Genomic DNA, 120,589 nt, shown 5'->3' on the forward strand with positions numbered 1-120,589 from the left:
GTAATAATTGTCAAATTTGAACGAGTCCACTTTGGTCCCTACTTACTCTTGCCCTCTCTGGCACAGCTTTTGCCCATCAGTGGTTCTGTGGGAAGTGCGCTTGCCAGACAGATAGAAAGAAGAGATAAATTTATTTACAAACCATCAAATAATACATTCGCAATCGAACATTATGATTATATAGCAGTCATTACTTTGCTAGTGAACATGTGTTCAATATCTCAGAAAAAAAACAAAACTCGATCTGATAACTGATGAGCTAGCTTTTTTTGTTGGGAGCTAGAAAGTCCAAGTTCCTTTAATAATTTGTAATTGCCTTGATGCCATTTTCCACATGCACCAAGCGGAAATCCCATTAATTTGATGATAATAGCATTAGTCAACTCGTGCACCTGGTGTTGTAGATGTTGATACTTCCTAACTTCTTCCATCGCTGCATCCACCAGAGACGTTGGTTTATCTTCATATCTTATGGTGATATCAACAACCAAGGCTTGGACATCTTTCACAAATATCAAGTCTGATTTATATAGCTCATTTTGTTCATCTTTCAGTAGTGGTTCTTGGAATACTACCCAGTCTTTCCTTTTTACCTCCACACTCAGCATCTCACATAATTGATTATGTCTTTTAACTCTGGCCTCTTGTACTGCTGGGCAGTATCCGATGATATGCATGCAGGACTTGATTTCCGCAGTGCTGACAAGATTTAACTTGACTGTCTTGTCTACCCCTTGCTACGAATTCCCTTGTGGGACAGATATTGGCTCTCAGTTATAATGCTGTGATGCGCTTTCTGTGGGGAATGCCTCTGCAAAATTCTATCCAGTTGTTGCTGGTCTTATCCCTCTCAAAGTTGGAAATACCATGGCCCTGGGCCAGTTTTCAAATTCCCATTTTCTTCAGTTACAGGGCCCAAGAAAGACAACCTTCAGAGCAGATACTTTCTGTTCCAAGACCACTTCCTCACCACCTGGCACATCACAAACCATCATGGCTGATCCGGGATCACAAATAGATGGAATTTTTCCTTTATCTCCTCCTGCTGCCATCCATAACTTCTCAAAGTCATTCTCAAGACCCTCCTCGTGAGCCACCTGTCATACTATCTCATCCAAAGTCTGTACAATTCTGTGCAGTCTTCAGACCTGCACACTGGAAATCAAATCTGACAGCCTGGTGATACTGAGGCCACCATCCCAGGTGCTGGAATAGAGAATGGCATCGCATGTACTGGCTGGAAGATGTAACCATTCCTTGATGGCCATTCGAATTGCCAGGTCAATGGTCTCTAGGTACATAGCTTTCACATCAGCCTGGTCTACTAAGTAAATTAATCTAGAGATAGCAAACCCCTTCAGGATGTTCACCTTCTGAAATTGTTTTAAAACAGTCTTACCAATCTGTTGTAACCAATTTTCCACTTTCTCTAGGAGTTCTGGTCATGGTATTCCTCTCCATGGGTCTACTCCCAGATCCAGGTATTTCTCAGAACTTCCTGGTTCAATCATATTGAGGGGAAGGCCATTAATCATCCAAGCTGGACAATCATTGATAGTATACTAGAGTCTTTCGTCAGCTAGATGTAAAAGCTCTGGCACTTTTCCCCCTGGGTTTTAAGACCAGTGAGGTCACAAAATATCTCTAATATTTCGATATTTTTCCACATGCCTTCCCACAAACCACTTAACAAGACCAGGTCATCTGCAAAAGCCGTAGCTGTTATACTCTTCAAGCATTGTTGCCACCCACTTCCTCCCTCCTCTAACTTACAACGGTAGAGGGTCCACAGATAACTTAAATAGTATCAGGGACATTGGATCACCTTGCTTTACACCAGTCTTTACCCAATGGGATCCAGCTGTTCATCCTTTGAGCCAAGAATTCTAAAGAGCACAGCTCCCCATCCACCTTCCCCAACCCCTCGCAGACCCACCACATGAGGAAAGGCTGACAGCCCCAAGCACCACATGAGGGAAGGGGCCACCTCATCTGCTCAGGACCTACTCCCTGCCCAGGGAGCTACACAACAGGCATATACATTGCCTACAGTTACCCATCGGGGCACTAGATATCAACACCGTCTGGCTTGACAACGCCAAAAATAACGCGCCCTCGCCTCCGGGCCCTTTTATAGCGTAAGAGCACGACAGGGCGGAATCTAGACTCCATCTCTGTGACTGTATTGGACAGGTGTATTGTCAATCAGAGGAAACGGGCGAGCCGCCAGCGTGCCTGGCGCCTTGCGCGGGTGAGGCGGGCGCCCCCTGGGGGCAGCGGGTCGGTGGCCGTGTCCCGGCGCGACGGGAGGGGCGGGAGGCAGCGGGAGGGGCGGCTGGCAGCGGCGGGTGACGCCGGCCGGAGGGGCGGCACCGCCATGCCCTACGAGCGCGGCGGGCAGCGGTGGCAGCGCCGCCCGGTCCCTGTCCCCGCGGGTTGCGGCGGCCGGCGGATGGGGTGAGGCGCGGCGGCCGCGCGGAGGGCAACGGATCGGCCATGGCCAGCGCCGGCCCGGAGGAGGGGGAGGCGGCGGTGCGGGAAGAACAAGCTCTGAGGAAGCTGGTCGTCCGGCTCCAGAACGTCCAGGAGAGGAAGCGCCTGGAGACGTTGGTGCAGACCCTGAGCGACCTGCTGGAGCTGGCGGCCCGGCAGAGCGGTAAGGCGCGGGCGGCCCCGGCCCTGCCCAGCCCTGCCCGGCCCGCCGCTAACGCGGCCTCTCTGTCCCCCGCAGCTCCCCGGCTCTTCAGCGGCAAGAACGTCCATGTGCCCCTGCTGCTGGTGGTGGACCTGTACCCGGGGGCGGCGGGCGTGCAGCAGGTAAGGGCGGCGCGGCCGAGCCGGGGGAGGGCGGGGGGCCGGGGCCGCCTTCCCGCCGCCCGCCTTCGCCCCGGGGCTGAGCCGAGCACCGCGGTCCTTCCCCGGAATAGAAGCTCGGCTGGCTCGTTGCTTCTTGACTTGGCTCCTCTGGGCCGCTCGGTGAAGTCCTGCTGGTCTGTGAAAGAGCGCTGTCTGCGCTGGCGCTTAAAGGGACAAGCGCTCCAGCCTTTGGCAGATGCCACTCGCTGCGTTTAGAGATGCAACGGCAGGAGGCGGCCCTGTAGAAAACACAAATTAAGCTACGTCAACACCGCATGGTATAGGCTTCTGAAGGGCAAATAATGTTATATAATATATTTGTGACGCATCGATATTAAATTTTGCCACGACAAACGACCTTTAGACAACTTTAGACAAACTTCTGAAAAGCAGAATTCTATAATAGGGCTACGTAAGTAGCACTATCCCAGAAGGAGAGTTGTACTAGCTCGTTTTTTTAAGTGGGGCAGGAAATCTTATATCTAAGAGGAGGTTCTGCAATTTAGGGTTCTGCTTGGCTACTCCTGTGACTAAGCAGTGGCCCATGTAGATCAGGTGTGGCACTTGCACAATTTGATGGTACAGCTGCTAGACTTGTCATATGAAACAGCTCCTTCCCGGCAGACATATAATAAATTTCTGACAATATTACGCTTACTTATAAACATCCTTTAAGCTCCAGATTTCTGTGCAACTCACTTGGTTTATTTTTTTTTAAAGCCCATTTTTATGGTTACAATATTTTTGGCACCTTTTACTTTTTCCAATTCAACTAGAAGGCAAAACGTACATTATATTGCAAATGCCTCTTAAATAACAGTATGCTTTAAGGAGGTTTTTTTTTTTTTGTTTAGTAGACCTTAGCTAGAGGCCAAAAGCATAAAATTTAGAATAAAATATGGAATGTACTTGTGCAGTGATTAATTTGGGGTGACAGTGATCTCGGGTTTCGTTTGAAGACTAAATACTTGTGCATAGTCTGAAGGTTTAACTTATTTTACTATTTGATTTTAAGGCCATTAAGAAATACAGCAGGATGAGTCAGCAGTTATTTTCAGGATAAAGCTCATTGTGTTTATAACAATTTACGAAACCACTGCCCAGAAATTTAGGCTGAGAAGTAAAAAATATGATATCCAACCACAACCAGAAATAGGTATGAAGTGACAGCACAAGACTCTCAGAAGTGCATAAGGAAGACAGTGATTGTTTAATTTTCATTTTAACTATGTTAAAACACCTCATTCTGATTAATACAGAATTCTAAAATTAGTTTTAATCTTCTCTCTGCCTACATTTGCAGTCATACAGTGTTTCAGTTTAGAAGTTTCGGAGCTCCTTTGCATTATACATTGCATTAAAGTGTGAAATTCATAGCCAGTGCAAAGCTCAAATCCGGTTCCTCATAAAATGTTATGGGCATCTCTTCCTTCCCATTCAGTTATGATATTTGCAAACATCCGTATGTATTAGCAGAGCTCTATCTTCTTGCTTCATTCACTGTGATTTGTTTGCAGCCTGAATACGTAATACTTTATGGCAGTGGTGAAGTAATGTAGTCTTGATTTCAGTGAAGTCTCTTTACACTACTAATGAATTTTCGTTGAATAAATGGATTAATCAACCTCTTTTGCTTTTGGCATTGTAATAAAATTCACTCACATAAGACAATGAACACAGTAAGAGACATATCTGAAGTGAGAATTTTCTTTCCCTCCCCTCCTTAACTGGCTACAAAGCACCACGTTGTACTGCTGGCTGGTAAATGTGTTTAACAGATCAATATTGCAAAAAGCAGTGCAAGTTGGACTACAGGCATAAACCTTGCAAGCTTCTTTAGAAGTAGGAAGGTACTGGGCTGGAAAGTCAATAGTGGCTTAAAGTAAATAGACATCTTTAAGTAAATGTCATAGTTTCTTTCTGCAGTTACTGGCTGGCAATGATTGGAGCAGCTTAGAAGCTCTAGAGCAAAGTATGTTACACTTGACTAAAGAGCAGTCAGCAGAGCTTTACTGTCTCATGTAGAAGGTGTGACCTAATGTAATATAAATTCATTGCATGCTAGAAATGAGAAGGGCCTGATTTAAAAATAACAGTTTCGGTGCTGCCACCAACTTTTTCTATGTACAGGGACCAGTTTAAGTGTTTGTAAGAACGTCTTTATTTACTGGGGTTGGTTTTCCTTCCCTGTAACCTTTAGGATTTCTGTTGTTTAAAAGATCCTTACTTCCTTGTGTAATTATTAAGCAGATAATAAGCTCTCTGTTATCTCAGGTTATGATTTTAATATTGTAAAGTAGACCACAGGTCAGATGTTTCCTTTGATCTTCTCTGGATGTACTGTTCTTGTAAAAGGTTGTCAATACTTGGTCACAGCAATCCAAATAAAAATGTTTATTGGAACTATAAATTTCATCAGAAACAGTTTTAATACAAAAAGGAATTTTTGAAAATCATTAAGCTAATTTTCACCAGGTTCTAAATTTTACAAGTTAGGTTGTCATGAAGTGGGAATTTTAAAATGAAATCTTTTCTAAGCAATACACAGTATATGAATTAATGTTCACCCGTAGAATGTCTGCCATGCAGGTTTGAAATTTGTACCTGATTGACTGTCACTGATAGCCTGTTTTGCTTGGAATATGGAAAATTAGGTAACTACATGTGCTCATCTTGGGGAGAACTGATGATTGCTGAGACTATTCTGTGCACTTATGTTAGTGAGGACCCAGTTACAGAGACCAGCCTAATCTTCCTGAATGTCCATAGTAATTGGTTTGCAGTCTCATGTAGAGCAAGCCAGCTTGCTATCCAAGCAAGAAAAGAGCATGGAAATTGGCTCGTGGTCAAGCTTGATGTTCAGACTCTAAGGATGTAATTGGCTTAGAACATTTAGGTCTGCAAATCTAAACTAAAACAGAAACAAACTACTGCAGATAGTGTGAACATAGCCCATGTAACCAAGTATGTGAAAGGTAAAAGCAGAATTGCAGTTTCCAGAGAGCTACATCACCTTTTTCACGCTCACCAAAGCTGTCATGAAAGCTGTCTAGATTCAAGCCCGTGCTGTTCCTATGGGTGTCTCTACACTACCAGGCTTGCAATTTCATGTCTCTAGTCTTGCAGACTGCAGGGTTAGAGATCGTGCACTTCCCATGAACTTTGCAGTTAAACTCTTTGAAGGTAGCCATTTATATTCCTATTGCTGGCTGTCCTGTCTTGACCTCTTTGCTTTACATACTCTTCTGCCAAAACCTGATCCAGTTATGCACGTAGTTGTTGAGCCATATTTAGATTATCTTCTGTCTTGACTGTTCTTAAAGCATACAGGCCTACTTCCACATTTTTTTTCATTTTATTTATATGGCCAAGGAAACTTTTAGGCCTTGTTTTAATTCCTTTATGTAAAATCTGCTTCATCTTGACGTTTCTTAGTTCACTTCCTCTCTTTCAACACAGCAGGGTTTTCTTGCTCATCAGTTAATTTTTTTTACAGATTTTGCTTACTGCATCCCCACTAAAGCCCATTTATCATATCAGCCTGCAGGCATTCGTAAGAGAGAGGATTTCTCCAGTAATGAAGATCAGAGGAACATTTTTCAGTTTTGCATAGGATAGAGCAAGTAGTTATTAATAACAAATATATTGGGTTTAGTTAATCTTTCATTCCTTATGATTTCAAAACTTTCACTGCCTTGAGTTTTGAAAGCACACAGTACTGAGGATTGATGGTGAGAATATGAAATATATAGTATTGTTTAGGTACCTCATCCCCATTTAAAACATTGGACACCCTTAAAAACCTGTCCTTTCTCCTTATAATTTGCAAATTATAAATGGCAAAATCTTACAGAAACAGCTGTTCTTCAGTAAAGCTGGAATCCATGTAATAGTGCAGTGGTCTTCCCTGGCTCATGATGACATACTATAGATCACATCATATTTTTCTGTCTGTCAGCATCTCTTAACTGTGTGTCCTTTATCCTCAAGCAGTGCTGAAGCATGTTGTGAGGGGTGTGTTCCTACAAGCAATGCATTCAGAATCATTAGCATAGCTGCTTTACCTCCATCTTTTAACTTTTTCTGTTGTTTAGCTTGTGTTAGTTAATTTTCCCTTATTGATTTAGCTAGCTAACTTTTCAGAACATCCATTTTCCAAAAGCCAAGAATATTAGCAGACAACATTGAAGTTCCAAACACAATATGTGTTCTAAAATAGCTGCGTTTTTGTTTTACAGATGGGTTGGTCACTTCTTTGTAAGTTAATAGAAATTTGTCCAAGTACTCTACAGAACATAGCTCCTAAGGATGTTGGGAAGGACTGGGAAGTACTGGGTGTTCATCAGTAAGTATTTTGTATGCAAAGAGTCTTCCAGAATGCTTGGTTATCATGGCAGCATATATATGCAATAAAATATATTTATATAAAGTTATTACATCAGCTTCTAAATAATTGAATATTTTTGCGGGTTTCATCAGCCTTTTAGAATGGGGGACTCACACAAACAGGGGTCTTATCTGTGTGTATAAATACCTGTTGGAGAAAGTAAAGGAGGCTGAGCAAGGCTCTTATCAGTCGCACCCAGTGACAGGATGAGGAGCAATGGGCACAAATTAAAATGTAGGAAATTCCACTTAAACATTTTAAAAAAAACAAGCAAACTTTTTTTTTTAATTTTTGTTGTGAGGTTGATCAAACACTGGCACAAGTTGTCCAGAGAAGTTGTGAAGTCTCAAGCCTTAGAGGTATTCAGAACCTGACTGGACATGGCCCTGAGCAATCAGCTGTAGCTGACCCTGCTTTGAGCTGGGAAGTTGAAATAGGAGATGTCTAGAGGTCCCTGCCAGTCTCAGCGATGCTGGGATTCTGTGGTTATCAAGGTCTTCCATTTTAATAGGCAGATGTAGTATTACCTGGGGGGTAGGTGTGTGTTCTTGCCAAATGTGAGGAATTATATCCACAGGCCTAAAGCAGTGTAAATGGAGAAGAGGGTTTTTTTCCCACCTAATCTTGTTGTCTAAAAATTAAGTATTTAAACTGGTCATCTACCTTAACTACCAGTGAAGACAGTGGACACAATTACTTTCAGAGAGGATGGTCCATTCCATCTTTTTAGAAAGTTATCTTGGAGCAAATTGTGGTTTGCATTTGCTCATCTCTGTCCATTAACCGTCAAGGGAGCCTAAGCAACTGGTTTCTGGATGGCTATGCTTAGATGGGATGAAAACCCACATAGGTTAGCTCCATAGTTGTTCCATAGCACAAATGCGAGTTGTAGGTATAATACAGATAGGGTAGGAGGGCTTGGTTTGGTATTCTTTCACTTGGACAGATTGCCTCATTCAGGGCTGATAATGACAGCAAGAAGCTACAGCCTTGAAACTCCCCTAGTGAATCTGCTCTGCCTTTATGGTCTTCACCATACCCTTCCTTAGAAAAGCTGCTATACTAAGATTGTTTGCATGAAGATGCAGTTTGGTTTGGGGGCTAGGGATTGCTTGTTTTACAGTGGCTAGAGTACATGGTCAGTAGGGGAATAAACTCCCTTGAAAGAAGCGTTAGCAATTTTTGTTAGAATGCAAAAGTGATTTTAGTTGCTTTTCATGAGCAACGAATAACTGAGCTGAAGCTGTACAAGCTAGTTATGATTTCTTCAGCGGTTTAAAGGCTTGTTAACTGACGAGAGCTGGAGATACTGCTCTTCATTCTTGGGTCCCAGAAAAATTACTCTTTTGGGTCTGATCTCTCCCATAGCCGCCTCAGAGCTCACACAGTGTGTGCAGTTGAACAAAGCATCCTTTTCAAACTCAAACTTCACTAAAGATCTGATAATAACATTACCATACATGATTCCTTCCCACTACTACTATTTTAGCCAACTGTGTACCCCTGTCTGACACGTTGACGGTTTTCCTTGCTGTGGAGAAATTTATTCTTAGTGGGGAGTGGGCCCAGACATTTCTGTCAGTGCCAAAGGCGGAGCAAGGCAGCTAAATTATATCTCAGGTTCCTTGTAGGTGGATTGGACTAGTACTGCAGTGCATCAGCACCATAATGAATACATGCTGTTTGCAGCAAGGCATGAAACAATTATGGTAGAGAAGAAAAAGGGTCATTCTTTCTGCAAGAGATTTTCACTTTTGTGTGTGTAACTGTTTTAGGAGAACAGAAATCTTAAGCTAGGAAAAGCGTTTGTCTCTTGTCTCTCCACCATAAGCCAACCTGACCACATTACAATTGTGTTTACAGACGGTAGTTTGGTATTGATTTAGGTGTTCTTGACAGACAGAGTGATAAATAGTTGCTGTCACTGTGAAAAAGGAAAGAAATTCCTTCAATGTATTTGCATCCTTTCTACACAACTAAAGAGACCATGAGATGTTTTGTAATCTCTTACGTTAAACTCACATACGGTAGACAAGGCTTTCAAAATTTACATCCTCACTTTTGATTATACTTGAAATGGAGGGTATACGGAGGGAATTATCTCCTCATCTTAGACATGCTTTAGTGTGTGATTATTTTACCCTGCAGTATGCTGAGACAGCTCATGTCTTTGTATATCAGCACTTGCCTGAAACAGATCACCCTCTATAAAATGCACTCTTCCCAAAGCAGAGTTCCTTCCCCACAGCAGAAATCATGAGTCATTGGTAGACAGGAAGAGATGTTTAATGGCTTCAGAGCATTCGATAACTCTGAGGTTTTCCATTCATGCAGGGTATAAGGAATACAGATGTCTAAGCCACAGCTACCTATGGAGTAAAGAGGTGAAGGAATCTTCACCCCATTTACAGTTTCTACACATGTCTACATGCTCACACACAGCTGTAACCACATAATAAAATCCTTTAGGAATGCTTAAGAGTAGAACACTTCAGTCAGGAGGTTAAAGCAGATTTAAGGGTGGCTGTTTAGCTACTCTGCCAGCTTGGTTAGGGTGGCTCTTTGTTTTCCTTGATTCATCACCCTACTACGTAGTCCATGCATGTGGGCTGTATGCTGGGACAAGAATTTGCCTCAGGACTGAAAACCCAAATGCCACCATCTAGCCTTGTCTGTAGACTTAGAAGTCCAAAATGTGCATACAGAAGTTTCAGTGAGGTATCTATTCTCAGTTTAAGAAAAAAAACCCCCTTCATTTAATTGGATTTTATTTCCCATTATTAAGATAATTCCACACAGTATTCTGACTAACCTTAGATTTCAGTAATGGTTTTGTGTTCATGAGAGTGTAAGTATGTAAGCAAGGCATGGCTTATTATGAACAGACAATGTATTTTTTATTGGTCTGACACTGTTATGATTTTCTATCTTGCAAAAGATAAAGGATATTATATCTCCCATCAGAATTTGTCTCTTATATGTGTTTTGATCATCATAGCTACGGCGTTAGTGCTACAACAGAGGAGAGAGAAACTAGCAACATCATAGTATGAAGGGAAAAGAAATAAAACAATGATACATTCATTCTAGCTTATAAAGTTAGACTTTAGCAAGGCAAAACATCATTGCTAGAGCTGGGGAATGAAATTTGGATGAAACTTAAAGTGCTTCTTTTTGTTTCTCAAGACAGGTCAAGAGTATATAGTAAAGTATTGCAAACTACTGCACAATCCATCTTCATTAGATATTACATATACAAAGACTCATATTTGAAGATTATTAAGATTGCAGAGTAAAACTCTCCAAAATCATGGAAATAAAAAATGAAGGTTTCCTTAGGGTTTGTTGTGTGAGCCTATCCATTTTTATTTAGTTTTTAATTACACAGTTGGGGTTTTCCCCCTTTTGAGATATGCTTCATTGAGTGCAAAATCAACGCTTATTTATTTCTGTCATCAGGATCATTCAGTGTTCAGCCCACTGCCTTATTTGCTGTACGTTTAGTGATAACTTCATGTGAAAACTGGCCTATTATTTTTCTTCTCAGCTTTTTTAGTGTTCATCAGTGTTGTCTAGAGCTTTACAAATTTTTTTTATTGAGAAGGTGTTACGGATTTGTGGTCACTGATTTACAGGTGGTAGTTTGAGAAAAATATGTTAAAAGAATCAACTGATTTTTGGGTGCCCAGTTAGATACATGCACTGGATTTTCCAGAGTACTTAGTGTTGTTTGGTACTCTCTGTTTAAAAAGACAACTTTGGTTGACTCTGATGCAGCATTTCAGAGGTTAATATCCATGGGTCTCAAGTTGAGTCATCCAGAAAGTAAGGAGGATATAATTGGCAGTCTATGAAATGCTTCTTTTTAGTGGTTTGTCCAGCATCACATAAGTGCTGAATGGTGGAGACTTAGATAGGGGAGAGTTCTTCAAGATGTTGTTCAAGTTCTTTAGCTGGGAAACTGTTGCCTCTCTTCCAGGAAACCCTTGATCGTGCGCTGTAACTTAACTATTGCAACAAACAGAACAGTGCCGTACTGTCAACAGTCTGCTGCGCTCCGCAACCCTGCTTTCTGTAGAGTAACCCCATCCTGAATGAGACTTATCCTCTGTAGAATTAATAAATATATAAATAATTAAAAATTAAAGTAAAATTGGTAAATTATACATCATTATTGTAATGAAGTATGATAGTAGTTAAAATACCAACATTATTTCATTGCTAACTTGGAAAAAAACAAACTGAAATAAAAGGTTTTTAAAAAAATTCGTCAGGAGGTTTTTAAGCTCTTGCTAATTTCTGTAACTATTTTTGTTTTTAAAGGAAACTTTTGATAAAATTTTGTGTAATATTTCTTTAATATTCTTTAATATTTATTTAGGCGTAACTTTTTTTTTTTAATTTTTAGGCAGATTCTTAAAATGCTTACAGTCCACAAAGGAAATATAAACCTCTCAGTAATAGGACTGAAAGCATTAAATCTACTCCTCATGTCAGGTATTGTGTGTTTTACTTTCCTACTTTGTCTAAGCCTTTAAAACACAGAACTGTGGTATAAAGTGTGTGAATGTACATGCCAGATCTGATTTTTCCTCTGTTTTACTCTGTAAAGTCACTTGTCATTTGTACTTGTATACAAAATAATAAGAGTACTGTTTCGCACCTTTTTGCCCAGGTAGAAATGATTCTCCAAATCACAAGGCTATGAAGAACATGACTGATCAGTTTTGCCAAGTTATTATTAACATAGACACAAATATTGCTGTTAAGTAAAATAAGTAAAAGTTTCTTACCAAAGTATAAAATTGCTGACATTCTGACTTGCTTCCTTTAGTACTGGTTAGTACTTTTTAAAACAGTAAATCATCTCTGGCGCTTCTGTTATTCTGTGCTGCAGGCTGCTAATCTTACCAGGTACTGAACTTTTCTCATAGTGCTGAGATTCTTGATCTTCTGTTGAAATTAAAGAGAGACCCTAAGGGAGAGGTTCTGCTAGGTTTATTCAAGCTAGCATATAGTATTAGCACAAATTGTTAGAACAGGAATGCTTCCATTGACTTTAACAGGCTTTGCAATTAGCCTTATTTACAAAGATTAGACTTGACTTTTGTTAGTTAAAGCTAATCCAGCTGTCCAGGCTTCTGCTGTAGGCAGTGGAGTGAGACAGGCACTTTCAGAGGATGGTTCATGCTATTCATTTGTTTTATAAGATCAGTTACCTCTTGAAGCTGTTTTCCCCTCCCTTTTGATAACAGAGAGAGGTCTGGAGGGCTAGTTTAGACCGGATATCTAACTTCTTATCTGCTGAAGTTGGGTAATACAGGTCTTGTTATAAGGCATTACACTGTGTGATTAATAATAATAATAATAGAAAAATCTGGCTGTTGGTAACTGTAACCAGCAGCTTCTTTTAATGATAAGGTGTCATAAAGGATCTCAAACTGTTGACTGCATATTCCTTAACAGTTTATTCCTGACTGCTACTCTTCTTCTCAGCAGTTGATTAACCAAACTTAAACTCTCATTTCAACTACCTTACTTCAGAAAAATATTTCAAATTGTACCTTGTCAGAAAAATCTCTTAGTATTCATTATTTCTATAAGTATGTAAACTTGAATTGCATTATAACTGGAGCTGTTAGGCCAGTGTGAATGCCATATAAAAAGATCTTAAAACCCACAACAAAACACAAAAACAGGCATTATGAATTCTATTGTTATTGCTGTAAGCTTGAAAAATTGCCATGAATCTTTTTGCCTGCACATTCTATAGAGAGAGTAGGGTTTATTTCAGGTTTTTTTTAATGTTGAAAGAGCAACAGAGAGGTTGGCTTTTCAGTTCAGTTTCAGGCTGATCAGATGGCTGAGAGAGTGAGAATAGGGTTTCATGACAGAGATGAACTGATTTCATGGATCACTGTAGCTGACGGGTACATTTCAAATCCTTTCTTGCTTTCATCAGGCAATGTAGTCCTGCCCTCTGTTTTCTACCAACCTTACTTCTTAGTGAAACTTTTCAGCTTGCTATGACTGCAAAAAGGGTTTTTTTTGATGGGTTAATTTTCTACCAGTTTAGTGAGGTGAACTGGCTCATTGAAGGATCAGACAAGTACCAAAGCAGTGCAAGGTGGGAGCAAGAGTGGAGAAGGGAAACTGTCTTTTTGGCAGTAATGTTTCAGAAGATCTCAGCTGTATTGTAAAACGTAGTGTAAAATACGGGTGAACTTTAAGGACAGTGTTAAAGAATTTTGGCTTTTAACGCTTAAGTACAGTGCTTCAATAAAAACACTGAGAACTAATCAGTGCAACATGCAATCTGTTCTGCCGTTCAGATGTAATTGCTTTCCTGCTCTTGGAGGAAGAGGTGGATGTATTTTCATTGGTATTTAATGCCATGCACACCTTCCCTAAAAATGAAGAGATTCAGCAACATGGATGTAAAGCATTACACAAACTTTTTGAGAAAGGTATTTATATCTTGTAGTTTATTAAGTTAGAAAAACATAGGTTGGGAGGGGACTGCAGATGTTTATTTAATTGCAATAAATGAATTCTTGCATTCCAAATTCTGTTTTGTGTATTATATCTGTCCTTCGAATGAGTTAGCACGTAACAGGTTTTCCAAGCAATATCACAAATTTGCTAAATCAGTGCAATGAATATGAAATTTTAAAAAAATAAAAATGTCCTTGATTTCTGACTCTAGAGTTAACTGAAAAGATGGAATTCGACATTAGTCAGTAACACTGGAACGAGTAGTGACGTTTGATTTTAATTTTCAAAAAACAGGATTGTTTATTTAAAGACTGGCAAATTTTAATAATGTATATATAATTCTAAAATCAAGGAAAATGTTTGCACTTCAGAAAAGTATGTGATTCTGCTTTTGATCCTGACAATGCTAAAAGATAAGTATATATCTGTACGACATTCCTGTGTTTCTTCTGCGAAAAGAAGTTACCATGTATTGAATTTCTGCAAAATTTTCAGGAACTGTGTGTGTAATAACCAAAAGTCCCATTGTTGTAGCAGCCTGGCTTTGCATGGAGTTTCTTGCCTCAAAATAAATATTGTGAAATACTAGCACTCCTACCAAGTCTGCTATACTCCTTTGCTTCAAAGATAGTCTCTAATTCTTCAGATTTATTCTTACTGGCACCATTTTATATTGCCTTTTCTAAGTCTTCCTCCCATACATGTGTGCTGGAAATTATCTTCTGTGTTCCTTCCCCTCTTTCACTCTCCCTAAATACTTCTGTCCTGCTGTATTTTCGCTTCAGTTTTTACAAAGGTCTGAGCAGATGCTCATGCTCTGTGCATGTCTTTTGTAAGGGCCTGATTTTTACAGATCTACAGACTGCTGTAAGTACAGACGTGCATACCACCTTCTTCATGGTAGTGCTAATGTAACAAGTTCTTAGGCTGCCCCTGTCTATTTTTTCCTGTCTCTGAGCCACGTTGTCAGTTACTATAATGTGAGTGTTTGCCTAGCTTTAGCTTGAACCAGATTCAGAAAATTATTCTGCTTACGAAATTTAAAATGTGTCATTCTTTCTCAACCTGGATCAGTTCCCTTATCTGGTTCATTGCATGGCCACGCAGCTCTGTCAGTACAAATGACAGGGGGCAGGGATGGAAAAACCTTAAGCCATTATTACAATGAAGGTGAGATACTATTAAAGCATGGCTGTCATCTTTATGGAAAGAACTCCATTATCAAAAGAAGTTGAGAAGTGAAATAAAGTAATGGATTATGCAAAATGGCATTCCATCAAACTGTTTTCACTGTATTCCCTAGCCTTTTGCACAGACGATCTTCAGATATTCCCCAGCAAGACAGTACATAACTGAAGGAAAGGCTCAGTTTTCAGTAAAAGGAGTCATAACTGTAGAAGATGCTGTGTATGGAGAGTATGTTTCACCTTCTGTGAAACACAGAAAGTAAATATAAGGAAACTTGATAACATGAGAACAGACAAATGTTTTTGTGCCAGGATATGAATTATTTCCTCAAAACATACTGTATCTCTCTTCCTTTTCGATTTAGTCCCAGAAGAGCAGCTGACTGAATTTGTTGAAAGCAAAGATCATATGATCATACTGAAAGTATTTAAAGAGTTTCCAGAGAAAGAAGATGTGATTCTTCCTGCACTTTATTCATTACATTCCTTAGCTGGTCCATGTAAGTGCATTACTGGAAGTTATTTTCAATTCCTTACATCCCATAGCATGTGTCAGCTCACCTCAGTTTGCAGTAATCTTTCAGTGATTGTAAAAAATCAGTGAGAACTGGTTGGGAGTTGCCAGACAAATCACTTTTCTGTTTTCTTCAGGAAATATTGATTTGTAATTTTTTATGGGAAGTTTTCATATTCAGCCATTCTGATAAAGCTGAAATCTTTCGTAAAGAACAGAAAAACACTTCCTTCTGCTTGGAGTAAGTGATAATGAAGATGCTCATCATGGCTGTAGAGGTCAAAGCTCAAGACACTGCCCTGTATTTTTTTAATGCTTGAAAAATAAGATATATTTATTGGCTAGATAAATCTTCAGTGAGTTTGGGTAGCAGCTAAAGAACACTGTTGGCAGAGGCTGTTCCACAAGGGGAAAATCGCCCACACAAATCCAGTGGCCAGGGCTGAGAAGAGGTATCTGGGCTCAGATACCCTGCTCTGATCATTCAGTGGTGGCTGCAATCAGGAGCACTGGTAGCACTGCACATATTATAGAGTCTTATTTTGTCCTCAGGTGTTGTGCAATAAGACCAGAAGAAAATGTCTTCATTATGTCTTGTCACATGATAACAGCAGTCCCTGTTGTGGGCAAAATTAGATCCTGAGAAATATGCTTCATGATTTGTGTCAGTTTGTTGACAGCAACTTGATCTGTTGACACAGAGGCAGCTCTTGTCAACTTCCTGCTGGTAGTCACAATTTTGGCAAGCATGGAGCAGGGTCCTGCTCTCCATGTTTTCCATGAAGTACGTAATGTTGTACTCTTGCAGATATGAATCCTTATAAAGCCTTGCTCATACATCCTGTCTGGCTTTATACCAACCATGCTGGCCACATGTATGCCACAGAACAAGAACTAGACTGGAGTGTTCCACATTTCATCAGACTCCAAGCTATACAGTTTCTGTTTATCAAAATTCTTGCTGTTCCAGTTTGTGTTTAAACAATTAAGTAGTCCTTGAGGCAGAAAGAGTTTTACCCTAGCCCAGAAGTTATTGCCATTTTCTAAGGAAGAGGATGCCAGATTTTAAGTGCTTTTAAAGATAGTAAATACTTCCACAAATTATAACAAGAGAAGGGCATGACAAAGACCTGCTTTAAAGTAGGTATTTATTTTGGGGTTAGCACTCTCATTTCTGATAACAAAGATTGAAAATAGTCAAAGATAGTTTGTACATGAATGTGCAAAGCTAGGCTACTTTTGCCAGCATTAATACTCTTGGTCTGTGACAACCCACAATACCTGCAAGAAAATGTTTTCCTTTAAGGGTACCATGGACAAAATCATTCACTGTAAGTACACGCTCTGTCTTTTCCAGTAGTAAAATGTTTGTCTTCCCATACCCTGAAGTTCAAGTCTCTATTCCAAATGAGTTATGTCAAGAATTGTACCTCACTATGCCTTCTTTCACTAATACATATGTAGACTTTGTTCCAGCTCATATGTCATGAGAAATTGAAGGGTAAGAGTTTATTCCAGGTGGTACAAGAACTCTTTTAAATCTCGGTAGTTTCGATGGAATGAGAAGATGGTTTGCTGCCCACAGGATCACAGAATGGTAGGGGTTGGAAGGGACCTCTGGAGATCATCTTGTCCAACCCCCTTGCATGGGCAGGCACACCCAGAGCAGGGGGCACAGGAACGCATCCAGGCGGGGTTTGAATGTCTCCGGGAAGGGACTCCACAGCCTCCCTGGGCAGCCTGTGCCACTGCTCTGCCACCCTCACAGGAAAGAAGTTTTTTCTCATGTTGAGCTGGAACTTCCTGTGTTCCAACTTGTGCCCATTGCCCCTTGTCCTGTCATTGGGCACTATTGAAAAGAGCCTAGTCCCATTGTCCTGACACCCACCTTTTAGATATTTGTAAGCATTGATGAAATCCCCCCTCAGTCTTCTCCAGGCTGAACAAACCCAGGTCTCTCAGCCTTTCCTCATAAGGGAGATGCTCCAGTCCCCTGATCATCTTGGTAGCTCTCCACTGGACTTGCTCAAGCAGTTCCCTGTCCTTCTTGAACTGGGGGCCCCAAAACCAGACACAGTATTCCAAATGTGGTCTCACTAGGGCAGAGTAGAGGGGGAGGATAACCTCCCTCGACCTGCTGGCCACACTAATGCATCCCAGGATACCATTGGCCTTCTTGGTTCATGGTCAGCTTGTTGTCCACCAGCACTCCCAGGTCCTTCTCAACAGAGAAAGTCCTCCAAAGTCCATGGAGGTGGATGGGTCACAGAATGTTAGCCATCTAAATGGTAATCATAGGCAGCCATCCAGGCTTCTCCTCTGGTTTATGGGGAGGAACAGACACTTCAAGAGGAAATTTACCTAACCCTAAGAGAGGTATCTGTTACAGGTGGGATGAATCACCATATAGAGTGCTCAGATCTCTTCGTGAATTCTTGTGAGAAGTTTTGGTGGTTAAGATGAAATTAGATCCATTCTACCTCCTTTTCTCCTGCTTGTTCTGGGAAATGGAGGCTCCCTGCAAATGTATCATTGCTTCGTCCTTGCAGGACTTAAACGTGGTTTCTCTGTAGTAAAATATTTTAGATTCTTTTGAATATTTTAATATGTTTATAATTGTCACCTGTGAAATGATAACTTACTGTGAAGTGATGCAATACTATTTTGTGGAACATACCTTTAAAAAGGTGTTTTTAGTTGAGAATGACCTGAATAAATAGCTGTCATCTTAAAGCATTGTGCAAGGTACCTTCCTTCACTATCAAACAGAATGCTTCAGAAATGCTTCCCACTCAGAGCTTGCTTTTCCAACTTACAGAGTATCGTTATTTAGTATTCAGAGAGGTATTATTTTGAAGATCTCCTGATGCTTTAAAAAGACTAATTATCTTTAATAATACAGTTGTGCATATTCCTCTTACATTGTATACAGGAAAGCCAAGCTGTTGAAAGAACAATTAAGGAAGTTTATAGACCTCAGCAGAGTAAAGCTACCTCCCTTGGAGTCAGTGACAGGACTCCCTTTCTTTCATTGGGGCCAGGATTTTGTCCAAGACTTTTTGCATTCATATTCTGTCTCATACCCTGGATAGACATATTGAAAGGATCCCTTCATACATTGTGTTTTAACTACGATGATGCTGTTTTGCCTTAAATTATTTTATGTGGGACAGCTCTGCCCTCAGTAGGAAAGGATGCATTGTGTCTTTTTACTGGCTCATGTGAATATCCTGTTGGTTTCTGTGTCTGGCTTGCGTAATAAGCAGTAATTAGAATCATTAGAATGCCCTGAGTTGAAAGAGACCTACAAGGATCATCGAGTCCAGCTCCTGGTGCTGCATAGGGTGAGGGTGACCAAGCACTGGCACAGAGTGCCCAGAGGGGCTGTGGAATCTCTGTCCTTGGAGATACTCAGAAGCCATCTTGCCGTGGTCCTGGGCAACCTGCTCTAGATGGCCCTACTTGAGCAGAGGGGTTGGAGAAGATGGCCTCCAGAGGTCCCTTCCAACCTCAGCCCTTCTGTGATTCTGTGAAGTACAGAATTTGCAATTAATTTCAAAATATTGCAGGAGCATTAGATGAATATTTCTGTACCCTCAGTACACAATAGGCCTGTGGTAGAACCAATTTAAATGGGAAGAATGACCTGCTAACTTGCCCCCCAAAAAAGAAGTAAAACTTAGAAAAATGTTATTAAATCAAGTAAATGACATTTATTAGGAAAAAAACATTTCTGAATTGCTTCTTAATTGTATATCCCTGAGAATATTACTGAAGTACTGTAAAATGTTTACCTGATCGCAATCATGTTATAAACACCATCTGTAAGATTGAATTAATATTTATAAAACAACTTGTTCAGCTTTAATAAAAATGTTACATAATAATAGTTTGTGAGGAGGTTTCTGTAACAAAGCCTGATACAGAATGGAATAAATCCATAAATATTAATATGGACTCCAAACTTAATGATTTATTTCCAAGTGCTGGTAGTCATTAATGTCATTAATGTTTCTATACCAAGGAGGAAAATTACAACTTTCTCTCAAGTCGCAAGGGAAAAACTGAAATACAGGCCCAGTTTTCTAAATAAATCTATGTAAATAAAGTCTGAATTAGAATCTAATGAGGAAAAGGCCTCAGGTTGCACCAGGGGAGGTTTAGATTGGATATTAGGAAAAATTTCTTCACTGCAAAGATTGTCAAGCATTGGAACAGGCTGCCCAGGGAAGTGGTTGTGTCACCATCCCTGGGGGTATTTAAAAGACATGTAGACATGGTGCCTAGGGACGTGGTTAGTGGTGGACTTGGCAGTGTTGGGCTGACAATTGGACTTAAAGGCCTTTTCCAACCTAAACAATTCTATGATTCTATTCTGTAATATGGGGTTTGGTTTTGGTTTTTTCTTCAGAAGCAATTTTTGTTTCTGTTTCTTTTTTAGCCAGCAATGTTGAAGTGCTCATGTCTGGAAATGTTCGCTGCTACAATGTTATAGTGGAAATGATGAAAAGTTTCCCCAACAGTGAAACAGTTCAGGAAGTGAGTTGCTGTTTGTTGCATAAGCTTACATTGGGTAAGTTCACTAAGTTGTTTACAGTCATCTTACTCTGGCTGTGTAAGAGTTGGTGTTAACTGACAGCAAGTGTTACAGGCAACAAGAGAACTACTCTTCCAGTTAATTGTCAGAGTGGTGTATAGCTCCATGTCTCTAATGATGTAAACATACTGAGGTAACACTGGCCACGGTCAATATGGTATCCTTTTATGTTAAACATTAGAAACAATGACAGAAGCTGCCATTGAACACTAGAGTGAGGAAAAAAATGAGACAATAGAGCAGGAGAAGCACAAGATGAGAATGGGAGATCAATAGATCCCATTCTGTATAAAGTTACTATAGAAAGGAATAAAATTCCTTCTAGTTTTCAGTTTTGAAGTGGCAATGCTGAATGTGTGAGAAAAACTGGTGCCACTGAATTACCTGGGAGGTGTTCTCCAAGACTATGTTTTTCCTTTTTGCAGTGCATTTATCTTCAGAGACCTATGCTTCATTCCTGCCCAGCTGTGGTGCCTGTCTTGGGGCCCCCTATGCTGCAGCAGTGAAAAAACACTGGTTCCTGGAATTCCCTTGACTTGGGCAAAAGTACTTTGTTGTCTGGGCTTACACAGGCTAGTGTCACATAAAGAAATGATGGCAAAGTCAAAAAGAGATTTGTTGCACCTCTTAGCAGCTCTGTACTCTCTCTTGCCGCTATAATAAGCTGATCTGAGCAGTTGCCAAGGACCACATAATAGGAAGTTCAAATGAAAATTAGTATGTTTTCCCCTGCTGCATACAGAAACACTGTGAATAGCTGCCTGAGCAGCCCCCACTCCATGGCAGGTTCTTCTTCATCAAGGACTCAACCAAGGTCTTTTTCATGAGTTAGACTTCCTGATTCTTGCAGGTGGTGGCCTGAAGCTACTGCAGACGCTGGTACCAGTGCACAACTCCCCTTAATAAAGTCAGTCCCATCCTTTCACCATCTGTTTCTGCTTTTCATGCAGATATTGTAGAAAATACAGATCAAACTTGAGTGCAACCCAGAGAAACTTCCAGTTCCTCTTCGAAAAGGCGAATAAAGATTTCAGGAAAATGTGGTGGCCGCTGAGGTGGTATTTGCAGGTTTTGGCAAGAGGTGGTGTTACCCTTGAATGGTTTTCTCTGCAAGGCTAACTGAAGATGGGCACACAGCAACAGGTTGTGGGGACACAGCAGCTCTGTTGACGTGCCTTGATCTTACCCTAAGCGCAACCGGCGTGGTTTCAGTCACACATTTGTCGTGTGTATGCTGACCAACAAGGAATGGTGGCAGTAAAGCAGCCACAAGATCACTCAGCATAATAGATGTCCTTCATCTTAATAAGGAGCCACTTCAGGAGAGTTATGGGAAGAGGCATTCACAGCACCACACAGTTGGGGAAACAGATGTGAAACTGATAGGTGCTCCTGGAAACAGTCTGGAAGATTTCCATATAGCCAGTGTGGCTTCCCAAATTATTCTGATGGACTCTGTCTTCCTAAACACATGTTAGCTGGCAGTGAAACGGTAAAGTCAGCATCAACTAGCTTCCAAAACCGCAGTCATGTATTCTTGCTCACCTGGTAATGACTGTCCTAGATTTGACTGTCATCAGAATTTTAGCTGACTGATACCTGTTTGGCCAGCCACAAGTCACACATTCATCACATAGCCTAAGATTATTACTTTCATGAGGTAAGGAATGTATTTACATAAACATACCATTTCCATCAAAATACAGCAAGAACCACTAATGCTGATATAACATGACCGTGCTACTACAGGATGAGAAGAAAAATACTGTTTCCAGTTGCACTTGTAATAGGTGTTAAGTTCAAGGTTTTAGAATGATGTATGTGGAAAGGACTTGCCTTAAAGTCTGTTCTTAAGCATTCTGTTAACTTGGTCTAACTGAACTGAATCATAAAACATTGGGAGAGGTATTTGCCTTCTGGTGAGAAATCTGGACGTTGAAGGTAGTCAGCACCTATAGGACTCAGGACCAGAACTGAGGGAAAGAAATTAGGTTAGCTTTGCTTCTGTATGCAATTATATTTTTGATGCTCAAACATGGAGACTTCTTAATTTCGTACCTCATCTGAAGGGTTTGCGAAACATTGATACAGATTTTAATCTGACCTTTCACATTGATAGTGTGATTCTCACTTTTACTAATCAAGTTAAAGTCGAATATCAAAACAGAAGCCATAGCTATCAAACTGCGTTTTACAAAGTGAGTATTGCTGTATTATTTTATGCACGATACTTGTTTTTACAACAAACGGGGAAGTTATTTTCATGTGCTTTTTGCAGAATTCCTTATATTCAACCTATAATATGAAAGACTTTACAGCCTACAATAAAAATTACACTTTAAATATATTTGTCATCAAAAGGTAGTTCTTTCTGCTACTCCAGAATGTACATATTCCATATTTATAATGCTGATCTTGATATTTAATGAGGAGGGCAAAAACAAAGGGCAAAACAGGGTTAAGCCACTTGCTTCATAAGATAAATCAAATCATTGCGGGAATTCAAACTAGGACTGGATTTGCTTCCTGGCAGGAAGTCTGCAAGTGATACACTCACTGTATTTTTATTATTTTGGTGACAGCGTGCACTTCATTTTGCATTAAACGTCAGTCTTTTGTAAAAAAAACACAAAGAATCTATATCACAATTTTTTTTTATCCTTGACCTCTTCTTTCCACAAATAGAACATTGTTGTGACAAGCTCTGTACTCAGAAATCCAGTGTTTGCTACAGACGGAGTTTGTGCATTGTGTGCTGAGAAATTTATGTTAAATGCATGTAAAGTTCCAGGTATGTGTTTATATTCATTTAATATCTTGTGTATTTTCAGGAAATTTTTTCAATATCCTTGTATTACATAAGGTTCCAGAAGTCATTGTGAAGGCTGTTAAAACGTACCCTGAAAATGCAAAGTTACAAGCAGCAGCTCTCAGTTGTTTAGCTCTTCTAAGTGAGTAAATCTCTTCCTAAATACATAAATAAATTACTTTATTTATCTGCCCACTTGTTAACTTTTTTATACTGGTAATTTCCTGTAATCATTTCAAACTCCATTTTTTAGCATGAAAGCCTCAGGCAGGATAGCTTTGACAGAGCTAGATTTCCTATGTGCTTACAGTTTGTTGTATTACTGTGACATGGCTGTGTTCAGAGACGGTAAGTTATGTTGACAGATCTTCACAAAGCAACCTCTTTGTTAATAGGCAAATATTGGATAATCCCTACTTAACATAAAATCTCTAGCGATAACACCACTAATTTGATGCTGTGTTTGCCCTTTATGATAGTACTCATGTTCTGGTAGTTGATAGCAACACCAAGTCAGTCCTTGTGCTTGAGTTCTGAAATCAATTAAAAGATTTAAACTTTTCCTTGAGTACACTCCAGGTATTTTTTTGAAACAAAGTTATTTAGCTAGAGGCAAAAAGCTATGGATCATTTCTTAGTCTTTGAGTAATCGTTCCATACAAAAGTCAGTAGAAATGCTGTTTAAGAGTCCACAAAACAGCAAAGAATAGAAATCAGTATACACTCCAGTAAGACTCAGATATTATGGTCAGTGTTGATACTTCTTTTTTTTTCCTTAAATGCTGAAAAATCACAGGTATAAATTTATTTCTTTTATATTCTGTTGCACTTTCTGGGACCAGATATTTCTCTTTTAGTAACTGAAATTTGCATTTCATTTTTAATGACACTGCTTCAGAGCGTAGATGGCTCTGTGGTAAGTGGTTACATGCAAATAAATCACAGTTATATTTTATGTCTGTGGTATTCTGTATGTAAATATACAACAAAAAACTATGTGCAGGTCTTTTCAGAACCTGAGCATTGACTGATCTGTAACTACGTACTTTTTAAGTACTAAGTTAATAAGTTTAAATCATTTACTACACTGTAATGAAGGTTTTTAATCCCTTTATAACCTTAAAGACATTTTCCAAATCTGACATAGAGTTTATGTCAAAAGACTTCTCCCTTCCAAGAACAGGCTAATCCTTCCACTGGTTTTCACACACAAGCAATGTGAGCACCTCCATGAGTACAGGAAGGTTAAGACTTAAGTGTTATGTTTTCACGATAAGAATTTAATGTAAATATTTTATATTTCAAGCTGAAACAATATTCTTAAACCGAGACTTAGAGGAAAGAAAAGAAGAGGAAGAGGAAGAGAAATTATGCTGGTTGGAAGCATGTTACAGAGCATTAGAACGTCACCGGAAAAACACAGATGTACTGGTGAGAATTTCTGGATGATGGGTGTATGGAAAGGCTGCATTATGTATTAAAACGTTTAGCAGCATCATTTTCTCCAGCATATCTTTTGGCAAACAAGGCCTTAAGCACTGGATTAGATGTAGAATCAATCTTACCTTTCTTGCCTTTCTTATCTTTGTTCACCTCAGCTGGTTTCAGTTGTACCTTTGGATCAAATATAGGTAGTTGAGACTTGTTACCTGAAACTTTGGCCATCCAAAGATTGTTGTTTATGTAGCTCTTCTGTCTACAGCAGCAAGACACAGGCCCATCAACAGAAAAATTTATCTTGACCTAACATAGGTATCAAAATGCAAAACCAATAATGAGAATGGTTGTAACTCAGGCCTATCCCAACTATAAAGAATGTGACAGTCCACACCTTGTATTTCTACGTAAAGCACCATGTACCTTTGTCAAGGGGTTAAAAACAGTCAAACTATTGAATTTTTTTCTTATATTTTTGATATCCTAAAGGCACATTTTCTTTATATTTTTGTCTCCTCTTGGTTTATAGGAGGCTGCATGTTGGGCTCTGAAAAATCTGTTTATGTATCAACGCAACCTGCATGAGAAGATTGGAGATGGAGATAATCAGTCAGTGTTAATATCTTGAACTGGAACTGTTGTTTTTGGAAATGAAAAAAAATGAAAGCCTATTACTAGGCCACCTGGGGTCTCATGTTTCAATTATTTTTATTTTTAGTTCTTGATTTCTAATATATGATGAAATGCATGGTGATCAACAACACTTGGGAAGGTTTCTTTCTTGAAAAGTGTGCTAACCTTGACTCAGGCAAAATTGCTAGTGTTTTATTAAAGGGTTGGAACACAGTCTAATAGAGCTAATTTTTACAGTTCACAAGGAATTTCTTCTTCAGTTGCAACAAGGATAGGGAGGATTAAAGAATGTAAGAGTAGGGAAAATAGAGAAGATTAAGATATCTGGTACATGAGGAATATGGAAAAGCAGTGCTCATTTTCCCACAAATCAAATTAAAGGGCGTACGTAGTAGAGCAGGTGCTGCCTCATCAAGGAGAATCGAGGCATGGATAAGACACAGACTTACATTTACTTAAACTGTTTCTCAGAGTTGCATAAAATTTTAATTGTTCAAATTCTAGCAAACCTGCTTTGCACCCCTTTTCTGGACCCCTTTCTGGACCTCAGGTTACATGAAAATCATGGTTCCAAGTGAATTCAGTGAGATTCAGAGTAGGCTAATATGCATAGTTTGCAAAGGACTTTCTGTCAGCCGTTGCTCTGGAAAAATATTAGAAGCCAAGTACAATCATCTGAAAATTTAATTATGTCGCTTAATACCTTTTTAGGAAACTGAACTACAGTTATGAAGTAACTGCTTATTATGGTCAATGTGCAGTGATTTGTTTCTCTCTGTGAAAGGTTCCCAATAGACAGAGCAGTGATGCTCTCCATGCTGATGCACTCCTCATCAAAAGAAGTGTTTGAGGCAGCTGCTAGTACCTTGGCAATATTGTCACAACAAAACAGTAAGAGAACTTAATTGTCTTTAATTTCTAATTCAGCAGAAAGTGATTGCTGTAATATCACAGAATATTTAGTGTCCTGTCTTATGAATACAATATTCCCTCTGATTAGAATATTATGCTGTTGTGTTTAGTAAGTTTATTCCTTTCTTTGAAAAAGCTGTTGTTGGCTAGTATCAAAGAGAGTATGTGGAAGTAAAGAGCTCTTTGCCAGTTTATGTGTTGCAATTGCTATTTTTTGGAGCAGGAGACATGGAAAGAATGTGTTCTCTTTGTACACTTGTTTAAATATTTATCACATGTTTGAATTTTGTCAAGAACAGCATTTGTTGAAACTCACGTGAATAAGGATTACAGCCTGACAAATACCATTTTCTTGCGTAACACAGGGGACTTGAGCGGTCCTGTTGACTTCAGTAAATCAAATCATGTGCAAAAAGTTAGGCATGTGCATTACAGTTTTCAAGATTGCTTTAGTCCTGATTGTGTCCCTAACATGGTTTCCTAATTTTTTTCAATTTGCACACCCCCTCAAAATTTTTCAGTGGAGATGTGGACCCCTGGGTGGAGTATTTCAGCCTACTGATGGTTGGCCTGCTTTTATTAGATACGTTTCCCAGAACCCTTTGAAATGGTTATGGACCTCAATTGGTTTGTCGACTGCACATTGAAAACCACTGGCTAGATGGAAAGATAAAGACTAGCAGTTAATTACCTTTCTCTAGGTGAGAAAGCATTTTCACTAGATTATGAGCATATCACTAGGTGACTGAGCCGTCCACGTACATAAAACTTAACAACGAAAAGGTTTTATAGTTATTTTTGAGATAGATATGTATCTATATCAATAAATAGATCTCATAAATGTATGCATACTGTTATCATATATTATACCAGGTACTTTCATAACATGTTACTGACAAGTGGTCCTCTGATTCCCATTGGAAATCTAAAGCAAAATTTTTTTTTCTTTTTTCCCCCTAAACAAATGTGCCTACACCAGAAATGATAGACATAAGGAACCTTGTAAAACCCTCTGGCACAATGCAATATTGCTTGAATTAGCCATTTGAAATAGATGTACTGACATGGGAATGACAAGAATTGGTGGTAGTCACCATGATAATGTAGAATTTTTATTTTTAGATTTTTAAATATTTAAAATAAATAATAAAATATTTTAAATATTTAAATATTTTTTAATATTTGAAAGTGTTCAGAGCTGTATTGGTTAAAGTTATAGCTACAACATGTGCTTGGCTATTTGAATTTTTTAAAAAATGAATTAACAAAGTGAATAGAGTGAAGAAATAGAATTTCATTTTTGAAGCCTCATTTTGGAAGTTAGAAGGTTATTTGAAAGTTTTAAATTCTGGCTTTCCTACATGATCACAGAGTGAAATTAGGAGGCAAAATTGTTTAAGAATAAACATTTTTGAAAATAAAAGTACAGCTGTACAATATCCTTCCTTTAAGTTAACTTTCTGTAAGTAAAAATAGTAGATGTATTTAAATGTATTAGGCATTCAGGAATTATAATGCATCTGATTCAGCTATGCAAACAGAAGTCAGCTTCAGCTCAAATTGTATCCTATTCTACTTTATACTTATATAACGTGTATTTGGTGAGGGAAAAAATCAAAAGAAGGGGGAAAAAGTTAGCAGTTCTGTTGTTTTTGAGAACTATACATAAAGAGAAAGATTTACTTACAGGATGCTTGCTATTTTGTGTTGTAGTAGGTATTAGGAAGACACTTTTGGCTAAAGGAATACACATGAATGTTTTGGATATAATGAGGAAACATCCACATTCTCCTGAAGTGGCTGAAAGTGCCTGCAGAATTCTGAATCATGTTTTCGAAGGAAGGTAATATACTTAGAAATACGTGGCAACTTCCAAAGTGAAGGTTTGTGAGATTCAGTGCTGTAATTGATTACATTTAAGTTATTGACTCTTTGACTGATATTAAAATTGACCACAGGCTAATAGTCTTGTTCAAGGCATTGGACTTTGTAAGCCAAATGCCCAGGTAGGCAGGTGCATGTTCTTCCCTTCGTGGTTCTTGACCAGTGAGGTTTGAATTGACTGTCCATAGGTGGTCTCCCCTCCTGTTAGCCACACTGAATTTCATTGAGAGCTAAGAAATTGCCCACAGTATTAACTCTGATTATTAAAATAACATTGTGTTGATATTACCTTTGTGTTGGCTTTTGCAAATGCTCTAGAACATGACTGGAAAACAAACTTGTGACTCATAAATACTGATACACAGGGTGGGAACATGATTCCAAGTGTCTTGCCAAGTTTTTCCAGCGTTCCCTGAAACCTTTATATATGCAAAGCTGTCTGTGAAAAAATGACAGACTCAAGATATAGTCACAGAATTTCTGATGTATAATTTCATTTTATAAAGAAAAACTCAAAACTTCCGTAAATATGTTCACAGGAATAAAAAGTATTAGAAAACGAAAGAAGAAAATAACCTTAAAACTGAATTAGTGGCCTTTGACTACTACCATTTCTAGGAATGCTAATGACATGGAGATTATTCTTTCTTCAAGTTTAAAACCTAACGTGATAGATATTTTTCTGTTTATTCTACAAGTGTCTGACAATTCATCAGTACTTTATGACAGGTGCAGAGCACTGGATTAAGGAAGATGTATCTTTTCACACATCTGGACTGGAATCAAAGTGAAATATATGAATCCACCATTCACTCTGAATTAAACACTATAATTTCTGTGTATCACTGTTACAAACTGGATTGAAAATTACCTCTCAGTAGTCTGGAGTGGCATTAATTACACCTACTGAATTCATGGAATGGCATGAAAATAAAATATTAGCTATGATGAAGAAAAGCACCATAGTTTAATTTATATTTTGTAGCTCAAACCAGATTTACAGTGTTCTAAAGGGATATCACACAGTGTTAATTAAGGAAGCAAATACATGTAAAATTTAGAAATACATCCTTTTTATTTATTTTATAAACAATATTTTCAGTTTCCTTCATCTGGATGTAATGACAGTAGCTGCATCAGAAGTTGTAAAAGCCATGAGGAAACATGAAAAATCACTCACTCTACAACTGGAAGCACTTCGAGTCTTTTTACACTTTATGATGCCTGGTAAGTCATCCAAAAATATAATCGATGTGGCATCATACACCACATCAGAGAATAGAATTAGATAGCTGGGTTTTAGTCTGTCTTATCTAATGAGGCAGCCTTTAATGGGACTTCAAAAAATTTACTGGAGTTCTATACATAGCTGAGAGTAGCTCTAACTCTTTAAGAACATACAAGGTGGAGGAAAACTTTTGAGGTATCAAAGGTAACAGAACAAAATAATCTCTGCTGATTTCCCCTTGATTTCATCAGTGAAATGTTAGCTCCATTAATTCAGGAATGAGTGTGGAGCTATCGCTGTGATTGTGTATTTTCATTATGGATACCCTTTAAGTGAGAGCAAACAGATCAACATCAACATTGTTGTACCACAAAAATTGTTTTAATAGTATCTCTTGGAAGTAACATAAAAATTGGACCTCTGACACCAAAAAATAAAGACAATGATTTAAAGATATGAAATATACTATTGTATACTGTAGGGGAATAGACAGGGATTGGTGACCGGAAGATCACGGCTGTGACAGAAAGATAGACTCCTCCCCATAGGAGTGGCAGGAACAGGAAGCGCAAGAGCTATATAAGCGTGTGACGCAGCTAAATAAACGGACATTTTGTATCCATCATATTGATGTCTGTGCATCACTGTCCCCAGGGTGGGTAGAGCCCTGTGTCCCGGAGATATGCGGCCCAAGATAAGTTCTCCCATAGAAGCGTACAGCAACAGTATACTATTTTCTACAGAAAAGGAGAAGCTAAACTGACTAGCTTGGAAATTCCTTTCTAAAAAGAAACCTCTTTAAAGGCAATCTGCAGTGGGAGAAATATGGTTTTTTAGTTCTATACCTTTAATAGAATTTTGGGAAAGTTTTAACTCTTCTTATCAGTTTACTGTTGTATATCCTGTTTTTTCCTCTGATATTAAGCGTGAGAGTACAGATATGTGGTACTGATTCTTTTTCAGAACAACTTTTTGCAAGTATTCCTCAACAATTTAATTGAACATTTACAAAGCCAATAACTCTGAAACTAGTAACTTGGCTAATATGCAGACTGATTTCAGGTTTTCAGGTTTTTTGGTGAAATTGTCATTTCAAACACAGTGTACTCACATGACAGTGTAAATCTGGAGGGACCCCAGTCTCTGTAACTACAGCTTTCTGAAAATGTCATAAGATCTGAAATGTGCCCTCTGAGTCAGTTGTTAAAGCCTGCGTGTTCAATTGGTTTTGTAGTATTGGGTTAATAATATTGGGTTGATACTGGGGAGAATATTAAATCTGTTCTTCTGAGGAAGGCTGTTTCCATTGTTGCAGATACAAAGAATGAACACCAGAATGGTTCTTCCAGAGATGTGGGAGATGCTGCTTTTGCACTTACAGTAAAAGTCATTAAAAGCCAGTGTCTGTTGGAGGGAACTCATTCGTTGGTGCTTAATGCTTTGAACAGGGTAAAGTTAAAGATTTATTTGAATGAATTTTGTCACTATTTTACACTTGCAGTGGTGAGTCATTTGTAAATTTTAGTTCCACGTTGATGTTTGTATTGATTTGATAGAATTAATCTTAACTCCTGAGTTTCATTTATCATTTGGGGTTTCTTCTTACTTTCTGTTCTGGAGTGTATCAGATGATCCTTTATACAGTAACTCTAAAGGATATTTATAAAAACAAGGCTAATTTTTTTTCAAGCATACAGTTTATTTGTGAGTTTTTAATGGGCTAGTTTATACATTTAAGATGTCCTCATACCTACACCTCAATTACACATAGAACCGTGTGGTTCTTTAATATGGCTTTCACGGATACATACTCCTTTGCTTTCGGCAGAACAGTGTTTCTCAGTTGTCTCCATTCTTTTCCTGTTCAATCATATAACTTTTTCCAGCCACTGGAAAACAAAATGATCACAGTGCCTTGAAGGGGAAGCTGAAAAGTGAAAGGCTGAAGCAGGCCAAACTGGGCACTTTGCACAGCAAAATAACCTTAAATCCTAGTGATAAGAAAGGTTTAACTCCATGGCCTTCAGAAGAATCCCACCTCCACAAGGTTTACAAGGTTCACATGACCACAATCAAAATGGATGTAGCAATTAGGCTTGCCAAGCACCTTCAGTCAAGGAAATTTGCGTCTCTCACATTTATTGTAAAAGTCAGAGGAAATAATGTGTCAGCAAAAGAGTGCTAGAGTGTCTAAAGGATGTTTATTGGCCTGAAGATATAGCATATAGGAGTTAACAAGGGAGGCAAAATAATTTTTGCTTCAGTATGTATTACAGTCTCCAGTGCTTTGTGACCATCCTGACTGCTTTTTCTGACCCAGCTGGTTTGTGTTTTAAGGTGCTACAATATCAGCCAGAAGGGCTAGAAATTAACATACTTTAACGAAAAACTAGAGAAGGAATAAGGAGGAAGATGGGCATGGCCCCACAGAAATTTGACAGCACTTGCAGATTTGCAAGTCACTGTAACAGCCATGCACGTTTTCAGATCTAGGCCTCATCTAGGTTTCCTCCATCTAGAAATGGAGGGGAACTGGGAAAAATAATCACAAATAACCTATTGAATTGCTATATAACTAAACCCAAAGCTTTTAAAACCTTGATGGGGTGTAGTAATAGGTATGTTGCTTCATATCTTTTTCTTTTCATATTTTTTTCAGTTGCCACCATGTCTATCACTTGTGCTGGTTCTCAAAGAAACCCCATTTTTGTTCCTTTTTAACCACAAAGGAAATATATTTTCTCACTGTCCTTGTCCAAAAGTGGTGTGAACTTGTGAATGGTTGTACTGAAACTTTGAAGAAAAAGAATCCCACTCTCCATTAGAAAACTAGCTAGGGAATATTTTCAGAATCAAAGGTGAAAATCTGGAGAGGTTATGAGCGGTTGAAACTGATGTTTGAAAAGGAAACCTTTTTGAAATTGTGATTGTAGTTATTTATTGTCACATCAGCTGTAATTTCACATACTTTAAGAACAACAATCACTGTTCTTAAAGAACGACTTCAAGAACAAGCAACTCTTCTGTTGCCATTTTAAGCAGAACAATCTTGATCTGATTTTATATTCATTTCTCCATTAGTTTATTGGAAATCCTAACATTCAGAAGTGTGGATTAAAACTACTTGCTTCTGTAGCTGAGTGCACTGGTGCACTAGAAATTTTAACCCAGCAAGGAGCTACTGACACTGTGCTTCACACCCTACAGATGTATCCAGATGAACAAGGTAGGGAAGGTATTTTGTTAGTTGAATGTTAATGATGTAGTAGGAGGGGCTGATAACCATAGAAGCTATGTTATCTACTACACTTTTTAGTACTGGATGTGCTGTAAGTTACATGGCAAGAAAAGTCTGCAGTACTGCATAGTCTTCATGTCTATCCACTTTGTAGTTATGCCTGGCCCTGAAACAGCTTATGCAAATAACTTTCGGGAATATTAGTAATATAACACTACTTAGGTCATGGGTTTATTCCACTCGGAATGTCTGAATAATCAGCATTATTAATCTTTCTTTTTTTCTTCTAGACATACAGTGTTTGGGTTTGAGCCTTCTACGTTCTTTGATTACAAGAAAGAGTTTGTGTATTGCAACTATGCATGTCCTGTCAACAGTTTTGGTTTCCACCCTGCGGCGATTTAAAGAGGTCGCTGAAATCCAGATACACGTATGTGTTATTTCTACATGGAAAGATGAAAGTGAAAGGCAAAACCTTAGAAAATTATTTTAATGTAGTTATATTTTAAGTATAATTCCTTATTTTAATTACTTCATTTTGATTTTATTACAATTACTAGATTAGTATAAGCCTTTATAATTAAACCCATATGTTTGCCATAGGGATGGTTTTATTGGGGGCATACATTCAACCCAGAATGTGTAAGCATAGGTTTAGGTGTTTATCTAAGACTTCTGATATCTGCAGACTAGAACAAATTTCTCAGTTATGGTCCATCATTCAGGCAACCATTTAATAATATTACCATTTAATCAACTAACCATTGTTATAGTATTGATTGCCCTTCTTTGAAAATTAATAGAAAGTAACTTAGCTCCCAGCCCTGCCACCAGCAATAAGCTCAGTGTAGGAATGCTGCATTTAAGGAAGGTATTACTGGAATACTGTGTCGGACTTTGGATCTACTTCTCAGTATGGACAGAGAGTTCTTATTCTGTCTGCAAACACATGTTCAGTCCTCCCTGTGTGAAAGTTCTGTTTCCTCTGCTTCAGAAGCTTTCCCTGTTTTTTGCCAGTTTCATTTTTGCAGTGGAATGGAGCTTCCCTGTGAGATCAGCTTCCTCAGAGTTTCTGTAGTTCTGTTTCAGATCAGTTTCAGTATGAAAATATCACAAGTACAGCCTCCCTTCTTTACTGCTTTTTTTTCCCCGAACCCTTCCAAGTTTAGCTGAGCAACCAGTGTGGAGAGAAATCAAAATAATGTGGTGGAATAAGGAAGTTACTTAAGTGATTTAGTCTCAATTAGGTTTGGACAAAGAGTCTGTAATTTACCCAGTTCACCCTTCTAGGTGAACTTACTTGTAGAATCGTGAGATAATTTTGTACTTCTTTTTAGTTTTTAGAAATACCTGTTAAGTTTTTCATTTAGCCTATGTATTTTTTTCAAATCCAAAGATTACAGAGCTTCTTCATCCCATATCCTTAGAAGGAGATTGTTTCCTCTGTTCATTTTCAGGAAATCACAAGTACATTTTTCACTGGCAGGCAGGATGTTGTCAGATATTATGGTGCATAATTTGGCTTTTCAAAGTGTCAGCTTATATCTGTTTAAGTGGGTGTCATGGTTTAGCCCCAGTCAGCAACTAAACACCACGCAGCCGGTCGCTCACTCCCCCTGTGGGATGGGGAAGAGAATCAGAAGGGCCAAAGTAAGAAAACTCGTGAGTTGAGATAAGAAAAGTTTAATAATTAAATTAAAATAAAATACTATAATAATAATGATATAATGAAAAGGAAAATAACGAGAGAGAGAGAGAGAGGTTAAACCTCGGGAGGAGGGAAAAAAAAACAAACAAGTGATGCAACTGCTCACCACCGACAACTGACGCTGCCACCCCTGAGCCGCGATTGCTGCTTCCCCCAGCCAACCGCCCCCAGTTAATATACTGGGCATGATGTCTTATGATATGGAATATCCCTTTGGCCAGTTTGGATCAGCTGTCTTGACTGTGCCCCCTCCCCTCCCGGCTTCTTGTGGACCTGGCAGAGCATGAAAGGCTGGAAAAGTCCTTGACTAGTACAAGTATTACCTAGCAACAACTAAAACATCAGTGTGTTATCAATATTATTCTTATACTAAGTCCAAAGCACAGCACTATGCCAGCTGCAGTGAAGAAAATTAACTCTATCCCAGCTAAAACCATGACAGTGGGTCAGCTAAATAAGCGTGAAACTACAGCTATATAAACACAGAGACACCAGGTATTCTGCCTACTCCCCTGATCTTCTCCAATTTGTGAATTATTGCATGTTTAAAAGCAAGACAAAAAAAAATTAAAGTACATATCTTTTGGTTGAAATTTTATTTTGTTGCACGACCTGTTTTAAAATGATACTTTTTAACACCGCACTTATTTCAATCTTCTCATTGTGTTCATAGGGATTTCATGCAATCTTGTCAATTCTTGGTTTGTCACCTTGTTTTGCAAAGTTGCTGGTACATGAATCATTTGACACAGTCATTTTCTACCAGATGTCTATGTGTTTCACTGACCAGCGAGATCGACAGGTATCTTCTCTGTTTTGACAGCTCCACAGCTGAAAAATTTCCATGCTTTTCTTGTCCTAACTTTGACTGTTTGTCTTCCCATTCAGTTTCAAAGCCTGTGTTGTAAATGTTTTGCTAAAATAGCTGAAAATGATGATTTAAAAAATACAATGCTGGAAAAAGCATGTATTGAGTGCAATAGTATAATGGCTGAATGTTTACTTCTATTGGGAGCTGATATTAATAAGAAGACAAAGACAAACTCTTTGATCTATCAGGTAATATATGGAATTATATATAGTTTTATTGCTTTAAAATTTGTGCTTTTGGGTTCCTCTCTCTTTTCATGTAAATATATATTTGACAGAACACAGCAGCAATACCCAGTGCAATCTAACTGTGACCTGAGCGGTGTTAATCATTGCTACTTACGGTGACTTCAGGTTCAGTCTGACGTTCATTGAAACACCCTTCACTTTACTGAAGCTCAAAGGGTCACTGTCATCTAGAATGTTCCCACACAAGTTCACTTTAAAGTCCATGCTTTCTGATTGTTTACCCTGTTCACATGCAGACCTGGGTTCAGTCAAGTACTGACTTAGCCTTAGTTGGAGTATTGGAGTATTTTTGAGGGGAGGACTTAAGCTCAAGATTTGCAGACTCCCAGTCTTTTTTTCTGAACTAATCAGGCACAGATGGCATCAAGCCCATTACAGCCCAGTCCATGAGCTGATATTCCATATTCAGCTCTTTCCAAGCTCTGTGAGGCCAAAGTACAGATGGACCAGAAAGCATGACTGTGCATAGATAGGTTTCAGTGTGCTTAGTCCCTCTCTGTTCTACACCTGCAAAGAAGACTTTGCCCAAAATGTCTGCCCTGGCATGGTGGACTTTTTTTACTTTGTGTTGTACTTAAAGATTAGTATAGTCATCAGGTTTTGTGATGATTTATCTGTTCTGGTTAGAGTTCTGACTTTTTATCAACACAGCTAAAGTAATGTAACATCTTGGAATGCCTGCAGTCACACTAGCTGCAAAGAGCTTTATCCAGGCAGTGGTCACATCCAAAGCATCAACTATTTGAAATATGTTGGTGTCTTAAATAAGGCTATAGGCAAACATCTCATCTGGATTCAGCCTTTCCAACACAGAGGCCATTCCTACCTGCTTATAAGCGCTCCTTGCTAAATGTGACTGCCTTTAAAAACTTTTTTGAGAAATTATGTGTATGAGAACTTCTTAATTTTGATTCAGTGTCAAAGTTTTAAATGGTCTGAGATAAGCCCATCAGTACTGCCTGAAATGAATTTCCTAGTGTTCACTTCTGCTGGCAGAGCTGGCTGGGCGATAAAGCACAGCTGAGTTGGAGCAGACCATCCATCCATGGAGTCTGAGGTAGGCAAATCTGTGTTAGTGAACCACAGTGGAAATATTTAAGTAACTGGAAATATTTCTAAATTTGTAGTAATTTGTAATATTCACAGCCAACACTGCTCTGTGTAGCGATGCAAGCTGAGAGATTGGAAAGAGTAAAGCTGACTGAAGCCAGTGGACTTGAGCTCCCTAGCACTAGGCAAGACTTGATGAGTCTCACTATTGTTGCCTGTTCATCTGATATCCAGATGACATGGCAAAATAACCCCTAAGTGTCTTTTTCCACTGAACAGATAAAGAAATGGGGTTGCCATAGACCACATAACGAAGCTCCATAAATTACCATTCATTCTCGCCTGGAGATTATGTGCACTCATGGCAGAAATTACAGTTACAGAACTCAGGCATTTGTTACATTTTGGGCAAAGACTTCAGGAAAATGGGAGTTAGTGCTTAGATGCCTTAGGCAGGCATATGCTTTGAGGGGTAGGGAATTGTGTAATTGAAAAAGATACATGATCCTAAAAATACATTTAAACTGAATTTGAGACAAGTCTCTTAATGCAGTCTGTGCTCTTGTTTGAGTGCCTTCCGTAAATTTTTTTAATTGCTTTTCCCCGTTAGGTTTGTGAGAAAGGAAATAATCCTAAATTGGTGGAATTGCTATTAGCCAATGGTGCTCGAGAGCAGGATGTTCGGAGTGCTTTAACCATCAGCATAAAGAGAGGAGATAGCCAAATCATCAGCTTGCTCTTAAAGAAGCTTAGCCTTGATGTTGCCAACAGCAGTATATGTCTTGGAGGTTTTGGTATTGGGAGACTGGAGCCTTCCTGGCTTATTCCTTTGTTCCCAGATAAACTTACTCCAATACGAAAACAAAGTGAGTATGTATACAATTTGCTATATGAAATGTGTTAATATCTCTTGATGGTACTATATAAGTGTTTTAAATCAAGACCTTCGGTTGAGGATCTTTTCATAGCATTCAGCTGGTTATAGAAAGACCACCAAACCTTGAAAATAAATCAAGTTATTTCCGTTATTTCTTTGAAGCTATTTGGATATTTTGGAGAATATGCTATCTTTTCGGTTTCTCATACATACAGATGCAGGTTCTGCACTGGCAAGAATGGTGCTTAAATTCCAGATGAAGAATATTTCAGAAAATAGGTCAAGAGCCACCTCTGATCTAAACTTATCTGAAGATGGAGTGGATAAAAACTATGATTGGAATTTCATTTCTGACCCATTAGTGGACAGTGTTTTTCCTTTGAGTGATGATATTGATAGTGAAGGTAATTGTTTTCTTTTTTTTTTTTTTAATCCCAACCTAGTTTACCAGGGCTACACCATAGCTGTAAATCAGTAGTATATTTGTATTTGAGATAAAACACTTGCCATGAAAAAAATACTTCTATGTAAAACTTTGTTTGTGGTAACGTTGGAAAATAGTTTATGATGAGTAAGTATGTGATTTATCTACAAAATTAGGACCTTGAAGCATTTTATTCAGTTATCCATTTAAAATTCGTTCTTCATGCATTCAGTTTCTTGTAGAGAGAGGCTAAGATTCATCCAGCCAAATTTAGATATTGACTATTTTGATGTCTGTTTCTGAGCTATTCTTGTATGCTGCCTTTATAGTCAATAGCAAAAATCAAGTGCTTCAGGAGTATAATTTGTCTCATCATGAAGTCAGGTATATTGTGATCTAGAGATCCCTGTTCCCTGGGTTGTCTGTAAATGAAGTGTGCACAACTAAGTCTGGTATGGAGGACTATGTTGTTAACAAGTCTATGTTCAGCCCAACGTCATTCTTGGTAATGGTGTCAGGAAATCTGAATGCCTTTAATTTATAAAAGGCATTTATAAAAAATGGCATTTCTGTCTATAATATTGGTAACTTAATAATAAGTGGCCTTAATTTACAACATGCCTTTTGTTTGGTCAGATGTTAATGTTGTTTTAGAACCGTTGGATACTTAAAATCATCACAGATGAATAATTTGAATTTTGGAATCAGAGAATCCTAAGGCATTTTGGGGTTGTTTTGTTCTTTTCCTTTACATCATTCACCACCATTTTTCATTTCTGTAGGACTGAAGCAGAGATATATAATACCAATAGGTACTATTTGTTGTCCCACATGGAAAAGTTGTTAAGTCATATGTAAATTATTGTAAAAAAATACAGGCTTTGCTAACAGGAGTGATATTAGGAGTTTTAAAAGCAGCTTTGAGAAGAGAACCACTAAATGAGTCCAGATAATGATAAATCACCAAAGCCAGAGTGTCATTTGGTATCCTCAATAAATGTGGGAGTGCAAATTTATCTACTAAAATACAAACTTTTTCTATTTTGAAGTTATTTACACTGCAGTAGCACAAAAATGTGTTACGAAACATGTATAATAATCCCAACCTGCTGGAAATTTTAAATGATGAAGCATCAATGTAACAAGCTGCAGGTCATATTTGGAGCATGTCAGGTTAGTATTGCCCATGTACTCTAAAACATGTTGACAACATTCTTGGCCTGTTGCACACAAAATTAACCAGTGAGAACCTGCCAATATTGATGCTTTTGAAAAGCATCTCTCTGTTGTATGTCAGAGTCTCTATTACAGTTGAATTCTGAGCCTCATCTTTAAATACATTTTCTTACTTCTTTGTCCTCCTGTGTTATCGTATTGTACTAGGAAGTGAAGGTTCACTTTATACAAAAAAGAAGTCCAATTCCATTGCAGCTGCTGACTTATATTGTAGGGAAATGGCATTTCAGAGAGGTTCTCCTACTTTGCCACGACATTCATACTCTGTGGTAAGTCAGATCCTTATCCATTCCAGGCTTTTTATAAGTCCATCTGTGTTGCCCCTGCAAAATTGTTAATAATCAAGTGTTAGGAAGGGTCATGTAACCGTATGGGCTCTTGTCTCACTGTTGCCATTTAATATTTCCTTCTATTTCTGTGAAATTACTGTGCTCCAGATCACTGTAAACTGCAAAAGTTTATCATCAATAAAAAGTACACATTCTTGTGAATTGCTTGGATTTCCGGTCTGATGTTCTTTGTGAATAGGTCCACAGTTTCTGTGGAAATGGACCAGTAAGCTTTATAAAGATGTAACCCATTGTTATTTTTAGTTGAAATGTAGAGTTTCTTTGTGTTCCCCCTGGAAGTTCTGATAAAAAAGAAACCACAATAAAAAGAAATCTGCTGAATTCAGATCACTTCAGATATCTGCCTATGTCCATAACTGGTTTTTGCTCTCTTCTGGGATTTTCCAGGGACCTGGCTCAGATTATGAGCCATTAGTGAAACAAAGAAGAACATTCTTGCCTTCAGATGAGTCCCTCAGTAAGTAAATTATACAGTTTAACATATATAACAGATTTTTCATCCTTAATGCTTTCACAAGCATAGCATGCAAGGATTTCAGTCAGATTATCTATTTGCTTACAAAGTGGAGGATACATTTTGGAAATACTACATTAGAGTACAAATAATGCATATCTAGGGAATTTTTTTCTGGGCTTCACAAATAATTTTTGTCAAATTAAACAGGCAATGAAATTTCATGAGTGCCCTTATTAGCTTTCAAAAGATAATTCTGTTGTACAGTGCATAAACATCCATCTTTTCCCTACTGTCTTCTAGATTTCTGTCCCTTAATAGAATTCTTCCTGGATTTGGATCTTAATCAATATCCAAACATTCACTGTCTTCTGCATCTCTAGATCCCAAGTTCATTGATCTTAATTTTAATGACATGGTAAATGAAATCATGCTATTTTTCCCATGTTTTTGTTTTAATAGAAAGCATCTCAAAATTTTCACCACATATAAGACCATCAGACAGTCTTTCTTCATTGATCTCAGAGAAAGAATATATTAAATCACTAGATCTTTCATCAAATGAGCTGGAGAACATTGATGCCATCAGCCAGAATAGCTGCTTAACTAGTCATCTGGAACATCTTGAGAAACTGGAGCTGCACCAAAATGCTCTTACCAACATTCCAGAACAACTGTGTGAAGTAATTCTGCATAATTCTATGTGATAAAAGTTGAGATTAGTTACAATAAATTGTTTGTCCTAATAATGTACCCATAACAATACTGCTCATGAATGTGGGTGTTCACTCAATTTTGATTCAATGGATTTATGTTCAGCTAGAAATAAAAGTATTTTTGTGGAACTGTGTTAAGTCACTTACTGCAGAGAACTGCTTTAGGATGTGTTATATTGAGTAACATAATAACAGAAATGGAACTGAGAACTGCAGGTAATTCGTATCTGTTAAATTCTATGAAACTGAGATAATTAATTTTGAACAATGCTTTATATGTTATTCTGTAGTAGAAATATTATGAGTTATATTGCTATGATGCCTATTTTCTACTGTTCTTGCTTGTGAGAGAAATAGAAGTAAATAAATTGTATAAAATGTAGCTCAATTTAAAACCTATAAATCCATATTTTCATTTAACTTTTTAAAAACAAATTGTCTGTTTCTTTCAGAACTTGAAATGCTTGACTTTCTTGGATTTGCACAGTAACCGATTTACTTCGTTTCCAACGTATTTACTGAAAATGAATTGTATTGCAAATCTTGATATCTCTCGAAATGACATCGGACCTTCCTTTGCTCTGGATCCACACCTCAGATGTCCAACTCTAAAGCAACTTAATCTTTCATACAATCAGCTGGTGTGCACTCCTGAATTTCTTACAAGTGTTGCTGAAAATCTGGAACAGCTATTGCTGGAAGGGTGAGTAGCATTGGTAAATGGGCTGTAGCATAAGAAACACACATAACAGAAAGTAATATATTTGTCACCCAGAATGATGACTGTTATAGCATGGAAGGGATTGTTTATTCAGCAGTGAAACACTGACATTATCTTCCAGATGTGTAAATTGCTGCAGTTTTCAGTGTTGTGTTACTAAGTACACAAGAATATCTGTGGGCCTTGATAGAATCTAATAGTATTGCAGTTTTAGTAACATACTAAAAATGTTGTAGTTCAGCGTTTTTCTACTGCCATACTATTCATCCATAGGGCTGTCTGTGTTGACTAACATGTTCAACAGGTTTTATGTATACAAAGTACAGTTTCCACTGTACTTCATATTCACCAAAGGTTTTTTTGGAAGTATGATTTGTGGAATTGCATTTATTGGTATTGATATGTTTTAAATGACAGATGCAGAGAATATATTTAATTTTTTGTTTACCAGCGCTTTTGATCATCTTTCTTAGTGAGTGAGATAATTAATTCCTGTATGGAATTCTTAAGAATGTTATTATTGATAGCTCTGTAAACTGCAGATAATGTCTCATTCATATCCCATAACTAATTTTAAATAAGGTGGTGATATTTTTATACTGAAATTCACACAGAATAAAGATAGCAACATGTGTAACTAAAGCAAGCAGTAGTAAATATGTGAATCAAATTTACAAAAGCAATATTTTAAAACCAAAATCCTGTTGCATATCTTAATTAGCTTTATTTTGAACTTTATTAGCAATGTTACCCTTGCAAAATAGTGCTGCATGGTTCTTTTCTCTCTGTCTTCAGGATCTTTGTCTCTTTCTGGTGTTGTTCTTCCCAGAATGCATTGTTTGTAAGATTATATACTCATCCTGAACTGTATCCCCTATATGGAATCCCATTTATTTTTTTTCTTTTTGATAGTCATTCTGTGATTATAATCCTGCAAACACATATCTTTAGTAAACAGAACTACTCACAAATGCGACAGTCCTCTCTGTGTGGAATTGAGCTGCAGTATGTAATCAGGAAATGGCACCTTGTAATACATTCTGACATTTGCTCTCCAAATTAATTAGAACAATCTTAATACCAGTCATGTTATTCCATGTTGCCACATCTACCAGTATTTTTGCTGACTGGTCAGTCTTTATACAGATACAAGTCTTTTTTTTCTTTTTCACCAGCGTAAGGATAGCATTTTCAGGTCAATAGTCTTTACTTTCACTTTTTAGCTAATAGTTTCTGAATTAAACATGGATTTTTTTTTCTTATTGTTAATGTAGAAACAAAATTTTATCCTTATGTTCACCCATATGCTTGAAAGAACTGAAAATTTTAAACATTAGTAAGAACAATATTTCATCCCTTGCTGAGAATGTCTTCATGGGCTGTACAAAACTGGAGCAGTTCAACGCCAGGATGAATGCTCTTGGTAAGTATCTGTGAAAATAGGATCCACCTTCTAGAAACCATTGCAAGTCACAAAATTCCTTAGCCACCAGCATTTGGAGTCTTGGGAGAACAGAAAAGGAGAATACCACATAGGCTTGTCTTTGTTTATACAGTTCCCTAAGCATCAGCTTTTGATTGCTGTTGGAAGCAGTGTACTTCTAGTGGGACTTGATGGCATTTGATCTGACTCAGTGTATCTCATCTTGTTTTTATATTTGTAGTGGATTGTAGATACTGTTGGGGAAGGTTCAAGGCAGAGGACATCGTTCAAAGTTAGCTTGCAAGTCTAGTACTAATACAGGTTTAATAGTGTGCTGAAATACATATCATACATGCATCCTAGCTTGTATCAGAGATAATGTGGCCAGCAGGACTAGGGACATGATGGTCCCCCTGTACTCAGCACCAGTGAGGCCGCACCTCAAATACTGTGTTTAGTTTTGGGCCCCTCCTGACAAGAAAGACATTTTGGTGCTGGAGCGTGTCCAGAGAAGGGTAATGAAGCTGGTGAAGGGCCTGGAGAACAAGTCTTATGAGGAGCTGCTGAGGGAAGTGGGTTTGTTTAGCCTGGAGAAGAGGAGGCTGAGGGGAGACCTTATCGCTCTCTACAGCTACCTGAAAGGACGTTGTAGCGAGGTGGCGGTCAGTCTCTTTTCCCAAGAAACGAGTGAGAGGATGAGAGGAAATGGCCTCAGATAGCGCCAGGGGGTGTTTATATTGGATATTATGAAAAACTTCTTCACCAAAAGCATTGTCAAGCATTGGAACAGGCTGCCCAGGGAATTGGTTGTGTCCCTATTTCTGGAGGTATTTAGAAGACCTGTAGGTGGGCATTTAGCGACATGGTCTAGTGGTGGACTTGGTAGTGTTAGTTTTATGGTATGGTTGGACTCAATGATCCTAAAGGTCTTTTCCAACCTAAACAGTTCTATAATTCTGTAATTCTAAGTATTACCACACTATATCGAGCATTATCTTCTGAATAAGATAGAATGTTTGATTCACTTGCCTGAATGCAAGTGTCATCTGAGATGCCCTGAAGTATCCCACTTGGCTTACAGCTTCTGGTCCAGAAAAAGCAGGTCTTCCATAGCTCCTATGTTGTATCTCCAAGTCATGTGCAGATAGCTCAGGTACTGCGGGGTGGCCTGCACGAGAACCTGCACCTGCGCTAGAACCCAGTGTTTAAGCAATTGAATTGAGTCCAGAGTGTGTTTCAGTAGCTTAGCATATTTTATGCAAAGGTGTTAAAATTAAGTTACGTGTGAAGAATACAAATTTCATAAATGAGATTTTAATGATACCACAGGAGTTCATAAGTTACTGTCAGAATTTATTTCTGTCTTCAAGACATAAAATCTTCCATTTTGAAATTGTCACAGTATTTCAGAAGGTAGCTCTTATACCTGCATTAAACACAGCTGAACCATTAGAGTCATTTTTGTATGCATAAGGCCCACCACTCACTGGGTGAATTACGTGAATGTCGTGTATACTGGCAATACAGTGAAGTGTAAGTAAGATTATGTCAGTGTTTAATGACAGTATGTGATGAAGTATAATACTATGTAATGTGATAAAAGCCAATACATTAACTCTGTTCTAAACTTCTTTCATTTTGGGAATTTAGTTTTAAATAAGCTTTAGAAAAAAGTTTCAGATTCTGCCTTTGGTAACTTGTACAAAGACCTGCATATAGAAGATGATAGACTGACTTTTTCGTTTGTCTTTGATTTCAGAAAATTCCAGTTAAACAGTTCTGAAAAGTAATAGGATTAATTTCTTTTTCTGCTTTAGAAATAATACCTGACTTGTCATCCAGCATAACAAGCTTAAAATTATCCCAAAATTGTTTTATTAATGTTCCAGAAGCGATTCTTCTTCTACCACAGTAAGTTATTATTTTATTTACTGAAGTTACTGTCATGTTCTTGGTGAAGAAAATCTGATGGCAAAGACCTTTGTTAAGCAGAAAATTCTGCGTGTTTTACTGATTTTCAGGAAGTCCCTTCTAACAGGTTAAATCCAAGACTTAGTAGCTTTGAACTGAAGACAAATCAGTCATGTTTTTTCATTATTTTGAGAAATTCTGCTCCTCAGATTCAGATCATTGTTATTGAAAATATATTGCTTGACTGCTGAAGCTGACAATTCTTGCTGAGAAGACCTGGATGAATTTATTGTTTTCCTGAAACCAGCAGTAAAAAGATACTGGCAATTTTTACTTCTCAAGAAGTTCTGCAGTCTTTTGCAGAAGGCTACTGAAATAAGTTTTTCACTTCCCAAATATCAAAAGATATTTATTCTCAAAGAATGATGCTTCCTGTAGATGTAATTGTGATAAAGATGCATGTGACATTTATTTTGGTATACCTTCGAAGCATTACTCATGTGAAAATCAGACTTCTGCTGTTTTTTTTATAGAAGTTACCGACCTTAACACGTCACTAGAATCAGATTCTGGAAGGAGTGCCTGGAAGGGAAGATCAGATCAGTTGTCTGATAGATGTGGTTAGCTGTGAGTGCTGATGGCACCATGGGGAAGGCAGATCCACACAGATTTGTGAACTTATGTTAATGAAATTTGCATAGATCATGTCATTATTAACATGATATTACACTGTTTCAGCATGCTAACGTTTTTATCCGCAGCAGGAAATAATGGATGTGTTGAAAAAGGTGCAGCTTTCAGGTTATACATCTCCCAGCCCAGACAAATCAATAAGGAGTTGCATGGATTTTTTGCATGCTTAATTTTCCACTGTAACATAAACAGCGTATTTGTCCAACAGATGACTTAGAGAAATAAAATGTTCTTTTTTTTATATGGTTCTTAAATACATGTGCAGTTGAACTATATAATTTATGCATATACATGTATCTACAAACATATATTCATAGAAACATTCTGAAAAAAGCATGAGGTATCCATACCATCTGATGTTAGTCTCCTTAGTTAGAAGCAAGAAAGAGAGCAGTTCATATCACCTCATGAGGTTCCATAGTTTATGAGTGGAATCGTGAGTTCTAGAAAGTTGCTAATTCCAGGAAGTTCCCCATTGCTTTTTTTTTTTAAATTTGAAGTTTATAAAAAAAGGACACGAAAATACATATTATGTTAGATTGCGATTAACTTTTTAAATACATTTATTCTAGTATGTTAGGCATTGCACGTAACAATGAACTCCATGGTCCTGGAATCCTGAGCTAAACTCTGTTACCTGGCTATAAATATATATTTACTATACTGTTTACAATTGAATTACTGAATATTTGCACTACAGAAGCGTGAACCATATTTATCTGTGTCTTCTGCTGATCTGAACAGAGCCATGCATGTCTGCAAATTGTAGAAAAGTGGACAGAGAATTATCAAATACGTACACTTATTTAAAGTGACTCTTCAATTTACTCTCTGAAACATATACACACAGTACAGTGTGGATGTTCATTTTCATGACCAGGCAATTTCATTCACAGACAAATACATCAAAAGAACATTATACTGAATCAATCGTATGTATTCATAATTTTTTCCAAGGTAATAAACACCTACTTATAATATCATCTTAATTACTTTTGCTCGTAGTAGTAATTCTCTGTCTTCTACTGTCTACATTCCTGTTAGAAAACTCTTCTGATATCTAATCCATTTATTTATTTATTAAAAATTAATACAGTTCCAGTTAATTTCAGTTTTATTTTTTCTCATTTCCTAGCTTTTCTTTTTTTTATTTTCATGTTTTTAGTTTGCGATCAGTAGATTTAAGCCAAAACAAGATCATAAGCCTGCCTGGACCAATGCACTGGAAATCATTAAACTTAAGGGAGCTGTTATTTAATCATAATCAAATAGACATCTTGGACTTGAGTGAAAAGGCATGTTCGTGGTCTAGGCTAGAAAAGCTACACCTGTCCCACAACAAGCTAAAGAAGGTAAAGTGTGAGATTCTACCTAAAGAAAATGAGATCACTTTTCAATTGAATGCAGTTTTTCAATGTTCATTTGATTTTCATGTCACCTCTCTTATCATTGTAAATTCCCTTGGTAAAATAGTATGTAAGTGCAAATAGTACTTCCTGTGAATGAAAATCACCACATTCTAAGAAGCTTTTCTGTCTGGAATGTGTCATATAATCAGTTTGTATAATGAATTGATTATGAGGTCATTTGTCTATTAGTGTGGTATATTAGGCCTGTTTATTAAAAAAATCTTAAACTACAGTGGTAAAAATAATACCTAGTTTTGTTAAATATGTAATGTATTCATGCTCATACATCTTTTTAAAATGTTTAATTGTCCTTTACGTGTCTTTTTTATTTAGATTCCTCCTCAGATTGGCTTCCTAGAGAACTTGACTTCTCTGGATGTAAGTCATAATCCTGATTTGAGATTCTTTCCAGATGAAATGGGAAGACTGTCCAAAATCTGGGATCTTCCTTTGGAAGGACTCCATCTTAATTTAGACTTCAAACATGTGGGATGCAAAGCCAGAGACATTATCAGGTTTGTTGCCTTAGTGTTCTTTAATATTCTAGTATTGCTTTCGTGGGATATGCAGTAAGCATTAAGAAAATAACATACCCTTTTGAAGAGACGTGCTCGTTTGTCATGAAATCCAGAATGCTTCTCTATGGAAGGTATCATATCATATCATAACAACACACACACATAAAATAGATTATAGTAATTTGGAATATTATAGTATTACTTCTTCAGTTTGGTGCTTTTATAAACCATGCAGTAAATGGTGCTTACCAATTATTTCTAATATGTTTCCTGCATTCCCAAGTGCATTGCACAGAGCACATCTTTGGGTGATTACAAAACAAAAAAAGACACATTCTGAATTAAACTTTAACTTTCAAATCAGAAATCAGAATAGACTGTTAAAATCCCAGTAATATCAAACAGATATTGCAAATTTGAAGAAAATTATATGGTTTTAGATTTTTCCTTGGTCTTGAGTTCTGTTGGGATTTTTCTGTATTACACACTTCTGTGAGTCTGCAAACTTTCTTACGCTAGATTTCTTCAACAACGACTGAAGAAGGCTGTACCTTATAACAGAATGAAGCTCATGATTGTTGGGAACACTGGCAGCGGGAAAACTACTCTGTTGCAACAACTAATGAAATACAGACGAACAGATTTGGGCTTTCCAAAAGCTACAGTAGGCATTGATGTAAAAGACTGGATCATTCAAGGGAAAGGCAAAATGAAGAAAGAGCTTATATTAAATGTGTGGGATTTTGGAGGTATTTCAAGAGCTTATTGTCCTTTACTGTTGTCTTTTCTAACACATTATTGCATTACTTATTCTTAGAGTCAACCTGTGGAATTTCAAGTTGTGGACCGTAGAATGATGCAAACTTAAACCAGAAGTCAAGTGACCACTTATAAATTAGTGAATTCTGTAAATTGGCAGCTAATCCCTCAAATTTAACATAAAGCCTCAGGAATGCGTCAGATGTGGTCTGATGACTCGTTTCAACTATAGCATTGTAGAACTGTCATTTCAGAATAGTAAGAAACTGCTTGTAGTCACCAGAATAATCATCTTCCACTCAACTCTGTTTCTCCCTTTTATAGTCTGAGTCTCTCTAGGCTCTACAGTATCACTGTTCCATAAGGTCATAGAAAACAAAGTCCTTGGGGAGAGTCTGAGCTTCGCGCTTTTGGAAAACTTCCTAAGTTTTCGGGACTCCAGAAGCATTTCTAAAATTCGGGGGTGTTTTATGCTATAGAAAATTTATTTTTAAACATTGGTCCATGATAATTTAAATCAGTCTATATCACAATGGATAAGCACAGAGAGCAACATTCAAGCTGAATGTCCAGCTTCAGTTGTGATTTTAAGTGCTTAATCATGTGAACTTAGGAGTCTTGTTTTGAGGTTGCTGAAAGCATAGGAGAAAGGGAGGGAAGAAGGAAGGAAGGGAAGGAAGCAGTGAGGGAAAAATTCAATATTGGAGTTTTAAAAAAATCATGACCTTCCAAGTTGTCTTTGCAGTAACCATGTTTATCCAATTGTTAAATCTTGTACTTCTTCATTTAAAACTAGCTTACGTATTTTAACTCTACACTTCAGTAAATGAGCTACCACAGAGCACCTATCTAAAATTCATACTTATTACAGGTTTCTTGTCAATTTAGATTCTTTTCTGTAAGCATTAATTTCATTTGTGGATTAGTGATCTGAGAATAAGTGTTGTGCTGCCTTTTTGTGATCTGAAGATGTTCATTGAAGGAAGTACTAAACAGGGGAAATTTTTTATCATTAGGACAAGAAGAGTTCTACAGTACCCATCCTCATTTTATGACCCAAAGAGCTTTATATCTTGCTGTTTATGATCTCAGCAAAGGACAGGCGGAGGTGGATGCTATGAAGCCATGGCTTTTTAACATCAAGGTAAGCTATAGATATGCACAGAATTGAGTTCCACTTTCCAGGGAGCTGTTGGTAAACAGCAAATTAACCACAAATATTTTTAGAGAAGGAAAGAGGAAAGAAGCTCTTCAGCAAATAAACCTAGTAAGATGAAACAAGAGCTGAAATACATCATATATTGGATATGAAAATATTTGTAGACATACAAAGACATGATCAGCAGCATTTTGTGCTTAAAATGGTACAGAGCAATGTGCAGAAGAATAGTTTGTGTGTTCTGGCAATTTTTTTAATTGACTGATAAAAACAGGAAAGGGGTAGTATTAAAGGGATGAAGGGTTAAACCTGCTTTTTCTTTTACGCCATTGTAGTTCTGGGGAAATCAGAATTTGACTAATTTAAAACTGACTAGATGCAGGTTTGAAATTATGCTCTTAAGTGTATGCCTAGCATCCTGTTGTTAATAGGAATGATTCCAGGACTATGGTAGGGAACTTGGTCTGAGAATCTGCCTATGTATTTTTCTTTTGCTCTTAAGTGTTTTATTTTCATCTGACGGAATCACCCCATGGTGAGTATTACTTGTCTTTTCCTTTTGTATGATGGTTAGCCGTGGCTGGGCAATGCAATTACAAAAAGATGTTGTATACTGATCCTGGTTGCTAAACTTGTCTTTTTCACTCTTTCACCTTAAGCAAGTGATACAGGACAGAGGGTTACAGTCAGTTAAGTGTTGACGAAGACCATTTCTGATGTGTTCTCCTTTGCTATGCAGTACTTACTGGTGTTTCATTGCTTCACTGTTCCAATGATGACTAGCAGAGAACCCTTTGCTTTTCCATTTTGTTGGGCACTTTAAATGAAAAATACAGTTGTCCCTCTTTTACTGGCAATGTTACTAATCTGCAAAGTATGAAATCCAGATCTACGCTGCTTCCTTTGAGAAAAAGCTCATTTTTTTAGTATTTCTATTTTGAAATAGACTGCTCTCTGTATGTTCAAATTATGTTTCATATTTATAGGCTGATGCATTTTTACTGCTTTATCCAGTCAAGGCTATTATATGGGATTGCAGTTTAAACTTACTCTGAATAAAGACATGAAGTAGTATTTCAGATTTCAAACGTATTTAAAAGAGGTATATTTAAAGAGGGAGAAACAGTTCCTTTTTATTGTATTGCTTGTTTTGACTAAATTGCTCACATTTTATGTGGCTATAAAACCATAACATCAACGTTCACTATAGAGTTAATCGACTTTATGGATCTTACTAACAGGCTCGAGCTTCAACATCCCCCGTCATTCTTGTTGGCACTCATTTGGACATTTCTGATGAAATGCAACGTAAGGCCTGCATGAGTAAAATTACTAGAGAGCTGTTGAATAAGCGAGGCTTCCCAGCAATCCAAGATTATCACTTTGTGAATGCCACAGAAGAATCCGATTCCATTATCAGGCTTCGGAAAATCATAATAAAGGAGAGTCTTAATTTCAAGGTAAACTACATACTGTTCGTAATGTTGAAAACATCCTAGTTTTAGTTAAGTAAATACATTTTTAAACATTAATTAAACACATAATTAAAGACATTTTTAGTGTAATAGCAAAGTCATCTTGCCTTCTATAAGATGTTACACACAGCAAAATAACGAAGGAAAATCACCAGTTTTGTTTTCATTTTCTACCAAAAAATCACCGTGGTAAAAATCTCAGCTAAGTTTTGTTTTCAAACGCTAGGACCATAAATAGAATATTTAATTAAAAATAGGCCATCTTCTTCTTACAAAGAAATATGATCAAAAACTCTTTTTTGTTGGATGTAATTGCAATAGTAAGTATTGCAAGATTTCAGGGGACCAGGAAATAAGATTTTGTGATTTCTGAAAGCCAACTAATTCTCCATTTAATGATTTCATTTTATGTAGTGTGAAACTGTTCCTAGAATGAGGAAGGTGAATTAAAGCAGGGAAAGACGACCCCTTGGACTGAATGATCCTCCTAAATTGGAGAATCTGCACTCGTTCTGTTGTCTCCAAAGTCACCCCTACCACTCATTCCCTGCTGTTTCCTTACCCACAGTACGAAGCTCTAAGTGAGAATGACAAGTATGAAGAATGTAGCCCAAGCATGGAGCTTATGGAAAGACAGGATCCAATCTGTAGCAAAAATAAGATACACATTTTTATTTTCCTATTTGTACGATATCAATCACATATAGTGTCATTGCATGTTAAAGAGAATAGGTGATGTCCTGTGCTGCTGAAGTCAGTGGCAGAACTTCATAAATCACAGCAGAGCCCAAATTTCTTCTGAATTACTGCTTGAAATATTTTATAGAGCAAATGCTGTATTTATGACCAGCCTCACACTGATGTTGTTACAAGGGGGAGGAGGAGTGCTCACACCTCTTGTTTCTCTCTCAGAAACTACCAGCTTAGCCAGGTCTTTAATCTGCCCTAACTACATTCCACAGTTCAAGGAATAGCTAACGCATGCTAAGTGGCAATGAGGTGGCCTATTCAGGTAAAATGGATTAATTCCACTTCTCCTACATCCAGTAGCTATGAATAGAGCTGGTGTTTGTAAAGGTGTATGTAGCCCTATATCTCACCATATTTCTTCAACACTCTGGAGAAGTTCTGCTTTTTGACATTTCATTCTTGTGTACCTAAAAATTGTTCCTGTAACATCCATGTCTCTTGCAACTATGACTTAAACTCATGTTTAAACTTCTACACAAATGTAAGATAGCCTGAAGGGAAGGAGATAGTTTCCATAAATGATGTGAGACACTCTGTGAAAGGAGTGTTACAAGGTACCTGCTCAGAACTTAGACAAAGTGAGTTAAGTATTCAACATTGGTATCAAGTGCTCTGAGTCTTTGAAATTACACGAGGTACTATTTACATTTTCACAAGGTACTAATTACATTTTTGACACATAAAAATGCTATGGTGTGTTGGTGTCAAACTTCTTTGAGAGGAAGATTACAAACTAAGAAGCCAACTTGGAAATGTTGGGAAAATTGTTTCCCATTTCCTCAAAAAAACCCATACATTGCTACCAAAGTCCAAAGGATGCCTCCAGGAAGGAACTCAGGCTCAGGAAACAGCGGCAAAGCACACAATTGTTTCCCTTATGTGTCACTAACCTGGGCAAATTTATTTCTTCCTCTCCTCTTGTTCACTGACTATCAGCAGTGGAGACTTTTAGTTGAGCTACTGCCCTTTTACCCCCAGTTTATCTAAAGACATATCTAGAGATATTACAGATTACAAGAGGTATCTTTTTGTATTCACTTGCCTATTCTCTTGTGTTAACCTGAGATGTATGACGTCATCTGTTCATACAGTGAATATTTTGCTTTTACTTCAAATCAAAACTGCTCTTTGAACTTCTCAGAAAACATAAATTTTTTATTTTTTATGTGCATGTAATATAGAAATATTTTCTTCTTTGAGTATTCATTTCTAGAAAGACATTCATAATTCTGAAAGAAGAATTAGTTACATCTACCTTTCAGAAGCCATGTTAGTCAATAACTGAGTGCACATGTTCCTTCCTGCTGCATCTGTTGAGTGGACATATCCACCTTACATCTTAGTTTTATTGTCTGCATTTCACATGAATAAATTAATACATTTAAGATTATTATTCCTAATTATACAGATCAGAGATCAACCAGTCGTTGGTCAGCTAATTCCTGACAGCTACCTGGAGCTGGAGAAGAGAATTTTGCTGGAACGTAAAAATGTCCCAATTGAATTTCCTGTGATTGATCAGAAACGCTTACTGGAACTGGTACAAGAAAGCCAGTTACAATTGGATGAAAATGAACTCCCTCACGCAATTCACTTTCTGAATGAATCAGGTGAAATGCTATCTTCAATGTATGTTTGTAAGCACTTTGTTGCAAATCTGCAGCCAGCAGACCTGTACGCATTTTTAAATCTCGCACAAGGTTGCCACAAAGTGTTACCCAAAGCTTGGGTAACATTAGTTTGATAACCCAGATTGTTATGTCATAAAAGAATTCCATGACTTAAAGGATCACTACTGTAACAATTTATATACTTTACACCTCCTTGAAAACATCATACATGCTGGTTAGACAGCACAGTTTCTGAAGAAAGATGCAATTGCAATAATAGCTTGAATAGAAGAGTAGTTAGGTGAATATATGTAACAGCTTATCTCAGTGCCATACAGACTTTGTAAGATTAAATAATAAGCCACCCAGAGCATAGCTGCTTGGCAAAAAAACCCCAGATGGATTACATATCTAACAAAACATCTGCAAATAGAAGTAAAGCTGAACAAACTATGATTGCATTCTACTCTCCTGAGCTGTTGACATAAATTCAGTAGCTGTATTTATAATTCAGATTTTTTATATCAAGTCACATACGAAAAACAGCCCAGAGTGGGATGTTTATTTTGCTTAATATGGAGCTTGAGAAATGCATTGCTAATTACAACATTCTTTGTGCAGGTGTACTCCTTCACTTTCAAGACCCAGCCCTACAGCTAAGAGATTTGTACTTTGTAGATCCTAAGTGGCTATGTAAAATCATGGCACAGGTTAGACTCTGATTACTTTTTGTATCGCCATTCATGGAAATTTTTCCCCTGTCTCAAACCACTGTAACTTATCAGGGATTCTTCTTCAACGTTCCTTTACTGTTTCATGGTCTAGAGTTTCCTCAGGGCCCAGATTGGTTTACCTGGCTCTTTCTGTTTCCTTTGCTTTCTAGACAACTGTCTGTCTCAGTGGTTCTATGTTCTTACACTATAATGTCCAATATCATTTAAACTACACTGGACACCAAAATACATGTAGAACAGAAAAACCCCAGAGGTGCAAAGTAATACTGCAATGTGTTGTAATAGGTTGAGGTGAAAGCTGGAACTTTGAATAAAAGTAGTAAGAATGGGGGAAGAAGGGTCATTGTATGCTTGGTACTGATGGCAGAGGAAAGTGAGTGATGTGGATTCACATGTTGGCATGGGAGATTAGCAGACTGACTGCTTTAGTGAAACCATCATTGATATGTTGATCTAGAAACACTCTCAAATGTTTTTGTATATATTCAGATTTCCTAACCTCTGAAACTTTACCTTTCATTCAGTGCAGGAAATAGAATGGCAAAAATATAAGTTTGAGCCTTTAAAGCTGGTGGGGTTAGAAGTGAGAAAAGACCTAGATAATGTTGTCAGTACCAGTATGCTTGTGTGAAGTACTGATATGAAAAATCACTGTACATAGGCTCCTTTCAGAGAATACTTTCACAAATTAACTTGTAGACTAAATTTCCATATAATATGGAACAGTGAAAGCTACTGAAGAAAGGTAGCACGCTAATGGCTTGGACAGGTTAAATTTTTTCACTGCTGTCTTCTTCCTGGCTAGCATTATGGAAATGTTTGGTTTCACTGTGAAATGGAGTCTGTTTTTTCCCCCTAAATAATAGGCTACCAAATATTTTAGGGAACAAAGTCAGAAAAATGCAGTCTAATGATGACTGGACACCTGAAATTGTTTTACTTTTTTTTAAAGATTCTGACAGTGAAAGTGGAAGGCTTTTGTAAATATCCTAAGGGAATTGTAAAGCGTTCAGATGTGGAAAAATTCCTTTTAAAGAAGAGCAAGTTTCCTAAGATCTACATGTCACAATACTTTAAGCTTCTAGAAAAATTTCAGATTGCTTTGCCATTAGGAGAGGACCAACTACTAATCCCAAGCAGGTAAGCAAAGTGCTAAACCCACAAATGAGAGCCACAGACATCAATCAAAACAAAAACCTCCCATCAGGCTAACTAGTGTAACTGATCATCAAAGCAATTTGGTACATGAAAGCATGATATATCCTTAGTATACTACATTTTAGTAAAAGCTCTCACAGATATGTTAAGCTGATCTTTTAGCAGATGAAGCTTACATCATATTAATGTGGCAGTGAAGTGAAATCTATAAATGATAAAATGCTTTATGAAGATATTTCTTTTACAGTTACCATGCTTTGAGACTACAGCAGGAAGATTATAGTTTAGCCTTACGTTACAGTGTGCCACCATTACAGATATTTATTGCAATATAGAAGAACCATGAATTTCTATAGCCTATTTGCTTGGAGTGAAAACCACAGTCAAGATACTCAAAGGCAGTATCTCTTCCAAACAGTCTAGTTCTTACATGTGGTGACAAAAAGTGTGAAGAATTTGAATGCAGTCTTTTTGCTTTATCTGAATCAAGTAACACAGTTTCTCTGCTTCAGTTACAGATTTCCCTAATGTGTTTAATAATGCTTATTTTGCTTAATGGAGAGAGTGTTGTGTGGATGCATTGATTAGAGTTTCTACATTCTTCAAAGTCCTGGGATAGGAAGATTTTATCTGCATGTCTTACCTGCCTTATATGTGTCTCAGGTTTTTTTCACATTTACATTTAATAACTAGTGATTGTTAGTGGGGTTCTGTTGGGTTTAAATTACAGCAGAACTTCACTTTAGCATAAGCAAACAGAATAAGCAAATACACTATCTGTCTGCTCCCTGATCAATTGAATCATTCATTCATTAATTAATAATACATTTTACATAATAAATAATGTATGTCATCAGTCGGTTTGGCTGAAGTGCATTATTAAATACTAATATTTTTGTTCTTTCAGTTTGTGTGATCACAGACCTGTTATAGAGCTTCCCCACTGTGAAAATTCAGAAATTATTGTCAGGCTTTATGAGATGCCATACTTTCCTATGGGATTTTGGTCCAGGCTGATCAACAGGTTGCTTGAAGTATCACCTTACATGCTGTCAGGAAGAGGTACAGATCTTTATCTTCAAAAGCAATAGTGAACATGTTTGCCAACACTTGCATGTTAAAGCTCTGATCCCCAAAATTGTTTTGCTTTAGCTAATTTCTGGCCACTTCACAGATGTAAGAAAAAGAACAGTGGTCATTTTTGTAACTTAGAAGTATCAAAATAAAGATAATGCCTGGTCTTTACAGTGGCGTGCAAAAGAAAGTGAAGGTTGTAAGCAGCCTATTTTTCTCCTTCACATGCTAGAGATGGAGGAAATCCTTAAGTTTATGCAATATTGCCATTTGCTTCTACGAAGAATACAGGAAAGTATGTGTCTTCCACACAGAAAAGCAAACTGATTCCTCTCAGGTTCATTGATTCTCCATGTATGAAAGTCTGAGAACTTTGCTTATATCAGAAGGGCAGGGAGGTCTTCAATTTTTTTTCCAATAACTCCATGCTTTGACATGAGATCTATGTGCTGAACTTTGCAATTTCATTCATCTTTGGTTTTTTAGTATGTGATTTATGAATACCAGTGACAAGTAAAGTATGAAATATATGCGTGGCTAATGCTTTACAAATATGATTTATAAATGCCTACTGTCCTGGCATTCGATTTCCTCCTTAGCATAGAACACCAGTCACATCCAGCTATTTCATGTGTGTGACAGAGGGAAAATGCAGATCACTGACTTTTTTTCATATGTTGCCTAAGATATTCCCTGTTTGAACCTGAATATACCTAAGCATTTCTGTAATCCCTATATGCATCACCTGCTACATGACTTACCATCTGATTAAATTGTTTGTGGATATACCTTGCAGAACCGAACAAGAGTTGACATATATTCAGCTTTTGTGGGTCTTATTCTGTCTGCAAAGTTGAAGCCTTTTTTTTTTTTTGTTATTTAGGTAGGCATAAACCTACAATCATAATTAAATATTTAAAGTACCATGAATTATTATGAGTATTTAAAAATACTTCATTGATATTGGAGATCATATTTTTAATCTAATTTTGTATTTTCTAGAGCGAGCTCTTCGTCCTAATAGAATGTATTGGAGACAAGGCATCTACTTGAACTGGTCTCCTGAAGCTTATTGTCTAGTGGAATCAGCACTATTTGACAACAACCCAGACAGTTTTTTGAAAATTACGGCACCTTCTTGCAGAAAAGGTTAATTATTCCTGAGCCTGATATTTGCTCCAGTTTGATGGGAGCTTGGTATTTTGGTTTGTTGTGCTTTTGCCTTTGGAATGTAGAGTTTAGCTTTGTAATTACAAGTATGGCAGAATGAGGCTGTAATTTCCCTCTTTTGGTTTCTTAAAGGGTGCATCCTTTTGGGGCAAGTTGTGGATCACATAGATTCTCTTATGGAAGAATGGTTTCCAGGTTTGCTGGATATAGATGTATGTGGTGAAGGGGAAACACTGTTGAAAAAATGGGCTCTGTACAGCTTTCAGGATGGTGAAGAACACCAAAAAATACTGCTTGATGACTTACTTAAAAAGGCTGAAGAAGGTATATATTTATGCCATTTGAGGTATATAGAGTTATACCTGTATGTAGATAAATATTATACATCACCTCCTTTATAACATTTCGGTACTTCATGTTATTTAAAAACCTTTCATTTCTGTAAGAAATAGTTACGGTGTAAGTCAAAAGCAGCTTGTTCTTTTTTTTATGTAAATGCTGTCTGTGTAAGCATAGAATATGTGACAGATTGCAGCTACTCTGTATATTCATGTATAAATGGCAATAATGAAGAGAATAATTTTGTCATGATACCAAAAATGCAACTTCATTCATGGAATTAGTTTTCTCTTCCATCTCATCCATCTCTATATGTATGTTTATGCATGTGTGTGCATATATATACACGCACACATATTAATTTTAACTTAGGCACGTTGAACATATGCCCTCACAGAGATCCACGTACCTTTCAGTGCCTTTTGAATGATGACTACCTTTTTTTTTTTTTTTTTTTTTAATTGCCTCATTTATTTTTCTTAGGTGACCTTTTGGTAAATCCAGATCAACCAAGACATACCATTCCAATAGCTCAGATTGCTCCCGACCTGATATTGGCTGATTTGCCTAGAAATATTATGTTGAACAACGATGACCTGGAATTTGATGAAGCTCCTGAATTTCTCTTGGGTAAGCATTATTTTGTAGGGTTTTTTTACAGAGTTTATGTAAACTAATCTACTAATCTGAAATCAATTCTGCAACATACGGAAAACATTTTAGAGATTCTTTTCTGTGGAAAGGTATTTTTTAAGGTATTCTGAATTTCAGGTTATTGAGTTTTCAATTTTCCATTAACTTGTATGCTAGGACACTGGTTTTTATGTGTTTATACTACTGATCATTAAGCTTAACACAGTAGATGATCCACATGTTTTAAAATTCATCCCTTTCAGGTTTCTTTTTTTTGAGAAATTGTTGATATTCCTTTGTTTTTAAGATTCTTCTCTATTTTGTCTTTAAAAAGGTGATGGTGGGTTTGGATCTGTGTACCGTGCATCCTATGGTGGAGAAGAAGTTGCTGTAAAGATTTTCAATAAACATACTTCCCTCAGGCTCCTAAGACAAGTAAGAAATATTGCCTTTTTTTCTGTAGTGCTGCTCTTGGAATACCAACCCAAGTGAAGAGCGGAAAAAGCTTAAGCAAAGTGCAGACTTCACTCCCAAACTTTTCTGAGTTTACTTCAGAGCTACAGAGGTTATGCTGTTTGCAGTATTTCAGCTGATTTTACAATTTACAGGAGCTTGCAGTGCTTTGTCACCTCCACCATCCCAGTTTAGTGTCTCTGCTGGCTGCTGCAATCCGTCCCCGGATGCTGGTGATGGAATTAGCCCTTAAAGGATCTCTCGATCGTTTGCTTCAACAAGACAATGCAAGTTTAACTAGAACACTTCAGCACAGGATAGCTCTACATGTAGCTGATGGCTTAAGGTAAATGTGACTTCTACATTGCTGTAAAAACAGGATACAGCTGCAAGTAGGATATACTGAAAACGAAAAGCTTATATTTTCTTATATCTCAGGCAGAATATTCCCTGGGTCAGACAGACGCTTGTATTTTTATAATTGATTAGCTGATGTATAACACAAACTTTCATTAGCTGTTTTTTTCTGCTAACAAGTGGCGCTCATTATAAGTAGAGAAATAGCAAGAGCTCTGGGTGGAATTTCCATATGGCTGTTGGTTTCTTAATAAAATTTTGAAGAAATTAATTCAGTGCATTTTTTAAGTTCTGAAAGTCCATTAATGTCCTCAGGAGCTATTGAAGAGTGACTGTAAAATGACAAAACCTGCAAAGGAGCTCAGGGACCAATGGAGCTTAAACTTCTAAGATTCAGTTTTCAAACTGCCAGTAAAGCTTCAGATCAGACTTGGTACTAAAATACTGCAAAATTTATGTGCCAGTAAGTCGTATTTCAGGACAATTCTAAAGTCAATATCCAGTAAAGTGGTGTCATGTTGGAGACGTTTTACATTCTTTAACACAATATTTAACATTTGAAAGCATGATATACTGTTGTGGGAATAATGCATTCAGTGTGTGTGTGTAGATGCATCCCTGAATTGGGAGTGTTTTCAATAAATACTTTTTTAATTAACAGGTACCTGCATTCAGCAATGATTATCTACCGTGATTTGAAGCCTCACAATGTGTTGCTTTTTACCCTATATCCCAATTCAGCTGTTATTGCAAAAATAGCTGACTATGGCATTGCCCAGTATTGTTGCCGAATGGGAATAAAAACCTCTGAAGGCACACCAGGTAAGGAAAAATGCACTGTAAAACAGAGCATTATGTTAAAAAAAAAGCTAATAAGTTTTTTATTTAGTCTGTAAGAAGAAACTCAAACCTATACTCTAGTCAAAATCACAAAACGTAGTCCTAATCATATTGCAAATTGTGATGCCAGATTTATAGCTCTTGGCCTTTCTTCCTATACATGTTTTAACTCCTTTTAGAAGAATCAAGGAGTATACTAAAGCTTTAAAAAGAGAAGAATTCAATTACATGCATTCGTTATGACTTTTTTTCTAACCTGTTTTAGTATGATTATAGGGATATTGAAGTTATACTGCTAAAATTATTTGTTGTTTTAATTTTCAGTAATGCATAGGCAGATCTTAATTTTTTTTAAAGGCAATAAATACCTGTCCTGTCCCCTGACTTTAGAGAGAACATATTAGCATCCATTTTAAAGCACTGAACAATTTGACAACTTTGAAAAGTGCCTTTAGGTCTTGGAAATTGTACTTGAAGGTGTGGCTTCAAGTGTTAAATGTCGGGCCTTCAGTAAAGACTGCAGACTTGCCCTTCATTTTCAGTAGTCATTGATAAATGAATTATTTTATGTGTAATGGTGCAGGAGCTCGGTAACTGATGTACTGTGCCCTTCCTTTATACTGATTGCTGATATTTTTGGAGGTCTGCCACTTGCAGACTATTGCCAGCCCAGAAATAGTGTGCCATTTTTGGTTTACTTCCTGTGACATTTTCATGAGTAAGTGTTTGCTCTTTAAAGGATAAAGATGGCTTCAGCTTGCTTTGAATCATAACTATTAATGAATGATTTATTTGCAGGATTTCGAGCACCGGAGGTTGCCAGAGGAAATGTTATTTACAATCAGCAAGCTGATGTTTATTCATTTGGCTTGCTGCTTTATGACATTTTAACAGGAGGAGGTAGAATAATGGAAGGCTTGAAGTTTCCCAATGAATTTGATGAATTAGCAATACAAGGAAAGTTACCAGGTATGCCTTGTTAAAGTTTTAAAATGAAAGCAGACCATTTGTCCTGCCTTCTCCAAAAATAACACCTCTCATATTTGATGTTGTATCTGACAGTGATCAGAGGAAGAGACTAAATAACAGCAATTTTTAGAAGCTTCTCCTAATTTCACATGGTCTTGAAATAGTGAGAAGTAGGCGTCTATTCAAGATCACGTTGGTTATAATTTCATTGCAATTTCAAGGGATCTAGCTGGTTCACTTTTTAAAGAAATAGATGTTTTGTATACTTGGGACTTGATCCAGACCTAGCTAAAATGGATGTTGCTGAAGGTACCTTCTAGTAGCATGTCTGAACTTGACCCTTACATATTACTGTGATAACACATATCATGCACTATGATAAACACAATTCTACTTACACATAATGTTTAAAAAAAACCCATTGAGAACCTGCCTATCTTAAAAGCTTTAAAAAAATCCCTTGAAATCTTATTTTTAAAGAAGTGCCACTATCTTATAAAAGCAGTCACCTCTAATGGTTTTTAAATAGGAATTCCCTTGTAACTTGTCAAGAGTGTGAAGTCCCTGCCCAGCTATGTAACAGTCTTCATATTCCATCTGTGTTCTAATATGTAGTTGTTGGCTCCTGGAAGGGAGGTTAATCAGGCTATCAGGCTGAACGTGATGTACTCAGCTGGACAGTGAAACTCAGTATTTGGCAACTTCAGCGTAAGGAGTTGTTGAAGTTCACAGTGCTACAAGCTTAATGCAGGGCATTCTTGGTTTTTGCCCTGCAATAGCGGATATACTCATGAAACGTTCTTTAAGACTTAAAAGTCTCTCCATCTAGGAATGGGCAGCAGCTGTACCAGTTAATCTGGCATGGCTTCTCCATTAGGAGAGACAGAGAGGTCATACATTTTCCACTCCTTAAGGAGAATAGTCCAATTCATAGCTCAGGCAGTTTAAACCCCCTCCCTAAAGAGGCCATCCCAAGAACTGATGACTAAGTATCTCTTGAGTGCAGCTGTCCATTTGGCCATTTTCTGTATTATGAGCCCGATGAAATAATCAGAAGTATTTAGTTTCTGGAGATAGCACAGTTCCATCTGTGCACATGCTCATCATTTATATGTTTCCACCAAAAAAGGGGGCTGGCTGAGCTCTCAAGTAAACAATGCCTATCATTTGCTGAACAGAATATGTTAATTTGCAGGTATTTATAATTAATATTACCTCTGTCTAATGCAGGACTGGAATATCTGCGGTGGATTATGATGAACTAAAAGGAAAAGCAATACAGGCACCATTATTCACGAGTGATTTGTTCTTAGAGCTAATAGGTCAGCACCTATAGTCATAAGATACATATTCAAAGCACTGAGTGGGAATTTAAACTTCCATGTCTCATAAATACTATATGGAGTTGTTTATTTAAATTGCTATATTTATTGGAAGTTCATCTGTATTCCATATACTCTGCCCAAACACAGAAGAGTAAATGTGGAGGAAAATGTTCACAGGAATTGAAAAGATTACAGACTGAAATGACATTCCCTTGGACGGCCAGCATTCATCAGAACACAGCTCACACACATCTGTGATTCAGTCCCAGGTATAGGGACATTAAGAAAAGGTTAAAGCAAACCCCATTTGCTTTAACTGCTTTTAATGAAAAGGACTCTTTCTCTAGCATTTCATGCTCTGGCATTTAATGGCAGATGAGCAATTCCAAGCTGTTCACGCTGACATTTTACCGAAAAGTATGATATTTCTTAGAGCAGCTCTGTAAGAAGTTAGATGAATTCTTAAAATAAGAAAGTTATTCAGAACTCTCATTTCTGGACGATGATAAAGGCTTGTTAAGAAGTTATCTAATTTTACATTTTAGATCCTGTTAAAGAATATGGATGTGCCCCCTGGCCTAAAGTTGAAAATTTAATTAAAAAGTGTTTGAAGGAAAACCCTCAGGAACGACCAACATCTTCCCAGGTATTACTTAGTGTATTTATTTGTATTTTTGTGATAGATGATATGGTGAAGTTGTTGTGCTTTCTAAAATGGAATGGGACATTTAAGTTAGTAAAAGGCACGGGGGTTTTTTTCCATTCTTCTTTTCTGGAACTGAAACCGCCATGGACTATTGCCTGCTCTTGCCATCCAGGATAAACTGTTCCATTGAAATCTACTAACCATTTATTGTAGCCTGCTGTTTCTCCCTGTGTTGCGGTATAGTGATTGTAGCAAAACAGGATTCCGGGACTAGAGCTATGCAAAAAGGGCTTTGTTATACAGTATCAGTGCAGTTAGCCTACACTGCTCCATGCATGGGAGAGGAGGAACAGCAGCGTGGTTCTGAAACCTACTGTCTGTTATCACACAGTGCATTGCTCTTTGAAATGGGTGAAATTTTCAAAGATGCCTTAACCCCATTGACTTCTGAAATTTTAAGAGAAAAATAAGAGTCGACGTGAGGGTGTTCAGTGTACAAAGACTGCTCATTAATAGTGGTAGTACAAATGAGCAAACCTGCTGAGATACTATGTCCATATTCCATAAAACATTGTTATCCATTGCTTGTTATTTATTTATCACTGTACCAGCCATTGTTATTACCATGTGCATGCTGTGGCTTTCTTTGTAGGTTTATGAGATCCTGAATTCTGCAGAGCTTATCTGTTTGATGAGGTATGTTTCAATACCCAGCACGTCCACAGCAGAGTGCATGGTAGCTGCCAATCAAAGCTGCAAGAAGGCAGGAGTCTGGATAGGCAATGGGAACACAGAAAAAGCACAACTTTCCTTTGTTAACCTAAATACAGATGGACATACTTGTGAGGTATGTGGGAAGTTGCCATTTATTCTAATTTTTGGCACACAGATGTATTTCAGAAGAATTAATTGCATTTTAGCAGTAGAATATTACTTCTGGAAAGCTAAACTTTGAGAGAACAAAGATTGCTCATAAGTGAGTCATCACTCTATCCATGAAATGAAGCAGATATGCAGTCAAGGTTTTTCCTCTCTTCCTGCCATCCAGCCTGAACTTTCTCATAATAATGTCTTTCCACTGCTGGATTCCTTTCTTCCCTTCATATGGAAGCTATTTTTAGCATGGAGGCTAGAACAAGGAGAACTAGTTATACAACCCTTTGTATCTCTACCTTCCTTAACAATCCAGCTAGTCTCTTAACAGTTCCTCTCTTCCCATGGATGCCACCTCCTTGTGCCACTTTGGGTGATACCCTCCAGCTCTTTTAATTTGCTTCTTGTACATCTCAGTCCTGCGCTATCAGAAAAGGGAAAAGGTTTTACCCAGGCTTGATGCTCTGTGATGAGCATGTGTGCCAGAACTAAATGTGACTCATCATCGAAGTTGTTTAAGTTATATTTCCATCTGCTATCTGTTGACCATGATACATTTAAATTGGTAGCTTTGGTATAAATTATATGGCTTATTTTTCTAAAACTGAAATGAGAAAAGGAAGTATTAGACCAGTACTTTTATTGTTAGCAATTAAACTGAACATACATTGCAGTGTAGTTCCATTTGCTTAATTCTCTGATGGCTTTCATTAGAACAGAGAGGGAATATTTTTTTCAGCATTCAGCTTAGAGATTTTCCTGTGTACTGTTTGAGGGGCCCTTCCCAGCACTTTGAAGATAGATGGTACAGTTGAAGATGTATTCTGCTAATAGAGAAATAGATTTCTTAATGGGGAGATTAGGCCTTGGGTCTGTCCAGGGTCTGACAGGATTGTACTTTATTTTTATTACCAGCAATTTACTAGCATTTACTGTTACTGAAATCGTAACCAGGTTGTTTTTCTTTTTTTTTTTTTTCCTGACTCAGGATATCACAGATAGTAAAATCTTAAGTTTGGCCTTAGTGACCCTTCCTACTGAGAAAGAAAACTGGATTGTAGCAGGAACCCAGTCTGGTTCTCTGTGGGCACTTAACACAGAAGATGAAACAAGAAGGCATCGTCTGCAGAAAATGTCAGATTCCATCACTTGTTTGTACTGTAATTCTCTTTCAAAGCAAAGGTATAAATGAATTTTCAATATTTTGGGTTACATTTTGAAAATATGACTAAACAGAAAATGACATCTGTACACTCATGCAGTTTTGTTCAGGTAACTGCTTATTTCACCTGTACTTTCACTTAATTTTGCACCCAGTGAAGCTGGAGACTACATTCCTGAGCACAGGTGGTTGTATTTGCTTTTAGTGTTCAAGGAAAGTCTTGAAATAGCAGAGCTACTCATTTAGATTTTTCATACCTGATGAAGGCGTTTCTAGAATTCATTATTTTATTTTATTTCAGCAAACAGAAGAATTTCTTCTTGGTAGGCACAGCTGATGGCAAACTGGCAGTTTTTGAAGACAGAGCAGTAAAGGTAGACTTGTTCTTTGCTGTCTGTTCTGCAAAATACTATCAGTACTACATAAAGCAACTACCAATAGTAGCTTTATTTCATGCAGCTTATTTTTTAATTGCTTCTCTAAAACTAAAAGTAGTTTTCTAGTGCAGTCTTAGAGGAACTGCACCTGTTTTGCCAGATCTGTTTTAACCAACAGAGTTAAGAGGGGGAAATTATTTCTCATTACAGGACTTTGAAAGGCCTGGCAAACTGGCTAAAGAGTGACATTAATGGTTGTTATTAAGAATATTCTAACAGTTTTAATCTCCTTTATTTCTGTTATAGGCCCTTTTTCTTTTCATTCACACTAACTTACACAATATACAATTTAAACAATATTGTTTAAATTTTCTGTAGGTTAGAGTTCTGCTCACAGAACAGATAAACGCTGGGAGCTGTTTATATCAGCTTGTTTCTGAGGGTTAGCTCCTACCTTATGCAATTTAGAGCAGTTATGGAATTGCAGTGCATTGCAGAACTAGCATATGGTCCAGTGTGGGATGTCTCCAAGACACGGATGTGACTTTCCATCCAGTTCTTGAACTGTGCCAGGGGTTGCAGAATGTGTCAGTCTGAGCTCTGTCCCATTTCCGCTCACACAGGCTGTTTTCTCATGAGACCAAAGCGCTTTTCAGTCTCTAGCATTCTGCTAAGGTACCATAATGGTTCAGAAAATCTGACTGTGTAAATTTAATTCAGCAGGCTATATGGCTTTGTTTTAACAGTTTCTGAGCGTCTGTATGCTCTTTTCTAACGGAGAGTATCTTTTTTCTTGCAGTGTAAGGGTGCTACACCTTTGAAGATACTAACTATCGGAAATGTTAGCACACCACTGATGTGCTTAAATGAATCCTCATACTTCTCTGAAAAAAATATAGTCTGGGGAGGCTGTGGAACAAAGATCATTGCCCTAACTAGTGATTTCTCTGTTCAAAAGCTCATTGAAACAAAGACAAGTCAACTGTAAGGTTTTTTTATTAATTATGTTACTTGGCACTTTTATTGTTTCATTGAAGATTTCTGGCAGTACTTTGATGTAATGTCTTGTTCTAGAGCTCATTCTTTGAGTTCTCTTGTTTCCGTTCTTTTCCTTCCATAACATAGATGGAATACAATGTGCATTGTATTAGTAAGTACTATGTAAGCGAACAATAAGATCAGTGAGTAGTGTTTGAGGTATTCATTGCTGCTTTTAAACAAGGGACATGCATTTTTACTATATAAAGGGTTTATGAAGTCAGTATCTATTCAGAAAATGTATAAATGCAACTGGTCAGTTTTTCTCCCCCAGTTGCATTTGTCCAGGCTCTGTTTGTTTAGCATCATACACATACTTAGTATAGTATTTGTCCTTACATGTTTGTCAGTATGATATGTGTGCATATCTTTGCCCTATATAGTTAAATCATGTACGATTGCTGACTTCTCATTATTTAGAAATCAGAAACTGAAATTTTTGGAGCATCTGATAGAATTCTTACATGGGAAAATCCTGCTCTGAAGTTAAGGGGAATTTTTCCTGAGCAGGAAAAACAGTGTTCGATTTTATGCTAGTAGAGATCTTTATTCTGGGAAATTAATTTGCTTTGGAAAATAATGTGTTAATATAAAGCAAGAAACTAAAACTTCAGTAAAATGCATTTCAGTGGCAAGATGCAAAATATGTCACAGGAATAATTTGAGTTTCGTGGAGCCAAAACTGTATATGGTTTTGAAAATAAAGTTGTCAAAAACAAAACATTAGGGAAAGTAGCAGTGTTACTTAGCGTCTGCTGTCAGGGACCTGTGATTTTGAGCTGTTCTTCAAGATGAATTGAACGGTCAGTGAAATAAGCTAATGCTGTTAAATTGCAGGGCCAGTACTATTTTGATACATGCAAGCATGATAGATGTGGCATGAGAGACAAATTCATATGTGGAGGAAAATAGTGAAAAAAGGCTGTCAGTTGAAGTGAAACGAGCAGAGCAAGGGTGAGCTAAATCTCACTGATGCATTTTAGGCTCAGTCATCTTTGTGTTGAGTGACCCTTTATGGTCTTGTGGGCCCTGTGAGAACTATCGAGTGTCTCCAAACTTTGAAAGACTGGCAGGAGAAAGGTGGAGTTTGCCCTGCCATGATGTGAGCATATGTGATTTGAGCAGATAGATGGGAAAAGTTTATTCATACATTTTGGGCATTAATGTGCCTCCAGGGATATCATCAGCATAGCTCTATTACTGTGAGAATTTATGTCGAACTGTAGGAAGACTATAGCAAACCCTTCCAGCTGTAGCCTGGCTCGGTTTGGTTTCAAGGCTGAATGATTCTGTAAGAGTTAGAGGGAAGTTAACCCCAGTCATAATAGTCAAGTTTTCCTACTAGGTATTTTCTGTGTATCTAACTGGAGTTCTCTCTTCTAGGTTCTGTCATAATGCTTACAGTGATGCAAACATTATTTCAATAGCAATAGACAAATCCATCTATTTGGCAAAGAAAAACAGTCATTTTGTGGAAATCTGGGACAAGAAGACAGAAAAACTTTCTGAACTAATTGACTGTGCACATTTTCTTAAGTAAGTGTTTTATTTCAGATTGATGGCCCGATGCATAGAAAGCTGAGTATCAGATTGCCTTCTCTAGCATAGTACCTTAACCTGCTGGAGGTAAGGGATTTGCCCAGTTCTTTGGGCAAACGTGGAATTCCTTTCCACTCTTTTGACCTGGAACTTCCCATACAGAATCTCAATTTTTAAGACCCTTATTATATTTCATGATTTGTCTATGATTTCACAAAAATTCCATTAACTCTGCTCAGGAAAGAAGAAAGTCTTTTGCTGTCCTTCAGGAACTAATGCTTTTACATCCAGTTACTTCCTGCATTCCTTGAATAAGAATGTCTTCTTTCTCCATTGCACAGATTCAGTAGGAGATCAGAGTTTTATTAACAATGACAGTGATTTTCAGTTGCATTTAAGTTGTTCCTCTTCCCTAATGTGCCACATCCATTTCATTTTCATGGTGAGGTTAGGAGCAGCTCTAGGTTTGCTCCTCCCACTTGACAGTGACATTATTCTCCTGCATTGGGAAGGAACAGAGAAGTATACCTGCCTCCTTTTTAAGGGTCTTTTGAAGCAGACCAGCTGGGTCTCAAAAGTCCAGTAGTTTTCATCCCAGTTTGTTTCAAGGCAATCGGCTGATCAGCATAAGATTTTTGCAGCTTGTCTTGATGAATGGTTCTTTAAAAGGCTGGTATTGAGAGAGTTGGTTTGGCAGTTGTGGAATAGTGTGCCACAAGATTTTAATACAGATTCTCTCCATACTCATAGGGACAAAGTGGAAAAACTAAATAAGGAATCAAAACATAAACTGGCTTATTCTGGAAGAGTGAAGACAATTTGCCTGCAGAAAAACACTGCACTATGGATAGGGACAGGAGGAGGACATATCTTCCTGCTTGATTTATCGACACGTCGTCCTGTACGAGTTATAGACAACTTTTGTGATTCTGTTAGAGTCATGATAACAGCTCAGCTAGGTAAGTAAAACCATCAGGTGAGGAGTACTTTGAAATTAGTGCCAAGTTTAGGATTGCTGTCTCCTGTTTGGCATGGTGTTCCAGAAACAGATTAGCATTTTCCGTGTTTTGTTCATTCATTCTATTCCACTGCTGTCATCTTCAGTCAATGTCAGACACTCTGGTGTCATAGTTGTGCCCACATAAAACAACACCTCTTCCCTGGCTTGTCACTGATCTGCACATGGAGACACCCCACCTTCACTGTGTCCTTGTGCCGTGCTTTAGCACAGCTCTCACTTGTCTTCTCTCCCTAGTCTTCATCTTGATCTGTGTCTGCTTGTGTTCTTTCTCCATCTTAAGTTTTATGCTTCTGACTTCTCTCTCGATGGAGCTTGTTAGGTTTTAATAATTTTTCTTTAGTTGCTTGTTGCCTGGTTTTGTTCTCCCATCCTTATTCAGGAATGGTTCTTTTGGGTTTGGGTCACAGGCAGATCACAGCAAAGCTGGGAAAGCGCTACACACTTGGACTCAGGGTGCAGACTTGTACCTATGTGCTGTTCCTGTCACCAGGGCTGTAGGCAGACACTAGTTGTGGGTTTTCAGTCATAATTACAAACAGCCAGAGGAGAGTAGTTGAATATATGGGCCACTTCTTGGCTGTTGTAATTTCCTTCACGTGTATACTTTCCTGTATCTATCCCAAAAGTAATAAAGGCCATACAAACTCAAGAATTCATTGTACTGCAGTGATGGGAATGCTTAAAATACACATTACTTCAAAAAGTACTCCGTGGCATAACGTGTGGATTCCCATCGCCTTCCACTGTGTTTTGAAAAAAACTCTGGAGTTGCCTTGTCAGTGTGATTTAAAGTGTGTTTGCTGTCAAAAAAGGACTCTGAAGCTGTTGTTGTGGACCGAGAAACCCACTGTACTCCTGCTGGCAAAATTAATAGTTGCAGGCTGTGGATATTTTCTCATTACTGTCACAAACTTAATTTGGGGGCTCTTTTTTCCTTTCTGGCACCAGAAGTATCCACAGACTACAGTTAGCTCAGAGTGCTGACAGTGTTGTATGAGTCAAAAAAACTCCATCTTCCTCTGACTTGCCTTTGCCTGAAACAGCAAGTTTGTAGAGTCTGTTCAGTCTCAGCTAAGAGTGCCGGCTATAGAGTCCAGTTTCACTAGCACAGCATTTTCAGTCCTAGTCCTGATAGCTACAATATGAGTACTATAAAGGCATGTTTTATTTTTAGCATTTTGTAAAGAATACTTACTATGAAAACAAAATTTTTGCCTCACTTATTACTGTCATTGATAGGGAAAGTATATTATATAGAATAACACAGTGTGACTTAAAAAGGCTTGGGCCTCATCTTTTTTTGTTTCTGGTCACCTCAACATTTTTAATCAAAATTTTCTGTATAGAAAAACTAATACCTCAAGTGAAAGAGTTGAGCTGCATTTGCACAAATCTCAAGAATGGCAGGTAGGATTGATACATGCAGTTTGATGTGTACTTTTTTCTTTTGATCATTTTTCCCAGCAATTATTTATAAGGGTTGGGTTTTTCCTAAATTCAAAGACTTTGTTTTCACTGGGATTTTCACAGAATCAGTGAAAATGGTACTGAGGCTGCTGAGCAATTCTTCAGTAGTAACGCATTGCTTGTGTGAAATGAGAGAAGATAAAGGGAAATATTTTTGTATTAAATAGTTTCATTTAAGATAGAAATATATATTATCAATCAGATGCCAATATTTCAGGAAAAAGAGATTGCCAGACTTTGAGACATCCATTTTCATCTGTAGTTCATCTATGCATATGGAAATAATGTCTTTTTCTAATTCTCTAACCTAACACATTGACATATAGTAGACGTGAAACTTACCAAAGAGAATGATTTAGATGTAAATCTGTAGTTTATTTTGCAAGTGAAAATTTAGACTTCTGTATAGTAAGGAAGGACCCTAGTCTGAATAAGAAACATTACACTTAAGTCCCAGTCACTTATTTTATGGAGAATGGATAGGACTGGTTGCAGAAAAAATGGAAGTGATGAAAAATCTGAGCACGGAAGATGGGTATGACCAATTAGAAAGGTTTGATGATTCAGAAGGAACATATCATGGGAGGACACCGCAGCGTGGTCACACAAAACTTTCAGGACTGTAGCTTTCACAGTAAGCCATATTCCAGTCTATTTATACCCAGAAACTGACCCCTTCCTCACCTTTACTCTGGGGGAGTGTGTAAGACTTTGTGTACAAAGAGGTGTGGGGAGGTGTGGGGTGCAGTGCTGCAGATGGGGTGACTGCGCATGGAGGTCAGTTCCTTCCCTGGCCTGATCCGTGACCCAGGTACGTAGGCTGGGTCCTGTGTTCCTCCACTAGCGTACAGCCAAGGGCTCACTGCCCTTGTTGTGCTGCCAATGGGACAGGGAGCTGCTGTGGCAGAACACCTAGCAGCATCCGTCTTGCAAGACATTTATAAACATGTCTTGTTGGGAATAAGTGGGAAGCTGGTACTGAAACACTGGCACATTCAACTTACCCCTCTGTGATCCAACCACTCCTGTCTTCCTAGTCTTTTTTTGCATTATTCAGTAGGCACCTTCCTATGACCCAATCCCTAGTTCTACTTCCCTGCCAACTCTCCTTTCCTACCTACGTGCCATCATTAGTTCAGAACACTTTCAATTGTTTGTATCATATTTGGTTGTTTCATTTCTTTCACAAGCAAACTGATTACTGGCACTTTCTGTTCCTGCTGTGCACTGGGACTTCATTTGCAGCCTATCCCTTCGCTGTGACATCTGTTTCCTGTGACTCTACTACCTCTGCTTGTGGCATATAATATAATAGGGTGCTTTGTTCCTGGGCTTGTTCAACAGGCTGGCCAGCTGATCCAGTGCTTACGCCTGTGAACCCTCTTAAACCCCTACATTAAAGGGAGACATGAACCATATTGTTTTCATGTCTGGATTTTTCATGGTTAATGATTTTGAATAAAGGGTCCAGTTGGCTGAACCCTGCTTTCTGTCCTCTTAGTGGCATGATGTCATCTACTCTTTCTGTCTTTAAATTATAAAGAACCCATTAAAACTAACATTTGACAATGTATTTCTTTGGAAAAGGGAGTCTCAAGAATGCGGTCCTGGTTTTGGGATATTCCTACAAAAGTGACACCGAAGACAACAAATACCACAAAGGTACCTGAACTGTGTTATATTAATTTGTATTATTAGTGGAGCAGACACTATTACACTTGCCTACCCACTGAGAGTGGAGAGTCGATGATTATCATCTGATATAATTTTGTTGAAACATCATTACTAGTTTTTGTTATCTTTTGCATTTCTGGGCTCCATACAAACCAACAGTAACTTCCAAGAACAGATCAGAGGAGGCCACTATTTGAAGTATATAATATAATTTGCTCAAAAACTGTATTTGGAGAGTAAATGTCATTGTCTAATTGGAGAATGTATCAAATGGATTTCCAGAGGGGTCTATGCTAAGCCAGGAATCCTCGGTGTTTTCATGAATGATGTGGATGAAGGAGTAGTGAGTGTGCTTTTCAGATTTGCAGACAATTTTCAGCTAAGACAAAGCCATAAGCACAGTGGAGGGCAGGATTAGAATTCAAAGTGACCTTGACAAATAGAACAAATGGCCTGAAAGGAAATAGGATGCAATTCAGCAAGGGCAAATGGAAGACCTTTTACTTAATTAGGAATGATCTGTTGTACCAACACAAGGAAATGATCAGCTGAAGCAGCAGTGCGCACAAATAGGGTTATAATTGATCGCAGGCTGAACACGAGTCAACTGTGTCACGTTGCTGCAGAAGAGGCAAACGCCATTCTCACACCAACTGAAAAGTGGTGTCTGTAAGACATGAGCTAATTCTTGCACTCTGCTGAGTGCTGATACGGCCTCTGCTGGAGGAGCATATCCAGTTGGGACATTCTGAATTATTTGCGCTATTAGGAATAGTCCAGAGGAGAGAAATGCAACCTGTGAGGAAATATTGCAGGAAGTTAAGCTGGTTAATATAAACAAAGCTGAGAGAGGACATGCTAATAGGCTTCAAATATGTAAATAAAGAGGAAGGGAATAAAGACTACTACGTACTCCCTGTGGGTAGGATAAGGACTAACCAGTTTCTGTTACAGCAAGGGAGATTTAGGTCAGACATGAGGAAAAGCTTCCTGACAATTAGGATAGCGAAGTGCTGGAATGCAAAGATGGAAAATCTCCATTTTGGGGGTTTTCTAAGAACAGTTACAGTTGATGCTCTGATCGATGCCCCCTTTACCTTAATCTCATCCCAGTTTCAGTGACTCCTAAAAATGCGGCAGTGACAGTATAAAGTTAAGGGTGGCAAGTGTAGATGAGCTGACTGCTTGGAGTAAAACAAGAATCAAATTTACAGCAGTAGTTTTTATATTCTGATATTCCCTGATTATTACCATAAGAACACCTACTGCCTTTTTAGCCTTTTTATTTTATTTAAGAGTGCCCTTAATTATACAGAGAGGAATCAGAGACTCCCAGAAACCTTGGGGCCTTAGTTCATGAGCCCCTACTCATGCAAGTGTTCTGAATTATTGCTTATTCCACTAAAAGCAATGTGAAATTTTTCATTAATAAAGAGTTGTTTGCATGAAGGGTGATTGAAGAGGTAACCTTTTCCAGTATGCTCACTACCTTACGAAATCAGTTTTCATGTTTAGTTTACAGTGAATGGGTTTTGAGTCCTGTGAGCATTTAGGGTGTATCTGCTCCAGAAAAGAGAGATGAAATTCTGTGCAGGCGCCTCAGTACTAGTGTTAGCTGTAGCTTATGGCCCACAGGCACCAGAAATAATGGTTTTTCAAGTGCTTTTAAATGGTACACTCTATAAGTTTAGGAACTGGAATCCAAATCATTGTGCAAGTACAAACAGCTTGAAACCCATAACTGCATTACCTCACACATAAAGTGTCATATAACTTGTTTTCTAGGTCCTAAGCGTTATGCTTCATTCAGGTAATTTACGAGTAATTAAAAAATAAGCAGATGAGCAAAACTGCTTCTAATTATGCAATAATTCTTCGCTGATGCAGTTGTGAGGGGTTTTTTTAATTTTTTTTTTTTCCAGAATTACAATCCTGTGTGTCAGTGTGGGACATTAACCTGCCCCATGAAGTGCAAAACCTGAAGAAACATATAGAAATGAGACAGGAATTAGCAGAAAAAATGAAGAGCTTTTCTCTGGACTGAGAAGTCACCCTGCAAGTGCCATTCTCTCTTCTAGTCTTCCATCCTAACTTACTGTACAGTATTTACAACTTCTTGTTGCTGGGGTTTTTAACTGAAAACCAGGAAGAAAACTGCCATGAGAGAGGCAGTGGGTATTCATAGGATACCAAGAAAAAAGGAGAAGTAATTTGTAATATTTGAAAGGACAGAAAACTACTGAGAATTTTTGATTCTGTTATCATGCTTCTGCTGTTTTCTTGTGAAGTTCTGCTCTCAGCAGCTATGGCTCAACTTCAGTCTAACATTGGTCATCTGGTGTTTGACCCCAGTTAAACTGGGAATAAGGCAGGAGACTGTAAATGGGTCTTATTTACTTCATCATCTCTACAGAGTTGACGCTGTAATAAGAAGCAAAATTTAAGCCTCTGTGTGTTTATTGCAGTTTGCATGTATGAGTTTGCTCTGATGATTCATGTGTTAGTAATAAGTCAGAGCTCATGACCCTGAGTATATGAAAGGAAACATTATATTTTATATAATAGCAGTGTTTAAAGGAATGTATAGTGACTGCATTACTCCTTGAAAACAACAGGCAGAATAGCCTTTATTTCTTCCATGAATAATTTACATTTTTTCATTAGATCAGAAAAAAACCCAAGTTGTACTGCAATCATAAAACAGCTCAGAATTCAGAATTTAAATACACCAACAGGCTTCTGCAAGTTAGTGTCTTCTTGCAGTGCTGCAGGCTGCCTTGTTCCAGGAGGTGTAGGCACCTCGTTATGAACATCATTACCATTCATGTACGGCTGTTGTACAGCTCACTCAAAAGCCAAGACAAAACACAGGGTGACAGCTCTGATCTAAATGCTGCTACAACTTACACCACCAAGAAAGCAGCATGCTGCTGTAGCCAGACTGGTAGTTCTTAGTCCAACTTGCTGTTGGCTTATCTGACTATAAAAAAAAAAAAAAAAAAAGGAACTTCCACTTTGATATTTCTAACATGCGAAGTTTCCCCTTATTCTTGTTTTAGTTTATATTTTTATTTTGGGGGGAATCAGGGGAACCTTGAGGAGTGTAAGAACTGGCTACCTCTTGCATGTACCTACCAGCATTTGTTGTCACACTTCAGTCAAGAGATGCCTTTTGCTGCTCTCTGGCTGTAAGTCCAAGCTGCTTCTTACAGCCTGCACTGACCTGCTCTAAGTGCGTGCCTTATTTCTGGCCATCAGAAGACAGATGCCTTTTTCTTTTTTTGATACCAAAAGAATCTATAGGGCGCTCCTGAAGTCTCAAGCAGTGGCGTATCCAGAGCCATTCCTGAGTCTATGGAGCTGAACAAGGTTGAGCAACCAAAAAAGTCCTCATTTCCATTTTTATAGTTTTGGAGACATTACATACTAGGACAACAGCATTTATTGTGTCCAGCTGTTCTATTTTCTGCCATTTGTTGAGTGCACACTCAGGATTTCTTTCAGATATGCACCCCAGTTTTTATGTATTCATGTAATCTGCATACTGAGAATAATTTGCTATTTATATGGGATTTTATAACTCAGAAAATATATATTATCTTATAACAAATAGTTTTTAAAAAAATAGAATATATGTATTGTGATTATTTATAAGTCATTTTGAGATGTAAGCCTTAAATCTTTTTATTAAAACTGTGCTTTGTTACTAACGTAGTCTACTTTCTGATCACTGAATTTCCAAGGATGAGCTTCTGTGTGCAGTTTCTGTGGAGCTTAATCCCTTACATCAGGACGTTGCAAGATCCCGGTTCTGCGGGTTGTGTTGCCACAGCTGCAGTCCCAAGTGCTCTCTGTCTCACAGTGCATGTCCTCAGCCCTTTTCCATTCCCCAGGTTGCTATCTACTTACTGTTCCTTGCAGCCTCTCCCAGAGAGGGGAGGTGACCTGTAAGCAGCACTGTCCCTGCAGTCGTCAGTCACCTCTTCCGAGATTCTCTGGGAAAGAATGATCTGTAGAATGAATCGAGCCTACAGGGATAGCAAAGAACAAAAGAGGCAACAGCAACCAAGCAAAAGCCAGGAGGTCCGTACAAACATGATGAATTTGGCCACTCTTGAATTATCAGTGGTGAGAGTGTAAAATAGCATAACAGTGGTAACCCCCTGTGAGCATTTAGCAATCAAGCACTCACACGGAGCACAGCAATCCAGCTGCAGCCTCCCCAAACACTTTTTAGTACTATAAGAAATGATTTGGAGAAGATCCTGCGTTGGTGCTGCTTGTGATTCTTTGCCGTTTGGTACAGTCTAGCAGTGCATCTCTGGCCACCCTGAGCCCTGTTCGGCTCATGCCGCGCAGCTGCCCGGCTGCCGAGCGTGGCATTTCTTGGACAGGATAGTAACAGGGCGCTGCCTGTCAAATAAAGCGGACAGCCCTCAGCAGCCATCTCTTTCCTGAGCGTGGGAAAGCAGGGCAAGGCGGTGGCTGCAGACATGTTTGGCCAGAGGCTGGAAGGCAGCAAGTGTGCAGGTCCAGTTCAGAAGCGCTCAGGGCCTAGCCTCCCCTTCCCAGCTGGGACGTGCCACCCCAGGGAAGAACAGCACTTCTGTGCAACAGCCATTTAAACCGGCGCTGTAAGGAAGCCTTTTCCCAGAAATGGCTCTAGTGACAAACTGTAATGGGGGGGGTGGGGGGTAATGTGTGACTTTGTGTTCCCTCTGGTTTTAGTGGAGCTGTTTGGAAACTGGTGGGATGTGATGACTTAGAACTATAAGCTCTACCTGATGTAATGGTTCCTGTATACTTAGGATAACATCCAACACCTGAAAACAGAAAGCTAACCCTTACCTCACAAAAGAGCCTGTTTGCTCATGGGAACCAAGCACTCTGGTTTGGCTGTGATTTAACACCTGAGCTGGAACTGGTAATTAACCCCATGTTCCCCAGAACTGTGCAGCTATAGTATACTGGGGTTTAGACCTAAAGACAAAGAGACAAACTGTACAGAGTGAGCTGAATGCTTGACTAGATATTGAGTTTATTTTTTTTTCATCTTTCCCCTCCTGTGCGATTGACTTTAATTAGGGTCATTCTTTTCATTGGTTGCTTGCTCTGATGTAGAGCTGGTTCAGCTGTACATTGATCTTAACCTTATTTCTTTTACAAGCAGCTCCTGATTAATCCCACTGTAAAGCCTGATTTCATGTGCTTTCTGGCATTCCTCTCACGCTGAAATCTCATGCTTCCTCTTGTGTCCCTTATTATTATCCTATTACTTCTTTATGTACGACTTTGAGGCACAACTGAGACGTGTAATGGAGGAGAGAGAAGGAGGCCTCCTGGCCGTGAGTGGGTCCCCAGACACAGACGCTTGTCATTACTGCCACCCATCCCCCGGCGGCTATATCCATTTTACAATGAACTCTTCAGATACCAGGGAGATGAAAAAGTAGTAAGGGAAAAGAATGAGGCTCAGTGAATGAGGAAGAGACAATGACATTAATGACATTAATATTCTTCTATCAGTCTTTCAAGTAGAAAAGCATAAAAACAATTCTTCTCACTTATTTTCTGGCCTTTAAGTCCTTCATTAAGAAATCGGAAAAGAGCTCCCATTATCTGTCTTAAGAGAACCAAATTTTATGATCAGCACTAGCAGTTGTTCTGGTTTTTCTGTCTAAATTAGTTCTTCACCCATATTATGAACTCATCCCAGGACTGCACTGACCTGCACTCTCTGATACAAAACCTTCTTCAAGGCCTTTGAACAAGTGTAAAACAAAAAAAAGTGACATTTATTGGCTGGCCAGTGCACTGTTTTGTTAACTTTTTCCAAATTTTTTTTTCATTTTTGGTTAGGTAGGCATGTGTCCTTATAACAATTTTATCAGTTTATAAATACAGAGTGGCATAATCACATGAGAGCAGAGAATCATACTTATTGCATATCTGTATTTTAAAATTCATGATTTTAAGAGGGGAAAAAATAACTCGCCAGATGTATTACTGTTTTATTAGCAAAGGGAAACCTAAAAAGAAAACTAGTTTAGCAAACATTTAGAAGTAACGGAAGTGAAATTTCCAGCATTCACCTTCAAGAACGTTCTTTGCTGTATTTGTGAGCTGTGCAGGAACTGCACGAAGACTGCAGTGCCTGTGGCTGTGGGCGCCTCAGTAAGACTCCGCACCACTTACACTAGGTCCTGTTCAATCAAGTAACAAAATTGCAGGGATGATCAAATTGTGAAACAACTCCCCCACCCCACCGCCCCGCAGTGATCTTATGCTGGCTGGTACCTACCATTTACATGGTTTGTTTAGACTGAGCAGTAAACTGGAATTATTTTTTAAAAGTTATTTAAAATTATGATACACCCATAGGCTGATGGGGAAAAAAAAAGAAACCACAGTGCTTTTTTTTTTAAAAACTAGCTTAGTATGATTCTGCTAAAGCCAAAATGAAAGTAGATATAAGGCTTCTTTTTCCCTTTTCTTCTGTGCTGCTTTCATTTACTTGCAGCCTGAGAAGGCGGCAGGTGAATACTGTGAGGTTTGTTAAGCCCTGCCGTCAGGCCCTACAAAGTGACTACGTAGCCAGAAGACAGTTTAACAAAAAAAAAAAATAAAAATCCATGCTACGTCTCGGGTGTATGTAATCATTTACTTCACTTCCACCACAGCCCAATGACCTGAAAATTTAAAGTGGAGAGAAAAGGGGAAAGAAATTAAACTCTTTTTCTGTGGCAATTCCAGTGTTTTTCCTTTACTGCACCATTTCCCCCGCCTTTTGCTGCGCTTCTCCCCGTGCACCTCTTGGCGCTGCCTCCCACTGCCTGGCTGTGCCTGGGCGAGGGGCAAGCCTGGTCGCTGTGGTGGGCTTTCACCCCACTCCCATCCAGCCCAGAAACCCAGAAACCATTTGGGGGCGGGGGGGGGGGGGAGAAAAGCTGATGGTATGATAGTGCTCAACAGCAGAGCCCGCTGCCAGCCCAGCCCAGCCCAGCCCCCTCAGCTGGGCCAGGTACCCCGCTTTGGCGCTGCCATTGAGCCCCCCAAGTCCGACCCCTGCAGGGCCGGCCCCAGCAGGGAAGGCAGGGCAGAAAACAGAACCGTGCAGTGCCCAGGCAAACCCACGGCTCTTCCTTCCTTCCAGAAGACACCAAGGAGGGGAGGCGAGGAGGCTGGTGGCAGCACAGGGCTGCCCAGCAAACATCCTTTCGCGGGCTCTGCCCTGCCCTCATGGCACCACCACGGCCACGGTGTGCTTCAGGGCTGCACCCGCTGAGGCGGCTCTCGTATTTCCAGCGTCATTGGCACCCGTCCCATGGGCACCCCAGCCGAGAGCCCCTGCCTGAGGGCTGGGGTGTGGGCTGGCTCCTGCCCAGCCTTCCTCAGCAGGGAAGAAATGGGAAAAGCAAACCTCACGCCCCTCCCGCTCAGCACACTGCTGCAAGGCAGCCACGGCCCTTCCCCACCAGAGCCCTAGTCGCCCCTCCCAGAACTCAACAACTGGGGCTCCCCTGCAGACCCTGGGTCAGCCTGACACTGACAGGAGCACAGTGACTCAGCTCACAGTCAGATCGCTCCAGCATCGCCGCCTCTTCCCCTGCTCCAAGTTTCACCAGTTCCCGCTGAGCACAGCCCACGCACGACCATCGGCCAAGAGGGCACAGCGCGGCAGGACAAGCCTTTATGTTGTCGAGAAATAATCACACAGCAGCAATGGAAGCACCCAGTTCTTTGTGCTGCAAATACATTAACTTTAGTTCATTGATGCTCAGTTCTGCTTTTTCTTGCCTTGATGTCTCAGTGGTTACCTTGAAAACACCCATGCCCTGCGAAGCAGCAAGAACCACCCACCCCCGCCAGCACTCACCGGGCTCCTGGGCTCTGCAATCTGGAATTTAAGCCAACCAAGTTTAGGCTTACAAACATCACCTCTAAACCATTACAGAGGTCACAATAATTAAATTTAAGGAAAAAAAAAGCTGCAGAACCGCTTGCCCTTGGAAGAGCAGCAGCAGCATTTGCAGCTTGCAAAGCAGAGGCTGGGTTGGTCTGCGGTGACAAAGCTGCCAGCAGACACGATGGCAGCTCCCCCCGTGCAGCTCCCCTCCCTCGCTGCTGCTCGCTGACCAAGCGTGGCAGCCTGAAGAGGGGAAAAACCTGTTCAGTTTTCCTCAATAAAGGCCTTGCAGGGCTGAGGGACACCAAGCCCAGCCACCCACCCTGGTGCAGTAGTGTTTCTGGGGGCTGGCATGACACAGGGCAACCCAAACCAGCTGCTTCTGGCAGCATCCACACCCCTCCCCCAGCACCTTCCTCCCAAGGAGGTGCATCATGCTCTGAAACAAGCCCATCCTGCCGATGGCTGCCGGGTCCTGCCCCTGCGCCTCTCGTAGAGGCCGGGAAGCAACAGATCTGCACACAGTGGCCAGGAAGATGCCACTGAACCCTACTGGGTTTGGGTGAGACCTTACACAAATGTTTGTGAAAGCCAGTTTTATGCACTGGGGATTTTCTTAAGTTATCAAAAGCATTTCCTGATGAACACCCACATAAAATTCACATGAGTTTTGCCATTTTGAGGCCCACTGCTCTGGAACTTCACAGTCTGCTGAGCTACATCTGCAGGTGGGCAAAGCAAGAATCATAGAATCATTTAGGTTGGAAAAGACCTCTAGGATCATCAAGACCAACTGTCAACCCAACACTACCATGCTTCTTAAACCATGCCCTGAAGTGCCACATCTAAACATCTTTCAAATACCTCCAGGGATGGCAACTCTACCACCTCTCTGGGCAGCCTGTTCCAACGCCTGACCACTCTGTCAGTAAAGAAATTTTCCTAATACCCAATCTAAACCTCCCCCGATGCAGCTTGAGCCAGAGGAGTTGGGCTGATGCCCTGGGGCTCAACAAAGTGGGTGCTGACCCCAAGGTGCTCCATTTGCACCTGTGGTTCATTTTCCAGAACTAAGGGAGGCCGCCTCGGCTCTTGGGACATGCCCCCCAGTCCTCCCCTCTGTGGGGAACCATCCACGCAATGGGGCTGGCACTTCTCTGCCCCAGCCAGGCCTCTCCAAGTGTTGCTGGGAGAAGACCAAAAGCCCCTCTGCCGCCCCTGCAGCAATACTGGCCAGTTAAAGGAAGGTATCTCCCCTCTCCGCATGCCTCCACAGACTGCTACGGTGATAGCTCTTCTGCATTAGTCTAACACTGTCAGGTTTAGGCAAAACTCAAAGAACACTGTTAAATCACATGTGCACAAATAAAGGTTTAATGAGTTCCCTATTACTGCAAAAAAGTTCAAGATTTGCAGACTGAATTTCTAAACTTTTCTTTAAAGCCCCCCGCTAGAGCCCACGGCCCCAGCTGAAGCGGAGCAAGAGCAGCCCCTAATGGGCGGGCAGCAGCAGGCCAGGGCCGCCCAGCAGCCACGCTCAGTTTAAATGCCACAGCTGTTCATACTCAATTTTAATAACTACCTACCAACCAGGTAATTAAGCTTCAGTAAACAGTAGTTTTCAAATATCCATGTGTCAAAACTCAACCCCTCCCCGCCTTTTTTTTTTTAACTCCTCCAAAGTGTGTACTGAGCACTCTGCAACTGGAAAAATCTCATGGCAAAATGTGCTCCCACCTTGTAATTAAGGGAAGGTTTGCAAGGAAAACAAAACCCCAAAACATTCAATTCACTGTTTTTACAGCTATTACAGCTAAATCCAGGAAGGGACACAAACACCTGGGCTCTGCAGGGGCTCAGAGTAGCTGGCGCACAGCAATCAGTCCTGCTGGAAGAGTCTGCCATCCCCAATGCTGGAGCTGGGGGAGAGGAGGCATCAAATCAATATTCAGCGCCTGCAGTTCCAATAAAACCAGCGCCAGACACACAAGGGACCACGCGGCCCTGCTCCCGCAAGCTCCCGCGCACGGATGCAACTCACACCGCGAGGAGCACGTGGCAGAGGCATGCGCAGACGGGTACAGGGGCTGCTGCCGGGACAATGCCGGTGGCCTTGGCCCCGGGGAGGAGCAGGGACGGCCCTTCCTGGGGGAGGTCAGAAAGTCACCATCTTGCCTAAATCCAGGCCTGGAGATGAGGGCCCACAGATAGGGAACTATTTTTAGTTCCCTCACCTAGTTTAGTTTGGTTTGCTGCACCTCACCTAGCCATTTTTCTTGAAAGGCTTTATCCTGGACAAACTTTGCTTTTTAGTTTACAAAAGCCCTTTGGGCTTTGACCAGCACCGCTCTCCTTCCACGCAGGCACCTCCAAGACATCAGGAGAGCAAAGCGCAAAATTGCTGTTCCTACTCAATTGCCCCATTGCCACTGAAAGATGGCAATACCAGCGTCCTGCTTTCACCCAAGGACCTGTGATTCTCCACCCTGGAGAGTCCACAGGGCAAAGGCTGGGAGCTGCACAGCTCCAGCAGACCCACGTGCCGTGGGACAGCATGTTCCCACAGCCCCGCAACACACAGCCACCCCCCAGCTGGCTTTGCCCACCCACGGGACTCCCTGGTGAACAGCTTTTGGGCTTGGTAGAGCAGGGGAGCACAGGGCCCTCGCTCAGAGGAGCCCTCCGTGACACCCCCAGTCTGTGATGGCACAGGCAGAGGCGCTGGCACGGCAGCCTGAGGAGCTCTGCTCCCCATGAGCCTGCGCAGCATCTGTTTCCAATCACCACAGCAGAGTCCTCCTGAACTCAACCCAGCCGGGCTTTCTGTTTATCACACCTCAAGCTACTGGTCCTGGGACTCTGAACATTTCTGTTTAGATACACAAAACAAAAAAAAGAACACAAACAAGCCACAATGAGATTTTGCTTGAATTCTGGTAGGTCAAAGCCAGGGAGAGGTTCCTGTTGCAGAGCATGCCTTCAGCTCTCTCCCACAGAAAGCACGCTGCACCACCCAGATTTAAAGGGTTCTGCTTTAGTGAATTTATGGACCAGCTCTCAGAAAACTCTTCTGGAAGACAGGAAAAGGTGACACCGCCTTGCTCCTGGGCCAGCAGCAACCAGAAGTGCTTTGGAACGGACACTAAGCCATGGCAGAAGGAAAAGATGAAGCATTTCATATAATTTTAACTAAGCCAGCTGAAATGTATGTCAGTGCTCTAGCGAGGCATGCCAGGGGAGAAGGTGGACAGACCTACAACGCCAAACCTTCGCCAGGGCACTGAAGGCAGCAGGCAGAGCCCTTAAGGCTTCTTAAAATTTTAAGTACTATATGTTAACTATATAATATACATGGGCAAGGGTATTTTCTCTGAACAACGGACCACCACCAACGCCAAACACTAGACACAATTTGCATTAACTGAGTGCTGGTAGGAAAATAAGTGTTTTTACGAGAAGTAACTTCACAACTAAGCACCAATCTGAGTAAGTGATGTGTGTGGTAGATGTATCCTCCCACACCCCTGCCTTCTGGGGTGCCTTTTAAAAACAGATGGAGATCTTTGCAAGTATCCCCTAACAAGCTGTTCTCATTTCCCATCTTTCCAGAAAAACGCTGCGGTGCTTGGTTACCTCTGAAGAGAGCACGAGCAGGGAGTTTTATCAATGCCACCAGAGGCGCGACCGAGGTGATCTCATCCCTCCCGCTTCAATGTTACTGCATCACTAACAAGTTACACAAGACATCCTTAGTACTGGATCTTCTCGTGGAGATCCAGACATCAAAATGAGGGAACAGCTGCCCCCCTGACCTTGGTTTTGTCTGTACAGTTAATCACAGCTGCATTTATACCAAATAGGTATCTGCCTCTGACTGTTCCTAAGCAACGGCGCCAACTGCTTCAGGCTCAGTTTGTCAGACTGGTCCCTGAAAAGCTTAAGAGGATCTCGGGCAAGGCAAGGCAGAGGAGGGAGAGCCCTTGCCCCGCTCTGTGCAGGACCCACCCCACTGACACGAACAGCCACACAGGGCAGACCTGGCAGCTGCAAAGGGAGGCCACAGTGCACCCACAGTGCAGGTCCCCACCAGGGTGCTTTTGAGATGGAAAGAGCTGAATTTTCTTTCAAATTACTCACCTATTTCTCAGATAAGAATTTCAGGGGGTTGAAGAGCAGCTTGTGTTTGCTTTTTTAAAGAAAGTGTGCTACGTTGGTTAACCCAACCCCTCTCCTGCTACAGACACACAGGCATTTTCCTCTTCACCTCCCTGCCAGTGACAGCCCCAAAACATCTGCTAGGAAAGTCAGAAGGGAGAATTAGAAGAGCCTGAAGTAGGGAAACTTCCATTCATACACCCACTTCATTCTCTTCTCGTAGTCTGTCGTGCAATACACACACCAGAGAAGGCGGTAAGAAAGACAGAGCAACAGGCGGCATCAAGACAGTAGCCACAACATCCAGTAGGATCCATCACAGCCTGACTTCCAGAGTCTCCCCCGTCACGCTGTTCACCTACACCCACCACAGCACATCTCACATGACTCAAGAGCACAGCACATCAGCTGCCTAGAAGACAGCAGTATTATAAATTACTTAAATTGACTCCTTAGCTCATGATCAATTTCTACCCCTCCAAGAATTCTGTCTCTCTCACAACTCTGGGTTTTGATCACCTCTTCAGTTTTCACCCTGCTAGCTTGCTTTTGCTGCCTCCTCCCCAGAACAGGTACCTGCCCTGCATGCCCCCACCGCCCACTGAAGTATCTCATCCCGTCTTCTGCTATACCGTAAAACAAGAAAGCACCCGTACTGAACTCCTGCAGGTCCCAGGGCTGGCTACGTCCTTGCCTTTTCCCTTTTTCTAATTAGAAGTCTTTTGCAAAATACATCCAGAAACACAGTAGTGAAGTGTGTTGTCTTAACTCGGACATTTTGCAGCGACTTCTTGTCAACGCTGTGTGATTCTGGCTCGCAGGTGACAGGGCTGAAGGTGGTCTGTCCTGTTAAAAACCCAGCTCGGTATTTCCTCTTGAGCCCTAAAAACAAGTTACCTGAGAAATAACTGCTCCCATCCCCTCCCCACCTCCTGGGGCAGGCACCAGCCTCCCGCGGGGTGCAGCTCAAGGGACCTGAGGGACCCCCGCATCCAGGCATAGCACTCCAGACCTCGGAGGCAGTCCTGCTAAACACAACCTACAGCCCATGACAGCAAAGCCCAAACCAAGACAGCTGGAAACGGGGGAGACCTTTTGTGTGGAAAGACAGCAGAGGGGGACAGGGGAGCCAGAGCAGTCTGCAAATGGCATGCTATGAAGGCATCTTATGAAGGTTAACAATTTCTTCCCGTGTTCCTTCTTCAACACTGTGTAGGAGCCAAAGATAATAATAGATACTTTTGTCCATCTTTCCTGACCCAGAAAATGGTATTTCTCATCTACTATCGCCCTTTCAGAAAATAAACATCACATGAACATCAGGGTTTCCGTTCCCCTTGGGACACCCATTCCTTTCTCTTTCATACTACACTCGCTTTTACACAAACGTAACCCAAAAAAGCCACTGCAATAAACCACTGCTTTCTCTGGAACACCCTTGCATACGCTGGTTAAGCTAATGACAATGTGTGGTACAAGATGAGTGGTACTAGCTGTAACAACCAAAGCTGCTGTGGGGAGAAAGCAAACAGCACAGCAACACAGGTTCAGCTGATCCTGTATTCAATCTGTGACGCAGCATCTCACATTGGGAAGTCGGTGCCCAATTTTCTTCCATTAGCAACCAGCCGTCACACAAGCTTTGTTAGCTTTGTTCTCGATAAAACACCACAAATACACCACATGAGGACTTAAGACACACCAAGCTGCTTGGCTCTTTTATGTGAGAATAGAAAATAACATTTAAGTTCTGGTACAGAAAGTCAACTGAGATCAGTATCTCCCACCAGTCTGTTCCAGGCAGGTAAGAAACAAGTGTTAGGACAAAGGCCAAAGCAGAACCAGTCTGAGCAGAAGTAAGGAAGAAACCTCAGATGGAAATGCCAAAGAGAAATGGGAACCAACACTTTACAGCTCTTGATTTTCTTGCTCACCGAGGACAAGTTTCTCAAGTTGCTGGAGTTTTAATCAGTGTTAAAAAACCCACGAAAGAGAAAACCCCAAACATGGCTGTCGACCCAAGGACCTGGCTTCCTTCAACTTCTGTCTTTCTCAACCATTGAACTGAACAAAGGTCTTTCCTCATTTCCCACATTTTATTTACTATTTCATATAAATTCTCAGCTTGGGAAACCCTTTGCTTTGCATAGCAAATCAGCTACATTATTTACACTGTGCTCATCACCAAGATTCGAGTGTCCTGTAAAGTACATTAACAGAAGTCAGCAAAATCTGACAACACCACTGATCTTTTTATTTTTCCATAATTAGTCTTCTCAATTATAATATTCATTCCATGGTGACTACAGCCAGGGACAGCATCATCTCCTAATATATTATTAAACAAGTTTTGCTGAGAAGGAATCATTAATTTTTCACCCTGGTGAAGTAACTGTTTAACCACAGGTATATGCCAGTAGTTCAGCAGTAAGAGAATGTTTAGTTTCTCGAAGCACCATCTGCATTAATAACATTCATTCTCAATAGCATATTTATAATATAAAACTGATATTGCTCTCACTTTATTTTACAAAAACCTTCATGAATAATAAGGGTCGATTCTGTAGATCCCTCCTCATCATCTGTCTGCAGCAAAATTATTCATATTCCCTGAAGTCACCTACTACCTACCTACTACCACTCCCTGCCTGGGCTGGCAGCCCTCCCGGCTGCCCTGAACTCCGCATTTCTGCAGTATTCAGCTGAACCAAAGCAAGGCAGCTTCTTGCTTTTTCCTCCCCATCTCCAGGATTTACATACCATGCTCGTATACTAGCAGCAGGGGTACAACAAAGGTTCCATCAAAGCCATTTCTTTACCAAGAAAGAGGCCTCCAAAGATTTCCTCATCTTTTGCTAGGGAGTCTTGCCTTTTATCAAAACTACAGTCAAATGCCTTATTTAAAAGGCTTCTTATTCCAAGTCAAAAAACTGTGTACGCTGAAGCCCACTCTCAAGAGTCCTTGGGCACTTCCACATGAACACCAGAAGCAACATTGTCACTGTTGGCGAAGCAGCAGTGTGAAAACAGAGAGGAACTCCTCTGCTCCACATTACATTTCTTCCACTACGGAATGGTGGGACTACAGAAAGGCAGCAGCTATGACCAACATTATGGCTTGGGATCCACCTCACTCCCTGAGTTCTCTCTTGCCTCCCTTCTTCTTCAGCATTTTCTAGGATTGCTCCCCACCTCTAAGAATAACATCTTAGCCCCACCATTACAAAAGAACAAGAAAACCCAAACCCCAGTTCATACACCTAAGAGAGACCCCAGCTCTGTTACTGTCCCCCTTTGCCTGCTGCCCGGCCCCTCCACACACCCCCCTTGTACTCTTTTCCCCTCGCAGTCTGCTAGCCTTCCCAGGCACAGAACCAAGATTGCCAAGGTGCTTCAGTGGTCAATGGCAGTCATCTCAAAGACGTTCAGCTCGACCATGTATACTGTATTGGCAGCAACGCTCTTTTAATCTCCAGAAGATGGTCCACCTCACTGGTGTCACAACCTCCTATGACTCCATGTGCACTCAGAAAGACAAAAATTACACAAATTGGGGGTTTTTTTGTTCAGGTTGTTTTTTTTTTTTTCCTGTAAAGGCTTCATTTTTTGCTGCCCATCAGCACTGTCTCAGCATATTGCACAATGTTTTCTTTATTATAAAAAAGTGTCTTCTGTATCAGGCAGGAAGAAAGAAAGTTTTCTCAGGAGGCTAATGCGTACTATTGTCTGTAATTAGAGGTAAGTGGTTGCTTGTGTGGCCATCAGGAAGTGGGACCTAGTCAAACAAAACCAAAGGGTTATTAATGGCTTGTCCAGAAACAGAATCTTCCCTCCCTCTCCCAAAACACACACTTCTTTATTCTTGGGCATTACTTGCATGCCGTTTGCCTGGTCTCCCAAACAAAAATTAGACGAATCTGTTTGCCTTCCCTCCTCTCCCCCCACTCACATTACCTTGCCAGCTAGCAAATTTCAACAAAATTTAAGAGAAAGGTAGAAGTCTTAAAAGCTACCTACAGGCTTAAATGGGAAAAATGAAAGTAAAAGAAAACCAAGTAGTTGCTAGAGGAGCAACCCTACTAATGCCCAATGAGGGGAAAGGTAAAGACTGCTCAGTTCTTTCACACTGCTTGGCAGTAGCCTGCAGGCTAACCAGCAGCAACACTGAACCCCTGCAGCACACGGTGCCTCTTCTTTGGTCAGGAGGCCAAGCAGAAGAAGAATATGCAGTGGAGACTGACGAGGCCTGGGAAAACATGTAATTTTTGTAGCAATTTGAAAATAAAAAGAATATAGTAAGGACAATGGAGGGAATGTAGCAGAGAAATCTCCAAGAGACTCAGTTTCATTAATGCAGCTTCTTAGAAAACACCTGCTTTCCTTACATGTTTGGTTTTCCAACTATTTTTAAAAGCTGTTGAATCTCTGCTCATATGTACGTCAAGGGGAGGGTTTATTGCAAGCATCTTAAATTCTGCTGGGACTGAGTCCCAATGTTGTCCTTAGCCTCAGGTAGCTGTACCACTTAGAGAAAGTTTTTTCTTACCGATGCAGTTCTGTAAGAGCCCAGTCTGAAACGGCAGAAAATAATTTCTGCTACAAATCTTCCAAAGCCATGTAAAATTCCTGTGATGTCAAACAAGATTTAAGTTGTCACAAGTAGTAAAACCGTAGTATTTATAGAAGTATTACAACAGGATACAGTGCAGTAAACCAGCACGTAAAACATTAAGAAAGGAAACATCAAGAGTGGGAGGAATTCTAACATTCTGAAATGCATCAATAAAAGCAAAGCCAAAGCTATCCAAGCAAGAAAGTTATCAAGCCCTGGATCAGGCTGCCCAGGGAAGCTGTTAAGTCACCATCCCTGGAGGTATTTAGAAGATGAGTAGACGTGGCTCTTAGGGACATAGTTTAGCAGTGGACTTGGCAGTGTTAGGTTTACAGTTGGACTTGATGATCTTAAAGGTCTTTTTCAACCTAAATGATCCTGAGAAATGTAATACCCTCCACCCAGCTTTCACAGGTGAAAATATATTCTGTGGGACAGAAGTATCTACTTTGAAAGAGAGCTCTTAGTTCAAGGTCTCTTTATAATGCTCTCTTCAAGTGAAAGCCAAGAGAAGAAATAACTTGTAATCAAGATACCCTATTATGTCTTGACTAGTAAGTGTATTGTGTCTTTTCATCTTCATTTATTTTCTTTGAAAGAGCAAATCTTGAAGTACATTGACAAGTTACACAAGGAAAATCCTCCCCGTTACTTCCGATGGAAATTTTATCCTAACTTTGGCACTCATTTAGCACTGGATCCCAACTATAGGAAATACACAGAACATCAGTAGCCTGTGTGTATGTGTGTGCATGTGTATACATCTTTATCTATATATATACATCTCCTTGCTCTTCAAGAAGTAAATAAATTACGTTATAGTTACCCAAAAGGAAACACCAACCCCTCAGAACAGCAGAAACAGCATACTGGGACACCAAAAACGAGCCGCTTTCATTGCATGTTTCAGTGCACACAAACAGGCACTCCGTGTTAAACCTGCTTGAGGTTCAGGACTCCGCTGTAATTTACCCATAGCATAATCACCATGACCAAAAAATAAATTCTGGTAGAACTTACGCAGGAAAGCACTGATAGTTACCTGTAGTTGAAAAAATTCCACCAATAATGCCACAGAGCCTCACTAAGAACTGCCAGAAAGGCATGTGTTCTTCTGTCACTGTCACCATAAGTGAACTGATATCATATTTCATGAATATTCCTGACACCCCATGGCTGCCAGCTGCATGGTTAATTACTCTTTCCTGAAAGAAGAGAGAAACACAAGTTAGTCACTTCTTATTAGTCACAAGGAAAACAATCTTAGTCAATGTGATGACAAAGAGCTATATAATCAGAGTTAGCAGTCGACAGAAGACCAGGGAACACAAAAATAACTTTGGCCACTACCTTCTAAAAGTGAAACATCATTAAGTAACAATTCACTTTCCTGGTCACTGGTCTTCTGTGCTGTGTATCAATGTTCACTATCAGGCCCTGGTACTATCCTCACAAGATTTGCTCGCACGGTGTTTTAAACACGGAAGTTTATAACTAGGTTGCTTTTGGTACCTATGAGGAAAAGTGCCACAGTCTTGGTCTAGCCTGTGAATTCAAGTGAGTGGTATATACTGGTATAACACAGTGCCCCAACTCTTCCTACTTTATGCGCTAATATTAATCAGTTAAATCAGGATGAGACCTGCAGAACAGCCCTAGCTATGGCAGTTTTCCCAGACAGTGTACATAAACCTCCACACTGCATATCAGACTCGTTAGGCTTCATCCTCCTTCTTCCTTGGAGCATATCTCTAGATTCACATGCCACAGAGGATTTATTTGCTGGCTTTTAAAAAGTATCAGGGAAGACCTTAGAGTATACCATAATGGAAATTAAGAAGCTTAAGTTAAATTAGACTAACGCCACTTTTCTTTCTCAGTGCACATTTACACATATGCCATAAACCATTGCTTTGATTAAAAAAAAAAAGAAAAAAAAATTAAAATTTCAAAATTCCTGGGGTCTGAAAACTGAATATCAGTATCAAGCCTCTTTTCAAAATATTTATGTCAGTCAGGTAATTTCAGGCAACAGTCACACAGCAAGAAATACACCTCAATAAAAATAATAAACTCACCAGGACTACTCTAAACAGAGCAGATGCCTCAAGTCCTTATTCAAGAACTTGTACAGTTTCTTCTCGTCTGCCCAAATTCTTAAACTAAAAGACCCCAAAGAGGAGAGTTGGCTGCTGGAAATCTCTGTTTTTTAAAAAAAAGATTTCAGAAGAAAGAAAAACTCCTCAATCTTAAGTTCCTTTCAAAAGTTCACTATTATTTTGTTGTTAGTAAAAAGGGTTGATAAATGCACTGCCAGGTAGGTCTGGCTGAAAATATACAAGGGCAGCAGAAAAGAACGTAACTGAGCGAAGGCAAACTCAGCCATGTCTAGGCTAATAAGAGCAGAGAGGACAGACAAGCAAGACTGAACTGAAGAGAAAAGCAATATATCACAGCTCCATTTCACCTGTAGATTTAAGTCTGTGCTCAAAAAAACATGCAGAATACAGTACAAAATAAAAAGCAGAATACCACTTTGGAAAATACAGACTGGGCAACTTCTCCAGTCACCTAGCATAAACCATATTGCTGCTTTTGCTACCAAACCAAAGTAAAAAGGACGCCAAAATAATGTATCAGTGACAACAGGTCACAGAAACTTCGCAATGGTTTAAAAAAAACAAACAAATCCCTAACCAGTACAGAATACTTTCTATATTTCAAGAGCATAACATTCAGCATAACATTCAGGCATACATAGAAGGAAGAGAAGACTAAAGGTAGGTAAGCAGAATCTTGCCATTGGCAAGGGACAAAAAACCACATTTTTTTCTTTGTTTTTCCTCTATTATTTCCCTCAGCCTTATTGGTCTTTTGAGGTCAAATGGTGAAAAAGAATACGAAGTTAAACAGAACACCCAAAACTCCACCCTCGAAATATACATAATTCTTTCTCCGCAAACCGTTTTGGTCTGCTTCTAGCTTCTACTGCTGCAGAAAATTTAACTGTCAGTTGCTAAAACCTAGTGCAAATAACTAGACCTGCATGAGATATCTCAGATAGCAGTGAAGCCTTCCTAGAACAAAATGTTTTTAACACAGATAACACTGTATCTCAAACAACAACAGTGGAGATGATTCTGCCCACACCTTCCAAACACTGCTTCCCAGTCTGCTCACCACTGGCAATTAAACCTCACTGTATTCAAGTTTTGGCCACAGCTAGCTGACCACCTTCTTCCAGGTCTGCATATATGCCTTCTCTTATAAAATAAATGCACTAAGTTGTTCAGTGTTAACTGTTCTTGATAGCCTTTCCCAGCTCATCTGCTAGGGGTATATGGTTTCCAAAGATAAACTTTACAAGCAACGGGGCTACCTATTAAGACAGCAAGAGCAAGCAAGTATGTAATGCCACTTCACCTCCACTATTCACAAGCTTTTGTCCTACGCAAACTGAGACTGCATTGCAACTTTCATAAAAAAATACATCCCCACAAAAAAATTAAAGAGCTAACTAAGGCTGCAGAGTTAATTGAAAGAAACCATCTTTACAGCAGAAGGAGAGAAAAATTTAATACAAGATGAAAAAAATCTAATACGGAGTAAGATGAGCAGTTGACTGATGTCCAGAAGTTTAAGGACTGACTTAGTTGTTGCAGAGATTGTGCAGAGAAAACATGAAGCAGATTGCTAGACCAGCAGGAGATGGGAGTATATTGCATTACGAAATTCCTCTTCATTCTTCTCTTTAATCCGGCTTTCATGAGTTTTAGAGCAAGCCTTTCCCTTCAGCAGTCTGTATGTCCCAAGTTGAACCCCAAGACATCACCTCTATCCTACTTCCCCTAGCTATGTATTTTTCAGAAGCACAGCATGGAATTATGAGGAAATTAAGATTTTTCTTCTCCCTCGCAGAACAGCACAAACTGTATTACAGTAAATAGCCATCCTAATCTCTGAATTTCCTGTCAGCCCAACACTTCCTTCTTACCTCTCGCTTTATCTGTCACTTTTAATTAAACTTCTCGCAAAGATTTTTTTCTTCGGCTTTTGAATAAAAGATCAAAAGAGTTCAGTGTCTGGAAATGAGACATGTAACTGGTACACATAAGGCCACCTTCTTATTTACAGCATTCTTTAAAATTAGTGCTTTATGATTTGTGCGTGTACTATGCTGCAATAACTACTTTTTTTATGGATTCAGAATTAAAAGCCTCTCCAAGCCCAGAAGCAGAAGCTTTCCAGTCTGGAGCATAATTAAAGTTGGTGTTCAACAAAGGTTAAACAAGACAGTTGAGAGACAGATACTTTCTGTGTGATTAGTTTTCCATACCAACTACCTTTGTTTCCATTTCTAACACTCACAACAAAGTTCATGACATTCAAGTGAGCTGTGGTTTTTGGTTTGCTTCCCACACGGATAAAAAGCTAAAGGTGGATTAAATATTTGTAAAGCTACACACAAGATTACAGAACTAGAATTTACACGATTTCACCACCACCTCCATAAGCATTCAGTGAAGTGGAAACGATTGGATATCTATCATTAATTCTAATATCAGACTCCAGATCTACAGATACAACACACTAATGCAAGAACTTAGCACATGTCACCAAGCACATATATTTTACCATCAGTATTACTTTATTTACAGTAAATCTAGTGCACTGGAACATTCTACAAAGAGTCTCTTCACACTAGAGGAGTTCTCAAAACCACGGTACATCTAAGTCTCCGGTTTCATATTCAAGCTTTTGTTAAAGAACAATCATTGTTATATTTGTCTCTGCATGGTTTTCTCTTCTACTTACTCTTTCTGTCACTGAAAATTGATGAGTTTCTGCTGAAATTTTGTACGTATGGAGTTTGGTTGGCACAACTGTGATAAAATATTGGAACATCTGGTTGTCTAGAAGAAAACAAATCTCACTGTTGAATTAAGTACAGAGTCAAAGACATCTGAGGCATTCACAAATATATCAAACAAATAATACTGAAAATAATCAGCTAAGCCATTTACACTAGGGACATTCTCCAAGGAGCCCCAGCACGGCCAAGACTACTTCAGCACCACCTGCATAAACAAAGTTAGTTTCCATCGGCAAGGCCTATGTCACATTTGTACTCAGAGAAATTTATATTTTACCCATGTAATGAAAAGATTCGCTAAGGTCAGGCCACTCAACAGCGGTTTGAAGAGATTTTAGCCACTGTCTACAATGCTGGAAGCCCTTCTAAACTGGTTACAGTTTTTCTCTTGATTAGACAGACTTCTAGAAAATTAGTCTAGAGCAATCAGCATGTTTGTTTATTTATAACTGCTCTGTCTTTGTGCAATTCCCTAAGAGAACAAACATCAATAGACTGAAGCAATTTGTTTCAACTACCCTGAACCATTCTGGCTGGATTAGCCAAAGGAGCAGCTGACTTCGAGACAACAGCAGCTTTAGAAGGGAACTGAAGTCAGGATGAGGCATAGGTAGCTCTGTAAAGCAGGTTACTATACTCCTTTACTTATACATGAGGAAACAAAGCGGTACACAAACCCTTCCTGTAGTAGCCTCACAAAATACACCATGGAAGCAACAAACGAAATACAGGAATAGAGTCCAAGACTCCTGATGACATATTTTTTTTAACCAAATCAGACTTATTTTTGCCTGTTACAACAGTCAGATCTATAATTCTGCATGGTAGCATACTGCTGCAAAATGCTTTGCAATATATTCAGATATACTGTAACTTCAATGTAACACAACTCTGGAAGAAACTGCAAATCAACTTTAGCGAAACAGCAAAGTACAGCAACACTGATATTAAACAGAAATTGTCCATTTAAGATGCCATGTAGATAACTGAACAGTGCACTGCTGGCTACCAATTTTAACAGGACATGGTGTTTGTAAATCACAACATTCATAAAACATGATAATATTTTAAATGGTTATTGGAAAAATATAGAAAACACTGCTTTTTTAAACACACAACACTTACGATCTGAAGCTATTTTTTCTGTCCCATCCAAAGGATTAATAATTCCTGGAATAAGCTCTCCAAACGACAAATGATCTATTCTATGGGAGAAGTTATAGGCTAAAAGACAATACAGAGGAATAAAACATTTTTAAACTATGAGATTCTGTACTTTTCTCAGAAAAAAAGATGCACCCATTTCTCACATTGGAAAACGAATTAGTTAAAATTTCACAACAGGAAATTTCTAGTTGGCCAAATACTGAAGTTATTCTACAGTTCGGGTTCTTGTATGTAAAGGTGTTAAAAAGACAAAAATTTTGTGAAGGAAGTGTACAGAGGAAGCATAAGGCAACTACCAAGTTACTACATTGTCTGATTTTGCAAAGGTATCTAAGTTCTGTAATATTATACACTTGTGTTGACATAAATTCACGGGCAGACATTTGGAGGTTTAACCAACACCAAGTTCATTTTCCACAGTAAGTCACCCTTGCCTCACACTAAGTATGGCAGCAACATGCATGTAGTTTCTATACTTGTAACCTAAAAATGAATTTTCTAAGGACAAAAGTCAGACATTTTTAACCTTATAAAAACAGATTTTGGAGGAAATAGGCAGTTTGGACTGAAATACAGGAATTTCATGTGGTGCCTGTGTTACAACAAAATACATCCACGATTCCCATGTTCTCATTACTGTAGAGGTGGCCTAAAGCTAATATTAAGAGTGTTAAACATACAAAAGCAAGTCACTGCTGAGTGGTAACATTGCAAAGAATATTCTTCACTTTCCTCTACAATGCAACTGCCCAGCTAGAACATCTTTACAACAGCAACATATGTTAACATATGAATAGGAGACAGCAGTCTGAACAAAATGATACTTGTTCACATGGAGATGAAAGAACTTACACTCGTGGCTTACAAGGGCTGCCAAATGTGCGTGGCCTCGGGGGTGTGGTATTGCCCTAAAGAAAGCAAGATACGTTTTATGAAAAATTTGTTTAATGAATCCACACAAAGGACAGTTTTCCTAAACAGCACTATGTAGAAATATTACCTCTCCCCCTCTATTTTATTGAAATACTTTACATAGATATAAAAAATATGTGCATGTATATATATGTACAAACTTTTCTATATATATATAAAAAATGTGTGTATCTCTATTAAAAAAAGACATTTTTACTACTGCCAAGTACAGACAGGCTGAATGACAAGGTACAGGAACATTAGACTCATGAAAAACCTCTCCTACAAAATTAGTGCCTTGCGTTTTCAGAAATGCCAAGAACACATCAAGTTACTAACCTACTAGAAGAGCCACCGAGGCATACCACATGAACTGCAGAACTGCTTAAGAGCCTAATGAAAACTTTACCATACTTGTTCTATGACGAAGCAAGGTATCTGTGTTCTGTATTTGCTCCCTGACTAAGCAAGTTAACTTCATGTCTGGACACCTGTTTGTAGAAAGTACAATGCAGAGGCTGGTAACAGTGTGAAGAGGGGGTTAAAAAAAAGTGCAACTCTGTCTGGGAAGTAGAACAGTGTCCCAGCCACACTTCATTCCTACCAGTCCAGGCAATAACACATAAAACTTTCCCTAGTTAGCTGAAGTAAAATTGTCACCAAATGCATGTAAGTTTTGGACAAACAGAAGGTGGAGTAAGACAATGAGATCAGTCAAGATAGGACTACAGTAAATAACCAGGCGATAAGGTATGAAGGTGGCCAAGTGAGAAAAGCCATTTAAAAAACAAAACAAAACACTATAAAAAGAGAAAGAGCAACTTAGCAGAAGTACAAATATAACAATGAGCAAATGGAAGCAAAGGAAAGCAAAAGCTTATTCAGCGTTGCAGAACTAGAGACAGGAAGAGAGAAGTGATGGCAGTAGATGAGAGGCTGAAACGGTCAGCTCGGAAAAGGGCTTAAGAAGTTGGACATCTAGGGGCAAATCAGAGAGGGGTACAAGACCAGACAGAAGTAACATTTGGACAAATAGCCACACAAAGACAGCAGCTGGAATTACATGTGGATAAATTAGAGAGCACAGATTTCATGCCAAGATCTCTGGTGTCAGCAGTGGCAGCAAGATAAGTGAGGACAGCAGAGCTGGAGAGCACAGAGAAAGGTTAACACAAGTTTCTATGCAGTTAATACCATTGCCAAAGCACATCAGAAACTCTGTCCTCAAATCAAGATGAACTGGCATTTGGCTTCCTAACTATGGTTCTATAACTATGTTATCTCTGCACTGACATGGCACATATCTACACTTCATCCACGTTAGTGAACTGCATACTAGCAGAAAGGAGAAGTTTGGAGGTGAGTACAAGCAGTCCACTCCATGTCATACACTTAATAGAGGACCTATTTTCAAGAGTTTTTATCCTGTAAGACACAGGAATTCATAACCACTACATTGCATGCAACAATGCACTGCATTGTTTTAGTAACTTATGAAGAAATTTGGTTATAACTGTGCAAGAAAAGATACCACATGGAAAATAATACTAAGTAGGTATATAGGAAGGTTAATAAAGCCCAGTCATTAACTCGGAAGTGTAAAAGCACACACACATGCATGCACTATGTGTAATGTAGAAGTCAATTCTTTCGTTTTATTTTCAGGGATTGAACAGAACATACTTGCCCACAGTTATGTGAAAGTTCCCTGCCACTTTATTGACATAGAGATGACCATGAATTCTGCACGCATCTGGAGACTGTAATGAATTATCTTCCCTGTTTAAACAGAAACAACATAAAGAATACTTGAGAATATTCACTAACAGAAATAACAGGAGTACAGTTAGATTTCTTTTTCCTAGCATAAAGATATAGCATTATCATCTACCTCTTCTTGTTGTTGTCTTCTGGAATTATACTTTATATAGTGTGTGTGTGCATGTATATATATATATATAAAGTATATGGGAAGTATACTTCACATATGTTTCATATATATATATGAAACACATCATCTGGAGATGGTTTAAGGGAAGGAATCTAAAAAAGGTCAGTCTGATGAAACCAGTAAGTTTTCGTTCATACTTGTATTCAGAGATCTGGCCTACGAAGCTAACCTATGATACCTGAACATGTGAAAAGAAAACATAAGACCCTGAGCATATCTTGCTGCTCCAGGGCTTTTCCCCCCCCCCCCCCCCCCAATTAGTTCTACCAAAAAAGGCTTGTTGGGAAAGTTTTAATGCTACCATGAACATAACAAAATATATTAGTCATGTTAACAACGCTGTAGCAGGAACAGCTTTCAACATTTCTTTTTTATGAAACCTTCCTCTTCCCACACTTGTTAGGATGTCCACAGCTCAGAACATATTTCCAAATCTGCTCCTTAGAGGGAAATGGAAAAAAAAATTTTTAAACACATCCCAAGCATAAAAGCCATCTCAAATAGTTCACTGACAAGTATCAGAGAAACAGAAGGACTTAATATGAAGACATCAACTAAATGAGAAAAAAAGATTTTTTGAGCCCTCTTTAGCCTTGCCTTAGGAGGAAAGCATGTATTTAGTCCTCCAATAGGGAGACTATAACATCAGAAGCACACATCTTTTTGGTGGTTGTTTTGTTTTATTTATGCCTTGCCTTTGTGGGTTTTTTTGTTTCTTTGTTTTTAAGGGGAAAGTAATTTCAGCTTTCATGTAGAAAGCGTTTTCCCCTGGAAAGAAGAAAAAAAAAATGATGTAGCATCTAGATTCAGGCAGACCGAGCCTTCTGTGCTTTAGTCTCTCAGTATTTTGAGGGTAGCTAGAATAAGATGTAAACAGCAAGGTTTCTCCACACAATTTTAACAGTGCTATGTTAGACCAGGGCATTTACTAACAAAACACGTTTTTATTTAAAGGTTAGTTCTTTTAAAATCATGAAGTACTAAGTCACAGCTAATAGCTGGACTTTTTTTTAAGTCACTGGACAGAAAGATGTTCTTTCATTTAAAAAAAAAAAAAGCCTTCTGTTTAGTATTGCTTTGGCATTACTAATTCACATTAAAAAGGAACCACCAGATAAAATGCACTAAAAAAGCTGTGTGTACACATTTCTTTGTGTGTCTGTATTATGTAAATATATATATGTATGAAAACACACACAAAACCTGGAAACATTCTCCAGGTTGGAAACCCCAGAGGTTTTCATAAAACAACAGCTCTCCAAAGCAAGTATCAAGTACACTATTTTAAAATGCAATGAAGAGCAGTAAGGTCTTCTTTTCTTATCTTCTGGGGGGGCGGGGGTGGGGGTGGTGTATGGAAATCATAACCACAATGAAATGTGAAGTCTAATTAGATATTAGTTATAATTGTATTATATTGATAATTATATTATTAATTAGGCGGGGGAGAAGGGAACGACAACACAACATCCTAGTTTTTCTTACCGTGGCGGCAGTGCTGTAGAAGCACTTTTAAAAGCACTTTTGAATATCACATCTTGAAGAGAGTGTTCTTCTTGCAGTCTACTCTGAATTAGCTGCAGCATCCTAAAGATTACACAAACAAGTGTGAAAGCATGCAACAGTAACATAGAAAATAACTTCACAATTAATTATCACCTTCAGGTTATAAATCAAGACGTTAGGAAGGTTCATGTCAGTATTAAAACGTTACAATAGTCTTTGAGAATTATATTCTATGCAGCGCTTAAAGCTCTGGTGTTCACAGCAGTATGTTGCCAAAATACCAAAACCAGCCAGACTCCCAAATAAGCTTCAGGTTCTATTACAAGACTATCACTATAGCAATCACACACATAACCAAGCTACTCCAGTTGAAGTGATAAACAGTGTTTCAATTCAGTTCTATGAAAGACTCAAAATCATTTGCTTTCACAAGAACATGCCAATTTGTTACTATGGTTCAGCTTTGACATTTAGATATCAAGCTATCTGCATTACGCATCTGAACCCGTAATTAAAAGTCATGCTACCGAGTGTTCATTTGGAAACATAAGTTGAATGAGTCCATACATCTTGGCTTGCAACTGCATGACCCAGTTCCACAAGTAAGTACCAAACCAATTTTTTCCATAACAGAGATCTCAAATCATGAGACAAGCAAAGTAAATTAATATCTTTTCACAGGTTTGCACCTTAAATTACAAGCAGGAGCTGTTAGACCCAAAACATAGTTCTGTCATGTGACCCTAGTGTACCTCAAAGTCACTTCCAGTACAAATAATACAAACCATAGACATGCATCTCAGTGCTTTACCTTTGCCATTCTTTTTGTTGTGGGCTGAGATCAAATACCACCTGAAACAAAAATAATACATCTAATAAAACGTGCAGGAGGCGCTCAAGTCCCAACCATGAAACTCCGAAGAGAATTGAGGCGTGGGAAGGGGTGGGGACTTAAAATCAACTTCACACTTGCTACAACATACTGGAGTTTGAAAGGACTTTGCACTTTGAATAACACATTTAGTGTTCAAGTATGGAAATTTCTGTCCCTTCCCGTACCGGAATTATTCACATGTTTGCATTTATAACTTCATCATCTTTTCCTAAAGTTCTTGTAATTTGAGTCAGCTGTCTTTGCACTTCTAGCCTTTGACTAACATGGACTAGAAGAAGCAGTGAGTGGCAATTTCATTCTAAGTGATATAACTGACATGCATGGTTTTGATGCAAACAGCAATGAAGCAAGCAGAGGAGCAATCTTTAAAAGACAAGGGTCCAGGTGCAGACTGTTTATTTCTAGGCTCAACCCACACTGAGCACTTCTTTAAGACAAGCTACAAGACCTGCTATACTTCAATCAGCACAAGAATATCACCAGTAACACCTGTGCACTGAATTCAAACCTATGTGTTGTTAATGCCGATGTACTCCAGACAGTAAATTCAATTGCAATTAATGCTCAAACCTACCCAGAGCTATGGCCAAAAGAGATCAAGTACGGGAAGTTTTCTCTTTCTAAGATCATAATAATCACTGGGGCAACTGCTAGCATGCAGCAGCCAGAGCAGCGCAGAGATGACTGTCCAGGCAAAAAGAGGAAATGTTCCAAGGAGCACAAACAAACAAAAACAAGCTCCTTCCCCTTCCTCAGCACGTCCTTCCATTCAGCCATCTCCTCCTGCTCACATGCACAAGTAGGAATTTGGGCAAAACTGTTATAATTTGGAGTATGGTTCAGTTATTGGAGAGTGTAATAATTACAGCAGGAAGTTACATTCTCTAATAGGTTTTCTGTAAATGATAAATTACTTTCACATAGCATAATGACTTCAAAGTTCATTGTATTATGCAAGCAAAGCCACTTTAAGAGCATAGGCTTACACAGTCCCAGGGCCTTCAGTTCACAACACAGCAATTAAAAGGATACTAACCCAATTTACAAACTTTAATGCCATCCTGTATTATAAGGATACTGTGGTGACTTTCTACCCCTTTTTAGAATCATAGTATTCTTCTGGTTAAAGAGCAGTTACATCAATTCTCTTTTTATGACAGCTCTGAGTTTTCCTTCCATATCAAATACTGTTGGCATTTATCCCTAGAATTTGCACATGTAAAAATAACTAGCTGGAGAAATCACTAGTTTGTTAAGAAGCACTGATCTGTGAGCCTGCTGTGTTTAAATCTGCTGTATTTGCAGAGAGTGAACACACAGAAATCCCAATGCTAGCCTTTTTCCCTAGTAGGTTCCTGGGGTAAGCACCGCAGACCTCACTCAAGGATCAGACAATACTTGGGGAGGTTCTGCGCAACCCATTTGTGGGGAAAAAAACACAACTGAGGAGCACTGCTGGGCTGGCTTGCTCATCAAGTGAAGAGCAATTTACTTTTTAAATAAAAAGGTAAGAATCAACTTACTGGTTCATAGATTAGCCCATCTGCAGAGGCGACCATTGTTTCTGCTAAATCCAGAACATCAGCCCCCACATCTATTTTATAGGGAGAAAAATACTGAGTTATACAGATGATCATAAACAAACAAGCTCAAGCTGAAATGAAGTTTCACAATACAGTGGTAAATTTTCAGAATTAATTACTGTTCCTTGTTAACGAAGTCCAAACCAAAAGAAAAACAAATCTGTCAAGAAGCAGATTACTGGGAGATAGGGGAAACCAGAGAATCCTACTTTCCAACCTCTCACATCAGAGCATCATCAACTGATGCACAGTGACAGAGAGACAAGCTTTTCAGATTTGCAATATTCTCTCACTGATGTAACATCTTCAGAGATGTTGTAGGAACCACATACACAAGCTTTCTAGGATCTGCTATGCAGAGATGTTTTTTCACATTCCATAAGCACTGAATCCAAAGCAAGACTAGTTAAAAAAGAGGATAAAGTTTAGGTTTTTTCTCAAATTTAAAGAAAATAAAATTTAAATCAGTATTTTCAAAATTTGTTATGCTTACTGGAAAATACCAAGAAGATTTTAAAAACACAAATTTTAAGAGTAAAGAAGGGATGACTTGTGAATTAATACTTGCGAGACAAACACAAAGTGCATGGTACTGATGAGCCATACAACTAATGCAAGGTTTAACCTTGCCAAAAAAGGGATTCTTGAAGATTTTCTTGCATTCCTGGTAGTAGTAGCATTCTCCCTCTTTCTCAGTCCAGGACAACCAACACCAGTCCGTAAAAACAATAGTTCATTTCCTAAATGATGTCAAAAGAATAGTAAGCGTTGCCTTTAAATGGGAAGGCAACCATACGTTCATCAGAAGGATGAAATTACCTGATGGTTCCAGTATTGTTAAACAACAGACCAGGTTAACATTTGCCAATTTCATAAATAAATACAAGTTGTGATATATTTCTGCTGCTGAGTTGTGTCTCACAATGAGCTTTTACAATATTCCAGCTAGAGAGAGACTGGAACAACAGATCCTTTTTTAGCTGAAAGACAAAGCAAAGTTCTGCAAGATACGGACGAGACAGCATAAATACTTTTCTTCACATGTCCTATCAGTTCTATCAACGAGTCATATGCCATCAAGATCTCTACAAACTATCAAGATCAGAAGAAACCTCACTGTTAGAATATTCTGAACAATATACGACTATATTACAAGTAAATGCATGCTCTAAAGAGCCTTTCAAGTGTTTCAAAACTTTCACCAATGGAATACTTACATTGACACCTCATGGCAACTGTAATATCAATATTGATTCTTAACTTACTGGAAAGAAAAAAAGGCAAAAAGCTAATAAGTAACACTGAGTACAAGTATTAAGAGATACATTACTAAAATTCTCAGATTACTTGCTGAAACAGAGTCAAATAACAAAGCTTACATCAATAAATATAAACTGAAGCTGTTTAAAGTTTGGGTGAACTAAGATGGACTTTTAATTATTAAAGCACTGATGACTACTCATAATTTAAGAGATAAAAGCGTTGGATATCCCTGTTGAATTTTACTATGAAACTCCTGACAGATTTTTCTGGAAGTATTACTGGCCCAAGAGTTTGTTCAACTCTTATTAAGTTTTTAATTTTTCACACTTTTTTTTCCACACAACAACAGTGCAATAAGTTTCACAGAATGCAGTGGATCAGGACAACATAGGAGTTACAAATTTCGAACTGAGGAAATATTTGAGCACCTTCCTCCTCCAATTAATAGTCATAATGTTGGCTTGTTACCACAGCAACTAGTCAAACAGCTTTTGAAGTTATTTCAGTTCCAGATGTATGATATTTAAAGGTGTTCAGTGCACAAGATCTCCACTAACTTCACATGGACTCATGGGTGCCTCACCACCTCAGGAAGAAAGGCAAAGGCAGCCCAGGCAAGCACAAGAAACAAAAAGCAAACATCTTCAGCTAATCTTGGAGGCTGTAACTGCAGACAAGGTAAATAGCAACCTCTAGACAGTGCAGTCAAAGTTCTGAGTGCTTAGGGTTCACTTCCACCAGCACAAAGTATAATGGCAATATACTGGCTGTATAAAGTAGAATAAGCATGATGCAAATCTGGTGGGTTTGCGTAGCTGATGTTGAGTTACATATTTGAGTGTCCTCTGAATTGTTAGCAAACAATTACTCAGGGGACTCCACCAAACAACCTATATTATTTTGACTACTTCATTGCAGAAACCTCAATTTCTCCTCTTTGTAGGTTCCAGAAAAGAAAAAACTCAAATCAACTAAACAGAAGAAAAATCAAGTCCCTTTAGTATTTCATTTTTAATTTCAATCCTAGATTGCTTGCAAGTCACATGAACATTTTAGATCTATTCTGTCCTGAAGTGCAGAAAACTTAAATTTTAAAAGGAATTATAATGAATAAAAATTACCTGGTAAAATCCTTGTCTACTTCGTATTCATATTTCATCCATGTGTCCCGATATACTGTGAACTCCATTATAGTCAGGAAAGCTATCGTTGTGAATGCTATCAGAGAAACTGAGTGGTCAAAAGAAAAACAAAAGTTTAGATTGTGGGAAATATTATTCAGAAACATAAGCAGAACAAAATTCTAACATTACAAAATCTGAGCATTACCAGTACAATACTGGTATCTTTGATTCATAAATCCATCAGCTGTTCTTAGAAAAATGTTTTCAGATCTATAGTATTTGCTTTTACGTAGCAGGGGAAAAGGACAAGTCCTACCTTTGCAGCAAGAAAGAACTTTTTACATTAAGTACAGTCAAATACTAGAGTGATGAGGAGGTTGTGAAATCCCTATATGGAAGATTTAGCAACAGGCTAGATCCTCCTCCGCATATAAAACAAAATGTCCCTAAATCACTGTGAGGGATGGTCCAGGCAAACTCAATCCTAAATTCAAGCACAAAAGAAGGAGAAGGTGCACCTTGAAGTCCCTTCAAGCCTCCACTAGTCCACAACCTAAGTTCTTATAAATTTTTTTGTATCTAGTTTTAGAGCCAAGAAGCTAGCAGAGAAGAGAAGTAATATATAGTATATGCGCTGTCCCGCTAGAAAAAGGCACCCTGGTTATATTACCGTGCTCCAGGCTTTGGAAACCTACAGGCTTTACAATGAATTTCCATAAGCATTCCCAACATTCATAAGTCAGGACTCCCACCCCAACATTTCAAACGATTCTCCCTCTGGCGATAAGCAACACGTAGCTATCCATTCTACCAACAGCTAAATAAGTGAAGAATTGATTTGAAATTATTTTTAGGAAGAAAACTAATTGGTATATTTTAATGGTATATGTGCCTCACTTATCTCTAAAGCGGCCTATTCATCACACTTGAAAAGCTGTACAATGCAAAGGGGAGATCATCCTGCTGCACATAGTCAGAAACATAGTAACAGACGCACAGAAGCACCTGCTACACCCCTTTTATTAAATCATCCTTAAGTTGAAAAAACTTCAGTTATGGAGCACAGCAGTGATTTGTTCAGCTTATTGACAGCGTATGTTTTCCATCTGCATTCTGTGGAGTACTTCTATGGAGTCTGTGAAAGGTCTGTGGAGCCTTGGTATATTTTCCATCAGAAAACAAGCCTGGCCCTTTAATCCTGAATGAAATGGGAATATTATGTCAAAATTTTATAATGGCATATAATAAGACAATCAACCCTATATTGCCATTTATAAGGTTACTGGGATAAACCAAAGAATGCTAAAGTAATTTCTGGTGTTGAAAAATCCTTAAAGAACCCTTTACCAAAGTCAAGTTCTCATGAAGGATGGTGCTACACTACAAAAAAGGATTTTTTAAGCATTTATTGTTTTTCTAAGAATTGCAACAGAAGAATAACTCGCTTCCTTTCTCAGGAACTGGGACTAATATTACAAAGTTATTTAATCAGCTCTTAGAGATTTTTTTTTAGACAATAATCCTTTAATTATTAACATTGCAATTCAGGAAACACAACAAAGTAATACAGATCCTTGTGACACTTCTGCGCAAGTGGCATAATGACTTCAAAGGCTTATCTGTAGATTGCAATTGCTTCTTGTACTTTTTAGTCAACTGAGTTTCAGAGGTAATCACATGAGAGAGATTTTTGTCCTCCATTTCAAACTTACCACTAGCAGTTTCCTATCTAACTGCAAATAATTCCAACAGTCCAATAGATGAAGTCACTATTTCCAGATCAGGCTACCTCTCCCCCAACCCAACTTACAGACACAATTTTCTGTCCAGATACATATAGTAAAGGTACTTCTTGCAGCTACAGCTTTTTGAGAGAAGCTGAAATGACCAATAAGGACAGTACAAGCATGTGCCCTGGAGTAAAGTGTTTAGTTCTTCAAAGGGCTTTCCTTACTCTTAAAATCAACTACACCTTCAAGACAAAAAGCTTTAGAAACCTGCTCTTCATCCCAATGTTTAACTTAGCCAGTTCTTAAGACACCACTGGAGAACGTTTTTCCTCTTTTATGAAAGCATAGAGCTGAATCCAACCTGCATTTCAGTTCATGCTGATACAGCCTCACCCAGAAACCCCAAACAGAGAAAAGTGCTTAGGAAGAAACCAAAAGAGAAAGTTTTATTGCAGCTTTCCCTCAGTGCACTTCCAGTTATAACTGGTTAGAAGTTTTTACAGTGAACCTTTACATTGGTTGGAGTCTTACCAGTTTTACACAAATATCTCCCATGCAATGACTGATGAATGCATCTATTTGGATAAGATACTACGTCTTTACTTGAAGGAGATGTGCTCTGTCAGTCCACAAAAGCAATAAGAAACCAATTTTGGCCAGTTTCAAACGAACACAGATGCCTGCCTCCCTCCTATTGAAGTTTCTATTCGCAGAGCATTCTAGACTAAGCTAACAGCCAACATGAATCATGGCAGCATCTCAATAAGGCCTACCTGTGCCTCCGCTCGCTGTAGTCTCCACATAGCTTTCAGGAACCTTTGGAAAGGCATCCAATTCTTTCATCAAATTCAAGGTCTTCTTCCGATTCAGTCGCCTCATCTTCAGCACACTCCTCCACTTCCTCCTTCATATATTCCCTCTAATTTGAGAATAAATTGTGATTAAAAGACACAAGCAATATTACTCAAACCAACTAGCTATAATTATAAAACAATGATCAGACAATTAAAACCTAAGAAATATGTTTTCAAGAAACATGTGCTGGGCAACTGGATGGTCACACTTACTTCAAGAAAACTGTTAAAATTGGCCTGGACACTGCTGCTTATATTCCTGCCACATCCAGCACGTTCACCATTTAATTAATATGACTAATTTCTTTCTCAGTTAAATTCTTATTGGTATTGGATATATTTAATTTTAAATTAAAAAAAACAAGCTCAGTCCTGAAGCAAGCTTGCTAAACAGACCTGGCAATGCATGGAAGTCACTGACTTAGCAGAGAATATCTAATTGGCTGCATAAACTCAGGAGGATGTCAAACTGCTCTGGGCTGCTATATTCAGCCAATGTGGGCACATACTATATGGTAAAGGAAATTAAAAAGTGCATTTCACATTTTCACAGCTATAGAATTTTATGGTCATAATAAAATTAGCATTTTTTTCCTCTACAGAAATGCTCCCCAAAGCAAATTAAGCACCACATCCTAGCTCCATCCTTCAGAATCCCTTTTGTCCATGGCATGATCTCTGCTCCACTTGAAGCCGTTGATACATTAAGCAGCAGGATGCTGAGAAGGAGCCTGCCCAGCAAATACTCTTAAACTGTTTCCAAATCATGCAAATACGCTCACAACCCGGTCCCGCCAATACGCTGCATGTTTTAACAAGTTGGCACTGCTGTTCTCCTTCTGAGGAAATGCTGCACTTTGCCCAGAATTTCTGAAGCTACGAAAACTATCATGCAGTTACTGTATTCTGAGAATACGTCATATTATCGTCCCCCATTTAAAGACATGAAGACAGGCACGCTAACCTATGCTGCCAACATGCGAGATGGCCCTCACCATCATCTTGTAGAAAAATCTGTTAACTCATCTCCCCTGTTTCAAAAGCACATCAAGTCTCCAGTGAGTCCTGGTGAAATTGCCCAAGAGCTATTCCCTGCTCTGCCCCTCCCTGGTGCTGAGCAGGCTTCGTCCTGTGCAATAACAAAGGAATAGGCTTTATTGGAAATGGAAGTTATTGGAAATGGAAGTTCACACGTGAAGAATCATGATCTATGCCTGCAATTTCCTCACTGCACAAATTTGCTTCAGACCTTAGTGAAAGGATCAGACCCTGCGCTTGGCAGAAGCATCAGTCAAGTCAGCCTGCAGAGACCAACAAAATGATACTCTGTGTGTGGCAGAGGATTCAAAGTCCCCCACAGTTAAAGTGGGCTGAGAAGATGGGTGCTGGAGCAGAATTTCGATTACACAGCATAAAAAACGAACAAAAAAAAATCAGGGAAGCAAGGTCCTGTCTTTCCTACACTACATAACCGTATTTTACAGAATTAACTCCACATAGCATAAGGAAAATTCGGAAAACTTGGGAGCACAGATATGGCAAAGCAGCTGCCTGGACACAACACCCGGAGCCATACCATTCCTCAGCACAGAGGAAACACCCGCGGGGGTTGCGTGCTATCCTACACAGACAGCACGGTTAGCACCGTTTCATCTTCCCCGTGTCTCCTCTGCTATCACGTGTAGGAGCACACCGTATGGAGATACAAGATAAACCTCGAGAATTTGAGCGCGCCTTACTAAGAAACTTTCTAAATCATCCTGCATCAGCGAGTAGGCGGATTTTTGTAATTTAGAAGAACCCAAATTCTTCATGTGTTTCTTTAGCCCCACATACACAGATTCACTTTCTGTTACGAACTGAGAAGGACATCCGATACCCTCCCCGGTGCCCATCTCAATACACCTTACCTCTGAAACACCAAGTATAAAATTTGGAACCCATTACTACGCAAGTAACATATTCTGAATCCAAAAGCAAAGTCAATTTAAAAATTAGTACAAGCTAAGAAGAGGAAAAAGCACACGCCTGGAGCCTGGAGCGCCCGCTCGAAGCGGCCGGCGGCCCACAGCCACCGGAGGGGCTCGGGCAGTTCTCGCTCACTCGGACAACGTGGAAGCGACGCCGTTACCGCCGCCGCTGCGCGCCTGAGCACCCACCCCCACCCCCGTGGGCGCACCCGGCCCAAGCCCCCCTCGGGGCCTCGCACCCAGCGCCGGCCCGGCTGCCCCCGCCGAGGGCGGCCCCGGGAGGCGGCCGTCAGCTCCCAGCCCACGCGCCCGTGCGGGCCGCGGGCGCTCCCGGCCGCCGCCGCGCTCAGGCGGGCGCGGGCCCCGCAGCCAGGCGCCGGCGTGACGGGACGGGGCAGGCCGCGCCGCCCGCCTCGCCCCCGCCCGCCGTGCCCTACCTCTCGCTTCTCTCGCCGTTACCCAGCGCCGCGGGCGAGGCCGGCTGGGGGGGAGGAGCCGCAACGCCCTGAACGGCGCCCGCCTCGCTGACCATGGCAGCGCGCGCGGCCCGCGGCGGGCTCGCTCCTCCACCGGCGCCTGGCGGCGGCGGGAGGCACAGGCCGGCGGGAGCGGCGGGCGCAGCGGGAGCGGGAGCGGCGCCGGCGCCTCGCCCGCCCCGCCGCGCATGCTCGCCGCCCCCCCGGGCATGCGCCGCCCGCCGCCGCCGCCGCAGGACGACGGGGTCGGCCGGGTGGTGGGGGGCTGGCAGGTCCGGGGCCCGCCGCGCCGGCAGCGACGTCGTGCTCCGGCGGAACGGGGGGAAGCGGCGGACCGGCGGGATCGAGTATCCCCAAAAGCAAACGGGAAAAGCACCATCCCCCGGCGTGCCGGTGGTCTCGCTGCTTCAGGCACTATGGGTGTAAAGCGGGCAGCGCTCGAAAAGAAGCGACGTCTGCCCTCAGATTAACCAAGCGGGAAAGGGCTTTGAGGCAGCGGGCTGCGATAGAGCGGACAAACAGGTTGTCAGCTCGCAAGCCAGCCCTGAAGTGAAAAAAGTAAGAGGGATGATTTATGCCCAAGCCTCTGTTCTTTTCCCTGTGTTGGTGGAGCTAATAAAAAGCCACTGCCTCTCACCACAGACCTGACCCCTTAGCAGCAGCACTGCTCATTTATCTCAGATTTTTCCTTGCAACTGCAGCAATTCATTCTCCTCTGGCCGGTGTCCCCTGAAGTCCACAACTGCGCTGCCACCAAAAGGGGCTTACAGAGCGGGTGATAGTGGGGGTATGTTACCCTCCTGCCATCGGCCGCAAGCTCACAAGCAGCTGGCCCAACACGGACATCTTCCTACAGCCAAAAGGGGAGCTCTCCAGTATCTTTTGGGAGGTACCACCCTCTTGGGTGACATCAAAATTATTCAAGGAAAAGTGCTCTGTATAAGATTTTTTAAAAATTTTTTAAAACCCATGATACCAAACGTTTATATTCACAGATCAGAAAGGAGACTGAGGACTCCAGTATTTTTTTATAACGAGGCAAGCAAATAAGACTCACACCCCAGAAACAGAAAGGTATGAGTTTCACAGCATTAATACAGATTTACTCTTTTAATAGTTTAGAGGAAGAAGTAGATCCATGACAGTCTCAAGTGGCATGCCAAAGTAGATACAATTTGAATAAAACAACTGTTTGTCTGGGTATCTACATTTGAGAAGAAAAGGAACCTGAAAATGAGAAATTAGTATGAACAGATTCAAAGAGCATTTTTTGCTTTTTAGGGATAGGCAGACAGTGGGTTTCAAGGGAGGAAAGAAGATACAGCAACACGCCGATGTTCCCACTGAATTCTGATCAGTCTGTTTTAATCATTTTGGCAGCTATAATAACAACTGGATCAGAGAGCCAGAAGAGTTAAATAACCAGGCCAAAAATATGTTTATCTGTACATTTGTTTCCTCATCTCAGAAACAGCAGACAGCTTTATCTATAGCACTTAAAGCTCTTATATTGACATGCCAGTGGTCGCAGGGTATAACTCAGCAGCCAAGGATTTTGCTGGCTAAGCCCTATTTTCCCTTGAAATGCTCTCAGCGCTGAGGCCTGGAAAGAACAACCGATAGATCTGCTTATTAGCCGTGCGTCAGAGATGCTCAACAGATGTTCTCACAGGCTGTGAATTAAAACAATCCAATCTTCTCACAGAGAAAAATGGCTTGACATCAGTGCTCAATGCCACACTGAGATGTCCCTTATAGAGGAGAAGTGGCATGGGACAAAACTGCTTGCAGCTTTGCACCGTTATAGTAATATTTTTAACTACGGATGTCTCCATAGGATTTTATGAGAGGAAACACAGCTAACATTTTTCAGAATTTAAGAAAAATAGAGACAATTATATACTTATAACACTGTGCATTACACCGACACTATATTTGACTGTACCATGCTAAACTGACACAACAGTGACCACACTGTATCGGTCAAGTACCAGACTACTCTCATTCAAACTGTGCTCCTTTCCTTATGCCCCTGCGTGTTAGCTTTCTGCTCTCCTGATCACACCTCAGTAGTGGCAGCCTATAAGCACCTGCCAAATGACCTTTGGGAGCTGAAGGCAGCAGGGAAGGAGGAAAAAATCCAGCTGTCAACTGCAAGCCACGCAGGCAAGCCAAGGGGCAGCCCCTCAGCTGCTGCTTTATTCCATTTCGCTATGGTATATAACAAGATCCCGAAGTGCCTTGAACCTTGAGCGCAGTCATCTAAGTAAAAATACAACTGCTTTGCCAAAAAACCCAGCACTTCTTAACAGTGGCTGTTTATGAAGTCCCTTGATGTGTGCAAAGAGGGGAAACCACAACAGATGTCTCATATCCGTACAGTTTAGCAAAATGCAAATGAAGCAAGACCAAAACCCAAAAAAATTTCCAGGAATATTAGGCTATGAAGCACATTGATATCAAAGACAGTGACAGAGAGGACGGTAGACCAAACAAGAGGAGCAAATGTAAACATGCAGTTTCCCCATCTGCACTTCAACCCACTTCAGTGTTAAATTGCTGGAAACCGTATGCAAGATACACAAAATTAAAAACCTGGCTAAAGCATTTCGAGACTAAACCCAGGCCCCCATCATTTGCTGCTGCTACAGTCGCCTGCACAGGTGCTTCACCACGGCTGAAAAGGCGCCTGGAAACTGTTAGCGAGAAAGCGCAAGAGAAACGGGCCGGGGTGACCGGGGATCGAGCGGGAGGGGACGGAGGCAGCGCGAAGAGTGGGAGAGAGCAGCCACTTTACCGGAACGTGGAAGCATCGAGGTGGCATTTAGGAAAAAGGAGGAAATACAGGTGCAAAAGAGCAAATATGGAGATGGAGGGGTGGGAGTGGCTGGAAAGGGGGTGGAGGGGAGGAAAACCGGTCTGGGGGGCCGGCGGGGCGGGGCTAGATGGGCGAGGGGCGGCCGTGAGGGCAGGAGGCCGTCCCGGCCAATCAGGAGGAACCACGCTCGCCGGAACCAGCGAGACGCGGCAGGCGGACGGGGCCGCTGCTGAGCCTCTCTATCAGGCGGCGAGTGCTGGGGGGAGCGGGGCAATGCCGTCTGCTGCCGCGCCGCCGCGCTGTCGGTCGCCTGCGTCCGTCCGTCGGTTTGTCCGTCCGTCCGTCCGTGCTGTGCCGCGGTCTTGCTCCGAACGGCGCAGGGTGAACCCCAGGCCCGCTCAGAGCGGGGCCCTGCGCGCTGCCGCGCGCCGCTCCCGCCGTTATACCTCGGGGGCGGCTGGGCCTGACGCCCGTCCCTCAGGCGGCGGAGCTGTCTGGCCGCGGGAGGACGGCGGCGGTTGTGCGCCCCCCGCGATAGCTGATGCTTAAAACCGGTGTGCGTAGTCAGAGGCCGCCAGGCGTCTGTGCCTGGGGCCGGTGACAACTTCGTAGGGTCTCAAAAAGCAGAACGATCCATTTCACTGAAAGGAAAAACATGTTGAAGCTACTTAGGCAATTTGAAGCGATCCTATTTACCGTTAATTCATCGTGTAAATAGGACAGCTTTGTTCTACAGAATTGCCACTGTCTTAATAGGTAATCCAAAATTATTTACCATTACAAATCTTTTTTAAAGATAAATTAATCCAAATTCTTTTGAATATGTGATTTATCTAACATTTAAAACGCAATTTATGCAGCTCCTTTGTGAGGCTCATACTTCGCTCACCGGGAGCTGGGATAATTACCATGCTCAAGTGAAGGACTGCTAGAGCTGCCATTAAAAATATTACAGTGTAATCTTGTTGGTTATTTCCTTTTCCCAATAATTTAAATTGTTTGGTGTAGATGGATAACTGATTCCAAGTTGTGTCTTTCATTCAGCAGAGATTTGCTGTGTGTTGTTGATAGATTGTATGGTGTGTGTGGGGAGGAAGGGAACATCAGTCACTGAGCTGAATTCCTGTTGAGATTACAAATGTCAGGTTAGTAATAAATCCTGATCTATCACCACTTGGCTATTTTTAGTAATTAGATTATAATTACAAGCTAGAAATATTTTGATAATTGATCAAGTTACACAAAACACTAATCCTTTTGCAGAATGGCTTCTTGAATTGCCTAAACACTCAGCACAAGGCCAGCAGCTATCAGGAGACAAAGACACACCACTGTACATTGTGATCTTCAGTATTTCTTTGATTGTAACATTCTGCTTTCCATTCTTTGAAACACAGTTTTCCTGGAAAAAACCACGTGACCATTAATAGGTTTCTTGAAAGTTTCTTGGAATTTGTATTCACAAATAATCATTTTTTACTCCTTTGCTACAAGTGTGCTGTGTCCCAGCATAAAGTTTATTCTTGAAAAGCATCACTAGTCTTAAAAACCAGGATGGTAGGAAGGATTTGGACTCCCGCAGGGTTACCTTGTCAGGAACAGTGTAAGCTGGCATAGTGGGAGGGATATAAATTTGCCTTTGATAGGCATTGGTATTCATTAATTGCATAAAAGACACTAAAGGCTTTTTCAGGATTCGGGGGGGGATCTGGATAAGCTATATGTGAGCTGATGATGTTACTAGGGTATCCATAAATAATAACAAGTTTGACATAGCCTTACTAATATTTATCAATATTTTTCAAGTTGTTGTGACCCCGGTGGTATTAGAAATATACTAGTAGCATGCATGCAAGTTGATGCTTAATCAGCAGAATAACATTCCCCAAAGTTATTGTGAAATCTGTTGGTAAATGTGCACATTTGACTGTTTGGGCTCAATAAGAAATAAATCTGTAGAGTTTTCTTGAAAATTATTCCCTGGATGTTCTACCAGGCCAAATAGGTTGTAAGAAATTTTTTGCAAATTGCTAGAAAAGTTTTGCATTATAAGAATATTGTTTTTATTTTAATAATAAAGAACATTAATTCCATGTTTTGGTGTTGGATTTTTTTATTTTACCAGGCCTGTTGCTTTCCGTAACAATTTGAATATGATTGCTGAGAACTGAACCTAGCGAAAATAACAACTCTTACTTAAGCTTTGTCTAGTCTAAGTATAATCTGGCAATCACCAGGGTTTCAGTTCATTTTCAGGACACTTCTGCAAGGCAATCTGAAGGGGTCAGGATACTCTGACATGAGCACCTTGACATGCTCAGTAGGTCCAGTGCATCCCAACACTTCTCAAAGACATTGCATTTCTGCACAGACCTGCCTACGCAGTGAGTGGGGACCCGGTAGCCATGCCTGTGGTTAGCCCTGGCTTTCTTTGGCCTCTGTTCCTGCATGACAACACTTTTTTTCCAAACTCCTAGCACACACCACTTCTTTTATGTCCTAAGTCACAACTTCCAACTAAGTTCCAACTTGGTCACAACTAAGTTCCAACTAAGTCATGACTTCCAGCTAAAACTTCCAACATCTTCTCTGTAACCCCCTGCCCAGCTCTCTCCACATCTCCCTTGCCCAGCCTGTGTCCCTATGAGTACCTGTAGACCTTCTCAAAATGCTAGATCTGTTCCCTGCCAGGGCACCTGAATCAGCTGCTTCTCCTCTCTCTCTCCCACCCTCACAGTCCTCAGCTTCAAATTGGCCCTGGCTTCCCCAAAGCTCTGGTCCTTTTCTACGCTGTTTTCAGTTGTAGGCTGCTTACCCTTCAAGACACAGCAGGGAGTCTGACGTGCTGACTGGCTCATTGTTCACAGCCACCTACTCCCTTAACTCCACTGCAGGGAGCTCAGGTCACAAACTATCTGGTGAGAAAGGACAGACAATGTGCAAGCAAACCAACTGCTTGGGGAGCAAGGGAAGGGTTGCTTCCTGCCCCCTTCTGCCGAGAAGCAACTGCTTCAATAATAGCATTTGAAAGCAAGAGGTTTTTCCTTCTCTCCAGGTTTGTTGCTGGCATTTTCTGTGCTTGGCTGGGTTTCCATCGTACCCAGCTGCTTCTGCCTGGCGATGACACCACTTCCCTTCCATATGACAAGGGGAGATCAGGAAAGTGGAGGGAAACATTAATTTTTTTGCTTTCTCCCATCTGGTACAATTCAGTACTTGAAAGAAAGATAAAGCAGAGGTTATATATTCTCGATCTTGGACAATTATATAAATCTATATATAGATTTATAGATAGCATGCGATTTTATTGCTGTGCTACTGTTACATTGGTTATATAGTTAGAGTCCATAATTATTCTCCTCACTTATTTTATGCATGACTTATGTGTGATGCTTCCTGTGTTTGTACAGATTTCAGATGTTACAGAATAGGCACAGGTAAAATTAAACAGCTGATAGTCAGCCAGGCATCATTCTGGCATACTTTCAGGTAATTAACATGTATATGTTGATAGATTTAAAAACTCCCCAGAAGCCTTTGTATTAAATTTCATTTGGGCCTGAAAATGGAGAATCTCCAAAATGTCAGTTAGCTGTTTATATTGCCAGGTTAGGCAGAAGAAGGTATGTGTAGCTGTTGAGGCTTTTGACTGAGCTCTGGTTTGTCTAATGCCTGTCTGCTCTGTGCAGGAACCTCGTGGGTAACCACAGGAGAGGGGATGTGTGAGAGTGCTGTTGTGGTACACAGCGAGACACCACTCATATCACAGGTATTGGTGACTACAGATGGGAAACGTCGGATTTCACAGTTATTTCACCATGCAAACCTTTATTTCTGCAGGTTCCGGAAGCTTTATTTGTTCAGTCTAAACGTACTTTTTCAGATTTCTAGTGATTTTGTTTTCCAGTTATATGAGGAAGAAAACATTTCTTCCAGCCAACAAAGTAATGAGAAAGAAAAGTGATTTTCAGTCCATCTCACTTTTACTAACCAAAATTAACTAAGTGACCCAAAATTATTCCAGGTCAATCTAAAACATAATATTTAAATTATCAGTTCTTGTAAAAAATAAGGAGAAACTATGAAGGCAGACTTCTTTCATTTCAGAGACCAGTAGTTCAGATGCCCCCCGGGGCGGTGGAGGAGCGGGCTTCACTTTGTGCTTCCGACCAGAGGACCCAAGCCAGCAGCTCCTACAGGAGCTCTCTGACTACCCAGCTTTGGTGGCGCTGCAGTGGATGCTCTTGTTGCTGCTGCTGCAGTTGTCCTCCAGTAGACACATTTTTCTCTCCACTGTTTTCTCTCCTCAAACTGAAGCTGTCATCCTGTCTGTCAGGTTCTTCTCCTGATGGTCTCAATTTCCTAGGTTTTTTGGGAGCTTGTGGAATCACTGTTTCCCTTTGTTCTGTAAATTGTGGTCTCCTGAGTTCTGATTTTTGCTTACTGCCCTCCCAGAAAAGCCCCCAACATACACCTTAGTTCCCAGACAGACTAAAGTATGAAAGTTTCTGCACTGGTGACAAAACATTTCTAAGCCAGAAGGCCACAAAGGTTCCTCAGGGGCCAGAGAGATTTTCTGAGCTCAGGATAATTTTTAAACACAATTTAACCTTTGCAGAAGAATTTACTTTAACCCAGAGAAAAATACTTAGGATAATTTAGGCTGACAGGTATGGAAAATCTAATAATAGGGATTTAAAACAGAACACTGCCACAAATTTGGGTGAATAAAAATAGGCCAATCTTTTCTCAGTGCTTTCAATAGCACAGAGCCCATTAGTAGAATAAGAGCACTGTTATGCCCTATTAACAGATACTGTGGTGGAAAAAGCTTTGCACTGACAAGCTTCATTATTTTATGTTGCAGGGCGGTGGCTGTCGTGTGAAAAACTGTTGCCATCATCCTAGCTCTGTGTATATTGTCCTTGTACAAATTGTACTTTAAAGTTATAATACAATTTTAATCCCTGGTTTACTAAGGGGTTTCTCTGGTCTTTTATTTTTTTGCCGAAATATAGCTTGGTATTTTAAAACAAAATGTTAATAACTTTTTAAAAGCATATAGGTAAATCTAATCCAACAACTGCTTTTTGTGCTGCTCAAGTCTGTGTTCTGAGTCAATTTGTTGGCAGAGTTGGAAGGGCCATACCATTTGGCTCCTGTGTTTTGTGTACTTTGCAGTTTTTGTTTTCTTGAAGGAAGTAATTGAACAAATGTCTTTCCAGAAAATCTTTGGTCAAATTGTCTTTAAAAATAGAAAATTTTTGTGACTAATGTGAAGCACCTTGCCTTGAATGGCTTGAAATGAGCACCAGTTCTCTGAGACACAAATCTTTCCATGTAGTTAAAATAGTGAGACATACAAAGCAAATATTAGCTTTTAAGATTCTTTTCCAGTTGTCTTATTTGTAGAGACTTTAGATTATTCCTGATAAAGTCATCAATGTAAATAGAGCTTCCCTTAACTCCTGGAAGCCTGATACAACTCTCCGTTTTTAGCGGAGACCCTGTTTTAGAAGAGAAAACATGCATGGTTAATTCCTGCAGTTGTGGGGTTTATATATATAGCCCACAGCACTTCTGTTAAAGCCTCAAAATGCAGTTTTCTCCTCATAATCATGGAGGAAACTTGTATGTGGGCATAATGAGGCCAGCTGAAGCCAGGAAGCCAGAGAGGGTGCTTGGGAGGGTAAATCTGCTTTCCTTGGTGACTTTCCCATTGTTATTCTGTGGAAGTTCTCAGGAGAATGCCCCAAGCAGCTGTGAGTTGACAACAACCTGTAGGAGCAAATACTCCAGGGTGAAGCACTTCTCCAGGCCAGGTCTTTGTTGGTGTCTCAAAATCCATAGCACAGCCAAAAGAGGTTCTCCACTGTGGAAACACTGCTTTGTGCAAGAAAAGAGGAGGGAGATGGGGGGGCACACAACAGGAGAGATATTTGCAGCTCCCTAGGCTGGATCTCACTTTGCGTTCCCATCTGGAGGGCAGCCTTCATCAGGGGATGCCAGTTCCATGTGGTTTTATGGTTTGTTATTCAGGTATAATAAATCATCACTAGAGAAATATATCTAAAAGGTCACTGTAGCTATCCTAACAGTGTACTAAACAAAAAGTGAGGTCATATCTCAAGCCCTGAGGAACTGTGGTTACTGCCACAAGGCAGGAAAGACCATTCACAAGGTCTGTGGTAAGGGAGCAGGCCCCTTTGGGAGGGCATCCAGAGCACCTAGGAGTTCAGCTTCCCTGTATGGCTGTGCTGATCCAACAGTTCTCCACTGCTGGTGCTCTAGCTTCAGCCTTTGTCCGTGGCATCTGGATATGGTGGCCAGAGCTGGGAACTGGTTATGGGGTTTGTTGATACCCCCAGGCACAATAAAGGGTGAAGCAGGCTTGGGGTTCATTCAGGAGGTCCAGTTGGGAGAGAAGAGGGAGTCCAGAGGCAGCCCTGCAGGACCAGGCTGCAACACATTTTGAAGGTTGGAAAAGCTCTTTTGCTTCCTTTACCTCATATGTGACCTCAGTTGTTTCTTCTGGAGCATGTTCCCCCTTTTTTTTTTTTTGCTAATAGTCACCTCAGCTGTATTTTCATGCACAGTAATCCATTTTTCTTTTTAATTTACAGAGAATAATTATTTCTGAGTAACTGACCAATAAACAATGAAAAGTGAAAGATGTCAAGAACTTTTGTTTGTTAATGTGAGAAGGTTCCTAGAAACAGCCTTGTCCAGTTGTACTGCCTGAACTCACTGATTATGAATAAACTAACATGAGAGTGCAGCAAAGTATGTGCCAGACTTCTTATCCTGCCTGTTGTGTTACCAGCTTGGAAGTGTCAGGACCTTAGGAAATAACATGAAATGTTGTATCTTGAATATATATGGCTTGAATAGCACTTTGAAAATCACAGTGATACTTTAAAACAATACAGTTCATCATCCTCTCTGTCTTTTTTCTCTTTAGTGTTGATTACAACAATCAGCAATCCTATGCCTGCCAGGGAGATGATATTCAAGCTGGAACTGGATTTCTTGTTTGTGGTGAAAAAAACCAAAGACTTCAAATATCTGACTTGAGACAAAAATAAACTTTGACATTGGCAAAAGGTGAAGGGCACCATGGGGTGCTGTGACTGTTAGAAAATAAAGAAGCTTCTCATATCCTTCTGAAATGTGGAAAAGGTTGTTTAAACAATTATTAAATACAATTTTAAAAGTAGCTGTTTGCTCCTGGATGCAAGATACGGAGGAGCAGCCATATGGGTCTGGTGAGACGCGGAGGCAAAGAGGCTGGAGGAGAGGATGGCCTCCCTCTCCCCCTGCCCCTCAGCTCTGCAGCATATTCTTCTGCTGTCCTTAGCTCTCTCCTGATCAGATCTGTCAAATAAATACTTACTGCAAGCTTATGCTTCATTCTGGTTTTATAATTCAGTGCTACATTCTCCCCATGTGTAGAAAAAAACGCAGTCTTTGCCTCTGAGAAATTACACTTTAAGCATAAGATACACTTGAAGAAATGAGAGCAGAAACAAAAGAGGAGAGAGGCAAATAAAGCAAGATGGTTTTACTTTTTGGGCCATTAGATTTTATTTACGATTTTGGCCAGTTCTTTATGGATGGAATTCATCTCAGTACACTTTAGTTGCTTAAAGTACAGGCATCTGTCCTCTGGTAGGGAACTGGGATGTCCATGACCAAGGGATAGCAGGGGTTATCCCTTTAAGGTAAGTATCCAAAGAAGGTGGTAAGATGGACCCTGTAGGGATCCCTGTCTTTGTTTAGATCAAATATTTACTTTTCACATGGCAAGAATAATCCCAGGCTCAAATAATTTTATTTCTTATTGAAACTCTAAAGAAAACCAGAAATTTTTTTCTGATGTTTTTCATATTTTCATTTCAGGGGAAAAAAATCCATATACCCAAAAAGACATTTTTATTCAGAGTGTCCATCAGAGGAAAATGCGTATCTGTACGGGCTGGTGTGGAGTGCCCATCAGGCGGCATCCCGGGGCCAGGCTCTGAAGCGTGGCTGGTGCCTCTGCTCCTGCCCTCTCCCTCGCTGCTGGTTGGTGTCTGTGAAGGGAATACATGCCGAAGTGCTAGCAATTCCTGTCCGTTGTGTGTATTACGGGTATGCCTTGGGCTTAAGAAATGACAACTGTAGGACTTGTGATGACTTGAAAAATCACACACCAATGCTATCCACCCTCCAGCCAGCATGGGACGAGTGATTCATTAGAAATCCAGATCCTATACCAGTGGAGAGATTAAAGAAGCAAGAAAGAAGTTTCTTAATCCCTGCCTCAAGCAGTTTAAAACCTCCTTCTTGCTTGGGGTCCTACATAAATCAAAATGCAGGACCGGCTATATTCTGCAAATAAATCTTCCTTGATATTTACTTTTCACATAACTTTTCTGTAACAAAATCTGAACTCCCTACCAAAAATGCTAATGAAACGTCAACCATTCTATAATTTAGTAGAATCGTAATAATACTTTCTTCAGTTATATGTCACTCTTTCAGAGAGCACTTGACATACTGCTTACACCTAAAAAGTAGAATTAATATCTTAATAAATCATTTAGTCTATTATTTATTAATATTGAAACACACTACATATAAACCATCTGTGCAATAATTAATCATGCATTAATACAAACCAAATGCAGATGAAATTAGCCTGGAAAAAGTCTCCCACAAGTAATTTCCACATGCACATGAGGAAAATAATTTCAAAAAATGTAAGTATATGAGTTATTTCAACTGGAGTGAACAATCATATTAATGGCAGAGGACACTTAGTACTGAGCATTGCAATAGGACTAAAGAACCCATACCTTTTTTTTTCTGAAAGAATAGAAACTACTAAAAGACGAGCAGTGATTAGTTTATAGAACATATTTTACACATACAGAAAACCTTCTGTTTGAGGATGTGACGACACTTTACAGATAATCATTAACTAAGCCTTACAAGCAGTCAGAAGAGAACTGATAACGTATATCACAACTAAAAATGTGTACCCAAGACAAGCCGCCATTCTGAAAACTGGAATCAAAGTGCCACAAGTTTTGACAAAGACACAAAAAACCAGTGGCCAGTTCTGCGCGTGAGCTGGTGAGTGCCACATCGGAGCTGCTCCATCTCAGCGGTTCCTGTGACCACGCTGTATGCCACACACCACCCTGCCCCGTGCTTGCTGCTGTGGGCAGTTACAGGCAAAGCTTGTGCTGAAATGCAAAACTGTGACTTAAGTTGCCATGTTGTCTTTAGCTTTAAATTGGAAAAAACCTCGTGCTCATGGCAGTGATCCAGAGCTTGAGCTAATTTGAAGCTGGCTTGCTATGTCCACATGGGTACGACCTTAGCTTTCAGATAGGTGTGTTTACAGTCACCTCAAAACCCA

General features: G+C 39.7%; 2 protein-coding genes across 8 annotated transcripts; one reads left to right on the forward strand and one right to left on the reverse strand.

Annotated features, from left to right (window-relative positions):
- Positions 1 to 2,355: 2,355 nt before the first annotated feature.
- Positions 2,356 to 75,098, forward strand: LRRK2 (leucine rich repeat kinase 2). Of its 4 annotated transcripts, XR_012658639.1 has the most exons (52): positions 2,379 to 2,656; positions 2,732 to 2,817; positions 7,095 to 7,201; positions 11,652 to 11,740; positions 13,576 to 13,710; positions 15,291 to 15,425; positions 19,881 to 20,012; positions 22,868 to 22,987; positions 24,152 to 24,276; positions 24,812 to 24,891; positions 25,700 to 25,806; positions 27,541 to 27,670; positions 28,814 to 28,938; positions 30,255 to 30,388; positions 32,021 to 32,165; positions 32,468 to 32,607; positions 34,559 to 34,687; positions 34,774 to 34,944; positions 36,665 to 36,920; positions 37,147 to 37,335; positions 38,739 to 38,860; positions 39,329 to 39,398; positions 39,858 to 40,078; positions 40,564 to 40,814; positions 42,107 to 42,255; positions 44,073 to 44,166; positions 46,025 to 46,211; positions 46,602 to 46,783; positions 47,306 to 47,535; positions 48,562 to 48,689; positions 49,946 to 50,164; positions 52,338 to 52,539; positions 53,161 to 53,249; positions 54,226 to 54,413; positions 55,339 to 55,493; positions 56,508 to 56,654; positions 56,808 to 56,999; positions 57,498 to 57,644; positions 57,982 to 58,082; positions 58,256 to 58,446; positions 59,119 to 59,279; positions 60,096 to 60,266; positions 61,497 to 61,588; positions 62,137 to 62,237; positions 62,890 to 63,084; positions 64,099 to 64,292; positions 64,574 to 64,646; positions 65,449 to 65,633; positions 67,071 to 67,223; positions 67,977 to 68,185; positions 71,302 to 71,376; positions 73,311 to 74,372. XR_012658639.1 is itself a non-coding variant. In XM_075081346.1 (51 exons), exons 1-51 carry the CDS (start codon positions 2,497 to 2,499, stop codon positions 73,430 to 73,432), a joined length of 7,599 nt encoding a protein of 2,532 aa, XP_074937447.1. In that variant the 5' UTR covers positions 2,356 to 2,496; the 3' UTR covers positions 73,433 to 75,098. The 4 variants fall into 4 exon arrangements, 2 of the variants coding, with proteins under 2 accessions (XP_074937447.1, XP_074937446.1); XM_075081346.1 differs by lacking the exon at positions 61,497 to 61,588 and having other exon boundaries at positions 2,356 to 2,656; positions 73,311 to 75,098; XR_012658638.1 differs by lacking the exons at positions 61,497 to 61,588; positions 64,574 to 64,646.
- Positions 75,099 to 85,133: 10,035 nt separating this feature from the next.
- On the reverse strand, positions 85,134 to 111,253 carry ERGIC2 (ERGIC and golgi 2). 4 transcript variants are annotated; one of them, XM_075081348.1, is made up of 14 exons: positions 111,163 to 111,253; positions 105,839 to 105,984; positions 103,333 to 103,441; positions 102,166 to 102,212; positions 100,889 to 100,959; positions 99,282 to 99,322; positions 98,450 to 98,551; positions 96,697 to 96,792; positions 94,954 to 95,009; positions 94,060 to 94,158; positions 92,877 to 92,974; positions 89,104 to 89,266; positions 87,996 to 88,075; positions 85,134 to 87,224 (listed from the first exon to the last, which is right to left on the reverse strand). In XM_075081348.1, the coding sequence occupies exons 2-14, from the start codon at positions 105,942 to 105,944 to the stop codon at positions 87,159 to 87,161; spliced, it is 1,134 nt and encodes a 377-aa protein (XP_074937449.1). In that variant the 5' UTR covers positions 105,945 to 105,984; positions 111,163 to 111,253; the 3' UTR covers positions 85,134 to 87,158. The 4 variants fall into 4 exon arrangements, with proteins under 4 accessions (XP_074937449.1, XP_074937448.1, XP_074937450.1 ...); XM_075081347.1 differs by lacking the exon at positions 111,163 to 111,253 and adding an exon at positions 108,327 to 108,559; XM_075081349.1 differs by lacking the exon at positions 111,163 to 111,253 and adding an exon at positions 106,884 to 107,521.
- Between the last annotated feature and the right edge of the window lie 9,336 nt (positions 111,254 to 120,589).

The sequence above is a fragment of the Phalacrocorax aristotelis genome, chromosome 1 (assembly GCF_949628215.1).
Source record: "Phalacrocorax aristotelis chromosome 1, bGulAri2.1, whole genome shotgun sequence".
Lineage (NCBI taxonomy): Eukaryota > Metazoa > Chordata > Aves > Suliformes > Phalacrocoracidae > Phalacrocorax > Phalacrocorax aristotelis.

Bases quoted from the DNA above. Each gene is read 5' to 3' on its own strand.
- LRRK2 (XM_075081346.1), top strand. From the start codon at position 2,497: ATGGCCAGCGCCGGCCCGGAGGAGGGGGAGGCGGCGGTGCGGGAAGAA. The intron at 36,921-37,146 runs GTGAGTATGTAT...TCATACATACAG, and splicing joins TACTCCAATACGAAAACAAA to ATGCAGGTTCTGCACTGGCA. The intron at 67,224-67,976 runs GTAAGTGTTTTA...CCATACTCATAG, and splicing joins GACTGTGCACATTTTCTTAA to GGACAAAGTGGAAAAACTAA.
- ERGIC2 (XM_075081348.1), bottom strand. From the start codon at position 105,944: ATGAGGCGACTGAATCGGAAGAAGACCTTGAATTTGATGAAAGAATTG. The intron at 99,323-100,888 runs GTAAGTTGATTC...TTTTTGTTTCAG, and splicing joins ATGGGCTAATCTATGAACCA to GTGGTATTTGATCTCAGCCC. The intron at 98,552-99,281 runs GTAAAGCACTGA...TGTAATCTTTAG, and splicing joins CAACAAAAAGAATGGCAAAG to GATGCTGCAGCTAATTCAGA.